This window comes from Carassius carassius, chromosome 42 (genome assembly GCF_963082965.1).
Source record: "Carassius carassius chromosome 42, fCarCar2.1, whole genome shotgun sequence".
In the NCBI taxonomy this organism is placed as follows: domain Eukaryota; kingdom Metazoa; phylum Chordata; class Actinopteri; order Cypriniformes; family Cyprinidae; genus Carassius; species Carassius carassius.
The window spans coordinates 22,436,044-22,580,222 of record NC_081796.1 but is presented as its reverse complement, the minus strand read 5'-3'; the positions used below and the strand labels follow the sequence as shown (position 1 = coordinate 22,580,222).

At 38.2% G+C, this 144,179-nt stretch overlaps 6 protein-coding genes and 1 long non-coding RNA gene across 14 annotated transcripts; 3 read left to right on the top strand and 4 right to left on the bottom strand.

The window, feature by feature from the left end:
- The first annotated feature begins 51,133 nt into the window (after positions 1 to 51,133).
- On the top strand, positions 51,134 to 62,118 carry LOC132124219 (cyclic nucleotide-gated cation channel beta-3-like). Of its 2 annotated transcripts, none has more exons than XM_059535136.1 (19): positions 51,134 to 51,257; positions 51,441 to 51,671; positions 52,541 to 52,595; positions 52,864 to 53,005; positions 56,957 to 57,117; positions 57,246 to 57,578; positions 57,669 to 57,877; positions 57,976 to 58,026; positions 58,120 to 58,206; positions 58,322 to 58,386; positions 58,745 to 58,867; positions 59,478 to 59,619; positions 60,606 to 60,765; positions 60,845 to 60,942; positions 61,032 to 61,115; positions 61,186 to 61,304; positions 61,390 to 61,542; positions 61,636 to 61,789; positions 61,947 to 62,118. In XM_059535136.1, exons 2-19 carry the CDS (start codon positions 51,564 to 51,566, stop codon positions 61,971 to 61,973), a joined length of 2,271 nt encoding a protein of 756 aa, XP_059391119.1. In that variant the 5' UTR covers positions 51,134 to 51,257; positions 51,441 to 51,563; the 3' UTR covers positions 61,974 to 62,118. The 2 variants fall into 2 exon arrangements, with proteins under 2 accessions (XP_059391119.1, XP_059391118.1); XM_059535135.1 differs by having other exon boundaries at positions 51,135 to 51,257; positions 52,858 to 53,005.
- A 64-nt stretch (positions 62,119 to 62,182) lies between these two features.
- On the bottom strand, positions 62,183 to 75,923 carry LOC132124220 (copine-3-like). Its single transcript, XM_059535137.1, has 16 exons — positions 75,711 to 75,923; positions 71,810 to 71,950; positions 71,539 to 71,718; positions 71,373 to 71,447; positions 71,044 to 71,115; positions 69,765 to 69,845; positions 69,071 to 69,160; positions 67,792 to 67,890; positions 67,619 to 67,702; positions 67,457 to 67,516; positions 66,337 to 66,470; positions 66,193 to 66,247; positions 66,062 to 66,113; positions 65,828 to 65,961; positions 65,513 to 65,749; positions 62,183 to 63,311 (listed from the first exon to the last, which is right to left on the bottom strand). Exons 2-16 carry the CDS (start codon positions 71,939 to 71,941, stop codon positions 63,174 to 63,176), a joined length of 1,623 nt encoding a protein of 540 aa, XP_059391120.1. The 5' UTR covers positions 71,942 to 71,950; positions 75,711 to 75,923; the 3' UTR covers positions 62,183 to 63,173.
- Positions 75,924 to 76,648: 725 nt separating this feature from the next.
- Positions 76,649 to 104,061, bottom strand: LOC132124221 (cAMP-responsive element modulator-like). Of its 2 annotated transcripts, none has more exons than XM_059535139.1 (3): positions 104,010 to 104,061; positions 77,889 to 77,980; positions 76,649 to 77,399 (listed from the first exon to the last, which is right to left on the bottom strand). In XM_059535139.1, exons 2-3 carry the CDS (start codon positions 77,975 to 77,977, stop codon positions 77,255 to 77,257), a joined length of 234 nt encoding a protein of 77 aa, XP_059391122.1. In that variant the 5' UTR covers positions 77,978 to 77,980; positions 104,010 to 104,061; the 3' UTR covers positions 76,649 to 77,254. The 2 variants fall into 2 exon arrangements, with proteins under 2 accessions (XP_059391122.1, XP_059391121.1); XM_059535138.1 differs by lacking the exon at positions 104,010 to 104,061 and adding an exon at positions 91,030 to 91,108.
- Positions 104,062 to 111,564: 7,503 nt separating this feature from the next.
- LOC132124218 (myelin-associated neurite-outgrowth inhibitor-like) lies at positions 111,565 to 116,553 on the bottom strand. 4 transcript variants are annotated; one of them, XM_059535131.1, is made up of 8 exons: positions 116,400 to 116,541; positions 115,706 to 115,750; positions 114,963 to 115,051; positions 114,745 to 114,828; positions 113,810 to 113,952; positions 113,539 to 113,719; positions 113,339 to 113,458; positions 111,565 to 112,684 (listed from the first exon to the last, which is right to left on the bottom strand). In XM_059535131.1, exons 3-7 carry the CDS (start codon positions 115,030 to 115,032, stop codon positions 113,349 to 113,351), a joined length of 588 nt encoding a protein of 195 aa, XP_059391114.1. In that variant the 5' UTR covers positions 115,033 to 115,051; positions 115,706 to 115,750; positions 116,400 to 116,541; the 3' UTR covers positions 111,565 to 112,684; positions 113,339 to 113,348. The 4 variants fall into 4 exon arrangements, with proteins under 4 accessions (XP_059391114.1, XP_059391115.1, XP_059391113.1 ...); XM_059535132.1 differs by lacking the exon at positions 115,706 to 115,750 and having other exon boundaries at positions 113,305 to 113,458; positions 116,400 to 116,553; XM_059535130.1 differs by lacking the exon at positions 115,706 to 115,750 and having other exon boundaries at positions 116,400 to 116,553.
- A 4,344-nt stretch (positions 116,554 to 120,897) lies between these two features.
- LOC132124215 (ATP-binding cassette sub-family D member 3-like) lies at positions 120,898 to 132,421 on the top strand. Of its 3 annotated transcripts, none has more exons than XM_059535127.1 (23): positions 120,898 to 121,086; positions 121,621 to 121,654; positions 121,842 to 121,940; positions 122,716 to 122,804; positions 123,289 to 123,358; positions 123,601 to 123,698; positions 125,163 to 125,286; positions 125,398 to 125,454; positions 125,538 to 125,680; positions 125,777 to 125,846; positions 127,551 to 127,620; positions 127,708 to 127,805; positions 127,972 to 128,063; positions 128,190 to 128,281; positions 128,361 to 128,427; positions 128,515 to 128,578; positions 129,308 to 129,385; positions 129,478 to 129,543; positions 129,650 to 129,739; positions 129,859 to 129,978; positions 131,052 to 131,156; positions 131,254 to 131,310; positions 131,395 to 132,421. In XM_059535127.1, exons 1-23 carry the CDS (start codon positions 120,977 to 120,979, stop codon positions 131,470 to 131,472), a joined length of 1,971 nt encoding a protein of 656 aa, XP_059391110.1. In that variant the 5' UTR covers positions 120,898 to 120,976; the 3' UTR covers positions 131,473 to 132,421. The 3 variants fall into 3 exon arrangements, with proteins under 3 accessions (XP_059391110.1, XP_059391109.1, XP_059391108.1); XM_059535126.1 differs by lacking the exon at positions 123,289 to 123,358 and adding an exon at positions 122,913 to 122,982 and having other exon boundaries at positions 120,900 to 121,086; positions 121,839 to 121,940; XM_059535125.1 differs by having other exon boundaries at positions 120,902 to 121,086; positions 121,839 to 121,940.
- Positions 132,422 to 133,795: 1,374 nt separating this feature from the next.
- LOC132124214 (uncharacterized) lies at positions 133,796 to 135,328 on the top strand. The gene is made up of 3 exons (XR_009426729.1): positions 133,796 to 133,968; positions 134,146 to 134,336; positions 135,058 to 135,328. It is a non-coding gene; the product is annotated as an uncharacterized LOC132124214 (long non-coding RNA).
- Positions 135,329 to 137,994: 2,666 nt separating this feature from the next.
- LOC132124213 (tissue factor-like) lies at positions 137,995 to 141,790 on the bottom strand. Its single transcript, XM_059535124.1, has 6 exons — positions 141,531 to 141,790; positions 141,282 to 141,390; positions 140,270 to 140,463; positions 139,992 to 140,176; positions 139,134 to 139,302; positions 137,995 to 138,742 (listed from the first exon to the last, which is right to left on the bottom strand). The coding sequence occupies exons 1-6, from the start codon at positions 141,604 to 141,606 to the stop codon at positions 138,597 to 138,599; spliced, it is 879 nt and encodes a 292-aa protein (XP_059391107.1). The 5' UTR covers positions 141,607 to 141,790; the 3' UTR covers positions 137,995 to 138,596.
- Between the last annotated feature and the right edge of the window lie 2,389 nt (positions 141,791 to 144,179).

Below are 144,179 nucleotides of genomic sequence, written 5' to 3'. Positions count from 1 at the left end.
TCTGGACCATGTTCACATATGGCTTCCTTTTTGCATGATAGAGCTTTAGTTGGCATCTGCTGATGGCACGGCGGATTGTGTTTACCGACAGTGGTTTCTGAAAGTATTCCTGGGCCCATTTAGTAATGTCATTGACACAATCATGCCGATGAGTGATGCAGTGTCGTCTGAGAGCCCGAAGACCACGGGCATCCAATAAAGGTCTCCGGCCTTGTCCCTTACGCACAGAGATTTCTCCAGTTTCTCTGAATCTTTTGATGATGTTATGCACTGTAGATGATGAGATTTGCAAAGCCTTTGCAATTTGACGTTGAGGAACATTGTTTTTAAAGTTTTCCACAATTTTTTTAAGCAGTCTTTCACAGATTGGAGAGCCTCTGCCCATCTTTACTTCTGAGAGACTCTGCTTCTCTAAGACAAAGCTTTTATAGCTAATCATGTTACAGACCTGATATCAATTAACTTAATTAATCACTAGATGTTCTCCCAGCTGAATCTTTTCAAAACTGCTTGCTTTTTTAGCCATTTGTTGCCCCCGTGCCAACTTTTTTGAGACCTGTAGCAGGCATTAAATTTTAAATGAGCTAATTAAGTGGATAAAAGTGTAAAATTTCTCAGTTTAAACATTTGCTACGTTATCTATGTTCTATTGTGAATAAAATATTGGCTCATGTGATTTGAAATTCCTTTATCCCTTAAAAAGAGAGATTTTGAAGTGAGATTTTTTGTGTGTATGACTAGTCTTTAATTTTTGTTCTTGAAACACAATCATTTATCACACCACTCCTCCTGCTCCTAACACCTGCGAGGCAGGAATCTCCATGTCTCCATGCAATAATCATCCCCTAGCCCTCCTGATGCTGGCCAGTGTCCAGACTCGCAACAGTGGCTAAGAGTAGACATGCGTAAATGGAACATTGCTGGCAACTTGTGATGAGCCGCACCTGGTGCCCATTGAGCCTCGTCAGCATTGGCATAAATCCACTACTGTGACTCTCCTCCATGAGTGCATGCATGAGGCGTACTTGAGTGTTTGGAGCAGATGATCATCATCATCGCCAGAGTTACTAAACCTCATTAAACATTTAGAACAAACATTCTACTCATGCTATTATTACAGTACGCACATTTTAGTGCAGAAAACAATTTGCATCTTTAGTATGCAAACAGAGTTGTTTGCAAACTCTATATATTGTAAACAACAGTACAATATACAAAATTCCACAACGCAATAGGCTGACTTTAAATTCCATTTTTAATTTGTTGAATTAAAGCTGAAGTATGTAATATGTATGCACCACTAGTGCCACCTCTTAATATTAATATTAAGCTGCAATAGGAAAAAGTGTTGAAAAAAGTTACATACATTATTTCAGCCTTAACCTGACATATTTGATTAGATAGCCAAGGGTTTGGGAAACATATATAATCATATAAATATCATATTTATTATTTAAATAATATTATACTGTCCATTTTATTTGATCATTGCTTTTTTGTAATTTTATTATTATTATTATTATTATATTAGTTTTTATCTATTTCTATATTGTTTTACATTTTTTCAGTTTTAGTTTTACTAATTTTAGTATTTTAACTTATTTGATTAGATTTAGTAAAACATTGCATAATATTCATGCAAATGTATGTGCTTTTTGTCTTTATTATTATGCTTTTTTGTTATGTTATTGTTTTTCGTTATAGCTTTAATTTAGTTTTATTTTTAGCACTTCTAATAACATTTACATTCCATATTGTTCATACTCTTCACACTAAATGCATGCTATCACCTGTACACCTCATTTACATGTGTTTGTTAACATTAATTTTACATTCCTAGGTCTGCTCAATTCAAATGTCCATAAAGAAAATATCTGCTGTGTACATCACACAAGCCTTTACCTGAAGCATTGCTGGACACGTGCTTTTATTGAAAGCAACATGAAGACCAGACGTCTTCCTTCAGGAAAGAGTGACAAACGGTCCTGCCAACAACAAGTCCTGCATGTGTCAGAAAGGAGAGGCCTGCTGTTATAGACACAGAACAGCTCCATATTAGAGCTCAGATAAAAACACAAACTGTGTGTTTTAATAGTACTATTTTTTTTAATGACGAAATATTCCATGTTACAAGACAACTTAGACTAAATATACAACAATAGACTAATCAGGACAATGACATTAAATGGTTTCTTTAAAATTCTTTAAAAAAGTAAGCTTACATGTGAAAAACTTGCAACCATGTTGTGAGTACCTGGCTCTTTTCACTTGAGCCGGTGTTCATTTTATGAATTTTTATTAGCATTTACAAATAACCATTTCATTAGTAATTATTAATTTTATTATAATGTATTATTATTTAGAATTAGCGGTTATTGTTAATTTTTTGTTTTTAGTAAAAATATTAATACACTAAGTTGTTGTTTTTAGTTATTTTTATTAGTTTTTAATATTTCTATATTGGTTTCTATTTCAGTTTTAGTTTTAGCAGTTTTAGCTTGTTTACTTCAGTTAGTTGCCAACTATTTTCATTTCAAGTTTTTCATCTAAATTTTATTTTTGATTTGCCACAAAGTTTAATATAATAATAATAGTAATTTAGTTATCGTAAACAATAACAGTGCAGTTAAATCTCTATAACATCTGAGGTCCCTCCTTTACATAAACCTAAAGAAAAATCGAATTCATAAATCTAACTGCTTTAAAATAATAATAAAAAATTGAATGTCATAACTCCCACATGACTTGAGATCTCACTCATGTCTGTAGCACAAATGGCGTGGGATGAATTATGCACTGAAGTTTAATATTAGAGCATAGGGTTGTTTAAATCTCAATCTCCTTAAGTATGAGCAATAACAGTAATGTTTGTTCCCTTAACAAGTACAACTAATGAAGCTAAACAAGAAAAAGAGGAAATAAATAATCAAATCTGATAGTTTTGTTTGCTTCCAGCGAGGCATTTTAATATGACTGCACCAGCATGCACAACCTGAGGGATGTTTCTAGAGGACAAAATTAACTTTGAGATTAAAGTATATTTCCAATGAAGAATCACCATTGAGTATATAAATGTAGGAAAAGAGCCAAGAGTGAAAGCAAATACTCCTTTATCTTGAGCTAATTCTACATTACTTCCCCCCTCCCCTTGTTCTTTATTGACTGCGAGGGACAACAACAAATGTGCATGGAGAAAATTAACACAAAGGCGGGTTATAAAGATTTGTCTTCCTTTGTTTCTCTGACTTTTTAATTATTTTTGAATCCTTCAATGGAATTGATCTGTTGGGCTGCTGGTAAATCAATCTCTCTGTCCTTCTTTTCTCATTTGTAGGCCCTGGTGCATTAACCACTGCTCCTCATACAAGCTCCTAAATGACTGCCTGACTTTGCATTTCCAGACTTAATGAACAAAGAAAATATTGAACTGGGTACTTTTGTCTGGGACACAATGGCAGTTCTACATCAACCTTGCTCATAATGCTGTCTGTATGCTCATAAAATATGGCCGATTTCTCCCTAAAAGTACAGAAATGGAAGTTTTAAGTAAACAGAGCTCAATGCTTACTCGAAGAAACATATTCTCTTTGAATACTGCATTTTCTGTGTTCATCAATGGGCAAAAAATAATAATAATAAAAATAAATTATTTCTTGTATTAATATATGACATTTCTAATGGCTTGTGCCTTTTTTTTCACACAATTAATCAATCAGATTTAGTTGATTCATGGTTCAGTATCAGCCATAAACCATGCTACTATCTTGCATGTGGTGTGAGTGGGAGGGGTATTCACATTCTAGAAAGCATCAGATTGGACAGAAATCTGGTACAACCAGAATTCCGGAAAAGTTGGGACGTTTTTTAAATTTTAATAAAATGAAAACTAAAAGACTTTCAAATCACATGAGCCAATATTTTATTCACAATAGAACATAGATAACATAGCAAATGTTTAAACTGAGAAAGTTTACAATTTTATGCACAAAATGAGCTCATTTCAATTTTGATTTCTGCTACAGGTCTCAAAATAGTTGGTACGGGGCATGTTTACCATGGTGTAGCATCTCCTTTTCTTTTCAAAACAGTTTGAAGACGTCTGGGCATTGAGGCTATGAGTTGCTGGAGTTTTGCTGTTGGAATTTGGTCCCATTCTTGCCTTATATAGATTTCCAGCTGCTGAAGAGTTCGTGGTCGTCTTTGACGTATTTTTCGTTTAATGATGCGCCAAATGTTCTCTATAGGTGAAAGATCTGGACTGCAGGCAGGCCAGGTTAGCACCCGGACTCTTCTACGACGAAGCCATGCTGTTGTTATAGCTGCAGTATGTGGTTTTGCATTGTCCTGCTGAAATAAACAAGGCCTTCCCTGAAATAGACGTTGTTTGGAGGGAAGCATATGTTGCTCTAAAACCTTTATATACCTTTCAGCATTCACAGAGCCTTCCAAAACATGCAAGCTGCCCATACCGTATGCACTTATGCACCCCCATACCATCAGAGATGCTGGCTTTTGAACTGAACGCTGATAACATGCTGGAAGGTCTCCCTCCTCTTTAGCCCGGAGGACACGGCGTCCGTGATTTCCAACAAGAATGTCAAATTTGGACTCGTCTGACCATAAAACACTATTCCACTTTGAAATAGTCCATTTTAAATGAGCCTTGGCCCACAGGACACGACGGCGCTTCTGGACCATGTTCACATATGGCTTCCTTTTTGCATGATAGAGCTTTAGTTGGCATCTGCTGATGGCACGGCGGATTGTGTTTACCGACAGTGGTTTCTGAAAGTATTCATGGGCCCATTTAGTAATGTCATTGACACAATCATGCTGATGAGTGATGCAGTGTCGTCTGAGAGCCCGAAGACCACGGGCATCCAATAAAGGTCTCCGGCCTTGTCCCTTACGCACAGAGATTTCTCCAGTTTCTCTGAATCTTTTGATGATGTTATGCACTGTAGATGATGAGATTTGCAAAGCCTTTGCAATTTGACGTTGAGGAACATTGTTTTTAAAGTTTTCCACAATTTTTTTACGCAGTCTTTCACAGATTGGAGAGCCTCTGCCCATCTTTACTTCTGAGAGACTCTGCTTCTCTAAGACAAAGCTTTTATAGCTAATCATGTTACAGACCTGATATCAATTAACTTAATTAATCACTAGATGTTCTCCCAGCTGAATCTTTTCAAAACTGCTTGCTTTTTTAGCCATTTGTTGCCCCCGTGCCAACTTTTTTGAGACCTGTAGCAGGCATTAAATTTTAAATGAGCTAATTAAGTGGAAAAAAGTGTAAAATTTCTGTTTAAAAATTTGCTACGTTATCTATGTTCTATTGTGAATAAAATATTGGCTCATTTGATTTGAAATTCCTTTAGTCTTCATTTTATTAAAATTTAAAAAACGTCCCAACTTTTCCGGAATTCGGGTTGTAGTTCGGGATGAGTCATCAGTATTTATTTGGAAGAGACATTAAATTTTAAAGCATATATTTGCAAATAAAATGAATTTTGTCAACGTAGGATTACACTAGCGAAAAATAAGTAACAGACTTGGACTTCAAAGCAACAAAATTATATTCTAAGTACAATGAAGAGCTCGGTATGTGTTAATGTTCTTGAGGTAAATGCAACAATAAAAAAATAATAAAAATGAATAGACATTTTAACTCCGACGAGACAAGAAGACAAGAAAGACTAAATTAATTTGTTTACGAACACATCAACCTGAAATAAAGTATAGTTTGGTCTGGGCTCTTCGGAAGTTCTAAGCAACCATGCATTATAATTTTTATCCTTCTTGTTTTCTCGTTATAACGACTTAATTTTCTCGTTATCTTGACATAACGAAAGTTGTTTTCTCGTTATAACGACTTAATTTTCTCGTTATCTCGACATAACGAAAGTTTGTTTTCTCGTTATAACGACATGACAGCGTTACTGTTGCTATAGTAATGAACTCGACTTTGACAGGCATCTGACGGACAACCATGCAGGCGCTCTTACTGTAGCCTATATTTCAGCAAATTTTGCTTTGCCTAGGTAATTACGTCTACAATACTGTACATAAATAAAGGCTGATCAATCATGTCACATCACATCACAAAGTGACCAAAATTATTAAATTGTGTATTTTTTTTTTCAATCGAAGGAAACCTTGCATTGTCTTGAATCTGAACTGGTGTAAAAAAAAAAAAAAAAACCAAAAAAAAAAACAAGACAAAATATGACGACGTCATGCATTCAATATAATAAATGGCCTGAGATTTCTAGACATAGATGATAAGCATCTAATGGTCTGAGGAGGACGGGGAGGGCAGATGGATTCGCTGCGTCTTAGCTGTATTTGAATGTGAGGTATTTGCGGTGATGGTGGAGGCAGCATGATGGATGTTCTGCAGGCTACAGAGGTTTTGGTCTGGACGGGCACAGCGCCAGGATAATTGCATTGTTTATCCATTACTATTTCCGTTCATGTCAGGCAGAGGGAAAACATTGGTGGATGTCACTGGGTGCATTCATGTGTGTTTGTGAGATATATCGGCTTCCTGTTGTTTGGCAAACATTAATTATGAGGTCATGAGACCTGCGGTGGATGAAGTCGTACATTGTAAAACAACTACCGCACAGTTACCAGTTCCTGTAGGGAGGATTTCTTTTAAATTTTTCATGTTGTTCAGCATACACAACTGTTTATAGACTGAGAGAGGCTGGATCGCCTCTGTACTGGCATGGTACATACTTATTGGATAAAAAATATGACAACAGCATGTTTTTGGAGATTCACCACCATGGTGCTACCATTGATTTATGGTACTGTGTACTATATGTTTTGGAGATTCAAAATGTAGTGACATGCCTTTTTGGATATATACTATGGCAATAGATACTAGAAACACAATGGAGATTACAGTACTATCACAGCTTTTTAAATATATACTATGGAAATGCCATTTTTCTGAAGATTTACCATGATGGTGTTTTGGATAAATACCTTTTTTAGGGCTTTATCATGTTTTTTTGGATATTTACTATGGCAATACCATGTTTCTTTAGGAGATTTACAATGGTATTGTCATGGCTTTTTGGAAATATATAGCATAACAATACCATGTTTTTAGAGAATTACAATAGTAGTACCATGGACTTCTGGATATATACTATGGCAGTACTATGTTTTATGAGATTTACCATGGTAGCACAAAACAAAATTCAAAACTGCCATTGTACTGCTATTGCAAATTTCCACACAAAAAAAAAACATGGTTTTGCTTTGGATTTGTGAATTGCACTTGAGTGCACTTGAGTTCCATGAGTTCGAGGTGCAAAGGACAGGTCAGAGGTTATCTAAAAAATGCCTGCAACAACTTGCCTTCCTCTCATCATCTCTGACATCTGTTCTCTGTGGTAGTCACGTAACCTTTTCCAAACAAATGCACTAAATGGACAAATATGCATGCTCCACCTGCCAAAATATTGCCATGAACATTCACCTGCACGAGTATAATTACATTTGCAAGGAAAAACATGACTAAAGACTTTAAATTAAACTCTAAATTAAAAAATCTAGCATCCTACTAAGACATCTAATACAACCAATTTTAGTCTTTGTTTTGTCTGGACTTAATAAAACAAAATTAAGCAGTCAGAAACTAATAAATCAACCAAAAACATTACTCTACACTTAGTCACCAGGTCACAGAAACCCTGCAAGGTCAGTCAGACTAAGGTCGGAGACAATCATCTAAGGACAGACATAGACTAAATAAGAGTTTAAATTTATAAAAATAATTTGAGCTGTTTTCCTTCAGGAAACAGAGATTAGCCATCCCCACTGGGGGCAGTTAAAGTTCCCCGGACCTAAACAGACTTAAATCTGTATGGTAACTCCAAGCCTAGAATATTTTATTAATTTAAGGCCTGTCAGATATGAGTTGACACAAGGGAGTTACAGTAGTATTTAGCTTAAGAGTTAAATCACCAAAGTTTATAGCATGCATGCAAGACATGGCAGTCTGGTTGATACAACAGTAATTTAAGAGCATTTTGTTGTCTTTACTATATATGTTGATTTTAAAATTACAGTCTCCCTTTCTTAGAGCTCGTCTGCAAATACTCATCCAGGCCTGACCTGACAGGACAGGACAATATGAAGCGCATTCACACACTCACATGCTTGGAGAATGGCAACTGACAGACTTATTTGCACCTTTGTAACTATTGTGACTCTGACATGAGAAGCTGTGACAGTAAGAGCACAAGGCTTCAGATGATAAGCTACAGATATGTCAGCTGAAATAAATGAGGTGGCTGGTTCTTTGTGGATCGGTGGCCACCCATAGGCTTGATTCACCCTTGACTTGGTTAAGCAAACGCACCTGGGGATCCTGCCGTTTTGTTGATCCGAGCGGGTTTAACTGGATCCTTCTGATTCTCTATTTTCAAATCCTCTGGGTGACTGTATGCAGAAAAACCCTGCACACTGTCAAAACCTAAATGTTTTTTGAAAAGTAGAAAGTGAAGGTTTACAATGCTGTAATTTACATAATTAAGGGTTTGCTTGACTGCTCATGTTTACTAGTTGATCATCTGCAATAAAGGAGGGCACGAGAGAAATGAGAGTTTGCATGCTGCTTTCACTGTCATTAACTTCAGTTAGCTGGGGAAGTCGTGGCCTAATGGTTAGAGAGTCGGACTGGCAATCGAAAGGTTGTGAGTTTGAGTTTCGGCCCGGCAGGAATTGTAGGTGGGGGGAGTGCATGTACAGTTCTCTCTCCACCTTCAATACCATGACTTAGGTGCCCTTGAGAAAGGCACCGAACCCCCAACTGCTCCCCGGGCGCCGCAGCATAAATGGCTGCCCACTGCTCCGGGTGTGTGCTCACAGTGTGTGTGTGTGTTCACTGCTCTGTGTGTGTGCACTTCGGATGGGTTAAATGCAGAGCACAAATTCTGAGTATGGGTCAGCATACTTGGCTGAATGTCACGTCACTTTCACTTTTTAATTAATTTTCACTTTAATTCAAACTATATTTGCAAATATATGTTTTTATATGAAATGAATTTTTTTAATATGTATTTTTAAAATATATATATTGCTGTTATATATTTTTGTTTTGAAATTGTGACGTTTTCTTCAGAAATGTTTTTCTTACAAAACATCTTGTGAAATTTATTCTAAATGTATTTGCAAATATATATTTTTCTTTGTTTGAAATGCCTTAAGAAATGTATTTAAATGTATAAACTTATTTTAAATATATTTGCAATTACATTTCTTTTTCATATTTCTAAACAAAAATGATGCTAAAGTGATAATTCAATAAAAATGAATTCTAAAGAAAAAATACAATTCAATTGAAATCGCATCATATGACCCCTTTAAAGATTTGATGCCACAAGTATTTTATAGTCATATGAAATAATTTCTTATTCATAATCATGTGACCATTTCATCCTCAATAACATCAAACCGGCACACAGTGAATGTCACAACGTTGTTTCTGGAAAAACAAATGTTCTCTTAAAACTGGACATAAAGCCATAAAGCCAGTCAATCAGAATGAAAATGATATTTTAGGCAGTTATTGCTTTTCTGATTATTTAATAGTACTATTTTTCCCATTATTCTCCTTTCATTGTTGTTATTTCAGCAAGAAAATCTGAATGAAGTCCAATGACAGGAGTGTTTCTATTTTCCATCAGTATAATTTGCACAGTGCCATGTGTTTAGTATCAAGCCCATAAGTAATTTTAAAAACCTCTCGTCTGACACCCCTAAATACATGACACAGATTACAGAGATTTACTGTGTCTGCTTGAAGACAAATGAGTTCGTCCAGAGAGAGATTGTTTACGAGCCGCCAGTATTTATACATATTTTTTACATTATCTGACTATAATAGTATTGTTTTCCTTATGCTACATGGCCAAAAAAGGTTAACCAAAAACATGCACATTTTAACAGATGGTAAACACTCACTCACCTCGCCCTAAGGAGTCTGCATGATTTATGTTCTCTATTCATTAATTTATGTCATTTGTTTTCCTACACCTCATGTTTGAGTTCATTCAGAACACTCATTCATATTTCTAAACAGAGACTCCAGAGGTACTTTCTAAGCTTAATCCAATAAAGGAGAAAATGAGAGAACTTTAAAGTGACTACAGTACAGTACACTTTTTGCAGCAAAAGTACACCTAGAGTAAACCGAGGTCTTGCTTAAGCAATAGCTCATCTAAAATGTAAATTCTGTTGTTTTCTCACCATCATGTTGCTTGTCCATATTTAAAAACGCTGCTAAACATGCTTTGTTAGTATAGGTTTGATGCCAAACACCACTGCTTCTCATACAATCAAATGCAATGCTTTTGCATTATATTTTTTCATATAGGAGGTGCTTTTATTAAAAGTTACACATTTTTATTTACTGTTACTGTAAGAAAGTAATAATTTTTAATTTTTGCAAGAATGCATTAAATGTATCAAGAGACATTTAACGTTTACAAAATACTTTTTTTTAAATGCTGTTATTTGAACTTTCATCAAAGAATTCTTTAAAAAAAAAAAGATCACTGTTTCCAGAAAAATATTAATCAGCATTTCTGTTCAAATAAAAGCAGCCTTGTTGAGCAAAAGACACTTCTTTCAAAATCATTGAAAAAAATCTTACAGACCTCAAACATTTTAGCAGTATTATATATACTTTTTATACTTAAGTGAGAATGAGGTTTGAGTGCTATGTCAAAAGGCTGTGAGATTATAAAAATGGCTAATTTTCCCTCACAAAAAGTGCAATAAAAACTAATTTTATGGTGCTTTTTCATCAGGGTTGAAGCTTGATATTTTTATGTTTGGAATAACAAAAAGAGTAAATAATTACAGCATTTTATATATAAATTATATATGCCAAAAAAAAAAAAACATGTGAAACCTCACTCTTAATAGCTTATGTGTCAGATTAACCATTAAACTGAAATCACTGAGCTGCCTAAAACCAGCCACTATTAACATTAACCTATTTTTCCAGCCTGTTATGCTTGATGGAAGTAAAGATGATACAAGCTCCAAATCACATCAACAAAAATGTGTATGTGTATTTTAATAAAGGGTGTGTTTCTGTTGGCCTATTATATGCTGTTCGTCGCGTGTAATGATGAGAGAATGAGAAACAGGTGTGAATGCGCATGTGGTGTAGAGTGGGGTGAGGTCACATGTCTCCAGAGAGTTTAGAAAGGCAGGATCTTATACCACCAAGTCAGTCAAGGAATACACAAAGAATGGCTACATCTCTTCTGTCCAAAACCATGAGATTATGATTAGAAATCAGAGAAATATGAAAACTGTACGCCAAATATATATATTAGTAATTATAATGATTAAAAAAACTTTTGCCACCTAAAAAAAATTATAAGAAATATAACGTAATGCAATGTAATGCAATTTTTTTAAATCACAGAATGATGCAGTTACGAACCAGTAGAGACAAACTGGCCTATGCAAAAAACTCTACTCAGGTAAATAGAAGCAGCATGTGAATTAGGATACAGCCTGGATCTCATGCAGAACCTGCTAAGGAACATTTTCCATTGGGGATATAATGGGAGTGACATTATACAGAAGTAGAAAAGAGACACATTATTATACAACACTGCAGCCTGTCAAGCACATACTGTTTAACCATATCTGTATGATGGCACAGTTACATACTGTGAGCAATACAGGTACATCTGAAAAACATTTATAGCAGGCGCTTCTGAGGATCACAGGGAAATGTTTACATATGCACACAAAGCACCAGTCTCTTCTTTTTATAAGCGCTGGGAGCTCCATACAGCTCCATGGACCACACACTTAAGATCTGCACTTGAGCGCTAGAAAACCTGCTTGCCAGAGAGGAATATTTGAGTGTCACGATTAACGATATAGAACAGTTTTTTATTTATTATGCAGTGAAAATTACTGTTTGTATAATAAATAACCACTTTGTAAGGCCTATTTTGGGATAATCTGGTTAACTAAATTCTTTACAGCTGACAGGTACTTCATCTCATTTAATTACTTTCCATTTTTTAATTGTAACTGGATGGATACAAACCAAAAAATAAAATCATTAATAACAAGTGAATGATAGGTCTGGCATTAGTACAAAGCTTCAAATTATGTAATACTTGCAACTACTATGCAAACTACCAAATGAAATGGAGAGTTCTGACTAGAAATTTATTAATGTCAGCATCATGTTATACACCTGTCACAATAAAAAAAAATTCTCCCTCGTCTCATGTTCCTTGCTACTTGCCTTAGCTATCATGACAACACCTTAAGTCCATTTTTTTTTTTTTTGATGCTGTCATGTGTAAATAAAGAAGTCCTGCTCATTTTTGCTGTGTGAAAATTCCTACCAAGTTTCAAAGATAAAGCTAAATCTCTAGCGTCTTTACGGTCAAAATGTCCAGTCCTATATGAGAGGATGGAGCCAGTCTGGAAAGCGTTTCAAATACATTTTGCCTTTACCAAAGAGAACTGGACCATTGTGTAACAAATCAGAGCATGTGGGTGCTATCATGCTTGGTGAACTGGCATGTGAACACAGAGACGGCAGAGTCTGGAGTTTCTGAGAACAAAGTCAAAGTTGAACGGGTTTCTGGGAGTAAGAACAGCTTATACATCTCATGAACTCACTGCTTGATTTGTATTTTTTGTTTTGTTTTTTGCTTTTGTTTTTTTGGTTGGGAGAGTGTTCCAGAAGGGTTTGGCACTATAATTCACTCTGCTGGTCATTCTCCACGGACACCACACACCCTGAAGGAAGACACACATCGTATTGCAGGTTAAAGGGTCAGAAAGAAAGAAGAATGAGAGAACAACCTTCTCATGTTCCCATTTCTTCATCCTCTCTGGGAGTCAGGAACTCCTTCATGACTTCCTCTTGCACAAAGAAAAACAGACATGTGAAACAAAATCAGCAAACAGCCCTCAAGGTGAAACAACCTTATGTCTGAAACTTGCATTATATGGCGCGTGCTGGAAGAAAATTTTTTTTCCCACAATGCTCTAATTCTGCAGTTCATTTTTTATAAACCAATTGTGTTGTTGTGTTGGACTAATGAAAATAAATTACTCTTCTGTGTGAAAAAATAATTTCACAAAAACTAAACACTAGCTACTGACACAAAAAAGCAATAAATAAGAATATGCATGCTCTGACATTTCTTTTCAAGATATGATTGCTTGTCCTGATACCTTTTTCTCAACAATCCCACGTCCAATGAAGGCCACAAACAGAAAAATCTTTCCCTCTTTCACCAGCACTACAAATACAGATTTAAGAACTGGCTTAGTCAGGAAACAACTGAAATTTCCATTAAAGCTGTAACCAACAAACACTTGAATATACTACATATGTACTGTACAGTACAATGCAGTTCAAAAGTTTGGGGTTGTTAAGATTTTTTAAATGTTTTTGAGTAAGTGAAGTGACGTTACATGGTCATGTATGGTAATTTGTGCTCTGCATTTCACCCATCCAAGTACACACACACACACACACAGCAGCGAGTAGTGAACACACACACAGAGCAGTGGCCAGCCATTTGCTTGTCTGATGCTCATTGCATCAGGTGCCATGCAAAAGCAAGGCATTCCCCACCATAATAAATGCATCTCAGTGTAGACCAGAAGTGACCCAGGCAGGAGAGAATGAGAAAAATAGATGCCTGTTTACGACAAATGTAATTTTGGCAGCAGCCCCAAAAGCCGTGGATTATTTCTTAATGTGAAAAATCTGAAGTTGGTTTGTGGAGGTGAGGATTAAATTGTTCTACAGTGAGCCTTTAACATTGGGGAAACACTGTATATCAGCCTTGACAGGTAAATCCCATCTCTGTGAAGCAGCGAGTGGGACAAGCAGAGTCCATTTGTCTGGCCGGTAACAGAACACAGGCCTCCGCTCCAGAAGTTTCAAAAGCGAGTTTTAATCTCATCTCTCACACTCCCCCTTGTTTCAAAGCAAAACTTTTGTTACTATACTATTTGCCTGCTCTGCATGTCTTCGCAAAGCCATTAAAAAGCAAATGTCTAGATCACTTGGGAAATCACAGCAGGCTCTGGTAGAAGCCGTTTGTCTTCTTAGATGATGAACACGCCGCAGTCACGCCTCCTCCCGCAGGGCATGAACATCCAGAGTTCTGCATTTCTGCACTGCACAACACAATTAGCGCCGTGGAACAGCATCAAACTATTACGCAACGATACTCTTCCAACAGTAGCTTTTCAATCAGCTTTAGAAATATTGCTTTAAAAATCAAATAGTGATTAGAACTAAAATATATAATTAATACAAATAATGCAAAGTAAAGTTTAATGGCCTGTGAGGAAATATTAATAGTGGTATATTTTCTTTGCTCACTATCAATGGTCCATATACCCATTCATAAATTTTCTATGCAAGTCCCCCTTCAGTCAGTAATTTCATCCCATAAAACTAATCTCTGACAGGGTTCCTGCGGGTTTTATGAAAGTAAATATGTGACCCTGAACCACAAAACCAGTATTAAGTCACTGGGGTATATTTGTAGCAATAGCCAAAAATACATTGTATGGGTCAAAATTATTATTATTTACATTTTTTTTTATCCCAAAAATCATTTGGATATTAAGTAAAGATCATGTTTCATGAAGATATTTTGTACATTTCCTACTGTAAATATATGAAAACTTAATTTTAGATTTTTCCAGATTTTCAGATAGTTGTATCTCCGCCAGATATTGTACTATCCCATCTTATTTATTCAGCTTTCAGATTATGTATAAATCTCAATTTCGAAAAATTGACCCTTATGACTGGTTTTGTGGTCCAAGGCCACTAAAATATTGAAATGGCAAATTTAATATCTCGTTTTCCAGTGCAAAATGTATAAGATTCATAAAATAAAGATACGATTACAAGACAAAAATGTAATATAAAATAAGTGTTGTTTTATAAGAAATTGATAAAAAGTAAGTGTTTGTGGTTAAAACAGACAAACAAACAAAAAATCTACCAGTCAGCTCAAAAAAATCTACTTGCAGTAATTCAAAGCGAAAACAAGTTTTCATTCTGTATTGACAGATATTTGTTCTTTTTTGAAACATTCACTTAATTTTGTTAAATTTCTCAGAAAACAAGAATTCATAGTGCATCCAAAGAGTATAGAAGCCCAAGAGGCGAAACTCAATAGAACGCTCCATAGCAACAGTTGCCCCCATGACGTGACAACGCGGCTGCCATTATGGACTGAAAACTGAAGGAAAACGCCGAGAAATAATGGGAGTCAATGGCACTGAAAAACTTAACATAACAAAAACTTAACAGAGCTTAATTTTTTCTGGCCGTCATATCTAAATATGAAAACAATTTAAAATACTTTAATGAGGATGACCGATGTTAAATGACAGAAAATATACGTCTATGTGTTATTTATGCATGGCCTAATTACCCTTAGGAAAATAGTATTTTGGGACAAAATATTACTATGGAAGTACTATAAGACTACTATAGAAATACTATAGCGACTCTAGGATATTATAGAGGTATAACAGAACATAACATACTTCTGTGATGTTCTGTAATACCTCTATAATATTTTAAAGCTGCTATAGTATTTCTATAGTAGTCTTATCGTACTTCTGTAGTATGTCCCAAGTTACTATAGGCCTAGTATTCCTATAAGATTACTATAATATTTTGATTCCTATATAATATAAGATTCCTATAGCACTTTTTTGTAGGGGTATGTCCCCCACCGTATCGGCTTCATTAGCCTACCACTTACGGTTTGCAAAGATACAATTATAAAATTATTGCAAACCTTTAATCTATCAATATTTATGTTCTATTATGCATTTTCCTCGTTATATGAATAACAGAAATTCATGAAATAATATTTATAGGCAAACACACAGTAATAAGATTTATTCAAATGTTGATTTTGACATTAGTGAACATCAGCATATATATGATTTGGAAAAATAAATAAATAAATCAATAAAATTATAAATGAGCATTTCTAAAGACAGTTCACCTTTAACAAGAATATCACAAAAATATTAACAACTTGTTTTTCAACATCTTCAGTGAAAGTGCACACAGTGAACGTTCCAATGGCAAGAACAAAAACAATCTGTGAATGTCCTATTACAGGCGGAAAGGTACAAAAAAAAAAAGTGCAATCTAGCAAGTGCACACATGAACTATAAACAGTACTAAAATGGAAGTGGTGCCATAAGATCTCAGTAATTCATCAGACACCACCATCTATTGTGTGTGCATTTGTGTATGAGAAGTTTTTGTATTTTTTTTCTTTTTGTGAGAGAAGAGGCATTGACATAGAATGGAAGCATTAGTCAAAAAGGTGTATAATCTAGCAAATGCACACATGAACAAAAAAGAACTCTGACTATCTTTCGGAAACTAGTGTACTAGCCAGCTACTTGCTAGCCAGCTGCTAGAGAGTGCAACAGTCAAAGTTGTCCACCTAGCACATTTACATAGAAAAATTATGGAAAAGTAGTGGAATGAAAAATTGAATTGTGTGTGAACCAGCCCTAGCAGTACTTAGAATCAGTGTTGTGCAACATTACTTCAAAAATGTATTTTGTTATTGCATACATAAAAAAGGCTAAATTATACATATCCATATGAAGTAATCTGTACAAAACAGCCCAATGTCATAAAAAATATTTTTAAAGTATATTGAAATTAAAACAATTTTTTTATTGTAATAAAGATTTCGTAATAATACAAATTTTTACATCTGGGTGGTTTAATGTTACCATAAACATAGACACCATATTCTGTCTGACTGGGTGGGCCAAACAGTAATCAGATCAGTAAACTTCTGCTCAAATAATCAAAAACAGTCATGCTGGACTGGATATTTGGACTGCATGTCCAGTCATGGAACATGATTGAAAGTAAGATGGCTAGAAAAACCTGGAACAAACTGGATTCATAGCCCAGGGGTGGCCGTCCAGGCCAGAATGAGAACAAGCCAGCTGTGGACACAGGGTGACGCAGTCCAGCATTGGAGACAACAGGCTTTTGTTTGGCATAATCCTGCTGTAGAAAAGAAGATATTCAAGTTTACAGCTCATGTCTCTGGATGGGCAAACTGAGACTTTCTGAATAGCCCACAGACTGGTAAACTAATAAAGCAGTGATTTCACTACTGATCTTCAATGACATGTTTGTTTAGGAGGATAAATAGAAATAGACTGGAGAAGCAGGGAGAAAGACAACAGAGACCTTTCTTACAATGGGCCAGAATAAGATGGCACAAATCAAGCCTGAATCAAGCACAGCGTTAGTTCTGGCAAGTCACGTGAGTCAAGCTTATATCAGCTGATCTATGTCTACCTATAGGAATATGACATCTATCACTGCATTTATATATAAGATCTATTCAGTAATATTCAGCAGCTTTATAGCTTGCTCAGGAGGAAATTAGACATTGAATTCACAAATTTCATCTCTATAGGAAGAGTACAATCAGGAATATTACAAGAGGGGTTCAAGTACGTGAACTTGAACGTGAATTAGCTGCATTGATTGATATGAGCTGCAAGATTGGAAGTGTCCTGAGCGAGCACTACTTCTCGCAGTGATATATCATTGACTTGGAATTTTTACCCGCAAATCATCACATTCAGCATATGGTCTGTTTGGTGGTTATTACTCCTCTCCCTGCTCATTCATGACAGACGGCATGGATGTGTGAGGAGTTTTTACCCAGAACAGAACCATACCACCAATCCAAACTGTATATGCAAAGTGTCAATTATTTTGATGAAAGTGGTTCTTACAGAACTATAGTTGGTGTGGAGATGCATCAATACACATCTGTTCACACTGTACACATCATGCCCACTAAATGTTCTTCTCCCTGAATCATCTTTAATGACTTCTCTACAAGAAAGAAATACATACTGTATATTGACCCTAATATCACTACAGTTGGTCACACTATTTTCTTGTTTCAAGAAAAATGTATATATATATTTTAAAACAAGATATTTTTTCTACAGAAACAATATTGTACAAGATGACAAAATAATTCGGAACATTATAAAATAATTTTACTATACATTTTTATATAAATTTACATATATTTTAAAAATGAAAATAAGCATTTATTTCATTGTTTTAAAAAAAGGAAAAATATTTTTATTCAGCAAGGATGCATTTTACTGATCAAAAGTGACAGTCAAGACATTTATAATGTTACAAAATATTTATATTTCAAATAAATCTTTTTCTTTTGAACATTCTATTCAAAGAAACCTTAAAAAATTCAGAATATGATTAAGCAGAATTATTCAGAAAATGATTAAGCAGAACAAGAATCAGGTGACACTAAAGATTTTAATAATGGCTGCTGAAAATTCTGCTTTGCATAACAAGAATAAATTCCATTTTAAGTTATTTAAGTTGTAATAATATTTGATCAAATTACAGTTTTTACTGTATTTATTAAATAAAAAAATGCTTTGGTGAATAATGGAAATGAGAGTGTTAATGGTTTGAAGTTTACAGACACGGACAGCTGAAGGGAAGTGTAGTGGTCTCTGGATCAAGGCTGTTGGGTTATGCATCACGGCCAAGAGGAAGTTCAAATGAGGACAGTGGCTTTGGTGAGGCAAGGCAGTCCCAGGTCGTTAGGCGGTCAAGTCCGAAAGGAGTCATACAAAGGGAAAAGCCATTTAAGGGACTGGGACCAGCACTCAATGAAATCCATCGTGCTCACGTGTGAGTTATCATCATTTTCACACCTGTTAGTCGTGTTCACATGTTGTGCTGCTATCCAAGGTGCTGAACAGTGTCCATTGTAAGTATAGAAGGTATGACTTCACACCACGCCTTCGCCTTCAAACACACACACACACACACACACACAAACTCTACTCCTAAACCCACCCTTCATCCAAAACTTTATGCTATTTTAGATTTTCAAAAAAGATCATTCTGTGTGATTTATAAGCAGGGGTGCACATAAGTGGTCCGCAGGTCTGCATGCGCTACCAAAATAAAAAATGCGTAATATAAATATGTTCTATATATATGTACATTTTTTATAGTTATATTTAATGGGTCACCCTATATGCAGTGTGAGGACCAAACAAAATCTCCAGTTTCTCTTATGAGAACCAGGGTGAAAAAATTATGTGCACCCCTGTTTATAAGCTTGTTTCCTCAGGGGGACCTTAAAATGTCCCAAAAAGATGAGAATTTACTAGTATTACTACACTTGTGTTATGGGCTGGTGAGGTACAAATTCACGAGGACAAAGGAGACCAACAACAACAACAACAAAAAAAGGTATTTTAATTAGAATATCAAGGAGACAGGTCAATAAATCCACATGAGAGCAATGAATAAAGAGGACAAAACACAAAACAGTAAGAAGACTTTAAATAAAGCTGACGAGGGGAAAACAGGTGGAGGGAGTTAATTAATAATGACTAATGAGCAAATTAATTAAAAACCATAGAAACAAAAAAGGCAGGAGAAAGGGAAATCACAAAACTAAACCAAAACAGATCATGACAATAACAACTTGTGGGGACATTTGGTCCCCATAATGTAGGGAATACCAGGATCACAGACACACACGCAGAGAATATCACACAATATTCTACAAACAGAGCCTCCACTGAGCTTTGAGCATACATTTACCCTGATCTGTAAAATTAACTACACATTAAAATATTAAATATTACTAAAGTATATATATATATATATATAAATATATATATATTAAACAAAATATAAAACTAATATACAATTATTATTATTAATATCAACACATTAGATTACAACAGAACTCAAAAGTTTTGTAAAAAAAATTATTTACTTTAAACAATGTTTTGACTAGTGTTTATCAGTTAATAGCCCTATTGTGTATTTATTCCCAAAAGACTCGTTTTATGCCAACTGACCATGTTGATGACGCCTGTTGGAGGAAATACAATGTTTCCTGATGAAGTTGGTTCAAGAATAGCCACCCCTCTACCATCTGAAATGATCAGCTCTCTCCCATCCATCAGCTGTCGGCTGCACATTCAGACAAGTGCCAATCAGTCTCTTCTCCCACACACCTGTCTTTCCCCCAAATCACATCTCGTTCCATAGGTCTCTCTCTCCATCTCTCTGATAAAGAAAAGCTATGATATGAAACCCTCAGCCAAGCCGGATAAACTATCAGAGCTAATACACACACTGTGCAAAGCGTTGTCACATTGGGTCTCATTTACTAATAACTCTGCAAGTTTAAACTGAATAATTCTAGATTCAAATCCAGCCTATACCCTGATACCATGTCCCCTTTCTGTATTATATTATATTATATTATATTATATTATATTATATTATATTATATTATATTATATTATATTATATTATATTATATTATATTATATTATATTATATTATATTATATTATAACATTGTAGATATTATAGGGTTGTCAATTTAACATTGATGTTGTAAGGCTAATTATATATATATATATATATATATATATATATATATATACCCACACACAGTTTGAGTAAATTTGAGTAAACTCATCTATGAACTATTTTTGTGTTTAATTGTTTGCACATGTTCAAAGATCTGGGACAGCATGGAATGATCTCAGTTAAAAGTGTCTTTTAAAAGAAAACAGATTTACTTTATACTTAAAAGCAGAAGCCTTTCATTAAAGAGGAAGATACAAATGAAGACGTATAGTTGAAGGGAGGATGGAGGTAATAGATGCAGCCACGGGAGAGAATCCGGCAACTAAATTAAGATTTCAGCCATGATAGTTGATCTCCGCCCAATATCTCAGCACAACCACGGCATTACATATGCCTGCCTGTCAGCTCCAGGAAAAAATTTGAGATTGAACAGGCTAAAAGGGTAGTCACACCAGACTCTGTGTTCAATGCAGTTCCATTCATGTCCATAAAAAAAAGAGAACACCTGTCTTTACCTACATGCAGAAGCTCAACAGCTGCAAACCCAATTTGAGCAATAGTCATTGGACACTCTTGCAATGACTCACACATAAACATATGCACCGAAATGATTATCTAGGCTTCAATATTTTCCAAATGAGGTGTAAAAGCAGCCATCCTGGTAAGTAAAGTCAGCTGTGTGGGTAATTGAGCAGCTTGTATTTTTCTCTAATCATATTCAAGTGCTCTCCATCCATAAACACATTTATTTAGGGGCAAACATGTTGAGTTTCACACTGAGTGAAGACAACCATTATGCCGTCCAGGTGCTAAGCATCAGTCAACAGAACAAAACTAAACTAAAATGCATGAGATGCGCCGTAATTCATTGTGACAACACATTCAATCAAGACACCCACTTACCTTGATTAGCAAGGAATGTTTTTATGTGGTTGTGGGAAAGCTTTGGCCAGTGAAGGTACAGCTGGCAACCCTGGATCAAAGACACTTTAACTTCATGGTCCTGTGCCAAGATGTCCTACAAATAACAATAGAGGACATTGTCTCATTGATGGAATAATTTTAGGACACCAAGGAAAGGATGCACACTATATCTATATGCAGGTATTAAAGATTTTTCTTTATTTACTAGTTTTGGATAATAACCAGTAATTCAGAATTTAATCGTGCACACTTGGTTGTGCAACATTTACATTTAGTTTATCTTTGTCATCATCTAATGCTCAGACTTAATCTTAATGACAATAATTGATTAATATTATGATTAAATAATAAAGCTGTTAATAAAAATATGAGTAAATTTAAATATTAAATTGTAATCATTTAGATTATCTTCACCATCATCTAATGCTCTAAGGTAATCCTAATAATATTTAACTGATAGTAAATGATAACTATTACAATTATATTATTACACTATTAAATCTTAAATAATTTTTTTAAAGAATAAAATATAATGAATGTTATCTGCTGACTTACTTTAAAGAAACTGTTCTACAAGGTAGGCGTATTGTGAACAACTGTTACCAATGTATTAATGTTAAGTGAAATTACATTATTTTACTAACTCAATCCAAAGGATTCAATCCGTTAAACAATAAAAGCCTTGATAGCTAATCAACATGCATACATTTTTAAAGTGTGCAATTTGAAATCTGAACTGCAGAAGCGTACTTAGAATAAACACAGTTGCCATCCATTGGTGCGGATGCTAATATAGTTATCATTCTTGGTGTGAACGGGTCTTTAATGTAGATTAGAAAAAAGCAAAAGCTTGTTAGAGATTATGACAATCAGCAACAATTGCCAAGGTAGGAATGGTAATGTTTTTAATGCTAAGCAAAGCGAAGGGCCAATTTAAAATCAATAACTGATAAACATGCAGCGTAATTTATACCGTAGAGACTGTCTGATCCTTTTTAAGGGTTTCACGGTTGAACAGTTTCACTGAGATCTTTAGAACAAGGTAGAATTCATTATGCCTGAAAACTGTAATCAGAGAAAGAGAAGGAGAGATAAATATGGCAGAAGACATACTCAATTAGAAAACCCTGCTCTCAACAGTTACAATTCAGCTGTTTCGGGTCAAAACGCATGACCCCATTATGCAAGTGGGCAAGAGAATGAATATAGTATAAGTATAAGTATAGTATAGTATATAGTATAAGATTTACATATTAGAAGAATTCAAAAAGTAACAACACTAGTCATAATGGAGCCTGTCTCATCATAAATAAGAGCATACTGTCTGTATGTATAAGGGGATGCACGCTGACGGGTTCTAAAAGACGGAGACATCTCTTGCATTCAACTCAGCAATAAATACAGACAACTGTATTTAAATGAACAGTTTGAATTTCACACATCAAGGGAAAGCTCACCCAAATGTCTTTATTATGTCATCGTTTACTTATCATCATGTCACTCCAAATACTTAATTGACTTAAATTTCAATCTTTTTCTCACATAACTTTCATTGTATAGTTCCAGTGACCTGGAATACAGTTTTTGTTAACTAAATCCATAAAAAAATACATTTTAAAAACTTAAAAACATACAAAAATTAATTAACAAATTAGAAAGGTTGCACTGGCAACTAATTGAAAGAATTACGTTTAAGCTAAAGTACAATAACTAAAACTAAAACTGAAATAAAAATCAATAGAAACAGAAATATTGCAAAAAAAAAAAAAAAAGACAAACGCACATAACTAAATTACTGAAACTTCAACTAAAATTAAAATTAAAACTGAAAATATAAAAGTATTTATAAATATTACTACACGCTATTATAGTATATACTGTAAATAATAATACAAATATTAGAACACAGCACAGTATTATGGACCGAGTTTATGATAACTTTTTGGAACTTGACAGCCCAAAAAGTATTCAAAAGTGCAATCAAGACAATCAGTAAAAATGTAGTTCCTCTTCAGGAACTCGAGCTGCGTCGAGCACTTTTGGGGATGCCTTTGGCAAGAACAACTCTGAATATTGTGTGCAATCAGTCCAACGGAAGAGCGTGATGTCACAGGCGGGGTGACGTAGCTACCAGGAAGCTATAAAAGCACGTTCCACGCAGCTCGCTTCAGCTTCGCGTCTTTCAGCAAACGCTCTGTGTGTGCATGTTCAAAAGTCTGTCTTGTAAGTCTTATTTAGTGTTGTCTGTCTCAATAAAGCAACATAATGCCTAAGAGCAAAGCTAAGACCAGATATATGAAGGGTAAAACCAAATCACGCTATAAATTGTGTGTTCGGCTGGGGATACACATGGTTTATGCGTGGTTTGCCTGGGGTCGAAGCACGCTGAGTCGGCTCTCGAGGGAGTGAACGCATAGTGAACGATTGCCGATGCGAACGCTTCGATCCGGAAGGGCTCTCTTCGAGGAGGGAGCCTTCGCCAGCGTTCCCCGGCTGCTGCACTCGTGGGGTTCGCAGGTGGATCTGGACGAGGGTATGGAGACGGGCCAGTCCTTATCTCCTTCCTCATCTGCCAGATCCGGCGCCCAAACCCTGGGTTCGGAAGCACGCTCGTCGGTTTCTTCCCCCCAGGGCGAGGGGTCGACACTCCACCTCTCTTCATCTGATGAGATGGATGTGGAGACTGTTAGTAGGGATTCGCCACCCCTATCGCCCCAGTATGAGAAGCTGTTGGAGGTGGTTACTCTTAGACATTAGATATATGGACATATGGAAGAAACCTTGGTTCTTGAATCAGGGCCCGGTGCTGGGAGCTCTTGGTCGCCGTGTAACGCTAGCGACAGACGCGTCCCTCACCGGTTGGGGTGCGGTCATGAGTGGCCACCATGCCCGCAGTCTGTGGAGCGGTCACCATCTGACATGGCACATCAATTGTCTAGAAATGCTAGCAGTATATAAAGCATTGAGATATTTCCTCCCAGACCTGAGAGGCTGTCATGTGTTAGTGCGCACCGACAACACATCAGTGGTCTCTTAAATCAATCACCAGGGAGGTCTGCGTTCACGCCCCTTATACAAGCTGGTACACCAGATCCTCCTGTGGTCCCAGGGCAAACTCCTCTCGTTAAGAGCAGTGTATATTCCTGGGAGATTAAATGTGGGAGCAGACATGCTGTCGAGACCCCGAGGTGGTGAAGCAGATATGGCAGATATTTGGCAAAGCTCAGGTGGACCTTTTCGCGACTCGAGAGACATAGCAATGTCCCCTCTGGTTCTCTCTAGTTCACCCAGCTCCACTGGGACTAGATGCCATGACACAGACTTGGCCGAGGCTTCGTCTGTACGCCTTTCCCCCCATCGCTCTGCTCCCGAGAGTTCTGGCGAGAGTACGCCGAGACGGGGTCCATCTGTTACTAGTAGCCCCGTTCTGCCCGGGCCGAGTATGGTTCTCAGATCTGATCTCTCTCCTCAACAGCTCTCCATGGGAGATTCCGATCAGGACAGATCTACTCTCTCAGGCGCAGGGCAAAATAATCCACCCTCGCCCGGAGCTGTGGAATTTGTGGGTGTGGCCCCTGAGGGGGCACAATTCATAGAAAAGAGAGTTCTCTGCGCTTCTGTAATCCACAGACAAACTGGTGCAACCAGGGCAGGACAAAACAATTCAAACAAAAGGAATCGCCGGTGCAGCACAGATGTCTACTGATTAAATTATTTATTAAAGGTGCATAACAAAAAATAAATGACTAACGTTTCGATGTGGTTACATCTTCATCAGAGTCCTTAGTTAGGGCACAATTCATAGTTTCCGGTCTCTCAACTGAGGTTGTTGAGACCCTCCTCCAATCCAGAGCTCCCTCTACGAGGAAACTGTATGCCCTGAGGTGGAAACTCTTCACATCATGGTGCAGAGACCGCCAGCTTGACCCTGTTAACTGCCCGGTTGGTACAGTTCTGGAGTTTCTACAAGCTAGGCTCTCAGCAGGGTTAACTCACTCCACCCTAAAGGTGTACGTGGCGGCCATAGCTGCTTACCACGTCCCTTTCGCTGGTCAGTCAGTGGGTAGGCACCCCCTAGTTACACGTTTCCTCCGCGGTACACTGAGGCTGAGACCTCCAGTACAGTCCCGTATTCCCCTGTGGGATTTGGTTGTAGTATTAGAGGCTCTCTGCAAAGCTCCATTCGAGCCAATTCAAGATATTTCAGATAGACATCTGACCCTTAAGACTGCCCTGTTACTGGTGATTACGTCTCTAAAGAGAGTTGGAGACCTTCAGGCCCTCTCGGTGGTCCCTAACTACTTAGACTTTGCCCCTGGTATGGCCAAAGCATTCTTATACCCTCGAGCGGGTTATGTTCCTAAAGTTCCCTTTGTTACACCACAACCTATCGTACTGCAGGCCTTCTGCCCTCCTCCTTTTCAGGAGCCAGACCAGGAGAAGCTAAACTGTATGTGTCCAGTTCGAGCACTGCACGCATACGTCCACAGAGCTGCCCTGTGGAGAAAATCTGACCAATTGCTTGTTTGCTACGGTCCTCCTAAAAAGGGTTCCCCTGCCTCTAAGCAGACCCTTAGCTGTTGGATAGTGGAGGCTATCAACGTCTCATATCAGTCCTCTGGTCTTCCCCTTCCTTTGGGAGCCAAGCCTCACTCTACGCGGGGTATGGCTGCCTCTAAGGCCTTTCTAGCAGGTGTGTCCCTCTTGGACATCTGCAACGCTGCGGGATGGTCCACGCCCTCTACATTTGCCAGATTTTACAATCTTGATATGCGAGCCGCTCCTGGCTCTTCTGTCCTCTTGCCTTAGCTGTGCTCTTCGGATACACAGGAATGAGACGCTGCATCGCAGAGCCATACTCCCGGCACCCCTGCCGGCGCTTGCTTCCCTACTCAAAGCTGAAGCCAGCTGCGTGGCACGTGCTTTTATAGCTTCCTGGTTGCTACGTCACTCCGCCTGTGACGTCACGCTCTTCCGTTGGACTGATAGATAGATAGATAGATAGATAGATAGATAGATAGATAGATAGATAGATAGATAGATAGATAGATAGATAGATAGATAGATACTTTGTGTCAAATACATTTCTTTGACACAAAGTAGATCTGAATGAGATGAAAATTGCTTTCTGAAAGCAAATCATTTATACACTATGAAAAACACCCCACAACATCTCTCACTTCTCACATGAAAACTTGGCTATCAACAGAAAATCACAGTGTTTATGCTCTGTCATCATCTGCAGCTAAAACTTGCATCCATAACAAAGCCCTTTCCTTCTCCATCTGTGAAATACAACATACCACAGCCATTACTGCCCCTCTAGACGGATCAATAAAGAAGCCTTCATCTCCAAAACACCAGACATTTGCAAAACAGTAACCATTGGTAAAGAGGCACGGATTCATACTTTCATCAAACTGTCTTTCCTTTATGTTATTACTTTGTGGTCCTGAAAGAATATGTGGCTGTTATTGAGCACAGATTAGCAGACGAATGAACACGTCAATAGAAAATCACGCATGCCGGATCAGGCTCTCAACCTTTTAGAAACACATCCAAACACTTGACAATATTCACAGGCAAGACTGAAAGATGATGCCAATGAAAGATCTGTTCGATTTTTCTCGATAGATCATGTTGCATGAGGCCACTGATATATAATATTTTAACTAACAGTTTTAAATGAGAGAATCTATTTCTTTGGGGAGTGAGCCAGAGTTTTGCAAGGCTCTGAATCAGAAAAAGACAGTAGGGTAATACTGTTTCTGAAGCTTATATATAAGTACAGTAATATGAAAAGAGTAAGATTGCTGATGTTCTCATTCATGGATAAACTGTTCTGAAGCTGATAAACCTGCTGAACTAGAAATAGAAGCACAATTCATTCATGGAGTGTTTTTATGGATGATTTCCATCTGCCATTGTGCAAAAACACAAACGGTGGATGAAAATTTTTCTTCAAATGAGACCTACCCTGACACATAACATTACAAACCTATGACATGTTCTGTTCTTATGTTATATACCAAGACTTGTGGGTAACATTTTTCAATACCTTATAAGAAATAACTACTTAAATTAGGTTTGGTTTCTCACACAAAGCTATTGCATGACTTCTGAAGACTCTAAATATAGTGCATGAGTCATATGAACTACTTTTATGATAAATTAACAATGCAGTTTTTTTGCTTCATCTCCATTTTATTGAAAATAATGGCAAGAATATTCTTTTGAAAAATTACTCTGTGTGCTTTTACAGTACAGAACAAAATAATCCACAAGAAATCCACACCACTTCAGTCCATCATTTAATGTCTTGTGAAGTAAAAAGCAGTGAGTGTGTAAAAACACAAATCCGGGTGAACTATTCCTTTAAGAGTGTAAGTGTATGTGCATAAATATCTCACTGATCTGTCCGCGGTCCCAGGTCTCGCCGGTGGAGATGGTACTAATCTGTTTCAGCTCTTGCTAGCCCAGCTATGAGGTCAGACTGTGGACTCCCTTCAGCAGTTTATAAATGATATGATGCTCTGACTGGGATCTCTCAATAGTGCTGCAAAACACACAAAGAACCACAAATTAATTTTTCAGGAGACTAAACAGCAAACTCTATTCAGTGCTCACACCAAAGTCAGGGAAGCTACTCATTATTAAAAGCATTTAAACTACAAAAACAACGACCCTTTAAAAATTAATCTAACTGTGTTCGAGCTACTTCCAGGGGTAGTTCGCACAAAAATAAAAATTCTGTCCTCATTTACTCATCATTTACCTTTGAGTTGTTCCAAACCTGTGTAAGATTCTATCTTCTGTATAGATATTTAGAAGAATGTTGGTTACCAGTTGCCAGTAGCCACTGACTTTAATGTTATTGAAAAAAAAATACTATGGAAGTCAATGGCTACCATCAACTGTTTGGCTACCAACATTCTTCAAGAGTCCACATTAACTGACTACTAGTTAGTCAAACATACTACCTGAGCTATCTAGTTGACCATAATGACATTTTTTTTTGGGAAGTCGTGGCCTAATGGTTAGAGAGTCGGACTCCCAATTGAAAGGTTGTGAGTTCGAGTCCCGGGCCGGCAGGAATTGTGGGTCGGGGGAGTGCATGTACAGTTCTCTCTCCACCCTCAATACCACGACTTAGGTGCCCTTGAGCAAGGCATCGAACCCCCAACTGCTCCCCGGGCGCAGTGTTGGGAAGGTTACTTTGGAAATGTAATAGGTTACAGATTACAAGTTACCCTGTTTAAAATGTAATAGTAGTGTAACTTTTTCAATTACTTTATTAAAGTAATGTAACTAATTACTTTTGAGTACTTTTTGATTACTTTTGTAAATTTGTGAAAATTAAAGAATAATAAATAAAAGCATATACATCAACTTAAATACAGTTATCTAATAAGCATGTGACGTATTCTGTGTAATAAAATCCTAAACATTGGTGTTTCTTTTAAACTGCTGTCTCTTTGTATATGATGATAGTTTTCAAAACTCAAAATAAGTAAAATGCACATGAAGTGACACAGAGCAGTTCTAGAAATTATGTTTATGTGCTCGTGTACTCCTACATTGAGACGGCAGAGGTTGAAAACACCACGAGCTTCAGCAGGCCTATGTGTAGTAAATGAAGCCATGTCTTTGCCATTAATTTACAGGAGGGGCGGACTGGGAAAAAAATCAGACTGGAAAATTCAAACTCATACAAACAAATTCATGGACAAAACTATTTTTTATCTATTTTAAATCTTTAATTTGGGGACATGCAAAATAATTAAAAGTTCTCTCCTGAACTGCACCTTCACTTCCATTTTTCTCTTCAGTCTTTTTATTTTGCCCTGTTATGCATCTCTCTCATGACTTTAATACTCAAGATTAAACAAAACTATACTTTACAATACTCTCTACAATACTACAATATCTTTATAGAAAAATCCTATATATAATCCATATTCTTCCCTTACAAAAATTAACCATGCTTTTATTAGCCTATATAAAAGTAAAATAACCTTGAGTAATTTTTTTTTTTTTTTTTTTTGCAAATGGATTTGTATTTATTTTTAAATAAATACATTTGTAAAATAATTTTACATTTTTGGTTATCACAGTTAAACAATAGTAACCATTTTCTCTGGATTTATAGTTAAATATTAAAACGTTAATTTTCGTAAGGGTTGTGTTGTTGTCTGTCGTAGCTCCCCCTAAACCTATAAAAAAAAATCTGAATTTTTTTCAGCTAAATTACTACTGTAACATTACAACAGATAATAATGGTGTCCTTTATATAGTATTTTGAGTGATGACTGATGAGCAACGTGCTGCTGCTTGATTAAATAAATAAAAAAACAAAGACAAAAAAGCATCTTTACAGATGAAACTGACCTGAAACCCTGAACAGTAGTTCTGCTTCTCTGCTCCAGCTGTCCACTCTATTCTTTCTTTCTTTCTCTTTCTCTTTCTCTCTCTCTCTCTCTCTCTCTCTCTCTCTCTCTCTCTCTCTCTCTCTCTCTCTCTCTCTCTCTCATTGATTACTCGGAGTCTGATCCAAACCGTTTGGCGGAGGCGCGGAGAGCGCGCGAGTCATGATTAACAATTCATGACTTATTAAAGATTTTATTATCAAATGGCGGATTCGCAAATGATCGCTTTAGTACATTCGGCAGGCAATTATACAATAATGATATTAAATAGTGGGGCAAAATCGGCTGCCAGGCCACCGGGAATTGTCCCGGTTCTTCCGGTGTCCAGTCCGCGCCTGATTTCCACAGACACGCAGAATGTGGAAGTCATATATTGCATTTTTTGGGGCTTAATATTCACAGACACTAGTCCATGTCATGTTTTGATTCAAGTGTACTGACCTACTTTTGATTTAGTCATCCAAAATGTGGCATATTCCGTCCGCGTTAGGCATTCCGTTTTTATGACTGGATTCTACGAACCAGACTGTGTTTCCGCATCCCGGAAATTATTAGGGCGTATGTCTCAGAATAGTCAGTGCAATTTGGGAAATAAATCAGTTAAATCTGTATGTGGATGCGTGTAAATATTCAAATGTAATCCCCTTTGTAATCGTTAAAAATTTCATAAGTAACTGTAATTTAATTACTCATTTTTTCGTAGTAACTGTAACTAATTACAGTTACAATAATTTTGTAATTAAATTACGTAACGCCGTTACATGTAACTAGTTACTCCCCAACACTGCCCGGGCGCCGCAGCATAAATGGCTGCCCACTGCTCCGGGTGTGTGCTCACAGTGTGTGTGTGTGTGTTCACTGCTCTGTGTGTGTGCATTTCGGATGGGTTAAATGCAGAGCACAAATTCTGAGTATGGGTCACCATACTTGGCTGAATGTCACTTCACTTCACTTTCACTTTCAAGCTCCTATGATTTGTCTCCTGACTGCAGTCAACTTGCAGAAGCTACAGTGACAAAGAGTACAGCGATTTGGCGACCTACAGTTAATTAATAGCACCTTCAGAGTCCATTAAAGACATTCTTTAAAAGACTCTGGGATAAACTGGCTCAAAATCCAGTCTCATCTGCATTAAAGTGTGTGTGTGTGTCTATGTGTGTGTGTGTGTGTGCGTGTGTGTGTGCCCTGCAACCCAAACAAAAACCTCTTAATCTTTTTACACTCTCACTGTCCTACAGGCACCATCTCAGATAATGAAACCTGAACACTTGCTATTGAGAAAACCCTCTGCAGAGTGTTATGTTTAAAGCTAATGAGTGTGTAGAGTGTGCTGATGATGGTATTAGCATGGTGTCTAGTTCCATGGGAATCCGAGAGACAAAATCTCCAGCGCAATAGCCGGGGAGGAGTTTAGCCATCAAGAGCACGCCGCTGCCAGCATGAGTGAGTAATCACAATGCCGACAGACTGTGTGCGCATGAGTTTGCTTATGCTGGATGAAGGTCAAATCCATCAATCAATCCTTTGTGGGTGTTTGCTTGTGCTTGTGGGTTCGGTAAATCAGTGTCAGTCTCAACACAGCCGGCTTTAGACAGGCAAAGAGAATAAAAGCTCTCAAACATTTCTGAGCAGTTCAAGAATATTTCATCTCTAAAGTATGATTGACATCCATCAGCTTTTCCATTCCAATGCTACAATGGCAAAACAAAACAAAATAAATAAAAAAAATAAAGGACACTGCATTGTTATTCCAGTTATGCCCTGTCATTTATAATCTTGAAATATTATACAAAATATAAATCATATTAACAATAATTATAATGACTATAAATGACATTATTTTTTATATATACATATATATTATATGCAATTTTTATTGCTATATTTATTTATTTTTACTTGTAAATTGTATTTGTTAGATTTAAAAAATAAAATAAAATAGCAATTTATTAAGAAATATTACAGGTATTTAATCATTTTTATCATGAAAAAAAAGGTTTTGTTGGGAATATCATTTTAATTTATAAACCTGTATCACTTCCCATCTTTCATAACATTCCTGTAAATAACAAAGATATCATCATCCAGAAAGCGGCAACATTTCTGTTGAGCCAGTCACAGCATAACATCAGTGAATATTAGTAATGGATTTGAGGAATTCTGTAATATTTTATGATATTAGCTGATCTGCCTCACTTGAAACTGCAGAAATTAATATTATCAAAATTTCTAAAACTAGTTAATAAAAAAAATCTAAATACCCTCAAGTTAAACTGTCAATCAATCAATAAGCAATGGCCAGCTGTAGCTCTTATATCCATTCTATTAGAATTACTCAATTTATATTGTCATATTTCTGAAATTTAAAATCAAGTTTAAATGGTGCTGCACAACAAAAATCACTAACCAAAGAGTCTCCAAACATTTAAAATGCTTTTTACACCTACATTTTCCATCCTTGATACACTCCAGACCACAAATCAATAAACTCAAATGCATTCACTGTAAAACACTACACAGATGGCAGAGCTTAGTCCTAATAGCGTTAGCAGAGATGTACTAGCATGAGTTTACAATTTACAGGAACGTCTCGCACACAGTTTGGCAGTCTTAATTTCAGGGTTCACAAAACATCCTCTGTGCACCAAGTTTGTAATTCCCCGTCCTCCTGCCAAAGCATTATGCGGATAAAAAGAAACATATTATGCCGTTAAGATAATGGGATATCATCTTTAACACTGTGGGTCATTTCTGGGGTGAGAGCACAACTGCCTTTTAAAAGATATTATTAGCAGTAACATCATCTATCTATGGATGGGAATAAGGCAATGTTCATGTCAGGTCACCTGATAAAGTCTTGAATCGAACATTTACATGTTCAAATCTTCAAGGTTTCTACAGAATATACAGATTCAAAAGCTGTTACATAATTCGTTTTTATTTAACAACAATTACAAAGACATGTCCATGAACTCTTCCGCAAATTGAGCAAACTGCTTCAATGTTTAGTGGTACTTAAATAATTGACATCAGAATTGTGAGATAAAAACTCTAAAATGCAAGAAAAAAAAATTGTTGGCAGAAGCAAACTTCCATTGTTTTCTTATCCTAAATTGGAAATAAAAATAAGATGAAATAAGATGGGGTTTTTTTGGATTTACAAACAACATGCACATAATTTTTTTGGACATTTTGGATGGTTTTGACTTTAAACAGCATGTTACTTTTCCGACCCATAGGCTGGGCCATATATTGGATGTGGTATGTTCTGCTGGTGTTGGTATCCAATCTCTGGATAGTATCGACATGAGTATAAGTGATCATAGACTTATTACTTTTGACATAAATGTTACGTCTTCACGATCTATTTCTGAGTGCACTATCAAATTTCGTAACATCAAGCACATGGACTTCACTCTTTTTTCGACTTTTGTCTCTGGGCTTCCCACTACTAACTCCGTGGAGCACTATAATTCCATGCTTTCCTCACTTTTGGATGAGTTCGCACCTGTGCGAGAACGGCTTGTTACTTTTAGGAAACCCTGTCCATGGTTTACCCCGGATTTACATTTAATGAAAGCTGTCGGAAGACAATTAGAACGGCAGTACAAAAAATCTGGCCTGACGGTGAACAGGCTTCTTTACACTGAACAACAGTCTGCTTACCATTCTGCTTTGAATACTGCACGTAAGAGCTACTATTCAAGCATCATTGGTAACGCTGCAACAAATACTAAATCACTGTTTAAGGCTGTTGACAATCTTCTCAAACCGACTAAGGCCGTTGTTCATTCCTCTGTTGAACAGTGCAATAAGTTTCTTCATTATTTCACTGGTAAGGTTGAGGATATATATAGCACTTTAAATACCATCACTCCTCTTGAGCTAGTTAATATCCAGCCTTCAAACTTCCCAACTACTACCTTTTCAAACTTTGAAATGGTAGGAGATGATTTTATTATAAGTACAGTGAAGTCCATGAACTCTACAACCAGTATTTTAGATCCGGTTCCCTGCTCGGTCATTATGAACTGCCTTGCATCAATCTGCCCTTTTATGACTTCAATTGTGAACTTGTCATTGACCTCTGGAATTGTTCCTCCAGAACTAAAAATAGCTGCCATTACACCAGTCCCTAAGAAGAATGGTTGTGAAGTATCTGATTTATCCAATTACAGGCTGATTTCTAACCTCCCATTCTTGGCTAAAGTTCTTGAGCGTGTTGTGGCTGTTCAGTTAAATAATCACCTAGCACTGAACAGTCTCTTTGAACCTTTTCAATCTGGGTTCAGAAGAGGGCATAGTACTGAAACCGCTTTAATTAGGGTCATAAATTATCTTCTTATCACGGCGGATTCAGGTTCATACAGTATTTTGGTCTTGTTAGACCTCAGTGCTGCTTTTGACACTATATGTCACTCTCTTCTGCTTGACAGGCTGGAAAATTGGTTGGGTCTTTCTGGAGCTGTCCTAAATTGGTTTCGGTCTTATTTAACGAAACGTGCCCAGTTTGTTGGCTTGGGTAACTATAAATCAGATACCGTGCCTGTTCGACAGGGAGTTCCTCAGGGTTCAGTATTGGGTCCAATATTATTTAATATTTATATGCTTCCACTTAGGCGGATCATTAGGAAACATGGTCTTGGGTATCACTGCTATACATCACCACTAGTCCTGATGTCCATTGCTCATTAATAGCTTTGCGTGGTTGTTTAGCAGAGATCAGTATCTGGATGCATAACAACTTCCTGAAGCTGAATGGCTCCAAAACTAAACTGATGCGGATTAGTACAGTGGCAGCCACACGTAAGGCAGAGCAGATCAGTTTGATTGTTGATTCCTGCACGGTAATCCCCACTTCACAGGTGCGAAATCTTGGTGTCATTTTTGATTCACAATTATCATTTGAAGCACACATAAAACACATCTCTAAAACTGCATTTTTCCACCTGAGAAACATAGCTCGACTTAGACCTTTTCTCTCTTTTGCAGACACAGAAAGGCTCATACATGCCTTCATAACAACTAGGTTAGATTATTGTAATGCCTTGTTCTCTGGCCTTCCAGCTAAATCGTTGAGCAAGCTTCAGTATATACAAAATTCTGCCGCTCGTGTGCTCACTTGTACTTCTCCTCGTGAACACATTACACCGGTTCTTTCACAATTACACTGGCTTCCTGTAAATGCGAGAATTGATTTTAAAATTCTTATTTTAACATACAAGGCACTTCATGGGACTGCACCTGAGTATCTTTGTGAACTCATCAGTCCTTATATTCCATCACGCTCTCTTCGCTCTACTAACTCTCTTTCACTTAACCAGCCATCATGCAAGGGGGAAACCATGGGGGAAAGAGCCTTTTCATATAAAGCCCCTAAGCTATGGAATGTACTTCCTCTGCACGTCAGAAATGCACCAACGTTGGATGATTTTAAAAAGTTGATTAAGTCACATTTATTCAAGACTGTCTTTCTATAATGAATTGTTGTATTGCTTTTGGTGTTTTGTTTTACTTTATTTATTACTTTATTACTGTAGCGCCTTGGGTTTAAGAAAAGCGCATTACAAATAAAATGTATTATTATTATTATTATAATAATCCATAAAAATACAGCTGGTGATAAAATGACTGCGAAACAATCATATAATTAAAAGCCATGTGACCAGGGTGGGATTTTTTTGGACCACCATCTACTGAGATTTTTTTTTTTTTCAGTTCAAATATAAAGAATAATTCACTTTAGGCATGTAACCAAAGCCATAGGGCTTGTAAATTAAATCAGATCTTTCTTTGATTGTGAGTCTAAGAAAAATGAAGTCCAACCAATCAGATATGCACCTTGCCAGCTTTTCTTTCATCTCTTCTTTCACACTAAATAAAATACTAGTTCAACAAAAGTGCATCATTCCTAAACAACAGCATTTCATGTCAAAGGCAAAATTAATCCTGAAAACTACTTTTGTGTTGAAATTTTGCTAACTGATGACTTCAAAATAGTGACTAACCGAAGCTGACTAGGAAATGATCTCTGGCTTAATTCCAGGATTCTCGCTGACATTTCCATATACTCCCATTAATTATGAATTCACTGTAGATAATAATAATTGCAAGCTGTAATCCCTTCATAAGATTCTAATTAACTGGAGGGAACTTATCACCAAATGAATGAGAAAAAAACTGAAATACAACTTTTTTTTTTATGAGAATATCTGCTGATTGCAGTACACACATAGCCTGTGGTGCTGAATAAAAACAGCAGAGATGAGGGAGAGAGAGGGGAGGAAAAAAGCAGGAAAGAGGCAGAGGATGAGAAAGTGAAGAAAAACGAATTGAATTTCCATTCTACAAAACAAGTGCCATTTGCATGTATAAAAAATGATCCACACACACAAGCAATAGTTGATCCTCACTTTTACAATGTCATTCACGTCACCACAAAAACAGACATTTTCTTTAATAATGCTAATGCACTTTTGCCCTCTGCATTAGAAAATATGTGCATTATGATGAAAGCAAATGCTAGCCATTCATCTTTACATTTTCTATATCAGTTAAGATACTAGTTGGTTAATAGTTGAGATTATTTTAGATATTATTTTAGATTATTAAAAAGACATGAAGTTCTGTCCCCGAATTCAAGAACAATCACAGTTTACCATTTTTGAAGAAATAAATTATTTCATAAATCCCCCCCCCCCCCCCCCAAAAAAAAACAAACAAAAAAAATGTTGTGGGTTTGTGGAAATATCAGCCTTATAAAACTTGACATGTCAAACTGTAAAATGTCAACATTGTTACTTTTCTGAGGACATAATTATAAACCCCGACATGTATTAAAACTTAATGCACATTGCAAATTAAGACTTAAACTCAACGTTTTAAATCAAAAATGTACTTTAAATATCATCTGATCAAATTGAGAATTTAACCCGTTTCATAAAATAAACCATTCTGTATGGTTTAATAAGAGTGAACAACAACCTCAAAAAAACAAAGAGAAAACTTGTGTTACAAAGAGTCCACAGAAAAGACGCTCTCATTTCACCTCCCGTGAGGAGGGTTAAGGACCATTCTCCATGTATGTGCAGCTCAGTTTGTGAGACAATTACAGCAGAGTCAGAGAGGTTTCAGCAGCCAGCTGCTTTCACAGGTCCGTCAGCTTTGTGTTTCAACGAAGAACTGTAGTTGTGCTTATCTGCGGAGCGGGCCGACTTTACAACACTATCTTATCAGTCACCAAATACTTTCCCGCAAACTATCTCCAGAGAATGCACCAGGAAAATTGCCACTAAACCGAGAGCAGCCACTGACATAAATCACAGAGAAAGAGGTACATCGATAAAGGCTATCTCAAAGTTAAAGCCACAAAGCTGTTTTGGGATCCGAATGGCCAGCAAACTTAATTTAAATTCTAAGAGCCACTTTATTTTGAAGATTAAAGGGAAACCTTCTCCGGGTAATCAATTCAATCTGAAAGTGCAAATCTCTGATAACCTCCACTGTCTTTCCTTAAATTGTCTGCAGCACTTTTCTTGAGCTCAGACAAAATAGGAGGGAAAAAAGTCAAGCCAGCATTTAGAAACAAAATGATTTCGCTCTTCTTTTCATCCCTTTTAACCCACCAAGAACTCAAGGAAAGACCAGCTCTGTGAAAGCCAACAATGCTACGACTGTTACCCTAGCTGCTTTATCCAAAATGTCCAAAGCCGCATCCATCATGCACATCAGATAGCTGCAGTCTTACAGTCTAATATCTCTCCTGATAAAAAGAAAAATTTCCACCCAAAAATGAAAATTTACTGAAAATATACTCAACCTCAGGCCATCCCAGATTTTAAAGTAGTTTGTTTCTTCATCAGAACAGAACATTTGCTCACTACACCAATAGATCCTCTGCAGTGAATGGGTGCCGTCAGATAGAAGCGCCATTAAGTTTGAGAGAACTAAACAAGTAAATTTTTTATTGCTTGATTGAAATCTACCAACGATAGCTTGGCTGTCATGGACGTGTGAGAGAGAAAGAAAAGATGGTCTGTTGGGGAGGTTGCGTTCTAGTGGTTAGAGAGTATGACTCCTAACCCTAGGGTTGTGGGTTCAAGTCCCGGGCTGGCAATACCACGACTTAGGTGGACTCGAGCAAGGCACTTAACCCCCAACTGCTCCCTGGGCGCTGCAGCATAAATGGCTGCCCACTGATCCGGGTGCGTGCACTTTGGATGGGTTAAATGCAGAGCACGAATATTGAGTATGGGTCACCATACTTGGCTGGGTCACACTCACACGTGAACAGATGGGATATGCTTACACGTAGCAGCTTTTGCAGCTGGTTCTGAGGTTTTCCTGCTAACAGCCAAAGAGTCCCGAATCCTGACAAAACAAGAGCTCAAGCACAAATTATAACTGTCAGAACTGTTAAATAAGACTCCTCAGCCAACACGTGTGTATGTCATCAAAACTGGGAATGTTTTTTTGGACCAAAACACCACCCTGTGAAAAGAAAACCTAGCCGGAGATTCTGCTAAATGGAAAAACTTGAATCGTTGTGTAAGAAAAGCAAAACAAAACTCATAAACATTTCAGGCACAGCGAGGCGGTTTGTTAGAGGCACTCTGTAGGGATCCATCTTTCTTCAGAATTTCTGCTATAAAACCGTATTATACAGCAAAGACACTGAAATAAGTGTGCAGTTTACAGCTTTACTTTTGTTTGGGCCAATTGCTCACCAGCAATTCCAAGTAGAATGTTGTTACTCGAAGGTTGCGCTATCATAGCTCATAAACTTCCACTTTCTATTAAATAATAATAATAATAATAGATTTATTTCCTTTTATTTCTATACAGCATTCATTTTTAATTCAGTTTAAGTAATCTTAGTATCTTGCAGATCGGATCACATAAATTAAGATTTTAGATCAGATGGAAACCTCTGATCTTTAATTGCAGACTTTGGTGTATCGGGCTCAAATTTGAAGACAGTTGGGAGACATAATTGAGATCTCTTGAGCAAAAGTGTCCATTTAATCTCACTGTTGTCTCTGAGAAACAACTGTGATATTAAAAAGAGCTTATTTGTGATTTTTCTTTCCTACAAGCTGTGCCGTTGACATAAAAACAGAATAATGCAAGTCTGCGAAGTTATAAACTAGAAACAAACACTCAAAATACCTGGTTTAAATGAAACCTAGTCAAGCCCATTTATTCAACTTTGGGACAAATAAATAATTAAAGTGTTTGTGTTTTCTGTTCTGAAGCCTGACAACAAGAGAGTCTGCATGGTCCAAAGCACCAAGCCTTGTTTGACCTGCCCAGAAGTGGACTTTCCCTTCTTCTCAATCCCATTCGGCCTCTCCAATGTTGATGATGAAGTTTCCACTGCAGCTGTTGTTAAACTCAGAGTTGCTCTGGTAAGAAATCTCACTCCTCCAGTAAAGAGATTTACCAGTGCACTTATCCCCTGACTACATCACTCAGAACCGTCAGCAAACAGCACCTGATCCTGGTCACATTTCCAAAAAAAAAAAAAAACAATTCAGTCTGCTTAATTTCCCTATAGCTCTCCTTTCCAACAGTAATGAAATCCTGAGTGTTCCTTGTTTCTTAACATCACAAAATATATCTGATCTTAAATTACTTTTGAAAGAACAAACTGATCCACTGCAACACATCACTATAAATCCCCATAGTCTGAAGAAATCATTTTCTGGCACAGTTTGGTTATTTTTATAATTATTTTCTGGCACAGCTTGAGCACACACAATAGGAAAGAGCACAACTGATGATAAAAGGTGATGGATCTAATACACACTCTAAGCTGAAGAGTTGATTTATCCACATGCCTATCATCATAGAGCTTTTTAGACGGATGTTGAGAATTTTTAGGTCGGGTAGAATCTGATCTCTGTCACTTTGTTTGCTGGCTTCTATTGCTGCAATACGCTGGGTTTTCCACCAACTGGTAACCCGGGTGTCAAAATACTACTGGGTAAACTGTCATTGGGTGGAATCACACAGATTAAAACAAAAACAGACATTCCAACACGGAACACACATTTAAAAATGGTATTGTGCTTTGTACAGCCAATAAATTACATACAGGACCAGGACTGAAATAAGGCATGTTGATAAAATACAACAAAACATCTGTGAAAGGCACTGACCTGTATCTGGATATTACATGCACCATAAATGACATTTACATTTATCTGACGCTTTTATCCAAAGCAACTTTCAATTGCTATATATGTCAGAGGTCGCACACCTCTGGAGCAACTAGGGGTTAAGCATCTTGCTCAGGGACACATTGGTGTCTCACAGTGGATTCGAACCCGGGTCTCTCACGCCAAAGGCATGTGTCTTATCCACTGCGCCAACACCACCCCAGAATGAGAAAGTAATCCTTGTTTAAATAGAACTTTATCAAAAAAAAAGAAAAAAAAAAAAGAAGTGAACTCAAATATCACCACTGAGAATAAGTCAATATACAAAAGAAGTACAAAATATAGGATTTGTTTCCCCATTTTCATTTGGCCTCCTCACAAACTCACCAACCCTCATCAGCTGTTACCATGATAACATCTTAAACAGCCAATAAATCAGCGGTTTAGAGCTGTAGGCTGATAGGGAGCCTGGCCAATCGTTGTCTCTGCACACATCAGCCCCAAAGCTTTCCAAATGATTTAAACTTTAAGAAAACACTATAAAACTAAATATTTTACATGATATACACATCTGAAATGTATTGGATGAAAATCATGCCCGCTGGCTGAAAATATAGATGGTGACAGATGTTCAGTTTCACTTTTAAATGTTAATAGACATGAAAAACTGTTTGATTGAGGAGATGGTTTTAAATATTTTGCTCTGTGGGCTAATCATGAATTCTGCTTATATATATTAATATAATATTGTAATTATATATTTATGTGAAATATATATATATATATATATATATATATATATATATATATATATATATATATATATATATGTATATAAACAATAAAACATATTAGTAAAAGAGATGTTACATATATTTTAACTAATATATTTTATCATTATTATTACGTGGAACCTTATGAGTTTCCAATTATTAGAACTATTTAATGCTTATTTTTAATCGTATTATGAATTAATAATGAACATCAGAACATGATTCATAGCACTTTCATCTAAGTAAATATTCATTTTTGAGTTGTGCATTACTTAATTTTCATATATATATACTTTAAATGTAAAAAAAATAAAAAAATAAAATAAAAAAAAGAGATCTAAATATGTAGAAATGAACATTTCCCTAGAGTAATAAATGAATAATTTCAAACTTTCTCATAGCATCTTTAGGTTATAAAAACATACATTCAAAACCAGGTTTTGATTTTCAAAGATTTGTTATAGAATTGTATTTTTTATTTTTTTTTAAATGCAATAAATCCATGATACTTTTAAAAAAAAAAATTCAATACATCCATTGAATTAATGTGAAAGTTATTTTTCATATTGAAACTGATGAAAATACACAACATAGTAAGTTGATCCACATATGACAGCCTCTAAACTTGAACTAAAAATACATTCATCTGTCATCGTTTCCAAAATTAATTAAATGGGTCACCTTGTTAATGCTATAAATTAATTACAGCAATAAAATAAAATTTCATCATGAACAAGAACATGAACAACCATATCACATTAGACCACAGAAATTACAAAATGACATTTGCCTTACATTCAACTTCCAAAGTGCATTCATCTTTGTCATGTTACATTCATTAAGTTGACCACTGTTTTGTATTAACAAAAACATAAATGGCATTAATAAAAACACTAACAGCAATATTACATTCAAAGTCTAATGCGATTTGTCTAATGAATGCGATAAAGTGCAGCTTGTCAGTGATCTACGGCTCTGAGTATTAAATGCATCTGAATAATTTCCATCTGAAAGCACGTGATGGAGATATACCGGTACTATTAATCACAGAACCATCTTTACTGATGAGATGCGCATGACAATCACCTGCGATTTATCATGCAGCCTTTGATTGTTTATCACATAGTACAAAGTAGATGAGGAAAACTAGGATGCCGGTGTATTCAAAGCGCCGAAATTACTTTCAGGAGTGTGTGGAATGATGCACTGTGTTTGGTTGAGCGGATATATCTCATTCTGCAAAAAAGGGAGACTGGCGTTTGTCATGGTATGGAAAAAAAATGGCAGAAAACATGACCTGATAACTCTGTGAATATCGCATTTTGCCTATAATAATAAACTGACTTTTCAATGCTGACCAGATACAATTATGATTTTGGCCAAAACTCAATTTTTTACAAAATGGCGTTTATCACATTTTGGAACCAAACTCTTCATATATATATACACACACACACACACACACTTTTCTGGGTCAAAGTGTTATTCTGTCCAGCACAAATCCCCAGGAAACACATGAGGAGGATTGTGGGAAAGGGTGAAGTATTGAGTATATGTGTGTGTTTGGGGGGGGGGGGGTGGTCAAAGCACTGAAACACAGAGCAAAATAAATACATGATGAACTATAACAAGAATACAGTCAGAAATTGCACACAAAGCAGGTTGTGCTGGCAGGCTTCCTTCATCAAATAAGCTGAACTTCTTCCCCTGGTTCCTAGACCAGCCCTCCCCCCATCAGTGCCCTGCTCTGACTGTTACAATGGCCTCCTGGACGTGGAGCTACATGGGCGAAGCCAAGCACTTCCTGCCTCCAGAGCTGGCAGAGAGACAAGCTCTCACGGGAGCAGTGTGCAAGAGCAGGAAGTATTTGTGTGTGTGTGTGTGTGTGTGTGTGTGTGTGTGTGTGTGTGTGTGTGTGTGTGTGTGTGTGTGTGTGTGTGTGTGTGTGTGTGTGTGTGTGTGTGTGTGTGTGTGGCCAGCACAGTTGGTCCAGCTCCCCATGAGACCTGGATGGGGAGAACTGGCTTTATGACAAGAGCAGATGTAAAGACACACTAGACAACAAACCCATATATGTTAGTGTACAGTATGTACACACACCAGGTCACCGGATGACCTTCAGATGGGTTCAAAATAAACTTAGAAGAGGTAAGAAATGACACTGAGGTGCATTGATGATTACAAATTAAAGTCCATATTACAGTCAACACAATTCATAACCCATTTTACTTCTGAAACCTGACATATTGAAGAGGATATCCAACATTCAAGAAGATTTATAATTATGAAAGAAACTCACATTCACACCATGAAATTAAGCAATTTAAAATCTGCCGTCTTTGCTCACAGGCACTCATTTCCACATCTAAGTTGTTATTAGACTAATCAACTGAGGTGTAACTGTCAAGTGACTAATCACTCCAGAACCACCAGAAGATTACATCATGACAACACTTCAATGGTTGATGGCACCATAATGAATGAATATATTTCCAAACCCTTCACTAGTGACTGTCCCCATCTGTGATGTCAAGGAGGCGGACAAAAAATCAAAAGAGGTCCATGTCAAGCTGTTAAGTATATTAATTATTATTTATTAATTATAAACAATAACAATAATAAAAATGTCATTTGTTTTTAATTATATTATTTAAATTATTATTATATATAGAATTTATTATATTATTATTATTATGCGATTGTGTACACATTTGGGAATATTTGAATTTGAAAATGGCTTCATATTTTTTGAGGAAACTTTTTTGAGATTCTTTGATTAATAGAAAGTTTAGCATTTATGTGAAATATAAATCATTAATGTCATTATAAATGTCTTTACTGTCACTTTTGATCAATTTAATGTTTCCTTTTTGAATAAAAGTATTTTTTTTTATCTTATTCCTAAAAATGTTAATTTTCACCATATTGCTGTTTTTATTAGATTTTTGATTTTTGATTTAAAACACAGCCTTGGTTATAGGATATAACCACAGAATAGGATAAATAAAATAATAAATGCAATACAGTTATCAGCAAAACTTACTATAACAAAATGTTAGCTATTTTGCCTGCTTGGGTGTGGGGGGGACTACTGGGTCCAAATGGTGTAGTTATGATATTAAGCAGGTGCAGACTATGAAAAAGGAAATTCAAAGAGAACACCACAGGCTGGCCCTTGATTTGAATTGTGGCCATGAAATGTGAGTGTTGAAATGTAATGGCAAATCATTTTAAATCAAAGCATGTTATTGCTTTTTCATTGAAAGATATATATATATATATATATATATATATATATATATATATATATATATATATATATATATATATATATATATATATATATATATATATATATATATATATATATTTTTTTTTTTTTTTTTTTTTTTTTTTTTTTAATTCGTTTAAACCATATGAAAATTGTGGCAAAATAAAATCAAAGCTTTCATAAAGTTTTTTTTTTTTTTTTTGACATTTTGAGAATTCATTGTTGAATGACATCTGGTAACACTTCATTAAGAGCATAATAGAGAATGGCTCTTTAGTGCATGTTATTCTAATATATATATATTAGAATAACATGCACTAAAGAGCCATACACAATGAGACCAGCAATGCACTTTAAAAGTAACAGGGTACATTTTGATTTCATGTTGACTTTAAACCAAATCAGTGTTTTGTTTACCTTTAAAACAAACCCTTGGGCCCCCATTTATCATTTGATAGTGATTCCTGTGAAACTGTTGAGTGTCTATCGCTGTGGGCTTGTGATTTTTTTACCCTTTTTAATCTCATTTCCACATGGCTGAGATTCTTTCAAAACAAAGTTCGCTGAAAGTCACAAGGCAGAACCTCACAGGGACGAGACGATTCTGTCTCCCACATCGAATAAAATCCTGACCTATTTCTCTTATCCAGCTTACATCATTCAAACAGATTCCCCCGGTGGCAATTGGCATACACGACCCATATATCTAGAGACTGAGCTGGGAGGGAAAAAAAACATGTGAAGACATGAAAAAGCATTAAGAACCTTCTACAAGGCCCTCGCATAGCCCTGTAGGTAATGTCACTACAAATGCAAAATGGGTATCACAGGAAGTTCTCCTTCTAGCTGCCCATGCATGAAGCTTTCTGTATGTAATCCATGTTACTCATTCAGCTGTAATATGACACATTAAAGCACAAATGTTCCCTTGTTATAACGAACCATGCAAATCACAAAGTAGTGAAGCAATCCAGGAGAAATGCTTTGCCATCTGCCTCCATTAACTCCGCCTAAGGCACAGTCCTTCCATCACATACTGAGTATTCAGTATTCACTCTGATTATGTTCTACCATGGTGCACTGGTGTACGCTTCTCCTATGGGATGGTGGTGCTTGCTAATGCTTAAAAGGTAAAAAAAAATGATAGAAAAGTATTTTATGTTGTTGCAAAATACTTGTACAGTAATTCCAACAAATCCTGTCCTTTTCCATTTCTATTCATCAAAGAATCCTGAAAAAAAATGTATTACAGTTTCCAAATAAAAATTAATTTTTCAAAACTGATACATTTGCAAATGAGCTGGAATGATTTCTGAAGGATTATGTGATACTGGAGTAATGATGCTGAAAATTCAGCTTTGCATCACAGGAAAAACACTAATTTAAAAATGTATTAAAATGGAAAACAGATATTTTAAATTAATATTTCATAATATTATATATATTTTTATTATTATTAAATAAATTAAGCCTGGGTGAGAATAATAGACACAGTTTTAAAACACAAAAATCTTACCAACCACAAACTTTTGAATGATAGTGTAAAATAAGAGGAATCTGTGCCATACACAGATTAGTGAGCAAAATATTATAGAGGCTTGGGGGTGAGTTTTCTCCATGGAACATATAAAAGTCTAGTTCATATTAATTTTTCACACCAACCGTGCTCTAATCCTGCTCTGAAATATCTCCATATCCTCTTTCCTGTGTCTCTGGTGTCTACCTGTCCTACAAATCTCAAGTACAACCAATAAAAAACAGATGCATTATCCCTGGGAAGTTCAGTGGATGAATGAGGGAGATTATATCACAAGGAACGATATCCAAACACCTACAAGCAACATATAACAGCAGGAAATAATATTTGGAGATTTCTGTCCCACAGTCATGTGAGCTTCAGAAAGCTACATTGTTCTCGCTCTCTCTCTCTTTCTCAATAATGAACTGTGACAGCAAGAAAGTGAAATAGGGCCTATCGATATGAATTAAGATAACACTGTAAGATATTGGCAGAGAGGGCAGCAGATTAGTCCCATTCTCTATTATGCTCTTAATGAAGTGTTACCAGATGTCATTCAACACTGTTGAATAAAATCAAAGCTTTCATAATGTTTTTGTTTTTTTTGACATTTTGAGAATTCACTGTTGAATCAACATTGAATTCTCAAAATGTCAAAAAAAAAAACTTTTTAGGAAAGCTTTGATTTTACTTTGCCACAATTTTCATATGGTTTAAACGAATTAAAATTGTGTTCCATCAAATATTAACCAAAGAAATTCTGGGATGCATGTAGTCCTGAGCAGAAATAAGTCATGATTGTTTGACATTCTGAAAAGGTGTTACACTGCCCTCTGTTGGTAGATGGAAACACTAGATGTTGAGAAGTCGGTCATGTTATAAATTACAAACAGTGTTGGTCTAATAATAATAACTGGTTGAGAGAGAATGAATGACGTCAACAGACTTGATACATTCCACAATTCTCATTAGCGTAACGCATGTGGATGTTTTTAATTCTCATCCTTAATTCAGTAATGAGACTTGTCATGTCTGGACACTTTTATAAATTATAATTAGCATAAATACAATACATTTAAAACAAATACTATCATGAAACCTTACCATTTAAAATACATATTTTGTTTCACATTATCAAAATGTGCTAATTTAAAGGGGTCATATGATGTGATTTAAATTGTTCTTTTCTCTTTGGAGTGTTACAAGCTCTTGCATGAAGAAGATCTGTAAAGTTGCAAAGACTAAAGTTTCAAATCTAAAGAGATATTCTTTATCAAAGTTAAGACTCTGCCACACCCACCTAAAATGGCTCATTCAAACATGCCTCACATGTCTATGTCACTATGTGGAAATATTTGCGTAATGTCGCCCAAATGTTCACGCAAAGAAAGAAGACGTGGTTTCAGTAACTGCAGTTAGACGAAAGCAAAAGCACTTTATTTGGTACTTTACATTTATTTAGAAAAGATGAAGCTCGCAATTACGGAAAGGGGCGTTACATTTATAAAGACTGCTTGTGGTGTTTGGCCAATCACAATACACTGGGTCAGTTGGCCAATCAGAGCAGACTGCGCTGGTCAGAAGGAGGGACTTTGTAGAAAACAATGCATTTAAGAGAGGCGGGGCATAGAGGACCTACAATAATGTACAGTATTTAAAAAATAATGTTTTTTTATTTTTTATTAAAGCATGTCAACATATTCTGTTACACCAAATACACAAAATAATGATCTTTAAAAAAAGCATCATATGACCCCTTTAAATGAGCTTTTGAGTCTGAAATGTGACCTTTTTCACATATTTAATTAGATTCATCCCAACATATTCAAATCATGCCTGTAAATGTGAGTTTTATGTCAGTGATTTTGTATCATCAATATGTCCAGAGGGTCTTTAAACTACCCACAAAGAACACTTAGTCATACTTACAATTTCTTAAGGACTTTGATCACATGATTTATGAGTGATTCCTGAGCCTGTTTTCCATATGGCTGATGTCTGCTGACCTCCTGGATGGACTCATTTACTCTCAACTTCACTGGAGGTTGGCTGCCAAGAGGAATAGAGAAGATCAGATGATTCTCATAAAGTTTATATCCATCATTTGCCAGTTCCAAAGTTTGTGTTGTTGAACCAGAATGCAATAAATGAAGATATTCATGATGAAATGCAGTTTATCACTTTTGGACCACGAGAACTAAAAAGATTAAAAGTTAAATTATACTATAAGTGATTGCATGACAAGACTTCAAACATCCAAACTGAGTATCTGTAACTAAAGAAAATATCTTAAAGGAACAGTTCTCACAAAAATTTAAATTTGCTGAACAGTCAGGTCACCCAAGATGTAGATGATTTTTTTTATTCATAAGAACAGGTTTGGAGGAATTAAGCAACTAAGCATCACTTGCTCACTAATGGATCCTCTGCAGTGAATGGGTGCCATCAGAATGAGAGTCCAAACAGCTGATAAAACATCACAATAATCCACAAATATTTGACACAAATCCAGGACTCATATTTTAGCTGGAAGCAACAGTTTAAAGTTAAAAATGACTTGATGGATTTGTTGTTTACACACAAAAGATTTTCACTTCACAAGTGGATTATTGTGATGTTTTTATCAGCTGTTTGGACTCTGTTTCTGACGGCACCCATTCACTGCAGAGGATCGATTGGTGAGCAAGTGATGTAATGCTAAATTTCTATAAATCTGTTCAGATGAAAAAACAAACTCATCTACATCTAGGATGGCCTTAGGGTGAGTAAATGTCAGCAAATTTTTGGGGGGGTGAACTGTTCCTTTAAGAAACGAATGTATTTAAACATCTAATAAAACTTCTGCCTAAATGTTTGAATTTAGTTTTGTAGACAAATCTAAATTATCCTCATAAATACACTTTTTTCATATTTTAAAATATAGCCTAAGGCATATACTGTTTTTTTCAAATATAAGACATAATTTCCATGCCTAAACTGGTGTGAATTCATAGTTTTAATAACCTTATTATTATTAAATGGCGGGAAAGTAATAATAAAGAATGAGTATGTGTGTCCAGACTTTTGATTGATAGTTTATCTGAAAAGCACAGCCACATTTAGCAGTGCATTTAATCAGAATTACCTTAACTACAGTCCTTAAGTTGATTAACAAGATAATCACTCACTATTTTTCATTTTAACCAATCCTTAAATAACCCTTCTTTGTGAGCACTATTCAAGAAACCCGATTCCAACTGGGAGCAGATCTATTTTCCAGCCAATTAGAGCCATGACTCATATGCCACTACCCACAAGAACATTAATTTTTTGCTGCTCCAGCAAGCTGTTGAGAGGACTGTAAACATTACTCAGAACATCTCTGAGTGGAACTACAGTGGGATTGAAATGACTGACAGGTCCTCAGCTTCTGCATCACACCCCTGCAGGAGTGCGGCCCACGTATCTTTTATTATAAAGCACTTCCTGTTGGTGACTTTCACTCAACAAGATACGACTTTCCAAAAAAGGAACAAGGGCAATTTTTAGAATAATGACGCAGGTTTGACGTAAGGGCTAAAACAGCTCTATTACACTCAGTACAGTACATTTTTGATCATTTGTTTATTCCTAAAAGGGTAAAAACTAGCAATATTGCAAATGGATACTGACGTAGAAGCCTTATAATGAATATAGTGATTATGCATTGAAAACAACATCTGCCCCTGACTTCAATGCAAAACGTACTTTTTCTTTACTTAGTGAAAGTTTTAACTAGTGGTCTGATCCCATAATACACACCATGATTACTAATTAGTATTGTGCATAATTTTTTAAGTATTAAAGAAATAGTTACACACATCCAAGTCTTGAGTTGTATTTTGGGTAAAGAAGACTGAGGGCATAGGAATATTCCTCGATAAAGTTTCATTAATCTTTTATGGGCCTCATCAGAACTGATACTGTGAGAAGAGAAGCAAAACATTTAAATTTTTTTAATTTCCATCTCGTTTTTAAAATGGTATATTAAAACAAGTTCAACAAGTTCAAAAGCAACTGAAACATTCAGGAATAATAACAAAAATTTTGGTCTCTTTTATCTGGACTGTGCAGATATAATTGCCATGTTGTCATTTACAAAAGTGAGCCGACACAACATAAACAATAAATGATTTGTACAATACAACTGACTCCTGACATTATTAAACATTTTTATTTAATATTTATTTGTACCTGAACGTCGGTATGGGAGCATGGTAGTTTGACGTGTCACTGCATTAATTAGAAACATAAGGGTTCATTGTAACGTGAGATATCAGGTGATATATTATATTGTATTTCTGTAAATATCACGCATTGCACCTTTAAGAAGTTAACGCGGTACAAGTTGGCCAACAGGTAACAGTAAGCAAGAAGTGAATATTGAGTAACTTAAATTTTAGACATAATATTTCCAGTTAGTTTGTCATCACTGGCTAAAATACTTCCAAACTAGTCTGAAGTGGAACTGACCGTCAAGCATCCTGTGTTTGAAGGAATCCAATGAGTGAATGACTCACTGTTTTGTTTCAAAATTAATCAGTGTTTTTGAACTATTTGGCTGATTGTTTTTTGTGATTATTGACTCCTACAAGCATATATATATATATAAAACTGTATTCAGATACAGCAGGGGTGCCAAACACTATTCCGGGCCGGAGCACTAAGGGCCGGAGCCCCGCAGAGGTTAGATTCAACCCTATTAAAAACACCTGATCTAATTAATCAAGTCTTTCAGGCTTATTTGAAAACTACATGGCATGTGTGTTGGAGCAATTTGGAACAAAACTGTGCAGGACTCCAGGAATTGAGTTTGACACCCCTGTCTGAGATACAGTATAGACCTATATATATCAGAGGTTCTCAGCTCTGGCCCTCGAGATCCACTTTCGCTGTGGTTTAGCTCCAACCTTGACCAAACTCACCTGCCTGTAACTTTCTTTGATTAGCTTGTTCTGGTATGTTGAAGCTTAACTCTGCGGGAAAGTGGACCTCCAGGGCCACCGTTGAGAACCCCTGCAGTATATAAACACACATCAAGGTTATTATTGTTAACTACAACTATTAAAATATTTTGTATTATAAATTGTAATATAAAATATAAATATATGATTAAAATAATCTCAAATTAAAATAAAAATTGAAAAATATAAAAATAAAAGCTAATTTTAAAATATTAATTAGCCCTAACCTTATAATGGCCAATAACAAATAAGGATTACCAATGACTCATGAGCACATCCTTAAATAATAAAAGATAAAGAGCTATTCTACTCTTTCCTGACTCATTTTAACCACTGAAACAACAAATACAATATTAATGGCTCCGTCCTGAATTTTAAAAGAGAAAGAATAAAGAGATGGAAGGCCGGTAAGATCAAAGACATCTTTTCTTCTTGTTGTTAGCCTCGTCTGTTCGCTGTGAAACCACAACAGTAAATCCCCCCAGCTGGACTAAAAGCTTATGAGGTTTAATTAAGTAAGTGGTCAACCGCTCTATACTTGCCAAACTAATCCAGCACAGCTCACAGGTCCACCAGTGAAATCTGTTCAGAGCTTGAAGACAGTTTGCTGCTATTCTCTGAACTGTATGGAGATTTAGAAAGGCATGGAAACACACTGTGAATCAAACTACATATGTTTATGGTTTATACTGACCAGAAACAGGTACTTTGACTCATTTTGCTAATATATTTTTCTAACTTCTTAAAACGATAAAATATATAGTTGTACAACAATGACATATTAAAGTATATATCAAATCTGTGGCTCTGGGTGTGAACTCACTCTGCAGTTGACAGACACTGTGATGTATTGTGGCCTGAATTCACTTCTGAGGTCTGTTTACAGATGGGTATTAGAGGTCTAAAAGTGCTAATTGCATCAGGCAGCAACATTGGCCGGACTGGAGCCGTGGTCACACAAGAAGGAGAAACACAACAGATCTTCTCAGACGCTGCCTGCCACTGAGCCATGTTCAGCAAGCTGAAGAAGATCCTCTGGGGTCCAAGTGTGGGTCCCACCCCGGCCTCCGCCTCTAGGTCGGCCCCTGCACCAACTCCTGCTCCGGCCCCTGCCAAGGTAGGTACTAATGCACTTTATGAAGATTTCTGCTTTTTATCTCATGCACAGGTAACCGATTAACAATGTTTTGCTAATACCATATAAAATGTTGTTAACATTTCAGCTATCATTTTAAATATGGGATTAAAAATTTTGCTTAAAAATAATGATAAATGCTTTGAATTATTTATTATATGAATAAATGTTTCATACAACATAGTGTAGTATGTTTAATGTGTATATAGTTTTAGATACACAATGTGTATGTGTATATAGTATATACTAAATAGTACTTAATATTCTAAATAATATGAAACATTTATCATTATTTTGTCTGTTATTTTAGTTTCATTGACATACTATTATAGTTTTATTTAATATTTGAATATTTGTTTCAGTTTTCGTTTTCGTTTTCGTTTTTTTTTGTAATTTGGTCATGTTTTATTATTATTTATTGTTTTTTTGTATGTTAATAAAGTCTAAATATGTCTACAATGTATATTTTTTTATTTCAGTTTTATTTTTAGTTAGTGTGTGTGTACGTGAGTGTGTGTGTGTGTGTGTGTGTGTGTATATATATATATATATATATATATATATATATATATATATATATATATATATATACTTTATATATAAAGTAATTATTGTAATCATTATTGAAAATTCTATATATTTTGCTTCACTTTATAAACATTTTTGGTATTGCTTTCATCTCAAAAACCATGTGAAGAATATAAAAATTTAAAAGTTATAACTTAAAGACTGAAATAGACAACTTAGCTCATCAATCTATAAATAATAGAAGCCACCGTGCGTCATCTATGAGAATGTTTTTCTAACTGCAAAAGTGCTCTGGGATAATGATTAATCTCTGCACCCGGCAGGAAGAAAAACCTGCAGACAAGGAAAATGAAGGCAAGAAAGATGATGAAGCCCCTGGTAAGTCATCTGTTATCATTGTAATTATCCACTAAATGATCTCATCATTCATTTCGCAAGCACCTGTGGAAGATATTTTCCAGATGAGAGGCATTTGAAATAATTCTTACAGTCTGTGACAGGTTGCTTGCAGTAGTGTTTTTTATGGGTTCAGTAGCATGAGTGGTGGTCAGTGAGCTGCTGCAGTGGTCGCTTGTCCATCTGTTCCCCCGAATCTTTCTTCAGTTGTTTCAAAAGTTTTAAATATCTTTTTTCTTCATAGCCTCAGCACCGGTTTCAGCACCAGCTCCAGAACCAGCAGCACCAGCCACAAAACCAGAACCAGCGGCCCCGTCTGCAGCACCAGAACCAGCCTCCAAACCAGAGGAGAAACCTGCAGACCCAGCCAATGGCCAGCCTCCTACCGAAGGGTAAACTATATACCAGAAGCATCCTTACCTGACAGATCATGTTGCAGTTTGGTGTGAACTTATTTAGATGTATGACAGCAAACGAATAAACAGGGTTGATTCTAATTTCACGATAACTTTAAATTGTTGTTTGTGCTATGATAGTGCCAAGAGAAAGTCTTGATGTCCTAAGTGCAGGACTGTCGTACCTCTATTGGGCCTCGCTCCTGGCCTGCATTGTATGTGGTTTATGTCTAAATTGTATTGCTGTTTTATTATTTAGCACCCCATGTTCGCACAGAGCATCGCACCCCTCTTACGACGCTCTTAAGATGCTTTAATTAATCAAGGCTACTCATCTAGACTCTCATTGTCTTGGAAAGGACTCACAGTAAGTGACAGAACAGCATGTGAGTCAGTCATCAGTGCGAACACTGTACGTTAGATCCAAGAGTGTGCAGCAGAGACCTGAAGATTATGAGACCAGGAGCTGAGAGGAGATTACAAGATTTACAGTGCATTTGATATAAGAAGATCTCTAGAGCTGCTTAAGTTTAGAAAACAAAAATAAAGCTGACAGCAAAAGTGAAGAAGAATGCCACAGTGGTTTAATGATGGATATGATCCTCAAAATATATCTACATTCACTGGAGCAGAATCTAATTGAGGGTGATGTGTATGTTTTTTTTGTTGTTGTTGTTTTGATAAGACAGACCTTCTGTTTCTTTGAAAGATATTGCTAAAGATAAAGAACATGCTAATTTAATCATAATCCAAATTAATTTCCGCGCTATTTATCTTTGAGGCGTCTACTCGGTTTGGCTGCTTCATCTTTGTCCAATCACAGTAGCTGTAACAGCGTCGCTATAGCAACGTCGTCACTATCTACCGATCATATCTTCTGGGCCAGGCGGGCAGGCGAACGGGCATTCTCACCATTTGCGAGCAGTGCAAATATCGATAACTGACCTTTTTTTCTTTTTTCTTTTTTGCTGACTGAAAGTGAAAATGGCGTGCTCAAATTTGGCCGTTGATAAGAAAAGAAAAGTTGATTTTGAAAACCGCGAGTTTGAGTGAGTGGACAGAAAAATATGCATTCGTGCTCCCCGCGGGAAGCAGAAAACCAATGTGCTTAATCTGCACCGAGACGGTAGCAATCATTAAAAGTGGTAACGTAAAACGCCATTATGAAACCAAGCATGCACATTTTGAACAAAATTACCCTCAGAACTCAGAGGTAAGGACCATAAAATTAAACCAGCTGAAATCATCCTATGAAGCTACAAGCAGTGTAATAGTTAGATCAGCCACACAACAGGAGCGGGCAACGGAAGCCTCACTAAGAGTAGCATGGGTCCTGGGAAAACACAAGAAATCCTTCTCTGATGCTGAAATAGTCAAGGAGTGTATGAGTGAAGTGGTGACTGCTCTGTTTTAAGGCACTCAAAAGGATGAAATAATCCAGAAAATAAGCCAAATACCCTGTTCTGATTCCACTGCTGCAAGACGAACTGAAATACTTGCTGATGATTTGCTTGAACAACTTAGCTTTGCTATTAAAAAAGCCAAATTCATTTCCTTGGCTGTGGATGAATCCACAGACAACACAGACAATGCACAAATCATGGTCTTTGTCAGATTTTTTGATGAAGAAAAGGGAGGATTTCATGAAGATGTTTTGGGTCTCACAAACCTCCAAGGACACACAAGAGGGGATGACATTTATGAAGCAGTGACACAGATGCTTAGAGATAGAGAGATAGACTTGAAGCATGTTGTTTCCATTGCTACTGATGGTGCACCATGTATGATTGGGAGAGAGAGGGGATTGGTGTCACGCTTGAGAGCTCACCACCCTGACCTCATGGCATACCACTGCATAAGATGGTTTTATGTGCCAGCCTTGGAGAAAAGTATTCAGAAGTAATGACAACAGTCATGAAACTTGTCAACTATCTAAGAGCATCCTCTGCTCTTCAACATCGTTTGTTGCGCTCATTTTTAATAGAGGTGAATGCAAAATTTGATGATTTGCTCCTTCACAACAATGTCCGGTGGCTTAGTAAAGGCAAGGTACTGGAGCGATTTTGGGCACTGCGGAAAGAGCTGGAGACATTTCTATTGAATCAGAAGAGTGCAAAGGCCAAACCGTTTGTGGATTTCATGAAGAATGAAGAAGACATGGAAGTTGTTGCTTTTCTAACCGACATTACTTCCCATCTCAATGACCTTAATATAAAGCTCCAGGGCAAAAACACCACAGTGTGTGACCTCATGTCAGCTGTCCGTGCTTTCCAGAGGAAGCTGGAGGTCTTCAAATGTGACTTACAGCAGGACCTGCTTCACTTTCCAAGACTTTTGGATCAGACTGCAGGAAAACATCATCATCACAAATATGCTGAATTCCTGGAAAAGCTGATTAAAAATTTCCAAACTCGCTTTGAAGATTTCCCTCTGGCAAAACAAGTCTTGTTGTGCATTGAAAACCCATTTCTTGTCAAAAATGTTGCAGAATTCTCAACTGAAGTCACGAAAGTCTTCCAATGGGCCAATGCTGCTTCTCTGCAAACAGAGCTAATTGAGCTCCAAGAAAACCTAGCACTGCAGGAATCTCACTGTGACCCTGTCACCTTCTGGACGAAGATGGTTACCGCAGCAGGTGTTCCTCAGCTGCAGAAGATGGCCCTTCAGATTCTCACAATGTTTCCCTCAACATACTGCTGTGAATCTGCCTTTTCAACCATGAACATGGTGAAAAATGCTTACCGCAGCACACTCACCAATGAACACTTACATCAGTGCCTCCGCCTGGCCCTAACACCTTTTATGCCCAAGTTTAAACAACTGGTGGCACAAAGAAAGTGTCACCTTTCACACTAAAAGTTCTACCATGTAATTTTTTTCGTGAATAGTTCAAAAGTTTTGGGGAATGCCTTTTTTTTGTTGGAGTTCTGTATTTGGAATTTGACGGTCACCTTTGTGGACCTCGGACTGAACGGAAAATTGGTAAGTGGACCTTTCAAGTTTATATTTGAGTACCCCTGCACTAGGTCTTCACTTACACTTGTAATGTGCCATCATGACCAGCAGAGGTCAGCATATATAAGGACAACTCAGCTCAACAGTTTCAGCTCTTGTAAAAGTAACTAAAGGACAAAAAGGTAAACTCTCTCAGCATTTGTGTCATACTGCCAGTCATCACAAGTAATTTAAACAAATTATTTTGTATGAACTGAAAAAAGTCCAGTGAATAGCCTACCTTCAGCAGCGTAAAAATACCTACTTAAAAGCATATACGTGGTAGAATGAAATGAATGTGATTTAAATGTCTCATTATAAGCGCAAGGGTGCTAAAATGAGAGTTTCTGGAAGCTGAGGATTTCAAATGTCATTTTATTGTGATATATATTTAGGGATGGGACGATAACCGGTTTTATCGATAACCGTGATAAAATGTGCTGAAGGTTAGTAATATCGTTTAAAAATGAATTATCATTAAAACCGTGTTTGATTATCGCGGTTTTAATAACTCGCTATTAAATCATGTCCAGCCAGCAACAGTCTGACGCAAGCGCAGCGCACAATGTTTTTTTGTTTTTTTTTCGAGAAGGAATGGCGAAAGTCAGTGACTTTTCTATGCTTTTCTATGCTTCTACACTTTTCATTGTAAGGAAGGAAATGCCACAGAATTTAATCTTTCTTTAAATTAAGTGCATAGAGTTGCTTGTTTTATTAGTTGTTTGTTGATTATTAAATATAAAACTTGCTGAAATGTTTTCAGTGTGAGCATCAACTATTTTTGAACACTTTTATCTCGTTTCAACAAAACCGTGATAATATTGATAATCGTGATAATTTTAGTCACTATAATCGTGATATTAAATTTTCATACCATCCCATCCCTATATATATTATTATATATGTTTAATTTATTGATTTCACCTTGTGTTATTCTCTTTCTGTTTGTTATAGTGAGGAGGCCCCTTCCCCTAAGTCCCGGCCCATTGTGATAAGCAAGCATTTTGATGCTCATCTCATCGAGATTGTTCAGCAGTACCGGCAACGGACTGAACAGTGTAAAGAAAAAGTCATTGACCCCTATGCATCCTCTCCAGAGTTCAGTCCTCCTGTCAGTGAGTACAAATCAATCCAATTAATGATTAAGGACAGCTGAAATAATAATGTAATAATATGACAGGTAGTAGCCGCATGACAGTCTCGAGTAAGAGGTGACTTAAAAAGTGTTTTTTGTTTGTTCCAGCACCCGTCTTCAGAAAAGAAGACTACTTGAAGTTGGTGGAGGAGAGGAAGCGAAAAGAAGAGGAGGACAGGAAAAGAAAAGAGGAGGAGGAGAAGAAAAAGAAAGAAGAGGCGGAGAGAAAAAAGAAAGAGGAGGAGGAGAAGAAGAAGAAAGAAGAAGAGGAGAAGAAAAAAGACAAGCCTGAGGAAAAAAGGGAGGAGAAAAAAGATGACAAGGCAGCCAAAGAGCTGTCCATCTGCCCAAAAATGAAATGCACCTGTGTAGATTTTCTGCTGAAGCCCTTCGAGAACAGAGTGGACAAAAGTCTGGGCACCTCCATCGATCCTTTCACAGGTTACATGCTAATATGTTAACATCTGAATATGCAGGCATAAGATTACCACGTTTCTATATTTTCTTCTCTTTTCTTGTGCTTTTTACCAGACCGCAAGTACATTGCTTGGCTAAGCTTGGTGACCATTGCCTTCAACTATAACCTGTGGTTTATACCAGTCCGTATGGCCTTCCCATATCACGACCCAGCGGTCATTCCATTGTGGTTCACCTTGGACATCATTGCTGACATCGTCTATGTCATCGACATAATTGTTTTCCAGCCACGACTGCAGTTCTGTAAAGGGGGAGACATCATTGTAAGAAAAAAAAGAACAAAGTTGATTGATAGTTTATTTTAGTTATATTAATGAATACTATTAATAAGTACTTCCAATTTTTTATCTATTTCTTTCAGTATGACAGAGTTGTGATTAAAAAGAAATATCGAGGATCATCAAAGTTTCAGGTACTGCAGATATTTCAGTTGACTTTCACCATCCAAAAAGTATTTTTTTTTTCTCCTAATCGAAAGCCATGGAATTTTTTTTTGTGCTTTCAGAATGATATCCTATCTGTTCTGCCTTCGGACCTGTTATATTTCCTGTTTGGATTCAAGTCCGTTTTCAGGATCAATCGTTTGATGAAGGTAATGAACACTGCAGTTTCACGTTTGGCGTGATTGGCTATGAGATGCATAATCATTCATGATCTGATTTTATTTTCCTTAACCTTGTCTTGTTTATGTTTGCTACTGTCTGAAGTCTGAAGCATTTTTTGAGTTCAGTGACCGTCTTGAAGGAATCATGACCAAAGCGTACATCTGGAGGTATGTAACAAAATCTTATGAATTGACCTGGCTAACATGGTTCTATCAGGGATGAAAAAAAAAAAGGAAATTTATGAATTGACAACCTTTCAATTCATGAGTTGGAACCTCACAGGAATTTAAATGATGTTTGGCTTCATTTTGAAGACTTTGGGCAAATTTCTTTTGAACTTGAAGTTTTTTTTACTTGATTGCTTTGTAATACTGCATGCTTTAATTCAAATTCAGCATTCCTGTTTGCTACCTAGAATTCAAGATTTCAAAGACAGGATTAAAAGTTTGATGGTCTCTATTTGGGACCGGACCCTTGTTATAAATCATCGTAACCATAAATCTCTCTCTTTTTTTTTTTTTAAAGAGTAATTCGTACTATTGGTTACCTGATGTTTATTCTTCATCTCAACGCATGTCTTTACTACGTGGCATCTGAGTACCAGGGGATCGGCAAAACCAAATGGGTCTACAGCGGACAAGGCAGCGCGTATGTAATTCCATCCACACTTCGGATTCACTCAGATTTGATTATTTTTGTAAAGGTGAAGTATACCATTTCCGCACCATTGGCAAAACAGAATTGGAATGAAGTTGCTATGTAATATTATTTTTTCCCATTCACAATTCATGTGAATGCTAAATTATTTTGCAATAATTGCAGGTTGAGGGATTTTTTTTTTTTCCACATTCTCATAGCTACCTGAGGTGTTTCTTCTATGCAGAGAAATCCCTCCTGATGATCGCAGAACTTCCTTTCCCCGAGACCATGTTCGGTCAGATCTTTCAGATGACCAACTATTTTTTTGGTGCCCTATTTTTGTCCATCATTCTTGGCCAGGTAGACATTTTGTCACCAAAGCTTTTGTCTCTAAAGCTTATGCTCCTGAAGCGCTTGGTGTTTTTTTGGCTCAGTTTTGAATTTTTTTTTTTCTTCACTTGGGTTTCTTGCTTGGCCTTGGCTTTGCTCAGTGGTTCGATGTCTGCGGTTTTGATGCTGTAATATGCTTGAATCTTTAATATGGACTCATACTGTATATGACTGCAAGATGTTTTTATTTTTTACATGCTAAATTTTACTGTCTCTTTCTCTTTCCCAGGTATTTGCGCAGTTACTATTTTGCCGTGCGGACTTTGATCAACATTGGTGGTCTCCCTGAGCCTCACACAGTTTTTGAAATCACCTTTCAGTTAGCAAACTTTTTTGTTGGTGTCTTTGTCTTCTCAAGTTTGATTGGACAGGTACACGATCTGATGATGTAAACATCATGAGCTCCACCCCTAATCCCAGGCAGCCAATCGTATCATAGTCCGCATCCAGTTCCGTCAGGAACCATGCTGATTTATTGTTATGGCGCTCCTATTGTTTAAGTACAGTAGATAGGATGTGCCACTGCTTTACCAGATGTTACAGATGATATTGAGATAATTAATTAATATTTTTATTTTCATTTATGTAGCCTATATTGGAAATATTATTGTGTAGGCTGATTTATGCTATTTTTACATTTAAATTACCTTTACTATCATCTAACGCTTGCTTATAGTTATAGTATCTTTAATTTATTTTTGTTGTTTTTTTTATTTATTCATAAAAGTAGTATTGTAATATCATCCATTTGTCAGTTATCAACCATAGCATAAAAATAATTATTGGTTTATCAGTATTGGACATAATTTTGATATTGGAGCAAAAAACAAACAAACAAAAAAAACAGCAGTAACACTAGTAAATTTACAACAATGTTAAATGTAATCTTTAATAAATCCCAAAATAAATATACATTTTTCATGCTGTACATTAAAATGATTTATTTAAGTTTTCAGTGTTTTATTTTGAATTTATTTAGACAAAGTAGTATATGATTTTAGTTTTGTACATTTTTCAGTTATTGGCCACAAAATTGAAATTATTATCAATTTAGCAATATTTTAATTTTAATAATGGTGCAAAATAAAAAAAAGGTAATTCTTATAATAATAATAATAATTTTTATTACAATGCTAAATGGAATCTTTAATGAATATCAAAATTAATATACATTTTCTTGCTGTACAATATAATATTGTGATGCCTAAATTCACTTGTACCATTTAAGTTGTTAGTATTATGTCATTTAAAAAGTACAGAATTTTATAGTATAGTATATTAGTATAGAATCAGCCATTTATCATTTATTGGTTCTAACATGAAAATATTAATAGATATTTCATCTTTGACGTTACAGATGAGAGATGTCATTGGAGCAGCTACTGCCAGCCAGACCTACTTCCGTGCATCTATGGATGCATGTGTGGAATACATGGTCTCAAACCACATCCCCAAGCTGGTTCAAACCAGAGTGCGCACCTGGTACAACTACACATGGGACTCCCAGGGCATGCTGGGTAAAATCTAAGTTTACATGTAACAAAGATTGGAAATGAATAGCAGGGTCCTGCTGATTAAAGTTTGGCTTCTCCTCAGACGAGTCCGAGCTTCTGGAACAGATGCCTTTGGTGATGAGAACAGCCATCGCTGTGGACATCAACCTAGCAACTTTCCAAAAGATCGACCTCTTTAAGGTGGGTTTGATTTTAGGAAGGAAACAGATTGTGATGAGCTGCACATGGTCAGTTGGTTGATGCTTCTGTGGGGTTTTTTTTCATCGCAGGGCTGTGACAACCAGATGCTTGTGGACATGTTATTGAGGCTAAAGTCCATTGTGTATTTGCCTGGAGACTTTGTATGCAAGAAGGTGAGTTATATTGGCTTTTATTTATAGACACCAAGCACATCACATCTTCCCTCTTCTGTTTTTTCCACAGGGTGACATTGGAAAAGAAATGTACATCATTAAGGCCGGAGCGGTGCAGGTCATTGGTGGGCCGGACAATAAGATTGTGTTTGTGACTTTGAAGGCAGGCTGTGTGTTTGGAGAGATCAGGTGAGCTATCGAAATGAGAAGCTGCCTTTATAGCGACACGTCATGAATGTGACATTTCCACTTTTGTGTTTATAATCGACCCCAGTTTGCTACAGTCTTCAGCCAATGGAGGAAACAGAAGAACTGCTAATGTAGCTGCTCATGGATTCGCCAACCTCTTCGTACTGGATAAGAAAGATCTCAATGACATCCTGATTCACTACCCAGAGTCTCAGAAGGTGCTGGCCAGGAAGGGACGGTGAGTCAGAGGTTCACGGTCGTGCAACATACTCTTTAAGAATAGATTTTAAATGCAGTAGCTACAATAAGAGATGATTCATTCCATGTTCAGGAAACTGATGAAGGCCAAAGGCAAAACTGCTCCTGTCAAAGACGAAGGAGAAAAGAAGAAGGGATTGGCAATGTTCGGGCAAAAACCACCCACTCCGAAAATGTTACGTGCTTTTGGAGGCTTTGGGAAAGGAGGATTACTGGATAAACTCAGGGTGTGTGATGATCTGATGAGTGGTATAATGGTGCAAACACACATGCAATGCACTATATGTCTGGAAGTGGATTTGACAAAGATAAAAACACCAACAACTCTTAGTTTTTATACAAATAGTTGAAATCTGAACTAATAACATGTCTCTTTTCTTGCAGGCTCAAGCAGCAGAAAAAAATAATTGAAAAATTACATCCGCCCATTCATCCATCATTTATACCATCCATTAAACATTCCATTATCCCTCCCTCCATTCATCTGTCCATTTTACCATCGATCCTTACATCTATCCATCCATCCATTTGTAAATAAAGTAAAATATTTAATATATACAGTTTCATTGTTTTCTTTATTAATTGCATCGCAATAATATTGCAAAAAAATTTAACAATGCCACTTTCCACTGTTTTATTTACTGTATGTGAAACAAGGCATGCTACAAGCATACAGATGCAAGACTTATCAGTAAAACATCATACACTGCTTAGCTGACACATTACAATATGATGATACTGTATCTGATAAAAATTGCTTTATTTAAACTACATTTAAGATGATGTAATATATTCCTCTCAGTACTAATTAAGCACAATGTGCTATTACAGACATTGTGATTAAAATGTAAAACAATATTTTTCTGCATCTTAAAACGGTTAATACTGATCCAAAAAGCTGATTATCTTGGCATATTATTATTATTAATGTAGTTATGCATAGTGCATTCAGGCACATAACTGGCTGATAAATGACTGGCCTATCCAGACGTCAGTATCTATGGCTTTCATCTGTACAGATTGAGATCTGAGCACCATTCCTCAGTGGCTTTAGCTTTATGTGCATTGTAGTCATAAAGGAAGTATAGGAACTGCAACTTAAACAATCAGGCACATTAATGTGATCAATATGGTATTATGCATTAGATATATGAAGAAATTACTTTGTGTGGCACTGATTAGAAAATCTTATACATGTATAAGATATAAAGAAAGATAATGACATGTAAAAAAATGTATGAGATAATAATGATTAAAAAAAAATTGTAAGGAGTTAGTGGGAATGACATTGGAGATAAAAAAAGGCCTTCACACCACTGCTGTACTCTGTTGACATAACTGGAACACTAACACTGTTAGTACTGATTTTTTTCAGTAACCGATCATTTAGAATAGGATACTTGAGTCCAAACAAGCTCTATAATAGACCATTGCAAGATCATTTGGCAGAAAAAAAAATTTATTTGAAAAGTAAAAAATTTATAACTGAAATTTTAAACCAATAAACCAAATGTATCTAGTGATATTTCTCTTCAAGAAAGCCTACAGTTAGCAGGTTGGTGATGTCCAGTTGTGGAGTTGTATGTGGTATGAAGGAAGTTAGCAGGTCCTTCAGTTCTGTGTTGGCCCATTTGGAGAGTCCACGGGAGTGTTTGATTTAGGAGGCGAGAGCTTCATCATGCTAAAGAAGGTGACGACCTGACCAGGAACCTCCGCCAGAACACACTTAGCGAGCTCCTCTTTAGGAGACTACAGAGAGAGAGAAAATGATATTCATTGTATTTCTGACTTTGAGCAGCAGAAGAAGGTCAGAGATGGTGGAAGTGGGTGGAATTGGTTGAGCTTCATAGTGTTAGTTACAAGACAACATAAAACCGTATTCTGCACTCATGTTATGTTAGGTCAGCTACAGATTAGCTACTGAAAATCATTCACGTTTCTGTCAGAATATCATTTAATGAACATTTGGATTACTTCCACTTGATCATTGTGACAAATGGCAGTTTTTAGCCGTTATTATTACCCATAATTTTAAGATAATGTATAATAATAATATAGATTATATAACTTAGATAATAATTTATGTTATATTCATATAATTATAAAATAATGAATAATAATAATAATAACAATAATAATAATACAGTCTATCATAGCACAAATGATACATGACAAGTTTTTAGACAAAGTTAAGGTCTGGGACAACAGCATTTATTATTTATATAATATTATTGTATTTTATAGAGTTGGGTGCCTGGGTTCCACCTCGCTTCCACACCATGGGAATGGCTGTGGTTACGCTAGTCCCGCTTGTACGGTTTCTAAACGCCTGGTCAGCACTGCCCAACCCGTCTCACTGGCTTCTACAGACCATCAGCCTCAGCTATGAGATTCAGTTTGCTGTGGGCAGAGATCGGACAGTGATCTCACTGAAACTCTTTCAGAGGCTCCTGGGTCATATGGTGGCCGCGGCAATGTTAGAAACATTGCCAAGCTACGAAACATGTTACCTGTTTCTGATGCAGAAAAGCTAGTTCATGCATTCATGACCTCTAGACTGGACTATTGTAATGCACTTCTAGGTGGTTGTCCTGCTTCGTCAATAAACAAGCTACAGGTAGTCCAAAATGCAGCGGCTAGAGTCCTTACCAGGTCAAGAAAATATGATCATATTACCCCAATTTTACAGTCTCTGCACTGGCTACCTATTAAGTTCTGTATCTGTTACAAATTATCATTACTTACCTATAAAGCCCTAAATGGTTTAGCTCCTGCGTACCTAACTAGCTTTCTACCACGTTACAATCCATCACGCTCCCTAAGGTCACAAAACACTGGACTTTCGGTAGTTCCTAGGATAGCAAAGTCCACTAAAGGAGGTAGAGCTTTTTCAAATTTGGCTCCCAAACTCTGGAATAGCCTTCCTGATAATGTTCGGGGTTCAGACACACTCTCTCTGTTTAAATCTAGATTAAAAACGCATCTCTTTCGCCAAGCATTCGAATAATGTATCTCTTAAATTGTGACTGCAGTTGTATCTGATCAAATGCGCATTCTTATTCTTTAGCTTGAGTTAAACTAATAAATTTTACTTTGTTGGAACAGCAGCTATGTTAATTATGTCTCTATTTGTCTCTCTATTTTGCCATGGGATTTACTAACCCTGAATCAACAAACAGAACTAACAAATATTGCTACAAGTGTGATTGCATCATATAATAATTGCTGTTAATAATGTTCATCTGGTTGACTACGTCTTGTATACATTTTTCTGAAAAATCCTGTCATATGCGCACAAACTGACAGTCACCACAAGCTACCACTAAATATTGTAGAAACGTAATTTTCTGTAAAAATGCTTTGTAATGATTTGTATCGTAAAAAAGGCTATGCAAATAAACTTGAATTGGATTGAATATTGAAGCGATATCCCAATTTCTTTGGTCACCGACGTGATGTCTCCGTTCCTTCCTTCAGGGAACGAGGGTTACCATACGTAACCGAGACGTTTTCATTTTAATTTTAGTATTTTTGTTAGGCACTCATCATTTGTATTATAATTTTTTTTTTTTATATTTCATTTATTTTTATTTCAGTTTTAGTAACTTAAAGTAGCACTTAAACATATTTTAGTTAGTTGCCATTGCAAATTGTAGTGTTTTTTTCTACTAATATTTATATTTTATTTTATTTCAGCCTAAATCAATAATTGCAATCCCCATCTCTAAATTTGACCTCCACGAACATGCAAATAAAATGTTCGAAATAAACATATAGCCCTAATATATGAACGATAGTCCATGATACTCCAATTAGTTCTCTTTTTTTCAAATGGCGGTGAAAATACTACAGGATGCGGCAAAACAAAAAAATATAAACCAAAAAGTCAAAGCAAGAGCAAGCCCAAATTAGTTTGTGTATGAAACTTCCCAGACCAGTTTTTCACTTACGTTTTGGAACTTTCTGAAGGGCACGAACTGCACAATGTCCCGTACGGCCGGTTCTCCTTTGATAGACTTAAGTCGCCCGTCATCTCCATCTAGAATCTCCATGTCTGTAAAGTCGGCTTTGCCTACGCCCACAATGATGATTGACATGGGCAAGTGGGAGGCTGCGACTATGGCTCCACGCGTCTGATCCATGTCCGTGATCACTCCGTCCGTGATGATCAGCAGAACATAGTATTGCTGAAACAGATACGGGACAGAGTCAGAGAGACATCCCGCATCAGTGCATCATATATCTGGGTTTGAGTTGAACCTCACCGATGCTGTGTTCTGCTGTAAAGCCTGCTGTGCAAAACGAGCCACGTGGTTAATAATAGGAGCAAAGTTCGTAGGGCCGTAAAGTTTGACCTGAGGAAGGCACATCCTGTAGGCCTCCACCACACCTTCCACACCTATGGGAAGAGAAATACAACTTCCTGTTTATACACATCATTTCCTGTCATGCACAGAGGGTTGAGGACAGTTAAAACTGATATTGTTATTGTACCATACCTGCACAGTATGGGTTTGTGGGATTGAAGTTGAGAGGAAACTCATGAGACACCTAGAAAAAATATAAAAGTAATAAATTGAGGCTTCTGGGAGTTTGTCACAATAACAACAGCACATGTTATTTCATTTACCTGCCAAGTAGGTGGAATCTGAGCGCCAAATCCAAATGCAGGAAACATTTTGTCACTACAGGACATGAAAGAAAGCCTCAGACCAGGTATTTTTTTATTTTTTATACTGTATGACGAATAAAAATGTTCCTTGTGCCTTTGTACCTGTCATAGTCCTGGACCACAAGGCCAACTGACCAGATTGCTGAGAGATATTCATTCACACCTTGAGGACTGATGTAATGTAAAGAATCAGGTGACTTGGGGTCACCATTTGACCCAGTGAAGTCTATGCCCACCTTGAAGAGTTGAAAGATGAGAACCACATGGGTGTGACATGAATAACTGCTCCAACATGAAGGAATTTAAATCATAAAGAGGCAATGCATGCAAAATATCTAGTCTCTACAAATGTATTTTTATACATCATAAATAAAATAAAATTAAAATGCATTTATATTAGAACATATTTTTTATTTCAACATGAAGCAACATTGTAATAAATGCAAATATAATTATATCCAAATATGCCTGTCTTTTCATATATTATAAATAATAAGTAAAGCAATATTAATATCAAAATATATAACTAAAATAACTAACTTTCCTAAAGCAAAAATGTTGTTTATTTTATTTATCATTTAGTATTATTAGTGTTTTATAATAAATATTAAATATACACTGTCTTAAAATACATATAGAATATTGCTCCAACATGAAGGACTTGAAGAGATACAGAATATGCAATGTCATGAAATATAATTCTATGCAAATGTTTTTATATATCAATTAATTAATTGTTAATATGTGTGTGTATGTATGTATATATATATATAGCTCCAACATTAATACATGGTATGTCAGAAAATATAATTCTTACCCAATATGTGTTTTAATAATAAAATAAATAAATAAATAATCCATACATAAGTGTATTAATTATATTGTAAATATAACTTTTATTTTAAATTATTGTTGGTTTTAGAATACATTTTTTTTAATTATAATAGTTTTTATAATATACATATAATAAAATATTGCTCCAACATGAAGGAAATTCATTCATAGGCACACTTGCTGTATTAGAATACTTTTTTTATAATATATATTATGCAGTATATATTGTCATTACAAATATATTGCATTTGGAAAATAAATTACATAAAAAAATTAATGTTTGGGAAAATAAACACATAGTAACCAACAGATGCTAATACCCAGTGTAAATGGGCCCAGAGAAGCTGCCTAGCTAAAGTTAGACTTTACAACTGAATGTAGAACTTACAGTGAAATTTATCTGGCAGCCTCCCATGATGTAATCCAGAAAGGTGTATTCCTTGGTAATCTGAGACAGCAAATACAATCAAGTCCAGAAACGTTTGCATTGAAACATGTGTAATGAATTTTGAGAATGTAATCAGAAAGGTGTTTTTATGTGATAGAATACCTGACAAACTTTCACAATCACTACTCCAGAGTTCTTATAACTTTTCTTCTGTTTCTTCTTACTGTTTATACACTCAAACTCTACCTGCATGACACAAATCAGCATCTTTAGTTCAGAAACATTCACACATTCATCAGGTACTGAAATCAAAAGTGTGTTGAGGATCATCTCACCGGAGCGGTGCGAGTGGCCTCTTGCAGACGCTTCATATTGGTCTCAAAAATCCCTATCAAATCATGAGATCCATCGCTGTCATAATCGTAACATTCAACCTAGAGAGGGTTGAAAAATACAGCATGAAGTGATCTGGAGTGAATGAGGCTGAAGGGTAAAATAGAGGGGAATTTAGAAAGGTCATGCAAAAAAAAGTACACCAAATGAAGAACCATAGCACAGGTGGTCTATGGTTCTCTTCATTGAAAATTGGTAAGACACCACCAAAACAGCACACCAAACTTGAGAACTCTACATGAGTAGATGAATGAAAGATGTTGCACACCCTGCCATCTCCACAGCACACATTTCATGAGGTTAGATATATGAAGAAACCTGTTGTCAAAGAACATTCTAGCAGCAGTGTGTTCTCTGAATCCTTCACTAGGACACTAGGAGTCTTTCTGAGAAAACAGCATCATTTGAAATACATTTATTAGCAGTATTCTTAGTATTAGTATCAGTATTCTAAGTTACATTATCATTGTAACGCAGAAAAACTAAAAACGTTTTGAACTTAAAATAAAACATTTAAAAATTACAATTAATTACATACAACTTAACATTTAAATTTTTAGTTTGTACTCCATGACTTATTACTGAAATACAGTAATTAACAGTATTCTGAACTTTCTAACTATATTTAATATGTAATACAAAATAAATAAAAAATATATATTTCTATAAGTAAAAAACATTTCTATAATTACAACGAATTTTATTCAGTTCAAAAGTAACAATTGATTTATTTTTAATTATTATTATTTTACAAATATAATTTGACATATGTTTATGTTATTCATTTATTTGATATTTTATATATTCTCTCTATTTCATCAAGCTAAAGGGTTCAACACATGAAAATGGTAAACAATTACCCAATTCAGGAATAGCTTCCGTCGACTGATACATGAAGGACAAACCAGCAGCTATTCAGTGACAAACATACATTTACAAATGAAGCAGCCGTTCTGATGAAAAATACCTGCTCTTTTCTTGACAGTGAGTTTCCCTTTAAGGTGTGTTGCAAGAAAAATAACAAAGTCATGAACACTGATTGTAAGCCACCAAAACAACCCTCTGTCCACCAAGCCAAAGCTAGGCCAGAGTTTAATAGCTTCTACAATTACAATTACGGATTGTTAATCCAAGAGGCCAACCTTTTTATATGACACTTTTATATGGGAACTGAGAGCTGATAAATAACTTTTTATAACAACCAATAACCACAAACCCTACCTTGATTGGTTTCTCCATGTCTCCTGCACACAGAGATCGTAGAGGGATTTTAAAAGGCCTCCAGCAAGGATTCAAGTTATTCTTCACCACCTGGTATGAAAGATAGCCATTAAAGTGTTAGTTCACCCAAAAATTTAAATTCTGTTAGACCTTCATTCATCTTTGGAACAAGATCGGAATATTTTTTGATGAAATCAAAAGCTTTCTGACCCTGCACAGACAGCAACAGAACTACCACGTTCAAGGCCCAGAAAGGTAGTAAAGAGATTGTTAAAATAGTCCATGTGACATCAGTGGTTCAACCGTGATGTTATAAAGCTACGAGAACACTTTTTGTGCACAAAGAAAGCAAATATAATGACTTTATTCAACAATTTTTTCTCTTCCGTCTCAGACTTCACCACGTGTTCATGAGGGTACCATGATTCAAGTCATTATTTTTGCTTTCTTTTCACACAAAAAGTATTCTTGTAGCTTCATAACATTACCGTTGAACCACTGATGTCACATGGGCTATTTTAGCAATGTCCTTACAGCCTACGACACGACGGTGAGTAATTAATGACAGAATTTTCATTTTTGGATGAACTATCCCTTTAACATTCACAATAAACATTAACAACAATCATTCACAGAGTTTACTCCATATATGTATGGTAATATGGTAATCAACATGCAAACACACAACACACACCTCAGTTCTGTGAGCAAGCTGCCAGCCTGTTTCCGTCTGCCTGTAAAATTCCAGGTAGGGGTCTGATTTTCCAAAGAAATCCTGCAAGGAAACCCAAATTTAGCCGATATATCGTTTTGCCGATATTATCAGCCGATATGAGCCTGTTGCATATATATCGTTATCGGTAAATATTATCTTTTTTATGCACTCAAGAAACTTTATTGTGCCTTGAGAAAGTATTCCATACTTTTCCAAGACACAAATTTCCAAAGCTCTCAGTAGATTTTTGTAGAGCCCCACCGATATATTGTTTTGCCGATATGAGCCTGTCACATATATATATCGTTATTGGTGAATATTATCTTTTTTTATGCACACAAGAAACTTTATTGTGCCTTGAGAAACTACTCACATGTCCATGGGAAACTATTCACATGTCCATGTCCACACAATTTCTAGCTTTATATAACCCATTTCCTTTGTGCATCACTGCCATCTTGCAATAAATAAAGCAAGAGCATGGACGCACATGAATTTATAGAGATCTACTTGCTCAAAATTGGGCTTTCCTTATAGTAGTACCTCTAATATGTCCAAGGTGGCAGAAAAACCATGACAAGAAATGGGATGATGGTTTAATATGGCTGTGTGCATTGTCCTATTTACCAAGTAAAAGGGTCACTTAAAAAAGACTGGTTTTGTGTTCAAAATGTGGCTTAAGGCAGTATGTAATTTCAAGACCTTAGGTCTCTAACGCATATTCTGTGGTGGCCAAAAAACCACACTGAGAAATGGGTGATGAGAAATGGGTGATGGCACAATAGGAGGCTCATTATGTATTGTCCTATATGCTAAGTGTAATGGTTTCTCATGTGCACATAAAAGTCTGCATATTTTTTTTTGCAAAGGTCCTGGAGACTATGTTATATGGTGCTAAGAATATCGTGAAAAGAAACCCAAAATGCAAAATGAAAAAGTGCACCATGCACCAAGTGCACTAGTCGTGTTTGACAATTACTAAAGAATCACTAAACTTCTGTCACTTCTTGTATGATAAACTTATTTTCATTAAATTCTTAAATTTCTATTATAAAAAAAAAATAAATGGGGCAAAAGTCTGGAAATGCAAATATTTTTCCATACTCTGCTTCCTTTTTCCCATACTTTTTCAGACCTGGAAATTACTTTAATCAAATTCCTTAGTACTTTTCCATACTTTTCCCTGTAGTAACCATGCTGAATGCATTTTAAAGTTTAAAAGTAAAGCAAATGAACAAAATTACATCTCATGTCTTACCTTATTGTCCAGTTTTCTGGCCTCCATCTCAAAATTCACAACTCTGTTGTCCTTGATTTCCTCTGCACTGATCTGAAGTGAATATAAATGTACAAATTTCTGCTGTTATAACACGGCAAAACTGAATCCTTGATTCTAATTGGTTGACAGACATCTTAAATAGAGATATTATACAGTATATATATATATATAGAAATATATATAAACTGAATTATATATATAGTATATAATATATCCACAATAAGCTGGTGTTCTTTATACGACAAAAATATTATTCTCAAGCAACCACATCTAAAGTAAATATAATGTGAAATATCATGGCCATTCACCGTAATCACTCCCTTTCCTGCAGGCTTCTTGTTCTTCAGCAGCAAAGGTCTCGTCAGCTTGCTACTGGAAACAATCTGAAAAAAAAAAAAAAAAAACACATCAGACAATGTCATGCAGGAAAAATGAATTCAAAACATGGATGTTTTGGATATGTGATTGTCTTACCTGACCCAACGAACACTCGAACTCGCCGAGGAAGTCATCATCGCTCAAATCGATGGTTTTATTGTCAATATCGTAAACGCCAAATCTGAGCTTCTGAACTACCTCAAAGCAGTAATCGACAACAAACTTTTTGGCAAATTTTGGGCTTAAGCAGTTCTTAACCCTCTCAGTGCGATCGACCTTTCGAAAAAAAAAAACACTTTCAGATTCCTAAACATGCGTTTTCATATACATTTAAACAGTATGCACAACAAACAACAGTTGAACTGACCTCAAACCACTGGTTTCCAGATGTGTTCATGAGCAGGATACACAGTGGGTCAGATTTAGACCCCACATCTTTGTCCAGCAGGTTTTCACAGGAGACTGTCAGCTCCACCTTGGTCACACACGCCACCGCCATTGGAATGATCTTTTTACATGGAAACATTAAATGGAAACTTGATGAATGTGCCATGAGAACTGAAAACATTTGCAATAACAGCAATTTATATGCCACAAACTGGTAGACAGTTATATTGGGAACAATCCAGTTGTTTCTGTATTTCTTTTTGTGCTTGATAACATTTCATGCTGTGGTCTCTGAAACTACTTTTTAAATATGCCAAACTGCATTATGTACTTATATATAATACTGATATATTATTGATTTAATTTATTAGGGCCAGTTTTTAGCACCTAGGCATGAACTGTTAATATAATATAATAAATAATGTGACAAAGTAAGATTTAGTTTCCCACGCTACTTATTTGTTCAGTCAACCTAGCTTGTCCGAAAACATTCTGTCATACCAGTTCTGTAGCTACGGTATAGAATGACAATTTGTATAGTTCACAATCAATAATGGCTTTTTTTAGTGTTTCTGATGATGCTTCATTATGAATAGTAGTTTATTAATAATACATTTCTTTTTTTTTTCTTTTTTAAAGCCTATTTAATTTAAATGAACAACTGAAAACAGCACTATTTTAACTGCACATCTTAAGTCAACTTGCAACTAGTTGCAACATAACTGCTCACACAGATTACCTAAATCTCTCTCTCTATATATATATATATATATATATATATAAACATATTAGGGTTATCTTTACATTATATATTTCTTTTCAATACAATTTTAAGTTCCACATCACCTGGAATAAATTCAAACAAATAAATATAATTATAATAGTAACACTTTACAACAAGGTCTTATCAGTTAGCATTAGTTCATGAACTAAAATGAACAATTCATTTGCGACAGTGCTTATTAATCTCATTCATTTTAGTTTGTGTTAGGTCGGGTTGTATGAATAAAGCAGATACATTTTTGATTAGAAAAATGTATTAGTAAATGTTGAAACAGACATTAACGGAGTTTAAAAAGATTTCACTAGTATTTTTCATTGTCAGTTTATTTTAATGTGAACAAATGGAGCCTCATTGTAAAGTGTTATCATTATAATATATCAGTTTATTTAAGTGGCTAACCAGTTTTTACTTTATACTATGCATATAATCAAAATAAAAATAATATTTTTAGTGTATAATCTTACTTGAAGTGTGAATTATACAGTAGTGTGATTGATAGATGTTGTTTTCATGCAAAAGGAAGTGTGTACGCTGTAGGCCACAGTCATTTAATCAGAAACCTTGAGCATGAGAGAAGGTGTGTGAGGAATCACTGTGCAATTCTGTGTGGGAGGAAGAATGGAAACTCTTGAATGGAGAACTCGACTGACAGTATTATCAGTTCTGTCATTACTTGTTAGACATTTAATAGGTGCTTATTAAGTGAAATGGCATTTATTGAAGTTATTTACCCATATTGAAAGTAGGGTAGTATCAAATAGTAATAAAACACTATATTTTCCTAAATACTTTGTACTAAATGATCAGCATATTTGTGTACTATGGTATGTACATAAACTACAAGGTACTTCCCAAAATACTGTACCATGGGGCATGTACTGTAAAAAAAAAAATAACTGGCATATATCCAAAATAAATATTGTATTACCCTAGTACATTTTGATGCAGTAACAAACAGCAAATTTTAAATAAAGTATAATAAGTTGTTATTATTTGCATTGAGCTAAGCAGAATCTAAGCAATACACACACACACACACACATATATATATACATATATATGTATGTATCTTGTCTTTTCATTTAATAAAAAAAAAAAAAAAAACCTGGCTATGCGTTCTATACTAGACTAACTGAGACTTGTCATGGCACTTGTATACTGTTGTTGTTCTCTTGTTGACCTGACTGCTTCTATTGTTCTCATTTGTAAAGTCGCCTTGGATAAAAGCGTCTGCTAAATGATTAAATGTAAATGTAAATGTAATGTAAATGTATATGTATATATATATATATATAATTCAAACAAAAATGGGGGAAAAAAGAAAAAAGGAACACATATGTAAATATGTAACGTTATATGAAACACATGGACATTTCCCTAATGTTTGACACATCTTTACCATGACGTCATAATCTGCTATGCCGTCATGCTATACTCATATGGCTATGGAAATAATCAGAGGTGGGTAGAGTACCCAAGAACTGTACTCAAGTAAAAGTAAAAGTACTTCTATAAATATTTACTCAAGTAAAAGTAAAAGTACTAGTCTTTAATAGTTACTTGAGTAAGAGTAAAAGAGTATCGGATAAAAAATCTACTCAAGTAGTTAATTACTAGTTACTTTGGGTCATATATACTGAGCCTATTTTTATTTAGATATATAGATAAAATGTATGTAATGTATGTGTGCGTGTATAAATGTATATATTTCATCAGCCTTTACTCCAATTTATGTAATTTATTATAAAACCCTGTCTGTTTACTTAAGTAACAGATTTAGGGGTCATGCCATAACATATTTTTAATACGACTGACTTTATATTAAATGTGAATTTAACATTGAAAGTTAATGTGATATAAATATTGCTACTAATCTTTCGTTGTTCAGAAAAAGAGCAAATAACATTTACATTATTAAAGATCATTTTCACTGACAGTCTAGATTTCAATCACTCTCAGAAACTTCCATTAAAATCACTGAAACTATTAACACTGTGAAATCAATATCTTAATTAAAGATTCGTACACACATCTGCACTTTGTTGTTTCTGACGAGAGAATTCGCCATTTCGCCAGAAAGAGGTATTCAGTCAGGAGCGAGTGAAGGAAGCACCGGCATTTTAGCGATGACTCATCGGAACACCTCTGATTGGCCAATGCTTTAATAAGCTCAAAAGAATCATGTGTGATTTGTTATAATGCGCAGCGCTGTAAAAACGCATCTATCTCTGGCTCAGCGCCAGCAAGCAATCACAGATCTGAATTTAGCAGCTGGACTTGCTGATCGTACTCGCTGCGGTGTGACTGTATTAAAATTAATAAAATCTTAATCGGCTATTTTTTGTCTTTTGGAAGCTGCATTCAACTTGACTCCCCTCTGTTATGAGCCACACACATACAACAAACTAATGTCACAGTGGTATCGTGTAATGTAATCGAATGTAGCCCAAGTTATTACCTGTTGAACAGTAGACAGCACACGCTGTGTTCATCTAATAAGGATGTCCATCGCTAGCAAATAATAGCCTTTGCAGATTTCAATTCAGTGCAGTTCCAGCCACGTTTTCAACGCTGCTGATGTTCTTAAACGTTACAACTCCGAGTGAACCACTTCAGACGCTCAGCGCGCACGGCAGGGAACTGAACGACTCATTCAAACTGATTCATGAACCAATTCACTCGTTTGCCAATTGGTTTGATCAAGCCTTTGAACAGAATTGACTCAAAATAATGAATCATTCGCGAATGGGCATCGTTCATTGCCCAGAGAAAAGTAGACGGCGCGTTTGGAATAAACTGAAGCATTTATAACATTTATTGCATTAAGATAAAGTAACAAGAGGAGCCTCGCCCACAGTAACGAAGTAAAAGTACAGATATTTCCCCCAATATTTACTCAAGTAAGAGTATAAAGTACCCATCTTTAAATGTACTCCGAAAAGTATTAGTTACCCCAAAAAATTACTCAAGTAAATGTAACGAAGTAAATGTAACTCGTTACTACCCACCTCTGGAAATAATAGTGTTAACTACAGCAACACTGTAACCTAAGGATCTCGATTTAATGGCATTAAAAACTGTCTGAGTATTATTTTACCTTGAGTAGTCGGTGTCTGACTGCGTAACCGTGTTACTAGTTTCGGTTCAGTCTGGTTTATTTTTACTCTGTTTCAGTCTCCTCGATGCTGTGAAGCTTGCTGTTAAAAATGTTGTCATAAATAACAAAAAGAGTCTCCAGAATCTAATGTAAAGCGTCTGTTTTGATCCGCTCTTGAAAGATTAACTTTTGCGACACCCCTCTGACGGTACAAGGCGCATGCGCAGTAGATTACGAAACAGGACTTTGAGAACCACAACCGGTGGGAGTGTCTCTACACAGATTATTTGTTTTGGCTGTTAAATTGTGTCTGTACATTTTATTTAGAACTTTTCGAAATTATTTGTTAATTTCATTACTTAAATGAATTTATGGTTAATCTAAACTATTTTTAAATGTTTTATGTTTTAATAACCGTACTTGCTTTGCGCCTCTTAAGAAATCAAAATAGACAATGTGCTAAAATGCTATTTGAATATGTGTGTGTGTGTGTGTGTGTGTGTGTGTGTGTGTATATATTATTCTATTGAAATGTCTTAAAAGTGAGCATGAAATGCAGAGCGAAGATTCAAACAAATTGTAACTCACAGGGATTAATAACTGCACTGTGAAACATTTCCTAAAATAAACCTTACAAAATAAAAAGCAACAACAACAAAACGCCATCAAATGTAGTGCTAGCTAAATTTATTCAAACAGAAGCTAAAGATAAACATGAAACTGTGCTGATAGTCTCAACTGAAGGACTGTGCCAGTTGAAAACCCCCCAGGAAGGATTCAAGAATATATTTGTAACAAACAAAATATTTTTTATATATATATTATTTAGTATTTAGTTATAATTTATATGCCATAAATACAAAAAACACTTTCTGTATATAAAACACATATCTGTTTATCCTATATTTAGTATGTTCATATCAATTTTGGAGCTGGTGTGTTTGTGAATTACTCATATAAGCAATCCTTTGATATTAAAGTAAATATATCTTTAAAGTAGATAGTCTGACAGTAAATATTTGAAATATTAAATCCAATTGTGCATATAAAATCTTCCAAAGAGCCTAATGAGCAAAGGCAGTGCTGGTCTATTGTTAAATTTTCACAGAAGATACAAAACACACATATGACAACAATATTTTACAGAATCAAAATCAGATGGCAGCAGTCTATTGTGCCACTAAAATGAATCAGACTTTTCAGTGCACATTTGCCTTAGCCTTAGACTAGCTCTTCTGTCATTTTCTGCTTCTGGTTTTCAGTGATGGCGATGCCCATCTCTGAGCTCCGTACATAGTCCTTCTCCCTGCGTCTGTACTCTTTTGCCACCCTCCTGCAAAAAGCAGAAGTAACACGGGCAACACACCACACTGACTGGCTCTATAGCACTTAGGCCTCCGGTGTACACACATGCACACATCATTCGCACATGGGACGTCACAGACCATGCACCTTTTCCGATTATTACACGATGTGGCTAGACATTAGGTGAAAAAACTGTAAACGGTATAGTCTTCCGTGTTTTGGTTTGCAGTGGACTGTTGTTATTCAGTTTTGTGACAGTATAGTGCTTTAAGAGCCTTGAGTTCTTCAATAAGCATCTTGTTTTGTTTTTCAAGCACGGCAACTCGGTTCTCGAGACATCTGACATATTCTTTCTTCTTCCGTCGACATTCCCGGGCAGCCTCCCTGGAATCAACAATAGAGAAGCTTTGTGACTGTTAATACTGTAAATCTTACATTGTGTTCACAGGTCCCACTTCATGCAAGTCAGACCTGCAGAGCATCATCATGTCCAAACCAGGGAAAGTTGAGCTGTGAATGAGTGATTTTTTTAGTTGCTTGCACAATGCAAATGATTCCATAAGCTTGTTTTTTTCCATTCAAAGCATTGTCATGAAACAAAGAAAGCTTTTAGAACATGCTCCACACACGGAGACTTAACTTTTATGCTCAAGCATGATACAGTGATAGACTACAAGCAAATAATACAAGCCTTTGACTGTATCAGAAGTTGATGCAACTAAGAAACATGTGAGGCCTCAGGTGGGGAAAGAAGAGGGGAAGACCAATCAACATGCCAAGATAGATTGAAATAAGCTGTTATAATGATTTCATGCTCTTAGGCTACAGAATGCAGTGGTAATTCTGGAATGGAGAAGTGGATCTGAGGATTACCTGTTTTTCATAAGTCGGAGTTCCCTCTTGCGTGATGCTTCCTCGGTCAGCTGCTGAGGGCTGGGCAGAGAACTGGGTGAGCCGTCCATCGCCTGGGAAAGAACATATACAGGGGAGGAATTCTGATATACAGACATACCTCCAGTAGTGGCTGCAAAAACACAACGTACTCGGTTACTAACGTAACCTCGGTTCCCTGAGATGAGGGAACGAGTACTGCGTAAGCTAGCTTACGCTATGGGAAAAGGTCCCCTTTTCTCGAGAATATGAAGCCAAAAATTATCCTTAATTTTTAAATAATGTAAAACGCAGTGCTGCAGCACAGCAGACCTAAGCGAAGCGGCTCGCGCGCTTATTGGCTGTGCTGTGGCAACTGCAGCAACCTATGGTGAGGCGGCGGAGAGGAACGAACCAATGGGGGCGCTTCGCGCCCATTGGACGTCAGAGAGCGCCAAAATAGGCGTGGCTGGAACTATATAAGCCACCGCTTCGCCATAGGGATCAGGTTTTAAATCAACTGAAGCGATCACCCGGTCCGAGCACATAGCACGGCAGGTTACGCAGTACTCGTTCCCTCATCTCAGGGAACCGAGGTTACGTTAGTAACCGAGTACGTTCCCTTTCGAGAGTGCTCTCGTACTGCGTAAGCTAGCTTACACTATGGGAACACAATGTAAAACGCCGTGCGTGCTCGGGAACTTCGACCTGTCACAGCCCGAGGCGAGAGCCCGGGGCTTTATAGCAGGAGAAATCCCAGTCCCAACAGCCAACCTTAGTGAGCTTTATATAGGGAACGAAAAAAGGGGGACGTGATAAGGCTTAGCACGTCTATATAGAAAGTACCCTGGCCTGCAGGGCAGGGACTTGCAGATTATAGAATCTAATAAATGTGGACGGAGAGGCCCAGCCTGCCGCCGCACAGATATCATCCAGTGGTATCCCGCAGGACCACGCCCATGACGAGGCCATACCTCGGGTGGAATGGGCTCTGATGCCGAACGGGTAGTGAAGGCCTTTAGATTTGTAAGCCAGCGAGATAGTGTCTACTATCCATCGCGATAGGCTCTGCTTCGTGGTGGCGAGACCTCGGGTGCGCCCACCAAAGCATATGAAGAGCTGGTCCGACCTCCTGAATGAGGCGGAGCGCGCAATATAGGTTTTGAGAGCCCTGACGGGGCAGATGAAGCTCGCGTTGCTTTCGTCGCTTTGCGAGGAAAGGGCTGACAGCGAGATGACCTGTGCTCTGAACGGTGTTGAGAGCACCTTGGGGACATAGCCGTGTCTTGGTCTGAGAATGACTCTGGAGTCATTAGGCCCAAACTCGAGACAGTCAGCGCTTACAGATAGCGCATGTAAATCCCCCACTCGCTTGACTGAGGCCAGAGCCAGTAGAAAAGCGGTTTTGAACGACAGAAGCTTCATATCGATAGACTGAAACGGTTCAAAAGGGGGGCCCTTTAAGGCCTCTAGGACCGTAGACAGGTCCCAGGAAGGGATTGAAGGGGGTCGGGGAGGGTTCATCCGACGAGCTCCCTTAAGGAAACGAATGACCAGTTTGTTTTTTCCCAGTGATAGGCCGGCCACCGGAGCATGAGAAGCTGCAATGGCTGCCACATACACTTTGAGCGTAGACGGGGATCTGCCCGCATCTAAACGCTCCTGTAGGAAGGAGAGTATCTCCGTCACGTCACATAAGTGAGGGTCTAGGTTCCGTGTCCCGCACCAGGTGGAGAACACTGACCATTTCTGCGCGTAAAGGCGCCTGGTTGAGGTCACTCTGGCTTCCGTAATGGTCTTTAACACTCCCTCAGGGAGGTTCCCGGGTACCCGTTGAGGGGCCATACATGAAGGGCCCAAAGTTCGGGGTGGGGATGCCAGAGCGCGCCCTTCAGCTGCGTGAGGAGATCTTTCCGCAGCGGTATTGGCCATGGGGCTGTACTGGACAGCTGCATCAGCTCGGAGAACCAAGGTTGGGTCGTCCAGAGTGGGGCTACTAGCAGCATAGCACATCTGCTCTTCCTGACCCGATCGATGACCTGCGGTAGCATCGCGACCGGTGGGAAGGCATAAAGCGGGCGTCTGGGCCAATCGAGGGCCATCGCGTCCCTGCTCTTTGAAAAATATATTGGGCAATGAGCGTTGTCTTCTGAGGCGAAGAGGTCGACCTCTGCCCTGCCGAAGATGCTCCACATCAACTGAACCGTTTGTGGGTGAAGAGACCACTCCCCAGGGGGAACATTCGCCCTGGAAAGCATGTCCGGGCCCCGGTTCAGGATGCCAGGTACAAGCGCTGCCTTTAGCGAGTGCAGATTGTAATGTGCCCATGTCAGAAGACGTTCGGTCAGGGTGTGCAAGGTTTTTGACCTGACACCACCCTGGCGATTTATGTAGGCCACCACTGACATGCTGTCTGATCTGACCAGAACGTGGTGGCCCTTTAAAAATGGGAGGAAAGCTTTCAGGGATAGTTCGACCGCTATCATCTCCAGACAGTTTATGTGTAACAGTCGCTCCGGGCTCGACCAGAGGCCGGAGGCAGACCTGCCCTCGTACAGGGCGCCCCAACCGAGGTTGGATGCATCTGTCGAGACTACTTTCCATTTCGAGACAGCGCCCGTGCTTACGCCTAACTGATACCAGTTGGCTATTTTCCAAGGGGCCAGAGCTGTGATGCAGCCGTGGGTCACCTTGATGCGCGCGCGGCCGGAAATCCAGGCGCGCGCTGGAACACGGTCTCTCAGCCAGCGTTGTAGTGGGCGCATGCGCAGCAGGCCCAGTTTGAGAACCGCAGAGGCTGATGCCATCAGACCTAGCATTTCTTGAAATCGTTTGAGCGGGTAAAGAGACCCGGCTTTGAACGACACGGCTAGATGCTGAATAGTGAGAGCGCGCTGTGACGTCAGACGCGCTGTACACGTCACAGAGTCTATGTCTATCCCCAAAAAGGAAATCCTCTGGCTGGGAGACAGAGCGCTCTTGACAGTGTTGATCGTGAGACCCAGGCATTCTAAATGGCTGAGGATCCAGGATCTGTGTGTCGTCAGTAGTTCCTCGGAATGGGCTAAAACTAGCCAGTCGTCGAGGTAGTTCAATACTCGCACTCTCAGGGGTGCGAGAGCGGCATCCATGCACCGTGTAAACGTACGGGGCGCTACGGAGAGGCCGAATGGAAGAACCATGTACTGATAAGTCTGCCCCTCGAAGGCGAATCTCAAGAATGGCCTGTGATGAGGTGCTATTTGAATGTGAAAGTAAGCGTCTTTCAGATCCACTGAGAAAAACCAATCCCTCGGGCGAATTTGCGCGAGTATTTGTTTGGTAGTTAACATTTTGAACGATCGCGCCATAAGCGCTTTGTTCAAACGTCTGAGATCTAGGATGGGTCTGAGACCGCCATCCTTTTTTGGTACGAGGAAGTAGCGGCTGTAAAAGCCTGACTCGCGCTGCGCAGGGGGGACAGTTTCTATCGCCCCTTTTGCAAGAAGGTTTATCAGTTCGGCGCAAAGGACGTGTGTCATTTCGCTTTTCACTTTCGTTTCGACCACGGCGCGAAAGCGCGGCGGTCTGCGAGCGAACTGGAGCGAGTAACCTCGTTTTATTATATTCAAAACCCAATTTGATATGCCGGGGATGGCCTGCCATGCAGCGGCTCGTGCGGCTATGGGTTGAATGTGCTTCGGGCACTGGCCGCCTGTTATGAGGGGACCAGTAGCTCGAGTATGCTGTGCTTGGGACACTGTGGTGACAGCGCTTATTTGTAGGGTTGCGCACTGAGAAGTGGGCACGCGCGCTACATTTAGAGCACCTCCGGCGCGAGCGGGAAGGTGGGCATGAAAGGGGACCCGAGTGTGTTTTTGTGACACTTGGGGGAGTGTGTATACATGTAGGGGTGCGTACTGTGTAGTGGGCACACTGCCTACATAGAAAAAGCTCTTTTTGTGCTTTATTGAGGTCGCCGTGAAAACAGCGTTTGTGTGCAGGCGTGCGTGCATTGTAACAGGCTCGTTTACTGCAGTATAGACATCTCCAACCGCCTTTAGTGAGGGGATTGGAGGAAGTATGTGAGGTTTCTTGTGTGGTGGTCCGGCCGCAGCGGGACTTAACCACGGTCTTTTCAGCACGAAGGTCAGGAGGGCTTCGGAGGCTCGGGGTTCAGCACAATCCTGGGCCGAGGTCCCCGTCTCTCTGGCGGTTTGCGGCTCGTAGAGCGAGAGCGGTGCTGGGTTTTGGTCGCTGGGCGAGACTGTAAGTCTGGCTGCGATGGCTTCGAGGTCTGAGGGGGCGGCGCATTTCTACGGCGTCCCGCAGCAGAGCTAGAGCGTTTCGGCAGGAAGTGTCTCATTGCTTGTGACGTCTTCTGAGCCTCAGTGAAGCGTTCAGCGAAACCCTTAACCGGCAGCTTGACCAGCGGAGGTGTATGCTCGGCCAGCGAGAGCTGAGGTGGTGCGGCACGGTTTGGATGGATGCAAAGGCTTCGACCGCCATCCTGCGGCTGAGGGCGGGCAGAGGTGTGCAGCAATTGCCTCCTCGAGAGGGGGGAGGCTCTCGTAACCATGGTCTCGGGCGCCGTCGACAGAGGAGAGCGCTGACGAGACAGAAGTTTTCAAGCGTGCGGAGAATGGGGCTTTCCACGACTTCATGAGTTCATCGTGAACTTCCGGGAAGAAGGGGGCGTTTCTTTGCGGAGGGGCCGAAGGGCGCCCCTGCAAGAACCATTCGTCCAGCCTGCTTTTAGCGGGCTCGTCTGGAGGAGACCAGTCGAGCTGAAGGTCGCTGACAGCCCTTGTAAGCACGCGAGTAAGCTCCGCGTCGATATCAGCGCGTTGTCCGGTGCAGCTGGGGGCTGTAGAGGGGGGGGGGGTCCGCAATGGAGCCCGACCATTCCTCACTACTGGACGCGGCGAGAGAAAGGCTGTCGTGTCTGTCTCCGAAGGAGAAGGGGGCGCTGGTGAGCAGAGACTGGCGCTGCTCGTCCACGAAGAGGACAGGCGAAGGAGAGAGAGCGGGCGAGGCATGCGGGGAGTGTTCCGGCGTGAGCTCGCGTGTAGCAGTGTGCTCAGGCATTCTCTGATCGCGGCGTTTCTTACGCGGCACTTGAGAGAGAAGAGGCGGAGCGGGTGGAGCATCGTGGCTGGTTTGAGCTAATCGAGCATTTTTTTCTTCGAGCAGTGTTCAACTCCTCTTCGCGGACGCGATAAGTCAACGAAAGGTAAGAGCCGTATAATGGGTTTATCACGAGGAGGCACTCATGAGAGGTGCGTTAGCACCCTCTCTACATGTTCTCTCCGTGATAGCCTACGGCTACAGTAAAAAAAAAAAAAGGAATCTGCGCTCTGGAGTGTATTTTCTATAGGTCGCCTTGCATCTAACCCCCACCATTACGCTTCTGCAGTCACCGAGGTGCCGCACGAGGTGGTGGTTTGGGGCGATTTGTGTGGCTTTGACTATGAATACAGTGATGCACTGGAGTTTTTCCACTGTGCTCGCTCTTCCCCACTCGAGCGTGTTAATCAGCAGATTTGCTTTTTCAAACTATGTTTGTCCACCGCGGCTTCGGACTCAGAGTAGGCTCTGGCCGGCACATGCAGTTCTCTCCCTCCGAGCGGAAACAGGAGAAGCTGTTGAATGTGGTTACCCGCGTGGTGGATAAACTACACCCCCCCCCCCCTTGAGCCGCTACCCTTCTTCACGGACCTCCACCAAGAGGTTTTGAGGTCCTGGAAGCAGCCTTAATCAGCGCACGTCACGAACGCCGCGGGTTTCGCCACCATTGCTGACATGGCAGACTGCTGTTATACAGCAATGCCGCTGTGGACGAACTCTCTAGCTGAACGGATCGCGCCGAACTCAGCCGCGGCCTAAAGTCTCGTCGAAGACGTGTGAGTCACGTCTAATCTTGGCAAATTTACTTCACTTATGGTGGTTCTTAACTAGAAAGATATTACAACCGGAGGCTGTGAAAAAGCTGCGGGGGCAACAGATTTGGCGCTAAGTGCTACCAAACATACTGCCCGAGCAGTAAACCGTTCTATGACGGGGATGTTAACAGTCGTGCGCCACCTTGGCTAATCTCGCCGACATTACAAAAACCTGAGTTGGACGGCAAAAGCCTCTCGTCCTCAATCCCCACGCTCTAACATTGACTGTCTCGCAGCAAAGGCACCTCGAGCATCATTGGATTGAGACATCATTTGAGCGCCCCCTCAGACACTCTGTACAATCCAGCCTTCAGAGTTTGAGGGACGGCACAAGAGGCTGACAAAGACGGCCAGTTTATGATGGCTCACACAGCTGCCGCGTTTTCGCTAGCAGCGTGGCCCGATGTTTATCTTGTTGGATTAAATCCTGCCATGGATACGCTTCAGGATTATACACAACAAAACGCAGCGACTTTGACGCATGCGCTTCCCTTCCTGTTCGTCAGGGACTGTGCCCTCCATTAGAGAGCGCTGTTGGACCGCTAATGCACATCCAACCCTCTCACTGCAGTCCCCACGCTCTAACACTGACTGTCTCGCAGCATCATTGGATCGAGCTATCACTTGAGCGCCCCCTCAGACACTCTGCACAATCCAGCCTTCAGAGTTTGAGGGACGGCACAAGAGGCTGACTAAGACAGCCTGTTTATGACGGCTCACACTACTGCTGTAATCACGCTAACGGCGTGACCCAATGTTCATTTTGTTGGATTAAATTCTGCCATGGATACGCTTCAGGATTAGACACAATGAAACGTAGTGACTTTTACACATGCTCTTTCCTTGCTTACGGACACTATGAGCTTTCCGTGTTTGGACGTTAGTGCATGTGGGAACGCTGCAGGCGGAGGCTTGGAAACCACTACGTTTTATGGGCCGCAGGGTAGCGCACAATTCGTCACGGATACACCATTCAGTTCAGAAAGGCCCGCCTTTTTGCCGTAGAAATCTCCCATGGTTGTTAACCAAATCCTGGTGCTGCGGCAGGAGCATCTCTGCGGGCTATAAAAGTAGACCCCTCTCAGATTCGCTTTAGAGGGCAAAGCGTATCAATACTGTGTTCTTCTTTCGGCTTAGCCTTGGCTCATCGAGTATTTTCGAAACGCATGGACGCAGTTCTGGCCCTGTTGCAGCTCCAGGGCGTTCGTGTATTGAATTGCCTGGACGATTGGCTGGTGTTAAGCACAATCGCAGACTCAAGCACACTCCCATCGGGATCTTGTGCTGAATCATCTAAACACCCTGGGCTTATGCACAAATTTCGAGAAGAGTGTTTTAATTCCCTCTCAGCGGATAACCTTCTGGAATAAACTTGGACTCTCGCGCGATGACCGCAAATCTATCTCTCCCGCGCGCTCAGTCTCTCGCGTCATGCGTGCGTCACTTCAAAGTGGGTCGCACAGTGACGGTGAGTTTGTGCCTCAGACTTTTAGGTCTAATGGCAGCGGCATCCCCTGTAATCCGTCTGGGCTTACTTCATATGCGCCCTTTTCAGTGGTGGACGACAAGCCAGAACATTTCACCCCGTTGTCTTCCACATCGGACGATTTCGGTGACACGGAGGTGTGTTATGTCAATAAGACAATGGATGTCAACCGAATTCCTTCTAGCTGGAGTTCGGCTGGGGATTTGTGCTTCCCGAGAGACTGTCACGACGGACGCGTCTTTGACCGGTTGGGGAGCTGTTTGTCAACGGCGCTCAGCTCACAGAGTATGGACGGCGACACAACGCAGTTGGCATATAAACAGGTTGGAATTACTGGCGGTTTTTCTAGCTCTCCAGTATTTCTTGAATCTGCTGATCGGCCGTCATGTACTACTCAGGTCAGACAACATAGCGGTTGTGTCGTATCTGAATCATCAAGGAGGATTATGCTCTCACCCCCTGTGCAGGCTGGCGAGAAATATTCTTCTTTGGTCTCAGAACAGATTTCTGTCGATCCGAGCGGTTCATGTCCCCGGACGTTTGAACTTTGGAGTGGTTTTGCTATCCAGACAGACTCTGGAGCAGGGGGAATGGAGGTTGCACCCCCAAACGGTGAGCCTTTTATGGCAAATATTTGGAGAAGCAAGAGTGAACTTATTTGCGTTGAGCATGACTACGCATTGCCTGCTGTGGTTCTCCCTATGCCCTCCATCGCCCCTAGGCTTGGATGCGTTAGCTCACAATTGGCCCAGAACCAGCTTGTATGCTTTCCCCCCGATTCGTCTATTCCAGCGGTGTTATCCAGGATACGGCTGGACAGAGTGGAGCAGCTGCTGCTGGTGGCTCCGTGGTGGCCCACACAGCCGTGGTTTGCGGACCTGGTCAGTCTGTTAGCGGGCTCTCCATTTAGATTCCCCTCAGACAGGACTTACTATCGCAAGCACAGGGAATGATTTGGCACCAAGGCCAGATCTATGGAAGCTGTGGGTGTGGCCCCTGAGCGGAGTGAGTTAATATGTCCCGGTCTTTCTGTTGAAACCACCGAGACTATAATGAATTCTAGGGCAGCTTCTACGAGACACTTATATGCTTTCAAATGGAAACTGTTTACGACCTGGTGTGGAATTCGTAATTGGATCCGGTTTACTGCCCAGTGGCTTCAGTACTGGAGTTCCTTCAAGACCGTTTCTCTGATGGAGTAACGCCAGCCACTCTGAAAGTTTACGTGGCAGCCATTTCAGCTAACCACGTATATATAGATGGTGCTTAAGTGGGCCATCATCCGCTGGTCTCTCGTTTTTTACAAGGTGCGCGATGGCTGAGGCCTTTCCGCCCTGTGCGAGTTCCTTCATGGGATTTATCCATTGTGTTGCAAGGTTTATCAGGGCATCCGTTTGAGCCCTTTGAAACTATACCGGATAGAATCCTACTAAAGACAGTTCTTCTTGTGGCTTTATCCTCCCTCAAGAGAGTTGGGGATTTACAGGCTTTTTCTGTTTCGCCCTCGTGCATGGATTTTGCACCAGGCTCTGTGAAAGTATTGCTGCGACCGAGGCCTAATTATGTCCCTAGGTCGCTTCGAACCCTTTTCACTTTCAACAAGTGGTCTTGGAGGCTTTACCCCCTGCAGAGGCGGGGTCAGGAGATCTGAGTCTTTGCCCTGTCAGAGCGCTGAAGACTTATGTTGATCGAACAGCTCCATGGCGTGAGTCCGACCAGCTTGTCTGTTAGGACACAAAATAGAGGCCATGCTGTCACAAAGCAGCGCATGTCCCATTGGCTGGTGGATACTATATCTTTAGCCTATGTGGCGCGCGGACTGGTATAGTGATGGTATAGGGTTCCCATATGGTGACGTCACCACAGCATCGAAGTGACCTATGAAAGGGAACATCTCGGTTACGTATGTAACCACGGTTCCCTGAATAGGGAACGAGATGCTGTGGTCCCGGCCGTTCCGTACCTTGATAGCATTTCTTCAGTTCACGAAATCTGAGCGAAATAGCATGCAGCACTCAAGTATACGATGCATACGCATGCATAGGGCGGTGCCAAGCGCTATTTGGCCAATAGAATTGGCGGGATGGTATAGGGCTTCAGACATTCGTCACACCGAGGGGTGTTCCCATACGGTGACGTCACCGCAGCATCTCGTTCCCTATTCAGGGAACCATGGTTACATACGTAACCGAGATGTTATGGTGCGTTCAAGTCATCTCGTTTAGATCGTATTTCCGAGTTGAATGCACCTTTACTGTCTATGGAATGCACATGAGAGCATCACAGTCCCGCCCACAGCCGGTGCCGGAAGTAAAAATTCAATACAATTTCAGCATTGACATTTGGGGTATAAGCCATAAAAACATAACCATACATGGTAGACTTAAAACCAGCTACGGCTGTACTAAGCGATAGTATATGCTCATATAAACGCCAAAGGTTCATGGGGCACTAACCTTGTTTTGAGATAAATGCCTTTTATTCGCGATGTCTTGGATAAGTACTTCCTTACCCACAATCCTGAACAATCCCACACTGATTAAAAAATAAAAGAAAATAAAAACATGTGTTGCGTTTTTGCACGGTAGACTTATCAGTGCAATCATGATCTCCTTGGCTGCCATGATGGCTTTTTTCAAGGAGGAAAACAAAAGTGTTCAAAGGAGTGAAAACCACTTCAGATCGGGTCATGTAGTTGAGTGTAGCGTGTCCGAGGGTCAGCTTGTGGGTTTTGTAAGGGCCAGCATGAGGGACAAGACCTACAAAGTTTTGGTGAGTTTTGCAGGGAGGTTGGTAACGTTAGTTAGCATTATCGTCCACTTTAGCTAGGCTACTGTAGCCTTCATATGGTATGGGTCATATCAAGCATTTTATAATGCCACTGTCAAAATTTTTTTTTAGCCTATGCATATCTTTTTGTGCATTTACTGAACATTTGTGTAATGGCAACGACATGTGTTGACGACTGAGCGGTGATTGCAGTCAGGTACACAGCACTGCACCATTGCTGACGTTATCGTTAACCGCTTTCACACACACACAATATATATAAAATACACGATAAATATATCGTGAGATACATGATAAATATAAAAATAAATACACAATACCTGTATAAAACAGGTTTTTACTTACATTTAATTTACATATTTATTTACACGATTAATTCTGAAAGAACTGCTATTACTGCACATTCACTATATAAAATAAAATTCACTGGAGGAAAAAGTTCGCGCGGCTGTCATCACATTTGGAAATCACTCAAAAGGCTCGTTCGTGGTTGTGGCTTCAGTCGACTATAGTGAGGCGCGGTGGTTTATGGGATGAGTAGTTCCTTCGCTCGAAATGAAAATATGTACACAGTCTTGTACCTTTGACTTTTTTTGGATTTTCTCTTAATTTTTTTACAAGAAATGATATGTTATATGCTTATGAGTTCAGCCGTAGCTGGTTATCCTCACACATGCTCTAAAACTCTTTAGATACAGATTTTTCCTAAAGTCAATGGGAGAAATGAATGGGAAATTTACTTCCGGCACCAAAGCTCTCTCGGGCTGTGGGCGGGACTGTGATGCTCTATATCGTAAATACCAGTTCCAATACCAAATGCTCGGGATTTTCTTTAAGCCCCGCTCTGTACGAGTTGGGGGCGTGTCAGTCATTAACATGGCGGAATATAAAATATTAAAGGTATTTAGCTGTGATATTGTCAGGCTTTTCTATTTACAGCGCAGTAAGTTAATCGATGATGCATAATATGATGGCATTATAATTTAGCAATGCAACTTGTAACAATAAAGTTGGCAGCGGCTTCATAAAATAATTTAAAACATTAAAAAACGAAATATACCTAATGCACATTTCTTTTTTTCTTAATTTTCTAGAACAAGAGTTTAAGAACTAAAAAAATAACTGTTTTCAACCAATTAGCACAAAACTCTCTGACATTGATCCCAGGTCATCTTTATTGTTGAGCCCCATTTCTGCAATATTTAATCAGTGACTCTTAGAGGAAGTGTGATCTTGTGGATATTGTTATGGCTGTTCTGGGCGTTATAGCGATGCTATGATAGCAAACAATACATTTCACAAAAATAAGCATTTGGTGCCAATAAATTGAGTGTTTTATTGCTTACTGCACTAGTAACTAACTAAAAGAAAGAAATAAAGAAAGAAAGAAAGAGTTAACATAATATTACAACAAGAACAACTTGTTTCCAGGACATTTACTGAAAGTAATTCTACTATTTCCTATAACATGCACTAAAAAATTCCAGATTGTCAAGGATGAGTGAGAACCCTGCTTCCAATAAATGTCAAGTACATGAGGCAGAGATGAAACATCCAGGTGTTTTGGACTAAGCCCCAAAATGAACATAAAATAAAAGTAATTTTTTTGCTTATTGCCTTTCTGAAACATAACAACACTGCTGATAAACTATTTGGAAAATTATAATCTGAACTGAAATGAGTTGGCCAGTTGTTAAAATCCACCGCATAACAACACTATTACACACTTTACAAGCAAAGTAGTGGTGACATTTACATGTCACTGTGGTTGAGAGTCAGCAAACATATAATCAGAGAGGTTTATCTGAAATAACATTGACATCTGTCTCAAATTTTAAATAAGAATGTATGAAAATGCATATCCATATAATTACATGTATGAATATAATATAAACAGAAATAAAAAATAAATGTTTGATGTCATAAATTCATGATTATCACCATATTCCTAAACAGGCCTAAAGATCAAATGAATCAAATGTCTGAAAGTACCAAAGGCAGAGAATTATGTAATTCCCACTGGGTGACCTCTGAGTATGTCATGGTGGTAGATTATACACAGACCTACACGTGGTGTGGTTATAAACTAGATTGCACATAAATAAGAGCTCCAACATATTTGTGCAGGATGAAATGCTCTTATGAAAACAAAGTGATTCAATTTCCCCCAGTAGGCGCAAACTATGTGGTCACAGTTGATGCAACTATGTTACACAGAAATTAATAAAAGTACTTACTTTTTTATCTTTTTGACAAGATAAACAATTTTACAAAGCCTATGAACAATGAAAAAATGCACAGCAGCAATTTAAAAAATTTTTTTTTTTTACATGTGTCTCTTTGTCTCCGTGGAGACTGAAGCGCATTATAAGAGATGATTAATCTGGTAGTCTTGCTCTCGCAAAAGGAGCTGCCTGTAATCACAGCATGACTCTGAACTGACGTCAATGTACATCTTATTTGCTGTCCAGCATTTACATTTCCCTGCTGGTATCCAATTCCAGGAAACAACATGACGTCAGCTGCACTGTGAGTGGGCAGCACATTCACACGTTTCAGAGAGAGAAAGTGACAGAGGTGCTGAAAGAAACAAGTGAGAGCTGCAGAGGAACTCAACAGGAAGCAAAAAATGTGAACATTTCATTCTTTCAGCCTGTTGCATGCAGCAGAGATGATTCACCGCAAGAATATAATGAGAGAACAGATTTGGTACAAATTGTATAGATTTTTCTCAGTAAAATCTCTGTGTGTATCTACCAAAACTTCAAAGTTTTGTTTGAGCATTTGAAATGTTTTTTCTCCGTTCATATTCTCTGACAAATCAAATTTAAAATTAACTAATCAAAGCCACAGGGACAAACAACCAAAAAAAAAAAAATTTCAGTCAAATTTCTAATGTTAAACATGCTGAAAACCGCATAAGAACCACAGAAAACAGCGAATGTACCTGATTCTGTTTCATCTCCAGTCACAGCCATCTATAGTGAACTGAAATCTTGTCTGTCTCTCTCTGCAGTCAGCATGCAATGCTGCCCAAACCACAAGCTAAGTGTGCAGTCACTGTCAGGACCATTGACATCACTATGACATCATAGCCTCTTGACTAGTGACTAGCGGAGCCAGCCCTCCTTTTCCCTACCCCCCTCTACCGTCATTCACACATCAGACTGTGAGCCAGACCGAAGAAGACAACAGAAGGGAGTTTTTATGCTGAAAAGCTTCATATATATATATATATATATATATATATATGTATATATATATATATATATATATATAGGACTATCCTTATATTTTCTTTTCAGTCATGAATTCAACAAAATGAATATGCATTATGTATAATGCAACCCTCTACACACACCTTGGCAATATAATCACCATTGGCTATTACATTTTTTGTTTACTCGCCAGACTGATATACTATTTCACACACACACACACACACACACACACACACACACACACACACACACACACACACACACACATACATATAGATTCCAATCATCTTTGTAAAATGGCACAGCTTCTTAAATCTTAGCTTCTTAATCAGTCAGTCAAGCATTATATTATGGCATTATGATAATTAAGTTCTATTTAATTATAGAACTTTAGTGATTAGAACTAAAACTTGGTAACCATTTATGAATGCATATTTGTCATTTTAACTGAACATAAGACTGGTGGTGATGCTTAAGAAATTTTTGGTCATTCAGGGTTTAATAATGACTTAATAATGATTTAAATGATTTAATAATGAATTCTACTACCATATTAACAATGCACTATGGCAGTGGTTCCCAACCTTTTTCAACTTGTGGCCCACACAACCAAACACATATGTTTGCGCGTGCAGTGTGAACGCTCTGATCCGTTAACATGGGCTCGGAAAAAAGGCGCATCACAGACAGTATGTTAACCTGGAGTTAGGCACATGTCCAGTCTGTTCTGTTCTCGCGCTAGGCCTGCTGCATTCTGATTGGATCGGATAGCATACTGCGGGAGGTCAGGGTCGCGGGAAATCGTGCTATAAAGCCATTTAGAAATTGCGCACGCTCAAATCGTGATTTTATGACGATTTCAATTAATCATACAGCCCTAGAATGGACTGCAAATGAACAGAAAATAACTCGGGCTGGCACCGCTCAGCAAAATGGGAAAACCAGATCCAGGCAGAGCTCGGCAGCGGGTAAACAGTCAGTGGAGGAAGCAGTCAGGAGGAAACATGCTGACAGCCATTTATGTTGAGCCCGTTGACAGCCATGTATGCATGTTTGAATTTATTGTTCTGTAGCATATGCAGCAAAAATGGAAGCATAGTAACAGTTTAATATTTATTTTTGTTATTTCATTATATATATGGAATGATGTTATTATTTTATGACTTAGACATTTTTACATTTATTAACAATATTATTATTTATTTTAATAGTAATTGGCGGCCCACCTGCAATACCACCGCTGACCACATTTGAAAACCACTACACTATGGATTCATGAGCTGCCGGGTTCATGAATATTCATCGTTTTGTCCGCGTTTTGTCGAGCTGATTTGCTGAAATCAAAAGAAGGACAGTAATAGATGAGCGCCAGCCCACTACCGGAGAAACCGGCATATCTTCTGCTTGTTCTAAAATATAGTTTACATGTAGCGCGTCTATTTTCAGCGTGGTAAGACTCTCGCTCTCTCTCTCTTTGCATGTGCGAGAAACGGCGAGTCGTGCGTCTTCACACAGAGTTTGCAGAGCGTCGAATACAGGTGCTCTGTTGGTCCACTTAGGGTGCTTTCATACTAGCACTTTTGGTGCGCACCAGGGTTCGATTGATATCAGAGTTCGGTTCGTTTGGATGATGTGAACGCTGTCTTCCGTACTCGGATGCGCACCCGCGAACCGTACCCGAGTCCGCTTAAAAACGGTGGTCTGGGGTACGTTTCACTCACTTTCCTGATGAGTGTGACTGACACGCTGCAAGCAGAGAGCTGAGGAGGGGGGAGCAACCGAACTCGGGTTCGGACCAGGCAAGTGAACCAAGTGTGAAAGCACCCTTAGATGAATTGAAAAAGTACAGATCAATTGATGGAGAGAGAACTCTGAAGTGCTCAGTCAGTGTTCAGCGAGTGAAAATATATCTGTGCTAATCTTATAATAGCCTCGAACACACTGGCAAGTAAAATCTAAGAATTCATTAGCCAATGGCTAACAATAGACATCATTTAGTCGCCCAGAGTAAAATTTTGTCGCATATGCGAGTGATTTACTCGCAATGTAGAGGATTGTAATCATGTCGTGTGATGTTGTTTTTGGAGTCTTTCCATTTCTAAACAAATGAGCTTCCGGGTAGGCTGTGAATTGCATGAAAACTGTCAGGAACATATGCGGTCCACTTTAAACTAAAAAATAAAGAGAAAGAAATCACACTACCATTCAAAATGTTTTCAAGTTTTTTTATACATTTTTTTCCATCAAATAATCGTGAAAAACATGTCTCACTGTTTCCACATTAATAAGAAGAAATGTTTCTTGAGCTATATGCTATATATTCTATATATTGATATTATAATGACTTCTGAAGGATCATGTGCCGGTGAAAACTTGAGTAATGATGCTGAAAACTGACCTTTGCCATTGAATAAATAAATTATATTTTAGAATATATTCAAAAAGAAAAACAGATGTTTAATTAATTTAAATTAATAATAATTTAAATTTATTATTAAATTATTACTGTTTTTACTATATTTTACATTAAATAAATGCAGCCTTGGTGTGCATAAACTTCTTTATAAAACATAAGAAATTGTATAGTCTAAATTTTTAAACGGTAGTGTAAATAAAGATTAATGAAATCAATTGACAATTCATGCATTTTGCACATTTTCTTCACCAGCAGTCCTTTGAGTTGGGAAGTCGTGGCCTAATGGCTAGAGAGTTGGACTCCCAATTGAAAGGTTGTGAGTTCGAGTCCCGGGCTGGCAGGAATTGTGGGTGGGGGGAGTGCATGTACAGTTCTCTCTCCACCTTCAATACCACGACTTAGGTGCCCTTGAGCAAGGCATCGAACCCCCAACTGCTCCCCGGGCGCCGCAGCATAAATGGCTGCCCACTGCTCCGGGTGTGTGCTCACAGTGTGTGTGTGTGTGTTCACTGCTCTGTGTGTGTGCATTTCGGATGGGTTAAATGCAGAGCACAAATTCTGAGTATGGGTCACCATACTTGGCTGAATGTCACTTCACTTTCACTTCACTCACTTTTACTGCAAAGAACAAAAATCTCAAATGCAAACAAAAATAATCCAAATGGTCCAATTTTCTTATTTTGGGGCAAAAAGTGACCAAGAAATGTTCTAATGCGAATCATCTGTGTGTTTATTTTTACATCTAGGTGTTTATTAATTTTTATTTAACGTGGATTAAAAAAAAACTTTTAGTATTTGCATTAATATACAGTATTAAATGAGAGTATAATCCAAATGAATGACTTAGATGGTGACTTCATTACCTTGGCCCTTTTTTTTCAGACACAATGTAAGTGCCATTGCTTGAGTGGACAGCATACTGCATTATGGGAGACCCAGGCCAGGAAGGTAAGACTTCATATCTCTGCTGACAGGGGATAAACTGGGCACTGCTGATCTGGTTGACAGACACTACAGAATAACAAAACAAAAGTCACATGAGGACAAGCCTGTGCACATCATATTTTGATTTGCCAATAATGTTTATAAAGCTTGGTTTCACCTACAGTGGCCTCAAAATGTATATTAAGGAAAGACAGAGCACTTTTAAACAGAACATTTCACAAAAGTGGTTTGCTTGATTTTTTAACCCTTGTGCATTGTTCAAATTCACTACCCTTTCATTATGTATGGGATGAAAACATCCACTCAATTAAACTGCTGTAAAAATGTGTCAGATTCATATTTTTTCTCAATTTTTTTTGCATAAATCTGTTAATCAACTTCAGTCCTGATCAAAACTACCAAATTGTTTTTTAAAAATCCAAAATTTTAACTCTTTAATTGCGAAGTTCATAAATGATGTCACTGATTTGTTGGAAAAAAACACACAAAATGACTTATTTTCAATATTAAAGTAATTGTGGCTGGATTTTTTTTTTACTTTTTATAACAGTCTTGGGCATGTCAAAGATTAGTAGAAACGTACTCGGTTACTAGCGTAACCTCGGTTCCCTGAGATGAGGGAACGAGTACTGCGTAAGCTAGCTTACGCTATGGGAAAAGGTCCCCTTTTCTCGAGAATATGAAGCCAAAAATTATCCTTAATTTTTAAATAATGTAAAACGCAGTGCTGCAGCACAGCAGACCCAAGCGAAGCGGCTCGCGCACTTATTGGCTGTGCTGCGGCAACTGCAGCAACCTATGGTGAGGCGGCGGAGAGGAACGAACCAATGGGGGCGCTTCCCGCCCATTGGACGTCAGAGCGCGCCAAAATAGGCGTGGCTGGAACTACATAAGCCACCGCTTCACCATAGGGATCAGGTTTTAAATCGACTGAAGCGATCACCCGGTCCGAGCACATAGCACGGCAGGTTACGCAGTACTCGTTCCCTCATCTCAGGGAACCGAGGTTACGCTAGTAACCGAGTACGTTCCCTTTCGAGAGTACTCTCGTACTGCGTAAGATAGCTTACGCTATGGGAACACAATGTAAAACGCCGTGCGTGCTCGGGAACTTCGACCTGTCACAGCCCAAGGCGAGAGCCCGGGGCTTTATAGCAGGAGAAATCCCAGTCCCAACAGCCAACCTTAGTGAGCTTTATATAGGGAACGAAAAAAGGGGGACGTGATAAGGCTTAGCACGTCTATATAGAAAGTACCCTGGCCTGCAGGGCAGGGACTTGCAGATTATAGAATCTAATAAATGTGGACGGAGAGGCCCAGCCTGCCGCCGCACAGATATCATCCAGTGGTATCCCGCAGGACCACGCCCATGACGAGGCCATACCTCAGGTGGAATGGGCTCTGATGCCGAACGGGCAGTGAAGGCCTTTAGTTTTGTAAGCCAGTGAGATAGTGTCTACTATCCATCGCGATAGGCTTTGCTTCGTGGTGGCGAGACCTCGGGTGCGCCCACCAAAGCATATGAAGAGCTGGTCCGACCTCCTGAATAAGGCGGAGCGCGCAATATAGGTTTTGAGAGCCCTGACGGGGCAGATGATGCTCGCGTTGCTTTCGTCGCTTTGCGAGGAAAGGGCTGACAGCGAGATGACCTGCGCTCTGAACGGTGTTGAGAGCACCTTGGGGACATAGCCGTGTCTTGGTCTGAGAATGACTCTGGAGTCATTAGGCCCAAACTCGAGACAGTCAGCGCTTACAGATAGCGCATGTAAATCCCCCACTCGCTTGACTGAGGCCAGAGCCAGTGGAAAAGTGATTTTGAACGAAAGAAGCTTCATATCGACAGACTGAAGCGGTTCAAAAGGGGGGCCCTTTAAGGCCTCTAGGACCGTAGACAGGTCCCAGGAAGGGATTGAAGGGGGTCGGGGAGGGTTCATCCGACGAGCTCCCTTAAGGAAACGAATGACCAGTTCGTTTTTTCCCAGTGATAGGCCGGCCACCGGAGCATGAGAAGCTGCAATGGCTGCCACATACACTTTGAGCGTAGACGGGGATCTGCCCGCATCTAAACGCTCCTGTAGGAAGGAGAGTATCTCCGTCACGTCACATAAGTGAGGGTCTAGGTTCCGTGTCCCGCACCAGGTGGAGAACACTGACCATTTCTGCGCGTACAGGCGCCTGGTTGAGGGCGCTCTGGCTTCCGTAATGGTCTTTAACACTCCCTCAGGGAGTTTCCTGGGTACCCGTTGAGGGGCCATACATGAAGGGCCCAAAGTTCGGGGTGGGGATGCCAGAGCGCGCCCTTCAGCTGCGTGAGGAGATCTTTCCGCAGCGGTATTGGCCATGGGGCTGTACTAGACAGCTGCATCAGCTCGGAGAACCAAGGTTGGGTCGTCCAGAGTGGGGCTACTAGCAGCATAGCACATCTGCTCTTCCTGACCCGATCGATGACCTGCGGTAGCATCGCGACCGGTGGGAAGGCATAAAGCGGGCGTCTGGGCCAATCGAGGGCCAGCGCGTCCCTGCTCTTTGAAAAATATATTGGGCAATGAGCGTTGTCTTCTGAGGCGAAGAGGTCGACCTCTGCCCTGCCGAAGATGCTCCACATCAACTGAACCATTTGTGGGTGAAGAGACCACTCCCCAGGGGGAACATTCGCCCTGGAAAGCATGTCCGGGCCCCGGTTCAGGATGCCAGGTACATGCGCTGCCTTTAGCGAGCACAGATTGTAATGTGCCCATGTCAGAAGACGTTCGGTCAGGGTGTGCAAGGTTTCTGACCTGACACCACCCTGGCGATTTATATAGGCCACCACTGACATGCTGTCTGATCTGACCAGAACGTGGTGGCCCTTTAAAAATGGGAGGAAAGCTTTCAGGGATAGTTCGACCGCTATCATCTCCAGACAGTTTATGTTTAACAGTCGCTCCGGGCTCGACCAGAGGCTGGAGGCAGACCTGCCCTCGTACAGGGCGCCCCAACCGAGGTTGGATGCATCTGTCGAGACTACTTTCCATTTCGAGACAGCGCCCGTGCTTACGCCTAACTGATACCAGTTGGCTATTTTCCAAGGGGCCAGAGCTGTGATGCAGCCGTGGGTCACCCTGATGTGCGCGCGGCCGGAAATCCAGGCGCGCGCTGGAACACGGTCTCTCAGCCAGCGCTGTAGTGGGCGCATGCGCAGCAGGCCCAGTTTGAGAACCGCAGAGGCTGATGCCATCAGACCTAGCATTTCCTGAAATCGTTTGAGCGGGTAAAGAGACCCGGCTTTGAACGACACGGCTAGATGCTGAATAGTGAGAGCGCGCTGTGACGTCAGACGCGCTGTACATGTCACAGAGTCTATGTCTATCCCCAAAAAGGAAATCCTCTGGCTGGGAGACAGAGCGCTCTTGACAGTGTTGATCGTGAGACCCAGGCATTCTAAATGGCTGAGGATCCAGGATCTGTGTGTCGTCAGTAGTTCCTCGGAATGGGCTAAAACTAGCCAGTCGTCGAGGTAGTTCAATACTCGCACTCTCAGGGGTGCGAGAGCGGCATCCATGCACCGTGTAAACGTACGGGGCGCTACGGAGAGGCCGAATGGAAGAACCATGTACTGATAAGTCTGCCCCTCGAAGGCGAATCTCAAGAATGGCCTGTGATGGGGTGCTATTTGAATGTGAAAGTAAGCGTCTTTCAGATCCACTGAGAAAAACCAATCCCTCGGGCGAATTTGCGCGAGTATTTGTTTGGTAGTTAACATTTTGAACGATCGCATCATAAGCGCTTTGTTCAAACGTCTGAGATCTAGGATGGGTCTGAGACCGCCATCCTTTTTTGGTACGAGGAAGTAGCGGCTGTAAAAGCCTGACTCGCGCTGCGCAGGGGGGACAGTTTCTATCGCCCCTTTTGCAAGAAGGTTTATCAGTTCGGCGCGAAGGCCGTGTGTCATTTCGCTTTTCACTTTCGTTTCGACCACGGCGTGAAAGCGCGGCGGTCTGCGAGCGAACTGGAGCGAGTAACCTCGTTTTATTATATTCAAAACCCAATTTGATATGCCGGGGATGGCCTGCCATGCAGCGGCTCGTGCGGCTATGGGTTGAATGTGCTTCGGGCACTGGCCGCCTGTTATGAGGGGACCAGTAGCTCGAGTATGCTGTGCTTGTGACACTGTGGTGACAGCGCTTATTTGTAGGGTTGCGCACTGAGAAGTGGGCACGCGCGCTACATTTAGAGCACCTCCGGCGCGAGCGGGAAGGTGGGCATGAAAGGAGACCCGAGTGTGTCTTTGTGACACTTGGGGGAGTGTGTATACATGTAGGGGTGCGTACTGTGTAGTGGGCACACTGCCTACATAGAAAAAGCTCTTTTTGTGCTTTATTGAGGTCGCCGTGAAAACGGCGTTTGTGTGCAGGCGTGCGTGCATTGTAACAGGCTCGTTTACTGCAGTATAGACATCTCCAACCGCCTTTAGTGAGGGGATTGGAGGAAGCATGTGAGGTTTCTTGTGTGGTGGTCCGGCCGCAGCGGGACTTAACCACAGTCTTTTCAGCCCGAAGGTCAGGAGGGCTTCGGAGGCTCGGGGTTCAGCACAATCCTGGGCCGAGGTCCCCGTCTCTCTGGCGGTTTGCGGCTCGTAGAGCGAGAGCGGTGCTGGGTTTTGGTCGCTGGGCGAGACTGTAAGTCTGGCTGCGATGGCTTCGAGGTCTGAGGGGGCGGCGCATTTCTACGGCGTCCCGCAGCAGAGCTAGAGCGTTTCGGCAGGAAGTGTCTCATTGCCTGTGACGTTTTCTGAGCCTCAGTGAAGCGTTCAGCGAAACCCTTAACCGACTGGCCAAAGAGGCCGGAAGGCGAGAAAGGAGAGTCAAGAAAGGAGGATTTGTCGGCGTCTTTCAACTCCGTGAGCGTGAGCCAGAGGTGTCGCTCTAAAACAGCGAGGCTTGCCATGCTTCGGCCGATCGCTTGTGCTGTGGTCTTTGTCGCACGCAGGGCTAGATCAGTAGCGCTGCGGAGATCTTTAAAGTCATAGGTATCTGGGGCAGACTCGTCCAGGTTACGGAGAAGTCTGGCCTGAAAAACCTGCAGCACAGCCATGGTGTGTAGAGCCGAAGCAGCTTGACCAGCGGAGGTGTAAGCTCGGCCAGCGAGAGCTGAGGTGGTGCGGCACGGCTTGGATGGATGCACAGGCTTCGACCGCCATCCTGCGGCTGAGGGCGGGCAGAGGTGTGCAGCAATAGCCTCCTCGAGAGGGGGGAGGCTCTCGTAACCGTGGTCTCGGGCGCCGTCGACAGAGGAGAGCGCTGACGAGACAGAAGTCTTCAAGCGTGCGGAGAATGGGGCTTTCCACGACTTCGTGAGTTCATCGTGAACTTCCGGGAAGAAGGGGGCGTTTCTTTGCGGAGGGGCCGAAGGGCGCCCCTGCAAGAACCATTCGTCCAGCCTGCTTTTAGCGGGCTCGTCTGGAGGAGACCAGTCGAGCTGAAGGTCGCTGACAGCCCTTGTAAGCACGCGAGTAAGCTCCGCGTCGATATCAGCGCGTTGTCCGGTGCAGCTGGGTGCTGTAGAGGGGGGGGGGGTCCGCAATGGAGTCCGACCATTCCTCACTACTGGACGCGGCGAGAGAAAGGCTGTCGTGTCTGTCCTCTTTCGCCTCAGGCGCTCCGAAGGAGAAGGGGGCGCTGGTGAGCAGGGACAGGCGCTGCTCGTCCACGAAGAGGACAGGCGAAGGAGAGAGAGCGGGCGAGGCACGCGGGGAGTGTTCCGGCGTGAGCTCGCGTGTAGCAGTGTGCTCAGGCATTCTCTGATCGCGGCGTTTCTTACGCGGCACTTGAGAGAGAAGAGGCGGAGCGGGTGGAGCATCGTGAAGGCGGCGTCGAGATGAAGCACGAGCCGGCGTCCTCAGATCTGCGTTGCAGTGCTATCCCACTGAGAGGCTTTTCGACGGCGTGTAGAGGCTTCTCCGGAGAAGACAGCGAAGTGCAGGTGAGATCGCTGAAGGAGATGAAATCTGATCCCTATGGTGAAGCGGTGGCTTATATAGTTCCAGCCACGCCTATTTTGGCGCGCTCTGACGTCCAATGGGCGCGAAGCGCCCCCATTGGTTCGTTCCTCTCCGCCGCCTCACCATAGGTTGCTGCAGTTGCCGCAGCACAGCCAATAAGCGCGAGCCGCTTCGCTTGGGTCTGCTGTGCTGCAGCACTGCGTTTTACATTATTTAAAAATTAAGGATAATTTTTGGCTTCATATTCTCGAGAAAAGGGGACCTTTTCCCATAGCGTAAGCTAGCTTACGCAGTACGAGAGTACTCTCGAAAGGGAACATTGGCTTTGATGCATTTTTAGTTTTTGTGCAGCATTAGATTTTAATTTTTTCTCCCTAATTTGTTGTTGGTGGCTGTTTTTGCCCCATTGACTTCCATTATAACGACATTTTTTGATTGAAAAGCCATGACACCATATAATCATGCATTCTTGATTGTTTGTCGTTTTCCCTTTTGGGAAGAGGTAAAATTAGTTAATTTTACAGTTGATCACTAGGTGGGACCATTAACCCTTTAGATAGGCCTGTGCAAAAAAAGGCTTATTTTCTGGCTTGTATATGGAATTATATGGAGTATAACAGCAAATATTCACAATATTACTGTTTCTTCTGTATTTTTGATCAAATAAATGCAGGCTTGATGAGCAGAAGATACTTCTTTCAAAAACATTAAAAATAGTAATGTTTCCAAACTTTTGACCTGTACTGTACAGTGCAGAATGAACAGTCGTACACAGTTAAGAAAGTAGTATGGTTTACATTAATATAAATTAAATGTATATAAGAGCAGAATAGATACAGTATGAACAACATGTACAGATATGTGCAGTTTAGTTGCAGTAACAACATAAGATTAGTACAAAAAAATAGATGAAATTTGTTGGCAAACTTTTAAGTTAAGGCAATACAGTTTGATAGATAAGTAGAAAGAAATAACAATTAGGTAGAAAGAAAGAAAGAATAGATAAAATAAAAAAATAACACATCCGGCAGGCAGGCTATCAGGCTGCAGTACACAGAAGGTCTTGAGTGCATGCCAGACATTACTCCTCCTGTAAATCATGGCTGGAAGAGTGGACTGGATGACACTTCCGCCAGCTCCAGAGGCCATACTGGAACCTGTGCACTGCTCGTGTAAAAAAACGAATTGTGTTAAGGGTAGATGCACATGTAAACTACATGAGCTGCCATGTACAAACCTCTGTCAGTGTGCAAACTGTGACAATAAGTCACTTGAAGATGACTAGGGCACATGTGTGTACACATGTGAGGAGTTGGTGTGTTTGCTACTCCTGCAGAAGTAAATTTGCATGACATGCTTATGTACATTATGGCTACGTTCACACTGCAAGGCTTAATGCTCAATTCCGATTTGATTTTTTTGCAAGGCCGTTCACATTTCCAATTAAATGCAACCTTTTGTGATCTCCTGTGTGAACGTGAAATGACCCAGAAGTGACCCGCATGCGCAGAAGAGTACTCAACGCTCAACGACGTCACTCGTTGTTTGCGGAAGTAGTTAACGTTAAACATGGATGTCAACAACAGTGTAGTCAACAGCGGAGCTCTTTTTGCAATATTAAAGTTATTTTCCCAACGGTGCCAGCACAATTACAATCTTCTCGTTTTAAGAAGAAAATTAAAAAGAAGGAGGAGAGCAAGGTTTTTGGCCATGGCGTTTTGTGGAGCAGTGTTAGCAACGTCGGTACAGAGAAACGTGTGGGTGCGGAGTCACAGCCAGGAGTGGTGGGATACTGATGTGAGTGGCTTCACTAATACAGAATTCATCAGTTTATCTTCTCGTTCCCGCCTACTTCAACGCAGAATTATGATGTTTGTAGCGTATCAATGATGTACGGGTCGGATACATGTGGCCTGGCCGTTCAGACGGTGGTCGCATTTCAAAAGATCGGATATGTATCGGATTCAGGACCACATACCCAAGTGGCCTGGGTCACATTTGAAAAGATCAGATCTGTGTAGTTCAGACTGTCATGAAAAGATCAGATACAGGTCGCATAGGGGCAAAAAAATCGGAATTGGGTCGTTTCAGCCTGCAGTGTGAACATAGCCTATAACTCTGCTCTGTTTAATAGCCTATGTTTGATAGCCTATGTTCTTTGATAGCTATACTTATAATCTTGTTTCTTTTACATGTGGTTTATGTTCTTTGATAGTTATAATCTTATTTTTATTACATACAGTTCTAACTAACGTTAAGAGCTCTTAGCTCTCCGGTTTGAATATTGGTTCGAATATTAGAATACTGACCCTTTAACGTTATGTAAGATGTAACTGATAATTTAATATAAGTCTTAAACATCAACAGGTTCATGTTCATGTTTGCCTTGAGTTTTTGGCGAATGTTTGCAAAACGGTCTGAGGTAATTATCCACCAACATACAGTGGAGCTGTAGTCTATGTGAGTTGGACGAAGTGTTACCATGAGAATGGAATGTTTACACCAAATCAAATATGTAGTCGCATGATACTAGCTACTGCCAGAGCCGTTAAATAGGATATTCTCAACGGCTCTGGCTACTGCTAGTTCGCCAGCTGAAACGTTACCCTACTTAAAACGACACTAACGAGACGCTTACACACGTTTGAACAACACAGTGTACAAAACAAACATTTTATATAGCTATCATACTAATTAAATAAACACTTACAATCACACAAAGAATGTCCTTGATATCAATACGCTGCTGCTCGTTCGTGTCTGATAGCTAATTCATCCATGTAACAGCTGTTCTAAATAAGATACATCTGATTGGTTAATAATAATCCCATGTCAGTATCTTGCCGCGCTATTGGCTCAACTAATATAGTAGGCAACCGCGTTTGCCTGCATATTTACGGTTCGTGCATTATGATTTTGGGGAAAATGTGCAATAAATGGGAATGGCAACCCTTTTCATATCTTTGAGAATAAAACAACCGTCCCAATTTTACAAATCCAGGTTCTCCCTCCATGGGGATCATCCATTTCAAAAAGTAAAGCAGATACGGACCCTCGGCCCACTGTCTAAAACTGATTAAAGCTGATTAAAAAGTTGTTGCAAAAATGGCTCATAAAATGGTAAATTTAGGTTAGCTTCATTTATGTGGACATGCCATTTGATTTGAGCTACGTTAAAGTAGCTAACGTTAGTTTTCAAAGCAAATTGTGTGCTGGAATATTGTTTTCCTATAACGTTACTATCATTAGCTCTAACAACAAATATTACATGTGATCTAAATGCTTTAAAGGAAGTCAAAGGACACCAAAGTTAACGTATTCGCTGAATGTGGCAACTAATATTGTCGATTTAACCAGTTTCTTACCTTGTTTTTTGAGAGAAAGGTGTTTAATCAGTCATTTGACCGAGTACAGTCGTGGCCAAAAGTTTTGAGAATTACATAAATATTAGTTTTCAAAAAGTTTGCTGCTAAACTGCTTTTAGATCTTTGTTTCAGTTGTTTCTGTGATGTACCAAAATATAATTACAAGCACTTCATACGTTTCAAAGGCTTTTATCGACAATTACATGACATTTATGCAAAGAGTCAGTATTTGCAGTGTTCGCCCTTCTTTTTCAGGACCTCTGCAATTCGACTGGGCATGCTCTCAATCAACTTCTGGGTCAAATCCTGACTGATAGCAACCCATTCTTTCATAATCACTTCTTGGAGTTTGTCAGAATTAGTGGGTTTTTGTTTGTCCACCCGCCTCTTGAGGATTGACAACAAGTTCTCAATGGGATTAAGATCTGGGGAGTTTCCAGGCCATGGACCCAAAATTTCAACATTCTGGTCCCCGAGCCACTTAGTTATCACTTTTGCCTTATGGCACGGTGCTCCATCGTGCTGGAAAATGCATTGTTCTTCACCAAACTATTGTTGGAATGTTGGAAGAAGTTGCTTTTGGAGGGTGTTTTGGTACCATTCTTTATTCATGGCTGTGTTTTTGGGCAGAATTGTGAGTGAGCCCACTCCCTTGGATGAGAAGCAACCCCACACATGAATGGTTTCAGGATGCTTTACTGTTGGCTTGACACAGGACTGATGGTAGCGCTCACCTTTTCTTCTCCGGACAAGCCTTTTTCCAGATGCCCCAAACAATCGGAAAGGGGCTTCATCGGAGAATATGACTATGAGAATATGCCCCAGTCCTCAGCAGTCCATTCACTATACTTTCTGCAGAAGATCAATCTGTCCCTGATGTTTTTTTTGGAGAGAAGTGGCTTCTTTGTTGCCCTTCTTGACACCAGGCCATCTTCCAAAAGTCTTGGCCTCACTGTGTGTGCAGATGCGCTCACACCTGCCTGCTGCCATTCCTGAGCAAGCTCTGCACTGGTGGCACTCCGATCCCGCAGCTGAATCCTTTTTAGGAGACGATCATGGCGCTTGCTGGACTTTCCCTGAAGCCTTCTTTACAAGAATTGAACCTCTTTCCTTGAAGTTCTTGATGATCCTATAAATTGTTGATTTAGGTGCAATCTTAGTAACCACAATATCCTTGCCTGTGAAGCCATTTTTATGCAACGCAATGATGGCTGCACGCGTTTCTTTGCAGGTCACCATGGTTAACAATGGAAGAACAATGATTTCAAGCATCACCCTCCTTTTCACATGTCAAGTGCCATTCTAACCCAATCAGCCTGACATAATGATCTCCAGCCTTGTGCTCGTCAACATTCTCACCTGAGTTAACAAGACGATTACTGAAATGATCTCAGCAGGTCCTTTAATTACAGCAATGAAATGCAGTGGAAAGGTTTTTTTGGGATTAAGTTAATTTTCATGGCAAAGAAGGACTATGCAATTCATCTGATCACTCTTCATAACATTCTGGAGTATATGCAAATTGCTATTATAAAAACTTAAGCAGCAACTTTTCCAATTTCCAATATTTATGTAATTCTCAAAACTTTTGGCCACGACTGTACAGTCGAGTACACGCTTAGGCGAGAGGTTAGATCAGTGTTGCCAGGTCTCGCGAGACAAATAAGCAAATAATGGGGACGGATTTTAAACTGTGGTTACAGACTGTCAATTTACATCCATGTGGACAGATTGGTAAACTGTGCGCAGTCTTACAAAACTGCACACAAGGTACAGTTTATTTATTTTTCTCCCCCCGAGCTTCAGGACAATGACCACAAGAGGGAGTTAAACCACCTTTTAACATTATTTAACATTAGAAAACTGATGGGATATCAAATATAGACTGATGTACCGAGTACATTATATACACAGTAAACATCTGATAATTAAAAAGTCCAGTCAGTCACCATCAGTCGCAACTCGCGCGCATTTATTTAAAGTTTACGTCACTCAATGACGACGTTTTCCTAACCAGAAAAAAAAAACAGATTGCCCTGCTCTGCCTCTGATTGGCTAGTACTCGTTGCCATCTCGGTCAGAGCCAATGGGCTAGTTGCATATCTCCGCCACCTTGGATTTCCGGTCTTGCAAGTGTGTGTCAGAATCAGAATCAGAAAGAGCTTTATTGCCAAGTATGCTTGCGCATACAAGGAATTTGTTTTAGTGACATAAGCTTCCAGTAAACAGAGACAACAACACACAGACAAAAAAAAACAAAAAACAAAAAAAAAATATTTACAGGAGAATTACAAATTGGCAAATAAATAAGTGTATAAACAATTGTGCTATAAATGATAATGGAATAGGATTGAGTGAGATGCAGGAATGTTCTAGGATGGAGGGGTAACAAATAAATATAAGGATATTGCACATTTTTGCATAAGCATAAGTTTAAGTGGGAAACATTTAACTGTTCATGAGGTAGATTGCCTGGGGGAAGAAACTATTCTTGTGCCTTGCTGTTCTTGTATTTGCGGCTATGAGGCGCCGGCCAGATGGCAAAAGTTCAAAGATGGGGTGACTTGGATGTGAGGGATCCAGAGTGATTTTCTGAGTCCTTTTCCTCACTCTGGATGTGTACAGTTCTTGGAGGGTGGGCAGGGGAGCACCAATAATCCTTTCAGCAGTCCGAACAGTTCTCTGTAGTCTTCTGATATCTGATTTTGTAGCTGAACCAAACCAGACAGTAATTGAAGTACACAGGACTGACTCAATGACGGCTGAGTAGAACTGTTTCAGCAGCTCCTGTGGCAGGTTAAACTTCCTCAGCTGGCGAAGGAAGTACAACCTTTGTTGGGCTTTTTTCACAATGGAGCCAATGTGATTGTCCCACTTCAGGTCCTGAGAGATCGTGGTTCCCAGGAATCTGAATGACTCCACTGCAGCCACAGTGCTGTTCATGATGGTGAGTGGGGAAAGTGCAGGGGGGTTTCTCCTAAAGTCCACAGTCATCTCCACTGTTTTGAGCGTGTTCAGCTCCAGGTTGTTAAGACTGCACCAGACAGCCAGCTGCTCAACCTCCTGTCTGTAAGCAGACTCGTCACCGTCCTGGATGAGGCCGATGACTGTAGTGTCGTCTGCAAACTTCAGGAGCTTGACAGAGGGGTCTTTAGAGGTGCAGTCGTTGGTGTACAGGGAGAAGAGTAGAGGGGAGAGAATACATCCCTGAGGGGCACCAGTGTTGGTGGAGCAGCTGTTTGACATGAATTTCCCCAGTCTCACTAACTGTTGCCTATCTGTCAGAAAGCTGGTGATCCACTGACAGATAGAGCTAGGAACAGAGAGCTGGGTCAGTTTGGTCTGGAGGGTTGTTGGGATGATGGTGTTGAAAGCTGAACTAAAGTCCACAAACAGGATCCTCACATAAGTCCCTGTTTTGTCCAGATGTTGCAGGATGAAGTGCAATGCCATGTTGATTGCATCATCCACGGACCTGTTTGCTCGGTATGCAAACTGCAGGGGGTCCAGTAAGGGTCCAGTGATGTCCTTCAGATAAGCCAGAACCAGTTTTTCAAACGACTTCATGACGACAGACGTTAGAGCCACAGGTCTGTAGTCGTTAAGTCCTGTTATCTTGGGTTTCTTTGGAATGGGGATTATGGTGGACCATTTGAAGCAGGAAGGCACTTCACACAACTCCAGAGATCTGTTGAAGATCTGTGAAAAGATGGGGGCCAGCTGGTCAGCACAGATTTTCAGACAGGCTGGTGTAACGCCATCTGGGCCTGGTGCTTTTCTTCTTTTGTTTTTCTTGAAGACCTGGCGCACATCATCTTCACAGATTTGAAGAGCAGGAGGTATGGAGAGGGGGATTGCAGGAGGTGTTAATGGTTGTGTAGGGAGATGGTCAGAGTGGGTGTTGGGGGTTTCTAATCTACAATAAAACTCATTCAGGTCGTTAGCAAGTCGTTGATTAGCCTCAGTGCAAGGGGATGGTGTCTTGTAGTTTGTGATGGCTCTCCGTCCTCTCCAAACTGAAGTAGAGTCGTTGGAAGTAAACTGGTCTTCCAACTTTTTAGCGTAGGTCTTTTTAGCCGCTCTAATCTCTTTGTTCAGTGTGTTCCTGGCCTGATTGTACAAGACCCTGTCCCCATTTCTGTAGGCATCCTCTTTGGCCTGACGAAGGTGTCTGAGTTTTACTGTAAACCATGGCTTATCATTGTTGAATGTTAAATAAGTCCTGGTAGGAATGCATATATCCTCACAGAAACTAATGTAGGATGTTACAGTCTCTGTGAGTTCGTCCAGATCGGTGGTAGCAGCTTCAAAAACGCTCCAGTCTGTGATGTCAAAACAAGATTGTAAATCCTGCTCTGTTTCCCTGGTCCATCTCTTCAGTCTTTACTACAGGTTTAGCAGATTTAAGTTTCTGCTTGTAGGTCGGTATAAGATGAACCAGACAGTGATCAGAACGTCCCAAAGCTGCTCGTGGAACAGAGTGATATGCATCCTTTATTGTGGTGTAACAGTGATCCAGTATATTACTGTCTCTGGTGGGACAGGTAACATGCTGTCTGTATTTTGGCAGTTCACGGGAGAGATTGGCTTTATTAAAGTCCCCAAGAATGATTAAACAGAGTCCAGGTGTTGTTGTTCTGTGTCTGTGATCTGATCAGCGAGTTTCTGTAAAGCTGAGCTCACATGCGCTTAAGGTGGAATGTAAACACTAACCAGAATGAACGAGTGAAACTCCCGCGGCGAATAGAACGGCTTGCAGTTGATAAACTGCGTTTCTAGATCAGGACAGCACATCTTCTTTAACACAGTTACATCTGTACACCACCGTTCATTGATGTAAAAGCATGTCCCGCCGCCGCGCGATTTCCCCGTTGATTCTGCTTCGCGGTCCGCTCTGAACAGCTGAAAGCCCGGCAGATGGAGTGCGCTGTCCGGTATGGCGTCATTCAGCCAGGTTTCCGTGAAACAGAGCAGCAGAGTGAGAGAAATCCTTATTTGTCCGAGAGAGCAGAAGGAGTTCGTCCGTTTTGTTGGGTAGAGAGCGGAGATTTGCGAGATGGATGCTAGGCAACGGCGTTCGAAATCCGCGCTTCCTGAGTCTGACGAGCGCTCCCGCACGCTTTCCCCGTCTGCGCGTCCTGAAGCGCTTGATCAGCGCCGCTGCTCCTCCGATAACAATGTTCAGTAAAACGTCTGTATAATAGAAATCCGGAAAAATATCATGTGGTGTGTTCTGCCGAATGTTCAGCAGTTCATCCCTGGTGAAACTGATCGTGTTTGTTAAACAAAAAACAGGAAAAACGAACAAAAACAGTACAAACACTGGAGAGCCAAGCACTGAAGCAGCCATGTGCGGCGCCATCTTTGTGTTTATACTTTGTGTAGATATTTCCGGTTGTGCTAAACGTCAGTGCAGAGAACCGGAGAAGTCCAAATATTACCTTCTATATGATTACAGGATTTATAATATCACTTCAAATGCAAATAAGATATACACTGCTATTATCACTATACTATAAATGTTAACTGAGCCAGTGAATTTGAAACTTGTGTATGTTTGGGTCTGGTGAATGAATTAGATACACTAATGTTCACTACTGTTCACGAGATGAAAGTTGAACTCATGGTGTGTATACACAGCTACATAATGTATTTTTATCTTACCAAATATGTAAATGTACAAATTACTTTTTTCTCGAAAATGTTTGCATTATTATTATTTTTTTTTTTTATTAAATATTTAACTCGTGAGACGTGGGCTGCGATTTATCTTCAGAAGTATCCATTTCTCAATTGTACACATACATCAGTCTGTTTCATCGTCATTTTCACAACATATTTCATTATTTTACACAGTAAAAAATACATGACTAATTTTAATATCTGTTTAATCTGATAATTAATGCAAAAGAATAACAATATACATGGCTGCTCATAGACAGATAATGATTTATGCTGCAGATCTTTCACAAAATAAATAAACATAGATAATAACATAAAATGAAGTTATCAAATAAATCAAATAAAGTTAATCAAACATGCTTTATCAGAAATCTCTGTGCGTCTCCTTTGACAGTCAGAAACATTGATCTTACATAACAGTCAGAACAAAACCAGCTCTTCGAAAATGAAAAGTATTGCATATTTGGGTGGTTTGTGTTTGAAAGAAGAAATCCCTGTGGACCTGACCTGACGCTGATCCGCATAATCAACAAAAGAATAAAGCAATCTCTGCGTTGTATCTTTATGAATTTCCAAACAGAGATACGCAAAATGTAGGGAGGATGTTTCCCCATGTTTTTGATATACAACTATCGGCTGTTAAATTTGAAAATCATTAATTATATACATCTAGACAAGTTTCGTATGTAAGTTTCCCTTACAGTCAATGCGAGCGTCGCAAGACGGGAAGTATGCACACACTCGCGTCGCTGAAGCTCACCGGCGCCATCTTGTGCACCTAGCCCATTAGAAGCAGGATGTGGGTGGGAAAAAAACTCAGCTGTCTCCTGTGTGTATGGGGGAAATGGAGGGACAGAGAGAACAGGCTAGAACTACGTTTAAATAACATATAGAAAATATCTGCTTGTTAACTTATTATGGAGCTGGGAACAAGCCCAAATAAGCAACTACACTTTAGAAACAAGCCCAAAAAAACGCGACCCGCGACTACCAATATTTGTAAGCGACTTTACAGAAAAACAAGCCCAAAGTCGCTTATAATAAGCGGATTTGGCAACACTGGGTTAGATCTGTAACGGTCAATTTACTAATGAGCGCGAGGCCGCGAGCCAGCTTTTAAACGTGTTTCGAAGCAAACCGACTCGCGCGCATTATCAAACCTATATGACCTGTACTACCATAGACATATAAATACCTAGACGCCTCATTGGCCGCTCGACCGCACGTCAACGTCGCCGCCATATTGGAGCGGGCAACACTCATAACTCTCACATCAGGACAGAAGAAAACATACCTGACTCATCTGCAGCTTGGGCATCTACAAACCGTAACACGATAATAAAAACAGATCTCGGGGTGTTATCTTTCATAGGTAAGACTCAACCGTTATTTATATGTCTATGTGTACTACGATTTTTGGAATGTAATTTTCTTATTTCAAGTGATATATTACATGTTGTCGTTCTTAACCACAAAATCTGTCAAAGTAATTATTTGGCCTAGACTAATGGCGACATCCAGTGACTGAATTTAGAATAGAATTTATGTTGTTGCCACTGTAATTATAAAAAATGAAATCAGAAAGTCAATAATTAATATGTTATTAAATATATTTAGGCCTGTATAACTTTTTAATTTGACACTGTGGCATGTGTTTTTGTAATTTCTTGCATTTACAGCATCAAAGTTCCGTGTCCTCTCCAGTCATTTATGATTACTAGATTATTTTTTTAATTTCAGACATATTTGTTAATAAACACTGAAAAAAAGCAATTTTTGAAAATGGTTTTCTGTGACAGTTGGGACCTTAAGTTCAGAAAAGACAGTGTCCTTAACCGGTGTCTAGCATATTAAAAATAAAAACGGAAAACTCTTTATTACTGTATTTATTTTTTGGTCTTTCTTGAAAATACAAAACAAAAACACATTAAACATTACAAAACATTCTCTAACTGAAGTGACATAGGCAATGTATAAAGTAAAAAGACTATAAAATTCAGTCAGTTACGGTGTACTATTGAAGTAACAAGCGATGTTTGGGTCAATAATAACTAAACAACTCAAATTCACCTCCTCAAATGTAACCAGTAGTGTAATCAAATCAACTTAATTAAGTTTCTTTTTATTAACCACATAAACAATTGACCATTTAAAATGCCGCATATCACTGCGATTCCAATCTTTCGGTCAGACTTTTAAAATCTAAGAAATCAAAACCAGAGGTACACAAATGAGTTAATATGCTCTCAGCACTAATACAGCTCAATCAACCAATTTATGTACACACACAGGCAATTAGTGCAACAATTAACTGCAGTGAGAGCATGTTGAGTAATAAAACCTCAAATGAAAACAGGCATATGAAGCAGAGGCACAAACCCTAAAGGCCTGTCTTCCCATTAGGGCACAAAAGCAACAAGCATACCGTCACCCAGAGAAAACAAACCATGCCTGGAGCTACAAATACCCAAATTAAAACAGGGAAAAAAATAAAAAATTAAATGCTAAAGTTATTAATATTATGTATGAAATAACAATTAAGACATTGCATTTAATATACAGTTGTTGTTCCCCCATCCCTTTGGATTTTTGCTTGAGATAACTGCTAATAGTTTTGCATCTGTAATAGCTGGTAGAATGAGCTACCGCTTTTTATTTTTTTGTCCTCTGTTAAATATATACATGCATTCAATAGGTATTCCAATAAAACTAATTCCAACTCCCTTCCGGTTTCACCAATTAAAGAGTTAGCTAAAAACTGCAAGACAGTCCACACAACACAATTCAGCATGAAGAGCTTCTCTGGTCTTCGGCCGTGAGATATGTTGTAGAATGAGTGAAGGATGGGAAGATACTCTTTCCTTTCTTCTGCCAAGTGGAGTCGGATTCACATTATGTTTGGAAGGAAGAGCAACTGGCTGATAACACTTGTAGTGTCAGCTCCAACTGTAAAAATACTGGACAGTGAGAATGCATATCTACCATCTTTCGACCTGAAAATAACAAAAAGACAATTAATTAACACAGGAACCAACAAAAAAGTATTATTTTTCTGAGTAAAAAACACTGTAAAGGTGCAGTCAGTCACATTAGTGTAATTTAGTCTACAAAATTATTGTCAATAATGTAGCGGTGCATGAAGTCACTATCAAACCAAACCACTTTCTAATGTTCAATGTAGCGAATTTACGTAATTTATGTAAATCGTTTGCGCAAAATTCTGTGTAGATTGTCAATAGCATAATGTAAGTTGTCCCTTTCAAACCAAGCATCTTTTTGTCAGACAATGCAGTGAATTCAAGTAAACCAACTAAATCTGATCCATTCTTACACTATATTCCCAATCGCATGGATTCCCATTGAAATTACTGGATTTTGCCGGTGAAAAATTGCGTTCAAAATTTTTCTGTAGTTAACACTGTAGTTAATTCACTGTAGTTAATTCAAACCAAGAATCTTTCTGTCAGCAAATCTGTGTGACCAACTGAACCCGATGCGAAATATGCGCTGGAAATATTTCGTCCCCAAACGAAATTCCCATAGACACCTATTGGAAAATCTCACAAAATCTCGCCAGCGAAAACTCGCCAAACAACAGTAAATATGACCGCACCTTAAGAGCTGGCAAATGTGGGCTTTACACTCACAGTGTGGTGTTCACCACTGCGGGGGCACGTAACTGTAGGTGGGAGTGGTAGGCGGGCGGTACGTGGGCATTGAGGGGTGAGGTGCGACTGGGGTCGGAGAGTGAGTTGTTAATAATGTCCCTGAGGAGACAATAAAATGCATTTTTAAAATGGTCTCTTCAACTACATGAATTTCCATGAATTATTTGAATGAGACTCACCAGCAGACATCGCCATGGTGGTGCCTCCTACCATTCCCATGGTAACTCCGTTAGGGCGGGGTGGGGGAATGGGAGGGGCATACATGGCTGCTGGCATGCCATTAGGCTGGACCACAGTTGTATGATGAATGACATGGGGCGGTGCTGCGTAAAGGGGCTGTGTGTAATAAGTGCCTTGCTGCTTTGGAAAAAACATACAATATTTTAACAAAATGCAGGTTTTATTATCGCTTCATAACATCTGTTTTTTTTTTTGTTGTTGTTGCCTTACCTGTGCGTAGGGGTTCTGTTGGGCGTAGGGACTTCTCATGGGGTAGACTGCAGCAGGGTAGGGGTTGGGTGATGAGGAATAGGGGGGTACAGCACCTGTTGTTGGGGAGCAGGACATTTTGAAAGGGGTCCCGGGAGCATAACCTGTAGAGATCACATTATATTTAAAGATAATAAAGAAAATAAATTTGCTAGCAGCAACAATGCTTTTAAAAAGTGAGTATAACATCAAAATTGACCTTTTAGATAAAATTAGGTAAAATCATATATTTTTCATGAATATCTAGTTTAATCTGAAAATATGCAAGATTACAAAGGCAAAATGGGCAGTTAATATCTTGTCTAGTTAGCTTTATAGGGATAGATGTTATTCATGTCATTTAAAATCTGTATGACATACTTTTTTCTGTGGAACACAAATAAGATATTTTGAAGAAATGTTTAATTAAAATTGATTTGTTGGTAATCAAGTGGTCTGGTAATCAAATTGACTTCAATAGTATGGACACAAAAATACAATGGAAGTAAATGGGAACCAAAAATGTTTAGTTACCAACATTCAAACAAATCTTCCATTATGTTCTGCAGAAGAAAAAAAGAAAATAAATGTCATACAGGTTTGGAACGACTTGAGAGCGTTTAAATGATAACAGAAGGTTTTTTTTTTCTTTTTGGGTGGACTATCCCTGTAAGATGTACTGATGAGGTAAGCAACAAAAATGTTAAATAAAAATATTGACAATGAAAAACCATGTGAGCTGTAATCCAAGAACTGCACTTTTATAGCTTTGTAAAACTTTGCAAAAACGTCAGAATATTTTTCTTGGCTGAGAAAAGGAGATCCATGTAACAACTCATTTCACCTTAAATTCTCTGTTTTGGCTTCTAGGGGAACTGAAAAACGCAGCAAAAACACAGAGTTTGGACTTCCTTTACCTGAGGGAAAGACTGGATTGGTGCCAGGGTACATGCCAGGGGAGTATGCTGGAGCTGCCGCTGCATAACCCACAGGAAATCCCGCTGTGCAAAAAATCACAGCAATTAACAATAACAGCAAAGACATTGTGCTGGAACTTAATTGCATAGATGTTGTGAAAACCCCAGACACTTCCTACCAATTGCATGCAAGTGAGTCAGAGTTCATCTCTGGTTACCTGGGTATCCTATTCCTTTAGGGTTGGCATAAGGAACCCCTGATGATGCAGGGTTATAAACAGGATTCATGATGTTTATCTTTCAGCACCTTTGAAGAGTAGGACAAAATAAGAGATTGCATTCAGCTAAACAATGACCAATTACTAGACAGCTGTACTGTGTGTGCATTACTTTTCTTTGAAAATACAGGTAGGTATATATATATATATATATATATATATATATATATATATATATATGAGAGAGAGAGATCATTAACAAACACAATAGGTTTCTACTTGGTTCTAATTTATTTATTTTTTTAATATATACCAATAATAGATTCTTAAACACAGCAAGTTCCTATTTCAATGGAAAAGTAGAGAATAAAAATTAATAAATAGATACTTTTTTAATGTACAGATAGACCAGTAATTGGTTTGACTAATCTTTTTACTTTTCTTATCAAAATCTTTTTAAAGTTTACAGATGCCATATGCTAAAGATTCACATTCACTGTGCATTCAACAAATAAAAACAGTGTTCCCGGTAAAATAAATGTAAAATTTTGATAACTGACTTTTTGATTTAGAATTATGATAATTTGTTTTTAATCAAAGTAGTCTAACGATAAATGAATTATTATTGCAGTATATAATACTTATTATTGAGCATTCTAAATCAGTATCAATATAGGTCAGGACAAAGAAAAGTGGGAGGAAATGGTATGCAGATGTATTAGTCATGTGTAACGGGTACTTACTTCGTAATGAGTCCCTTTATGAATTTAAGTCACCCTCTACTACACCTGTCAATCAATATTGATGTGCGGGAACACAAAACCGTTAACTGCATTGCATGAGTTCAACATGTAAAATGCCAAAACCTGTGTTACTCGATGCTTTTCAAGAAAAACGTCGAGATTATGAATAAGAATGCTGTAAGGCGCGTGCTGATGTCAGATGCACCGTGTTTCTGCTCGAATTGGTTGAGTGTGCATCCGAGTTAAGAGATTTAAAACATACAGTTAATGCGTTGAACTACAATTCAAAGCAATTGAGAAAAACTATCAGATGCCAAGCAAATGCGTTAAAACGCACTGCATTCAATGCACCTGGCTCCTCTGAAACACAAGAATGGCTTTCAATTTGCCTGAGGTCCCAACTGTAAACTGACTCTACCGGTCGGACAATTAATATTTTACATGCATGGATAAAACAAGAGCTTTTGCATCACTGCACTTTGATGCTCAAACACATCATAATAATAGACGTGACATTGTGCACGCAGGATGCAGCGCAGCGGCTCGGTGTTACAGGCCAACAGCAGCATCCCTATCCCAATTCACTACATGTCCCACTTCTCCATCCATCCCTCTATTTTTCCCCAGACAAAACCCCCTCAGATGGGCAGCTAAAGCGATGCATCTCAACCGGACAGTGGCTGTAGGTACGTACGGTCGCTAGAGTTTTTGTAGCGGGCGAATAATCCAATATTTCACTCGTATCTGATGATGTTGTCCGTCTCGCGTTCTTGCGTCGACTGCGAACACTAGGCAGCACCGTGCGTCACTTCCGCCTCTGTCAAGAAGGGAAGCGGAAGGACAGTTTCAAATTGCCGAGCAGTTTTTTACTGATGTATGGACGGAATTTCGTTTTTATGTGAAGCATAAAAATGACAGATAAAAGGAGTCTGAATTTTATGTTTGTATTTCTTCTAAATTGTTGAAATGACATGAAATAAAACCAGCAACATTATGTTTCTTATGTCTAATATGTGTTTTATATGTGTTGTCGAATTAACTTCAGTTTGTACCTTGTTACCAATGCACGTGACATAATGTAAGATGGTACGCAGTGTTGGGAAGGTTACTTTGGAAATGTAATAGGTTACAGATTACAAGTTACCCTGTTTAAAATGTAATAGTAGTGTAACTTTTTCAATTACTTTATTAAAGTAATGTAACTAATTACTTTTGAGTACTTTTTGATTACTTTTCTAAATTTGTGAAAATTAAAGAATAATAAATAAAAGCATATACATCAACTTAAATACAGTTATCTAATAAGCATGTGATGTATTCTGTGTAATAAACTCTTGAAATATTGGTGTTTTTTTGAAACTGCTGTCTCTGTATATGATGATAGTTTTCTCAAAATAAGTAAAATGCTCATTAAGTGACACAAAGCAGTTCTAGAAATTATGTTTATGTGCTCGTGTACTCCTATATTGTGGCAGCAGAGGTTGAAAACACTGCGAGCTTCAGTAGGCCTATGTAGTAAATGAAACTATGTCTTTGCCATTAATTTACTGGAGGGGCGGACTGGGAAAAAAATTCAGACTGGAAAATCCAAACTCACACAAACAAATTCATGGACAAAACTATTTTTTTGTATGGACCTGACATAAAAAAGGTTTAAATCTTTAATTTGGGGACATGCAAAATAATTAAAAGTTCTCTCCTGAACTGCACCTTCACTTCCATTTTTCTCTTCAGTCTCTTTATTTTGCCCTGTTATCCATCTCTCTCATGACTTTAATACTCAAGATTGAACAAAACTATACTTTACAATACAATACTCTACAATACTACAATATCTTTATAGAAAAATCCTAATACTGTACACGAGTCATGTTTTTCCCTTACAAAAAATTACCATGCTTTTATTAGCCTATATAAAAGTAAAATAACCTTGTTTTTTTGCAAATGGATTTGTATTTATTTTTAAATAAATACATTTGTAAAATAATTTTACATTTTTGGTTATCACAGTTAAACAATAGTAGGCTAACCATTTTCTCTGGATTTAAAGTTAAATATTAAAATGTTAATTTTCGTAAGGGTTGTGTTGTTGTCTGTCGTAGCTCCCCCTAAACCTATAAAAAAAAAAATTTTCAGCTAAATTACTACTGTAACATTACAACTGATAATAATGATGTCCTTTATATAGTATTTTGAGTGATGACTGATGATCAACGTGCTGCTGCTTGATTAAATAAATAAAAAAACAAAGACAAAAAAGCATCTTTACAGATGAAACTGACCTGAAACCCTGAACAGTAGTTCTGCTTCTCTGCTCCAGCAGTCCTCTCTCTCTCTCTCTCTCTCTCTCTCTCTCTCTCTCTCTCTCTCTCTCTCTCTCTCTCTCTCTCTCTCTGAGTCTGATCCCAAACGTTTGGCGGAGGCGCGGAGAGCGCGCGAGTCATGACTAACACTTCATGATTTATTAGAGATTTAATTATCAAATGGCGGATTCGCAAATGATCGCTTTAGTACATTCGGCAGGCAATTATACAATAATGATATTAAATAGTGGGGCAAAATCGTCTGCCAGGCCACCGGGAATTGTCCCGTTTCTCCCGGTGTCCAGTCCGCGCCTGATTTCCACAGAAACGCAGAATGTGCAAGTCATATATTGCATTTTTGGGGCTTTATATTCACAGACACCAGTCGATGTCATGTTTTGATTCAAGTGTACTGACCTACTTTTGATTTAGTCATCCAAAATGTGGCATATTCCGTCCGCGTTTCGTTTTTATGACTGGATTCTACGAACCAGACTGTGTTTCCGCATCCCGGAAATTATTAGGGCGGTATGTCTCAGAATAGTCAGTGCAATTTGGGAAATAAATCAGTTAAATCTGTATGTGGATGTGTGTAAATATTCAAATGTAATCCCCTTTGTAATCGTAAAAAATTTCATAAGTAACTGTAATTTAATTACTCATTTTTTCTTAGTAACTGTAACTAATTACAGTTACAATAATTTTGTAATTAAATTACGTAACGCCGTTACATGTAACTAGTTACTCCCCAACACTGATGGTACGTAAGATAAAATTGGAGTGGTTTTTGTACCACCCTGTACGGTTAATTTGTGCTCATAAAGCAGTCTTTATACAGCAAATAATATATATATATATATATATATATATATATATATATATATATATATATATATATATATATATATATATATATATATATATCATGATGTTGATAAAACATACTTTATTCAAATCAACTGCCATTTTAATCTTATTTTACTTTTTTTTTTTTTTTGGGATGACATTTACAATGCAATTCCAAGAGAAAAAAATAAATCTACAGGGTTTTTCCTGGGTCAGAATTGGTCTTCGGTGGTGGCTGACCGACATGGTCTAGCATAAGTTTTTAGGTACAGAAATTGAATAAAGTAATCAAATGTAAAACAGCATTGCATATTGGACTGTATAAATTAAAGATCGTTCTTTATTAAAGTTATAAAAGCTTTTTAATCAAGAGCAGTTGAGTTATTTCTTTGTTGTTGCTGTTCGATTTATTTAAAGACAGCTATTTATAGCAAACCATATTACAGATGCTTTGTCAAAAGGTGTAATAGTGTTATTTTTTTTACCATATAAAATTTCATAAAATTAGCAGCTAGCTAGCAACAGCTTGCTTTGTGCTTTGATCTAGTTTCATCTCACTCCAGTCTGACTTTAAACTAAATGGCTTTTATAGGTAATTAACTGCACATTGTCTTAGGCCTATACATACTGTGGATTATTAAGGCTAAATTTTACTAAACACTCTTGCTAAATGTAAGCACACTTATGCCCTGTCCCAAATCGCGCACTTCATGTGGACTTTCGGTCTCGTGGACTAGAAATGCGCGTGTTCGCCGAGTCGAGTCCGTAGGCCGTCCCATTCAGCATTTTAACGCTCCGAACTGTGCTCAGCAGCGCCCCCTTTGTACCCTTGAAGCGGTCTTCCGCGAAGCCCGCATAGAAGCAGGCTCCACGCAGTTCAACTACCCAGGAATCCTTGCGAAAGACCAATCAGACAACAGATGGGAGGATATTTCGCTCACGGACTGTAAACATGGCTGAGAAGAGAATATTTAAGTGTAAAAGTATCAATGTTTTTTATGACATAGGCGTACATTTTACCAGTTGTTACTTTCTCATTTCATTATAATGAATCGGCTCAAATGAGTCATTAGGTCGCGAATCGGACTTTAGCTGACGTGTTGTGTGGTAATCCTGGCTGTTGGGACATCTCAAAAGATTTGTCAACACACACACACAAACAAACAAACACTTTTTGTCTTTATTTAAAGTTATGTCAGCTGCATGTGTGGAATGCTTGTCACAAGTTGTAAGAGAAGATAAGGCAACTTTTTTTGACTGCAATTCACACCCAGCGGTAATTCAGCCAAAATATTTTCCGTATTGCACCACGTGAAACATGGATTCGGTCTTCCGACCTTAAGATCCGTTGATTTTGATGCGAGGAGAGAGCAAAGACAGAACTGAAGACGGAGAGTGTCCGCGGGGGAGAGGGGCGCTGTGCTCGTTCTCCCCGTCACTCCGTCAGTAGCCTGATTCACTACAGATCAAATAATGCTTTGGCGGGACAAAAAATCGTTTTGGCGGCCGCCAAAAAATTTCCAAAGTAGGAAAAAACCCTGATCTAGCTAATTATGCAGACAATAAAATAAGACAATGTCAAAATAAAGTTTTCAATTTTTAAATATTATTTACAAAAGTGAAAAAGACAACTCAAGCAAGAACGACAACTCTATTAGTTAAATTTCACATACATTAATGTACATTTTCCAAGAAATGTTCCAATATATATATTGGAAAATACTATATATATATATATATATATATATATATATATAGTAGTTCTGTATTGTTGTATTTTTGCAATGTTTTTGAAGCATAAAAAAAATCGACAGTAAAAAAGTTAAGATGGTAGGTAAAAGTTAAGATGGTGGTAAAAGTTAAGATATTCTAATAAAGTGAATAATAATATTTAAATAAATAATAAATGAAAAGTGTTACTCGTTTAACTTCAACGTGGTTGATATAATAGGCTTTTCCTCCCGAGTATTTTATTTGAAGTGTGTATTTGTATGGTTGTTTCTTAAAGGGTTAATGAACACAGATCAGGTCCGTGATGATGGCGTGATGATGATGTCATCATGAGTACGGAAGCCGGTAGAGGGACGGGATCTTCTCTTCTCTCGCAGTCGCAGTAGGAAACATGGCGGCCGTCAGCAAGTACATGACATCGAAGAACTCCGCTGTGGCTGGCGGTATCCTACTCGTTTTATACTTTCTGAAGCAGAGACGAAAATCCGCTGGACTGAACAGGTATGTAAAAACACACATAAAGTACCTAATGCATAAAATAAGATAACAAATAGAGTTCAGTGTCAGAGTGACCCCGGTTCAACTAACAGCAAAACGAGTTCTGGGCAACATTATGGCCATGTGTCAAAACCACAGTCTATGTTTAAAAGCTAATGAGCTGTCTAGTCTAGGTTTGAACCTCACTAGTTTTTGAGACACATCCTATATCTTGACTTTAAAGTGAAATATAATCCATGAAGTTTATTGAACTGGATTTTGCTTGTTGCAGACTCACTGTCCAAACAATGAACTCTTTCATAAAGGACAGTGTTAGTTGGGCAAATGTTGTCAGAGTTTGCAATCAAAAATGATACTCTCAAGAATGATAGTAAAGAATAATTCATGCTTGAATCTTGAATCTCTCCTAATTTAGGATTAAGCATCAAGCATACTTATGACAGAAGAACTGCAATATTTATAAAATGCTTTGTACTGAATGTTATTGGACATACTGTAATTATTATTAATGTATATTTATTTCATCATCTTCAACAGGAAGAAAGGTTCTTCAAATGATCTGAGCAGTGAGGTAAAAGAAATGCATTGATCGATCTCTGCCGTGAACTGATATAAACTGTAAACACTGAATGCAGTGGAATGTATTGTCAGATGCATGAATGTAATGTATAAGACTATTTAGTCAGTCTGGCTGTGTGACACTATATTCCATGAGTTTCCTTTGACTTTCAACACTTCTTGTGTTTTAAAATCAGCAGAAAGATGGCAAGAAAGACAGAGCTGCTGTGGACAAGCTCTTTTTCATCCGTATCTCACGGATCATCAGGATTATGGTGCCAAGGTTTTTCTGCAAAGAGGTGAGAACTGGCCTAATGTGAGTTCTGGCTGGAACAGGAAGTTGTGGTGAGGCATATGTTGAAGATTTCCTTAAAAAAAAAATAGCCTATCACCTTTAATTTTTGTCATAGCCAAGAACATGATGTTCTTTATGTTGATTGATAGTCAGAGTGTATTGTTTTGTACATATTTTTTTTTTTTCGAACTGAAACAATACAAATTGTATATACTACTATAAAAAAATTTGGGGTCACTAAGGTTTTTTTCTAAATAAATTATTATTTTTATTTTATTTTATTTACCAATGCATTAAATTGATCAAAAGTGACAGTAAGACTTTTACATTGTTACAAAAATGGACTTCAAATAAATGCTATTCTTTTTAACTTTGTTCATCAAAGAAAAAAAAAAACATATTGGAGTTTCCATGAAAATATCAATCAGAACAACTATTTTCTGCATTGAGGATAATAATTAGAAATATTTGTTCAGTAGCAAATCAGCATATTAGAATGATATCCAAAGGATCATGTGACAATGAGGTGAAATGAAATTAAAGCATATTCAAAATGAAAACCGCTATTTTAAATAATAATAATATTTCACAATATTAATGTTCGTACTGTATTTTTGATCAAATAATTGCAGCCTTGGTGAGCATAAAAAACCTCTTCCTAAAACATAAAAACTTTCAGACTCCACACTTCTGAAAGATATTGCGCTTAATAAAAGTGAAGCATTTCAGTTCATTATTTTTTTTTCACATTATTATTTTTATTTTTTTGTATGTCACAGACATGGTACCTGCTCTTGATCGCAGTTATGCTAGTGACTCGGACCTATTGTGACGTCTGGATGATACAGAACGGCACTTTGATTGAAAGGTACCGTATGGATGTAGACTTCAAATTTGTTAGTGCTGTGAAAATGCCAAGCACCCAGTCAAATATTGATTTAATGTGATTTGATTGTATTTTTTAAATCTTTGACAGTGGAATCATTAGCAGAGATCCCAAACTGTTCAAGAGGCACTTTTATTCCTACCTGACTGTCATTCCTGGGGTAATTAACTGTATCTTCATGTGCTGTGAAAAGTAATGTTTTGTTACCGATGTGTGATGTGATTTACATCACTGAACCAGTCATTGTGTTTCCTCACATGCTCACCTCTCAGATTTCCTCTGGTCTGCAGTTTAAATGCACATTTGTGTTTTATTAATGCAACTATGAATGTGCGCTTCCTCAAAAATCATTTGCATTCATTTTTCCATGCACATGAAGGACAGGCCAGCGGGATGTGTGTTTATTCCCTTCTGTATTAACTCAGACCATGTTTGCATGTGTTTGTGTGCATGTTGTGGTTTGCAGTGCGATCATTGGTCGATCCACTAAAGGTTTCAAGAAGTACTTATTCAACTTTATCACGGCCATGCCAGTTGTAAGTTTCTGTTTTTTATCTAAGTTGGTAGTAATTGTTAATAGTCCGAGGAGTTCTGAGAATATTAACTACTAAAAACTTCCATATAACCATCTAATATGTGCCTCCTGTTAACATGGAAACATTTCTGAGGCTAGAATGCATTTGTTTTATATCAGTAAGAGATCAGCGTGGAAGAATTGCTTGTAGTTGTTGCTATGAAAACATCCAGATTTGTAAATGGTTGCATCTCAATCTTTTAGATCGCTCTGGTGAACAACTTCCTGAAGTTGGGTCTGAATGAACTGAAGCTGTGCTTTCGCGTGAGACTTACCAAACATCTCTACGATGAGTACCTGAAGTAAGGCCCATCAATGACATTATTCCAACTGAAATATTCTTCACAAGTTTTCAGTAAAATGCTGTTTTTACAAAACAAGCATTACTATTATATTTGCTCATATAGGCATTCGTTATAATGTACTAAAATAAGAATGATTAAAATGGATGTATTGACATTCAAGTTCTGATAAAGGGCTAATATTAAAACTTGAGAATTCTTTGTAAAAAAAAAAATAAAAATAATAATTATATATATATATATATATATATATATATATATATATATATATATATATATATATATATATATATATAATTTATTATTTTAAAGGTGCCGTATGTAAGTTTTTGACTATAAAAGCATAAAATACCATAATATGTTTGCAAACATTTAAGAAACATGTTAAGTTAACATACTTTTGTTTATCTGAAAAACAATGCTAGAGTCAGTTATTCTCCTTTGAAAATGTGCGTTCCGGGCCGGAATGTCAGTCTCTGTTTTGGTTTGTGAAACCCACCCACTGCCAGTTTACCCAGCTGTATTTTGGCATCCCGGGTTGCCAGTTGGCCGAAAACACATTGTATTTAATTTCATTCATCGTCAAGTGCGCTCGTATCTGTTGGTGTCATCAATCTGGCAACCTGCATGTGCATCAAGTCTGAGGCCGGGTGAAAAAAAAAAACCCCACTCCAAGATTTTTATTTGGACTGCAATACCTAGTTCAACAGCTCGTTGTCAATCCTTCATACAGCACCTTTAAATTTAGGCATCACTAAATGTAGAATTGCAAGTGTGTGAAATGTTAATTTTAACATCTGCTGAAGATGATATATATATATATATACATTTTTTAAAGACAGCTTTCCAAACATTTATATCGGGCAATACCTGATATGGTGGGAATATGTGACCCTGGAGAACAAAACCAGTCTGAAGTCGCTGTGGTATATTTTTAGCAATAACCAAAAAAACACTGTGTGGGTCAAAATTATCCATTTTTATTTTATGCCAAAAATCATTAGAATAATAAGTAAAGATCATGTTCCATAAAGAAATTTTGTAAATTTCCTACTGTTAATATATCAAACGTAATTTTTGATTAGTAATATGCATTGCTAAGAATTAATTTGGACAACTTCAATGGCGATTTTCTCAGAATTTTTTTTTTTCACCCTCAGATTCCAGATTGTCAAATAGTTGTACCTCGGCCAAATATTGTCCATTCTTAATAAACAATACAACAATACAATCACACATTATTCAGCTTTCAGATAATATTTAAATCTAAATTTTGAAAAAATTTACACTTAAGACTGATTTGGTGGTACAGGGTCACATACTGTAAAAGGACACCAGATTATTCATGAGAGGTGATTTTTACCTTTCTGTGTGAATACAAATGTGAGTTTGTTTTGAAATGTGATTCTTTCTGAAGAAAATGTAAAAGTCTAGCTACTAATGTCACTATCTTTGGGTTCACAGGGGATATACATACTACAAAATGGGAAACCTGGATAACCGCATTGCTAACGCTGATCAGCTGCTGACGCAGGATGTGGAGAAGTTCTGTAACAGTGTGGTGGAACTTTACTCCAACCTCAGCAAGGTACGAAACCCCTTTGTCCAAAATACCAATTTTACTTTCCCAATAACGGCAGATGATTATTTTCTTTCACTGAACAACATTTGTTGAGTTTTTCTTGCTTTCCCCCTCCAGCCTCTGTTGGATATCGGTTTATACATTTTCAAATTAACAACCGCGATCGGTGCTCAGGTGAGCGTGAAAGACATCGTAAAAAATCTACTTTAGGTCAGTGCCATTGGACATTCTGAGGATCCGTTGGTCTCTTTGCACAGGGTCCCGCCACTATGATGGCCTACCTGCTGATCTCCGGCCTCTTCCTGACCCGTCTGCGCAGGCCGATCGGTAAGATGACAGTGACTGAACAGAAGTATGAAGGAGAATACCGATTCGTCAACTCTCGTCTCATCACAAACAGGTAATTACTTATATCTATCTAGCGGTATAGTGGTAATACCATTTTGTTTTTCTCAAATTTTGATGCATGCTCAAATGTTTTTTATTTCCTTCTCAGTGAAGAGATTGCCTTCTACAATGGAAACGTAAGGGAGAAACAGACAATCCATTCAACCTTCAGGAAACTGGTGAGTGTGTGACCAAACAAATCTGTGAGTTTTAATTATCAAAGGGTTGCATCAGGATTTACAGATGAAATACAGAAAAGCCAAATATGATTATTTTTATATTGTTGCTGATAAATGGCCAATATTATATTTTACCTAAATCAAATACAAATAAACTAGACTAAAATGAGTCATTTTAAATCGCAAGTGTATTTAGGCATTGCAACGTTACAATGTACAGTATGAGAAATTAGTGCTGTGCGGTAAACCGGTTCATACCGAAAACCGGTGTATATTTTCGTTACGATGTTAATTTTGAATATACCGCCATACCGGTGTATTTAATTACTCAGCGTTCGGAACGAACGTTATGCTTCGCCGCGGCCGCGAGACACTGTTTCAGATGGACCCTTTACAATGTTGCACTCCTGAGCAGCGACTGCGAGGCGTGGTGAGGGTACACAGCAGTGCTCTGGTGTTACGTTATAACGCCTGTTTCACACAGTCCAGTCGTATTAACGGATTCCAGCTGCACGAGGTTGCGGTCCGTCAGTGCGTTCAAGGAGCGGTGCTCTGCAGCAGTGCAGCGATTGTTAACGTACTGAGTCTATTTTTGCTGTGCTGCAGGCGCTGAATTAAAGTGAAAACGCATTGTTCGCGGGAAAATGAACATGGATTGACATGGAAACGCAGTCACATGGGTTTTTGGCTAGGTTTAAAACAAGAAAAAGAGCACTTTAAGATAAACAAGGAAAACAATATATGTGTTCACTTTTATGGAAGCAGAAAAACAAATTTCATTAAGACCCGTGGGATTGCTTGTGATAAAGATTTAAATGCAAAATGCATGAAACTGTTTCTGTCTGTGGTGTTTTAATTTTAAATATTTTAACAAGAAAAGTAGGCTAATTATTGTTTTTAAATGTTTTGCCGCTTGCTTGAGCAGCTTATTATACAAACCTAGAAGTAAAATGCCTGAATAATGCGTTATATTTATTGAGTTTAAACTGTGTATATGAATGATTGTTACTGTTCTGTGATAAGACTTACGATGCTGAAATATATATATATATATATATAATTTTTTTTTTTTTTTTTTTTTTTTTTTTTTTACATGATAAGAAATCATAACAAAGAACAAATGTTGTGTTTGTGGACTAAACAGACGCGGATCAGTAGCAGACTGCAAACACGTCCTGTGTGAAAGCACAATGAGTCCGTCCTGCGGACTGCAGGCAGATTATGCATAAATAATATCCATTTTATGCAAGTGCTGTCGGGCTAAAATTGTCGCCAAAGGCGGCAACACGAGCAATTTGCTCCAGCACCTTAGCCGCAAGCACTTCTTGGAATATCAACCAGCAGAAAATGCATTGTACACCTGATTATGCATGAAAAAAAAAAACCTGTCATAAACCAGAAAATCGGTATAATTTTGAAAAAAAACGGTATATACATTTTTGGTCAAACCGCCCAGCACTATGAGAAATTAATATTTTGATGACATTTAACAGTGTTATTAAACTATTAATGTTTTTATTAATTTTGTGGTAAGGATATTCTAAAAAGATATCAAAAGTAGATGAAATTAAAGGCAATAGAAATGCATGCGCATACACAATTAAATTTCCAGCATTCTAATATGGGCCAATAATCTATAATATATATTTAATATAGGTTTGCATCTTGATAATTGAGTTTATTAGCTGATGAGTTTGTTTGCAGGTCGATCATCTGCACAATTTCATCTTCTTCCGTTTCTCCATGGGAATGGTGGATAGCATTATTGCCAAGTGTAAGAGGATGTTTCATTATCTCCCTAAAGTAAATATGCATGATCATGGGCAGTAAAAGATGAATAATATGTTCTCTCTTGCTCCAGATTTCGCTACTGTTGTTGGGTATTTAGTCGTCAGTCGTCCTTTCCTTGATTTGTCTCACCCTCGACACCTGAACAGCTCACACGCTGAACTGCTGGAGGTAAAACTTCACTACTGATGTTGTGATTATGCTTAGTTAGAGGCCCTCAGTTGCTTTCATGATGCATTTAAATGTGGTAATATCACATTGCTGAGCAAAACTGAATGTTCATGTGGAATAATGAGAGACGGGGCAGGATTATTCATCTTGACATGTTCTCCTGCAGGACTACTACCAGAGCGGCCGTATGTTATTGCGTATGTCACAGGCATTGGGCAGAATTGTTCTTGCCGGCAGAGAAATGACGCGTCTGTCAGGGTAAACGTTCATATTTCCTCATCACATTGCACCAGCATGTGCAATTAAGTTATTGGGTTACTCGCCATTTTATTAAAAACTACATTTACATTTGATGCTATAAAATGAGTTTGTTTCTCCCTTCAGCTTCACCACACGCATCACTGAGCTCATGAAGGTCCTAAAAGAGCTGAATTCTGGGAAATACGAACGCACCATGGTGTCTCTGTCAGAAAAAGGTGGGTTTAAGAGACTCTAAAGATCCAAAAATATTTTTTTAAAGAGCCACGTATTTAATTTTTATTTTTTTATAAACAGATGATACAGAAAAGCTCACGCTGATACCTGGAAGTGGAAGAATCATCAATGTAGACAATATCATCAAGTAAGAGCAGCTTCCTTCAATCCTTAATCTCAGATTGAGTGCTTCACTGTTTGGAGAACCAACGATGCTAATGTTATTTCTCATCAGGTTCGATCACACGCCCCTGGCTACACCTAATGGAGACATACTGATTAGAGATCTGTGTTTTGAGGTGTGTTTCACTTTATTTCTACAACTCGATTGTCAGTACAGTGGCAAGAAATGAAATAGAAATTCTTAATATCTCACAATTTTCACCCTTATATATTTCATCTATTATATCGTTTTTCAGAATAGCTACTTTATTTCTTGGAGTTGTAACATTGTTACTCATATTTTACTTATCTTTACATCGAGCATCTGATGCAATTTACATTAAAACTGTGACGTAACACAATTATGATTTTGTTTACTCTTTTGCAACTTGTTTCGTGACTTGGTTTTTAATTACTATAACTTTTTCTCACAGAGATTTTTCTCACATTTGCAACTTTTTCTTGTAATTGTGACTTCAACTTTCCATCGTTTTCAACATTTTCAAAATTGCAGCTTTATTCCGCAATTGTGACTGTTAATCATTTTTGCATCTTTGTTTCTTGTAGTGTGATTTGTGTGTGTGTATATATATATATATATATATATCTCATTAAGTTTTTCTTTTAATTGGCTTTGATTTTTGTAATCGCATCTCTATATCCTATAATTACAACTTTTTCTCACAATTGAGGACTTGCTTCTCTCATTTGCAACTTTTTCACAATTGCAATTGGCTCATAATTAAGACTTTGAATCATTGAATCGTAATTGTGACTGCGTATTACTTAAGATTTTTATGTCACTGTAAACCTTGTTTTAGTCAGGGGTGGAATGTTTGTACAGTTAATGCGTCTGCTCTTCAAAGGTGAAATCCGGAACCAATGTTTTGGTGTGTGGTCCCAATGGGTGCGGAAAGAGTTCACTTTTCCGGGTTCTTGGAGAGGTGAGCATGTCTGCATATCTAAGACTGGAATTCTGTTTAAAAAAAAAATCAATTTTTGTCTGCTAAATGTTGGTTTTCCGGGCTCTCTCTAGTTATGGCCGCTGTTTGGTGGGAGTTTGACGAAACCAGAGAGGGGAAAGCTCTTCTACGTTCCTCAGGTGAAACTTTAAACAGATCAAACAGCACAAAACCCGCTTTACCCATGGCAGAACACCTGAATGGTCCACAGCAGCTGCATAACCTGCCTTTTTTGTCTGTTTTCAGAGGCCTTACATGACCCTCGGCACACTGAGGGATCAGGTGATCTACCCAGACACCCATGAGGACCAAAAAAAGAAAGGCATCTCTGACCAGGTACTAGAAACTAGTTTTTAAGATCCAAAATGTTCTAAAAAGTGTGATACATGTGCAGATCAAGTATATTTATTTTCTAATAAACCATTTTCATTCCATCAACCTGTTTTGTGTGGCAGGTGCTGAAGGAATACCTGGATAATGTCCAGTTAGGTCACATTTTGGAGAGAGAGGGGTCCTGGGACATGGTTCAGGACTGGATGGATGTGCTCAGTGGAGGAGAGAAGCAGAGAATGGCGGTAAACAGACTTTTTTAACAACCACCATGAAAGTCCCGTACAGTAATGCAAAGTGACTTACAGTAAATGCAGGGATAGTTCCCTGAACAGAAGTCAAAGGCAATGATAGGGCTATAATGTTGTCCTGTTTTTGAACCACTTCACCATAAATTGTGTTAAAACCTAGATCTTTGACAGTACCATTACACTACTGCACTTAGACCGAGTCACATCAAGTTGGAATCATCAGAATTACCAAAGTTATAAGAAGATTTCCCATCCATGGACTTAGAAATTTGTTTAATTTGTACTTTGTTTCACGTAGTTTAGCAGTCAGGTGTGAGAGTTCAGAGTTTTTCTAACATGTACAAAGAGTTCTTTGGACCTACAGTAATTCTGGAAATGTTTAAATAACATTACATAGCCCCGCCCACAACTGAAATCTGATTGGTCAAAAATATTGGTCCTTATGTACACTACTATTCAAATGTTTGGGCTCAGTAAGATTTCTTTTTTTAATGTTTAAAGTCTCTTCTGCTCACCAAGGCTGCATTTACTTGATCAAAATTAAGTGAAACAATAATATTGTGGACTATTTTATTGCTATTTAAAATAACTGCTTTTCTATTTTAATATCTTTTAAAATGTAGAAATTGTATTCTACATGGCATGGCAAAGCTGAGTTTTCTTCAGTGTCACACGATCCTTCAGAAGACTGATTTCTTATTATCACTGTTGAAAACAATTCTGCTTTGTAATATTTTTGTGGATGGCATATATTTTTTATTTATTTTGGTTTTCAGTGTTCTTAGTTTTTTTTATTTTTTATGCATTTATTTGAAATAGAAGTATTTTGTAACATTATACTGTCACTCATAAATTTTAAGCATTTGTGCTAAACGAAAGTATAAATTTCTTTCAAAATAATGAATCTTACTGCCCCAGACATTTGAACTTCTGATATGGTCTTTCAAGTTCCAAATGAATTGCAACTAAACTGCAGCAATTTAGAGTCAGTATTATGTAAATTACAGTAGTCTGTTTATTAATGAGAATTCCTAGATAAAAAAGTGATGGTTCCCATATTCCCATAGATGGCCAGACTTTTCTACCATAAACCCCAGTTTGCCATCCTGGATGAGTGCACAAGTGCTGTGAGCGTAGACGTGGAGGATTATATCTATAACCACTGCAGAAAGGTGCCTGAAGCTCACCACACACAGATTTTCTCATTGTATTGCTGCACATTTTGCAAAAATTTCTCTGAATGTGTGGTTTATTGTTCTTGTTGGGCAGGTTGGCATCACTCTGTTCACAGTCTCTCACAGAAAGTCCCTGTGGAAGCATCACAAGGTGAGATCAGCGCTGCTTCCCATCATCAATATTTCCTGACATTCGCCGTATGCTTAAGCGCAAAATGTTTTTTCTGCTTTTCAGTTCTACCTCCATATGGATGGAAGAGGAAACTACGAATTCAAACCCATCACCCCTGAAACTGTGGAGTTCGGATCTTAGAAGAAAAACAACTGCACTATACTATCATCAGCACCTAACATTTCACTTCTTAAAGTGATAGTTCACCCAGAAATGAAAGTTTTGTCATCATTTACTCTTTGTTCCGATGAAAGCAAAATAAGGTAGCATTTGACCGTGGAAGTCAATGAAGACCATCAGCTTTTTCAAAATATCTTCTCAAATGTTCAACAGAAGACAGAAACTCATACAAGTTCAGAACAACTTGAGGGTGATAAAGTGATGACAGAATTTAAATTTTTGAGAGAACTGTCCCTTTAAGTAGTCGCCTAAACTAGGAGTTTGTTTTTAATCATCTATAACCTTTTTGGGATGAAATCGTGTTTAGAGGTTTATTAACACTACTTTTGTCCTTAGTGATTGTATATAATTTTGTAATTTAAGCAGTCCAATTTATAATAAATCTTTCTGTTAAGTATGCGTTGGGAGCGTGTACCAAGGAAATGCATATTGTGTCTGTGCATTAATTTGTTAATAAATGGAATTGGTCTGTGTAGGCTCACACAAATCAATGGCACTGGACTGAACTGAGCGTTTAATATGCTAGACACACAATAATCTAGCTTTTTCTATGTATTAATAAAGATTTTGCCTTTTTCTTATCAGATAAACCTTTCTTTAAGCTACTAAGTGGCCTTTCGTACTCACTGCACCATGGTTGGGTGGTCTGGATGTGTGCGAGTTGTTTATTGGTGCACTTTACCTATCTTGGTAATTTGGACAACCGGGAAACCTTGAATTACTGTTCGGTGTCTGTAATTGATGAGAGGATGCCTATGCACTTGTTTACTCCAGCACTGTTGGCATTTCTTGATGTGGAAGGAATCTGGAACGTATGTTATGTAAGAAATATTGTCGTAGCACTTCACACATTAAGCAAATGAACCACTTTGCTGTATGTTTTCATTAAAAAAAGGAGATATTGATACTATGAAGTCTGTTAGTGGTCATTTTATCCTGAAGAAATGGTTGTAGATTGTGTTGATGATTTTGTGTGTGTGTGAATTCAGTTGGACTGGTTTATCGCACATTATGAAACTGGTTACTTTGGGAAATCTTTTAAAAAAGGATGAATGTTGATCTTTAACACACATCAAATGTAAGTGAAAGGTCATTTAGATTAGACACTCATTTGACCTTTCACCCTCCACATGACAATGTATTTTTAAAGTGTCTCTAGTCACCTGTTCCTGGCCAAAGGTGGTAAAACACAAACTTAGACGTACTTCTTGTCAAAAGTGATTTTGGATTTACCTGATTCACTGTACTGTGTTTCAAGCCACAATCAATCTCATTTTAAAAGTATTAGTCTTTAACAAATACTTAACAAGTAACAAGTACGTTAAGATGCAAACATAACTGCATGTGAAGACTACCAGTCACAAGTTTGGAAAAATGTATATACTGTATATATTTTTTTTGTGTTTTTGAAATAATCTCTTACCTTTGACCGGTAGTGAATACAGTAATCATTTAGTACCATTATATATATATATATATGTGTCAAAGTAGCATGGTATTACCATCTGATGGATAACTGTCCTTGGTACCACATTGAAGACTGCATTTGTTTAGTAGTGTAGACTGTTCATGACTTGCTTTCCACTGTAAGTTAATGATCTATGAGATCTGCTGGAGAGCTTCCACTGTAAACTCTGACTAGAGCTGTAGAAACCACATATCGGCTTGATAAGACTTGGCATATTACCAATAGATCACTATAGAGAGTTTTAAATAAATATGTTACAGATCAACTGAGGCTGTCATAGGAACACACAGAAAAACATTTTGAAAAAGATGTGTAAAATATTGAGTATTGTTATTTTTTTAATTCAAATTAAAATAATATAGAAAATAAAAGATAGCTTCATATTAATATTTCATTCATATGATTTTATTATTATTATTATTAAACACTTGTTTTGTTATAACAATAATCTCATTCGATAGATCATACAAACATTTTATTATAATATAACAAAATACTATACAATTATTTTTTTACAATTTTAAATAATGTTTTATATAATATATTTTATGAACACTTTTGGTAGCTGATCATGTTATTAAAAACAAATAATTATGTTGCAATTAAAAATGATTATAAAATTAGGCCACGAGTTAGTTATATATATATTTTTTTGACAAAGTGGGACCAGAGGGGCTCCGTATATTTCTAATCTCTTTCTCTCTCTCTCTTTTTTTTCCTGATAGCCGATAATAACATTCATTTGTTTACTTTGTAAACTGGTGATTGTCGGCCATCATGTGCTTCATTCTTTCACTCTGGGCTCAATACAGGAAGCTTGTCATAAACCACATGTAGTTAGGTGCAATAAAAAAAAGTGTTAAGCTCTTTGTGGCTTGTCATGTCTTTGTGACTCTCAAACCTGTAACAGTTAGCAGGATCTGATCCAGCCGTCCTTGATTTCTCCTGCCTTCAGACATTTTTCACAACATGTCAGGCGAATGAACAAGGTAGAGTACAGTATTCCTGATGTATTTTCTTAATGATCTGTATGAATTCGAAATTGATTACAAGTGCAGAAGAAAACTGGTTCAATGAGAATTTTTCATGTGATCAAGTGTGAAGTTGAAATCTGTTGAATGTGCATTGATATAAAATCTCTGTCTACATGTTTTGTTTCTCTTCAGCTTCTCTGAAGTTTGTTGGAATTGGACACTGGGGTGGACTTCCTATATTCCCCTACAACACGCCACATGAGTTTGGCACGGCCAATGAACTAGGCAGAATCGCTAAGGGCTCAGGTCTGGACTTTGTCCTCAGTCTTGGAGATCATTTCTACTTCAGAGGGATCAGGGATATAGATGACACCCGGTTTAAGGTGACCACCAGGTTAAGTCACTTGTGAACTGATTCATCTCCTCCTAAATTTCTTTCTTAAGTGCTTGTGGAATTTGCTCAAAACTTTTTGAGGGATCTGTTATGCAAAAAGTAGGGTTTTCTCAGGTTAACATGTACAGCTTCAAAGTTTGATGTTGTAACCAGGATCAGATAGGTTAGAGAGCAGACAGTGAAAGTGTACACAGGGTGCTTCAGCTCACTGAACTGTCTTTACTCTCTGATCATCTGATATGGTCAGACTCACAGATGATTGGGTCCCTCTAGTGGCAGAAGAACAGAATGCAGTTTGGATTACTCCTAATCAGTTTTTACAAAATAAAATGAAATGAAATAAAAAGTACCAAGGTAAAGTGTTTTATTTTATGGTATATTTATATGGTTTACCTGGAAAACACAAGTAAAACCAAGAATGACTCCTCATCACCATATTTAGATCAATGTAATTATGATTACTTATTAAAAGCCTAAACACATTCAAATTAAATTAAATACCTTATATATATATATATATATATATATATATATATATATATATATATATATATATATATATATATATATATATATATATATATATATATATATATATATATACTGTATATGTATGTATATGTGTGTGTGTGTGTATATATAATAAATATGTGTAATAAATAATAAATATGTGTAATAATTTATTGATTTTTTTTTATTATGTCTTCAAGTTTTAATGAAGGGCTATTCTTCAGTCTTCCTATGAGAGTGTTTTCTCTCACCCCGCGCTGATGGACGTGTCGTGGTACCTGGTAGCAGGAAACCATGATCACCGTGGAAACATATCAGCCCAGATCGCTTACTCAAACAGATCGGAAAGATGGTGAGTGAGGTCAAAGGTCAAGCTCTGTGTATTAAAGAATGTAAACATGGGCATTCATTCGTTCACGACCACAGTGTACTGCTGTTAATGTTTGGCAGGATCTACCCAGAACTCTACTACGAGCTACGGGAACACCTATGACGGGCTTGAACCTGTAGGTCCAGAGGACTACGTTGCTTTTAAGCAACAAATGAAATGAATCAAGAAGAAACTTCAAAACACCAAGTGAGTTATTAGTACAACAGTAGCTACCTAAGACCCAAATGCAAACAGTCTGCCCAATATCTAATAGAAGAACAAACAACACTGAAATCCAATGTGGATAATCGCAAGAAGTGCTTTTCTTTTACTGGGCAAACATTAGACGTGTAACAGGAATTTTAGGGCATGTTTTTAAAGGCCCTGACCTGCCACACTCCTTCCACGCCTCCATTGTCACATTCTTTCACTTATTCTCTCTCACTTCTTCACCGCCTCAGATCCACAATCACATCCTCTTAAATCTCAGATGTGACTTGGAAAACACTCCTGGCATTTGATACTAAAAATATGACCAGCTCTTAAAGGGACAGTTCACCAAAAAATGAAATCTGTCATTGTTTACTCACCCTTATATCATTGCAATCATAAATGTGGTTTTGTTTTCTGAACAACACAAAGAAGCAATGAAAAAAAAAACAGAATGTACTACATGCCCTATGTCACTTGATTGATAATTTTAAAACCAAGTAAATGTTCTTTTAGAATAATAGTAAAAGTGTCCACTTTCAGGTTGTAGTGTGTTTCTTTTTGATGTGAAGTTTTATCATGTAAATGAAAGAATAACTTACTGGGCTGAAGCAACTCACAGTAGGTTTACTTGATTATCCATACATCAATTTTAAGAAAAATCATCATGAAATGAGAGTATCAAATATGATACATCAGGCTTTTCTTGAATATTTGATGCTAAAAGCATTTAAATATTATTGAAATATATTGTATTTATATTTATGTTTATTTATGCAGGTAGTCTGCTATAAAGATCTCACTTTTATTAATATTACTATTATTATTAGAATTTCATTGTACTTTCTAACCATATTAATATCAACATCTGCACAGAAATGGCATATTTTTGCTGAGTTTGGGCCGCTTAATAAATTTCAAGTGTTTTTTTCTTGAGTATGAGCTCTATATTCTGTAAGAGTCATAAAGCTTGATGTATCAAATATGATACAAAACACTTTACAATATGCATTCAATAAACTATTAATTCAGGATGCAAGACAATGTAAAAAAAAAAAAACGTAATGCAGCAATTTAAATTGGAATGTATAATAATATAATGGCAGAATTAGCATTTTGAGTAATTTTAATTGCCCAGTTTTATGACTTAACAGCCAGATAACAGCCAGGTAAAAGTAAACTCTTTTACTTGTTGCTTAGGTCAGATTTTGTTATTGTGGCCAGTCATTATCCAGTCTGGTCCTTTGGATATCATGGTCCAACCAAGAGTTTGGTATCAAAACTCAGACCTCTTCTGAAGAAGTACAGCATCACCGTACAGCATCACCTTATATCTGTGTGGTCATGACCACAGTCTACAGGTCGGTATCTTGACATTATCAGGTGTATCAGAAATCAAATACTATAACATTTCAATAACACATTTTATTAAAGGTTCACACCAAAATTTACATTTGCTGAAAATGTACTCACCCTCAGGTCATCCAAGATGACATTGAGTTTGTTTGTTTGTTTATCAGAACAGATTTGTAGAATTTTAGCATTACATCTCTGCAGTGAATGGGTGCCGTCAGAATGAGAGTCCAAACAACTGATAAACACATCACAGTGATCCTCTCAACTCCAGTCCATCCATCATCTTGTAAAGCAAAAAGCTGTATGTTTGTAATAAACAAATCCATCATTAATTTCAAACTGATTGCTTCCAGCTAAAATACAAGTTCTGTATCCATAATATGCTTTTCTCCAGTGAAAAAATCAGGACAGAAATATGCGTAGATGAAGCAGTGTTTACAAGCAAAAATAGTTATAAATAGCATCAAACAAATGTGTAATTGAATTTTGATGTAAGAAGACAACATGGGATGGATTTTCTAACTAGAGTTTATGAACTGTTATTTTGACCAGAAGCAACTGTTTAAAGACAAAACACATTTAGATTGTTATGATTTATCAGCTGTTCTGACGGCACCCATTCACTGCAGAGGATCCATTAGCGTGCAAGAGAAGTAATGCTAAATTTCTCCAAATCTGTTCTGAAGAAGAAACAAACTATATGGCTTGAGGGTGAGTAGATTTTTAGCTGTTTTTGTTTTTAGTGATCTGTTCCTTTAAGCAAATTTATGAAAGCATTAGTGATAGAAATAGTGAATATTATGGATGCTAAAGCATCAGCAGCATCATGCAATCAAGCTATAAGTATTTCTATTTCATCAGTTTATCAGAGAAGACGATGGAAGTTCATACGTTGTCAGCGAAACTGGAATTCCCTAATGCAGTCAACCAGACGACAGGAGCCTTTGTGTACTCTGAAGTCAATACAAGTGAGATGTTGATCAGTTACATCCAGGAAGACGGAAAGTGTGTGTACCAGACATCCATCCCTAAATGGAATTTTACTAATTTACAATTGGGGGCACCATTGAGCCATTTCCCTAATTGTTCAACATCTCTATGAGTTTGAATTTAAATATGAGTTGGATTCTCAGAACTATGTTTTCTTATAAGGCACAATATAATACAATGAAGTTAGACAATATAATGACAAAGATCTGCATTCTGAGTCCACATGCGCATTTTTGTATATTTAATTGTTTCTTAAAAATAAAAAAAAATCCACATCAGTACCATTCCTACTGGATTCACAGGTTTGTAGTACAGTGATAAAGTTTATGTAAAAAGGGCAACAATAAACCAGATTTTGACATTATTTTATGATGTCTGGTTAGCCATGTACAGTTGCAATGTGAACTTAACAGAGTGTTTTGTTGTTAAAACACAAATATACTTTACAAACAAATAGTTTACCACATTAATAGCTAAAAAAATAAATTAGTATTCTTTCTTTTCATAAAATATGCTCTGATTTTGATTCTCCCAAGTGCGTACAAAAAACCCATCATAAACCATACAGTATTTCTGTTTGTTAACAAGTAGATGAAATTAGGTAGTGCTTCTACAAATGTTTATACAGTACACTTCAGTGCCTGACTAAAGAACCCACCACCTGACAGTATAAAGGTCTTGTCCTGCTAAATTATATGTCTAACATATCTACATTTTGAGGTTTCATAGAAACACAATTTTCCCACTGTTGTATAGTGGAACAGGATGCTATATCCTCCAAATTAGATGTACCACACACAGCATCCACACTCCTCACACACCATTCAGTGGTAGTCCCTCTTTTCCTGTGTGTTGTGCTCTCTTCCTTCGTTTGCAGCAAATCACGATGACAATAACGATTGCTGTTATTGCCAAAATGATAATAAGAATGGCTCCGGCTATGACACCCATGCCGTACTCTGCAAAAACATTACATCATTGTCATTAAGGTCACTTAACCCTTGGTTCAATGAGTTTGATGGACACTGCAGAAATTTTTCAGTTCTGTTGATCCTTAGATACTGAGACGATTAATTTAAAATCCACCCAATGGACACATTTCTTATCAATTAGGAGTGCTATCAGTTGCATTAAATGTCTCTGTGAAACACACATTCATAGAGATATGATACTACATCAGCTATCTGACACTTCATAAAGGGATGGGTTACAATCCAGATGAGGAGAGAGAGTCTATTTTGGGAAGATGATTCACTTCCTATTAGACAACTTTTCCAACGTTTACTTTTCCTGGGACTGTTGAGCTGAAAATCTCTGACAGGCCAAAAATGTAAAAACTTCAAGCATTACCTTCAAAGATAGATGGGCTTTCTTCCGGAGAACACTGGATGTTGCTGATCTCCCCGTGTTGTTTGTCTTGAGCACGGAAATGTAGGAAGGCCTGAACATTAAAACAGTAACTCTCTCCTCGGTCCAAATCCGTCAGCTCAATGATGCTGCTTTTTCTGATCTTCTCTTTCTGAAGAGGCAAACACATAACATATGTAGAATCTAAATACTGTATACTGCCAGCCAAAAGTTTGGAATAAGTATGATTTTTTTTTTTAAATCTCTCTTATTTACACCGAGACTGCATTTATTTGATCAAAAATACAGAAATATAATTACAATTTGAAAGAGCTGTTTTCTATTTTAATATATTTTGAAATGTAATTTATTCCTGTAATGCAAAGCTGAATTTTCATCAGCTGTTACTCTTCATTTGTCTACAGTGTCACGTGATCCTTTAGAAATCATTTTAACATCCCGATTTATCATTTATTATTATTATTATCAGTGCTGAAAATAGTTGTGCTGCCTTTTTTGAGGCTGAATTCTATGATGAATAGAAATTCATTTAAATGTAAATATTTGGGTAACATTATACAGTACATGTCTTTACAGACAGTTTTGATCAATTTATTCCATCCATGCTGAATAAAAGTATCAACTTCTTTTAAAAATCTTTCTGACATTTTCTGATTGGTTGTATACTTTTTGGCATTTTTGTTATATTTTTGTAACAGCCGTAATTAATGTGTCCTACAAAATGTATCGTGTTGAGTAAAATCTGTTTTTTATTTGAACTATAATTAACATCTAAGTAAAAAAAAATTCTAATCTATTTCTATAAGATAAGAAAAAAGCGAGATACAGGAGAACACTTACCTTTCCCGTGCTCTTGGCTTTCCTGTAGGTAATTTTATACTGCAGGTTGTCTCCAAAAACATCCCGAATATTCAGTCTCTTTTTATCCTCATTAAAGAGAGCTGTGGGGATGTCTTTTACATGCAGCGTTGTCTTCTTTTTGTCGCTGCTTACTTCTATTGTAAACTCTGGTCTGCCAATAGTAGCTGAAAGAGAATCAAAGTAGAAGATCTTCATAACATTTCAAAAATCTCCATGTTATTAAATGAAGTAAAAATCAAAGATGCAATGATACTGACTGTCATAGTAAGGGGAGAATTTCTCCGAGGTGACATGAGGGAACTCAACCAGATCGGAAGAGACGCCCCGCATGGGTTCAGACAGGATGTCAGCGCTGTAAGAGGCATTCAGGTTTTTTAACCCTTCAGTCAGGTCACATTCAGTTTCCATCGTCTTGATACACTGCTGCATCCGTTCTCTGTCCTGGCCAAGTCTACAGTCATTTACACAGACATTCAGATTGTGAAGAAAACATTTGGAAATAATAAATCATTTTACAAGAGAAAATGTGACAGGTTGGTGCCTGCTGTAACAAGTCCTGGGTGTGGAACTATGCAAGAGTTGCCAAATCTGAGAGTTTCTGAACCAACTAACAGTAAAATCATAAGTTTAACTGACTTTAAAAAAAGTGGATCCAAAGTTATAACCTGCAGAGGTCCATTCAATGCACTTTTAATAGAAATTAAAAGAAAATGAAATAGAAAAATGTAATACAATAGAAACAAAAAAATAATACATAATATAGCCTACACTTTTATTGCCCTTATGCTTCACACATTTATCAGCTTATGTTTGTTCATGTTCAGATGGCAGAGTGAGAAACCTTTTGATATAATCAATGAATTATGACTTGATTGGTCAGAATCAATATGATCTAGTACTGTATTAGTAAGTAATATTAGATAGCGGCCATACAACACGGCAAACGTTACTTTTTATTGAGTATTTTCATTACTGTATTAAAATAAAACATGCTATGCAACATATGAAGCTCATCTGTACATACTGTACATTTTAATTTTATATTAAATCTGCAAGGGAAAACTGTAACAGGTTTCACCATTGTTTACTATTATTAAAACTATATCTTCTTTTGACATGTTGTAATAAATGAGATTTTTAAATTAAACCTGAATTGGAATATTTACTAATTCTGGCACATTTTCCATAACTCTGCATTCACGATAATGAATAACCTGACTACTAACTTTATTACAATGACAAAAAAAAAAAAAAAAAATGAAGACTTACTGTGAAAATTCAACAGTGTATGAATAATTCGTTGGTTTTGGACTCCATGTTAATAAAGATTTAAAATTGATAGAGGACCAGGATACGTTCTGTGCTTTTGGAAAGTTATCTATAAAATAGAAAAGCAAATGAATCAATACGTTACTTTTGAATAAAAATCATTATTAAAACGAAAGAATTGTTTTAAATAACTGGTTAACAAACGGAATAACACGCATTCAATCGTTATGGCACAGGTATGTGACTTACCTGAGGCGCAAGCCTTCATGAAAAATAAAACGAGCACCAATGCACGCAAGTGAAATTTCAATTGCCTGTTTTCCATACTATCCGAGATTCGAGGTGGCAAAATCCAAAGATCAAGTAAAACTCCTTTTACCAGGTAGGATAAAAATGAAGGTATAACCTCGTCCCAGGTGGCTTATAAATATTCTTGACTGTGTGTGTGTGTGTGTGTGTGTGAGCGCAGGAAAACCAGACAGATTCCAGTCGTGATTCTAGCGACACTAATGAAGCCCCGCCCTTTAGGACAAGTGGGTCTGTCTACTTTTGCATATTGCCATTTATGGATTTCCTCAGTCATACAGTTGATTACACAAACCACTAAAGAGCTTTAGTGTAAAGGAATGCATGTTTAAAAGGAAAGAAATATATGTTTATATAATTATTAAATTGTATGTATTTATTCATTTGAATTATTTATAAATGTATGTCTCTACCTTAAAAAATATATGTAATATATATATGACTATATATTAGAATTATTATTTCATACTGCTGATATTAAAAATGCAAGCTAAAATAATTGTTTTTTCTTGAGCATAATTCATTCTTAGAATTACCGGGAAGCTGAGCTTACTTAATTCTCCAGTTAATAAAATAAAATAACATTTCCACCATGTTTCATTAAACCTTGACCCTTTGCCTTCACCAGTACACCATCTGATGTGTTTAGTCACTCTTTACACCAACACATGTGCATTGACATATTATGCAGGAGAAATAAATAAATAAATAAATAAATAAATAGATGTCTTTATATAAATAGATCTCAAATGAATGCATTATGTCACGTAAAAAAGGCTTTCAATTGCTTATGGGCATAAACTCCTCCAATGACCACTATATGACAACACTAAATATTACTCATGACATGCTCACGATTTGTATTTCGGGAAGTATGACTGGAGTTCTGTCCCAGTTTCGGGAGGTATGTGACGCTGGCACCTCTGAATACCAGCAGGGGTCTTTTGCCCATTCAGAGCCTTATGCTAATGAGCAGCTGGTACCTCACTCTCGCTTGTGGCTTTGCATGCTAAAACGCTTACAGGATTCAGTGCTTCTAGTAAAACTCACCCAAAACCACTAAGAGATATGATAAGACTGGGAAAAGGAAGTTTTCCTGAAAGTCTCATCCTACTGTAGGCTACTGTTTGAGAATCTCTTTGGGCAATTAGCAGTGCCAATTGTGTAGGGATATTTAATGCCTAAACGTAGGTTTTGTCAAGAATTAACAGCTTTGAGCTGTTTGAAATATGTTTAATCAAAATAAAATATAATTTATGTGTGGTAAAATAAAATAAAAAAATAAAAATAACTTACTGTCATGACTCTACGTTTTTGCTAGGATGTTGCTATGTAGTTGCTATGGTGTTCCAGTTTTTTTTTTTTTGTTTTTTTTTAGAGGGTAGCTTACAGGCCCAAGAAAAACAAGAGCCCCCAAGTGTCAGATCTCTCCTTCAGTATAAACCCTGACAAGAATAATTCTCTAATTTACTGCATGAACAAACGCTCTCTTAGAAATGTTAATTCAGTGTTATCTATAGTCTTTAAAGGAATAGTTCACCCAAAATTGAGAATGTACTCAAAATGAACTCACCCTAAGGCGGCAGCCCATCCAAGATGTATTATTCATGATTCTTTGGAGCAGATTTGGGGAAATTTAGCATTACATCACTTGCTCACCATTGGATATTCTGCAGTGAATGGGTGCCATCAGAATGAGAGTCAAAACAGCTGATAAAAACCACACACACAAATAAAGAAACTCATTTTTGGTTGACCTGTTCTTTTAATAATGTTCTTAAAACAGTAGTACAAAAGCATTGTTTATATATCATTCTTGGATCATTTTAGAGAACATTCAAACACATTCAACATTCCAACAACATTTGCATAGTGCTTTAATGGAATGCTCATAAGAATAAACGACATTTTGAACAGTCAGAGAACATTCGAAAATAAGATTTTCATAACTTAATAGGAATGTTAACAAAATGTTCTTGGAACATAATTTTGTTAGCTATGATTATTTGAGATTCCTTTCAACCATTTTATTGACTGATTTTAAAATGATGAATCTGATGGGTTAGAAAAACACATTTTGCACAGTTTTTGAGATATGATTCATGCTGATAGCACAAACAGTGCTGGACTGGAAAAGCTTGATATTTAGAGTTATGGGTTCGTTCATAGTATGCACCATTAATAAAAAATGTACAATCATGAAATTATGGTAAATGGGACAATAGTTAACTATAACTAGTGTGACCTTGGCGCCGGTACAGGATGGCTGCCTCCGTGACGTGCTCTGCATATGTTTTTGTCTTTTTGTTAGTTTGTCCTGTCTTTAGTTATATTCCTGCAATCAGTTTCACCAGGGATGAACTGCTGAACATTCGGCAGAACGCACCACAAGATGTTTTTCCGGATTTCAATTATTCAGACGTTTTACTAAATATTGTTATCGGAGGAGCAGCGGCGCTGATCAAACGCTTCAGGACGCGCAGGCGGGGAAAGCGAGCTGGTGCGCTCGTCAGACTCAGGAAGCGCGGATTTCGAACGCCGTTGCCTAGCATCCATCTAGCAAATCTACGCTCTCTACCCAACAAAACGGAC

Bases quoted from the DNA above. Each gene is read 5' to 3' on its own strand.
- LOC132124213 (XM_059535124.1), bottom strand. From the start codon at position 141,606: ATGGAAAACAGGCAATTGAAATTTCACTTGCGTGCATTGGTGCTCGTT. The intron at 141,391-141,530 runs GTAAGTCACATA...TCTATTTTATAG, and splicing joins CATGAAGGCTTGCGCCTCAG to ATAACTTTCCAAAAGCACAG. The intron at 138,743-139,133 runs GTAATGCTTGAA...ATGTTTTTGCAG, and splicing joins AAGCCCATCTATCTTTGAAG to AGTACGGCATGGGTGTCATA.
- LOC132124215 (XM_059535126.1), top strand. From the start codon at position 120,977: ATGGCGGCCGTCAGCAAGTACATGACATCGAAGAACTCCGCTGTGGCT. The intron at 122,805-122,912 runs GTACCGTATGGA...AATCTTTGACAG, and splicing joins AACGGCACTTTGATTGAAAG to TGGAATCATTAGCAGAGATC. The intron at 128,579-129,307 runs GTGTGTTTCACT...TGCTCTTCAAAG, and splicing joins TTAGAGATCTGTGTTTTGAG to GTGAAATCCGGAACCAATGT.
- LOC132124221 (XM_059535138.1), bottom strand. The intron at 77,400-77,888 runs GTAATCCTCAGA...TGTTGATTCCAG, and splicing joins CTCCGACTTATGAAAAACAG to GGAGGCTGCCCGGGAATGTC.
- LOC132124220 (XM_059535137.1), bottom strand. From the start codon at position 71,941: ATGGCGGTGGCGTGTGTGACCAAGGTGGAGCTGACAGTCTCCTGTGAA. The intron at 71,116-71,372 runs GTGAATGGCCAT...TATTCACTTCAG, and splicing joins CAGGAAAGGGAGTGATTACG to ATCAGTGCAGAGGAAATCAA. The intron at 67,703-67,791 runs GTGAGATGATCC...TGTGTCATGCAG, and splicing joins AGGCCACTCGCACCGCTCCG to GTAGAGTTTGAGTGTATAAA.
- LOC132124218 (XM_059535132.1), bottom strand. From the start codon at position 115,032: ATGAATCCTGTTTATAACCCTGCATCATCAGGGGTTCCTTATGCCAAC. The intron at 113,953-114,744 runs GTAAAGGAAGTC...TGATCTCTACAG, and splicing joins CAATCCAGTCTTTCCCTCAG to GTTATGCTCCCGGGACCCCT. The intron at 113,459-113,538 runs GTGAGTCTCATT...TTGTCTCCTCAG, and splicing joins CACCATGGCGATGTCTGCTG to GGACATTATTAACAACTCAC.
- LOC132124219 (XM_059535135.1), top strand. From the start codon at position 51,564: ATGTTCAGCAAGCTGAAGAAGATCCTCTGGGGTCCAAGTGTGGGTCCC. The intron at 61,116-61,185 runs GTGAGTTATATT...TTTTTTCCACAG, and splicing joins GAGACTTTGTATGCAAGAAG to GGTGACATTGGAAAAGAAAT. The intron at 61,543-61,635 runs GTGAGTCAGAGG...TTCCATGTTCAG, and splicing joins GTGCTGGCCAGGAAGGGACG to GAAACTGATGAAGGCCAAAG.